General features: G+C 46.3%; 5 protein-coding genes, 1 long non-coding RNA gene and 1 other non-coding gene across 11 annotated transcripts; 5 read left to right on the forward strand and 2 right to left on the reverse strand.

Moving 5' to 3' along the window:
* Nucleotides 1–37: 37 nt before the first annotated feature.
* Nucleotides 38–4,547, reverse strand: LOC119396690 (uncharacterized). Its single transcript, XR_005184472.1, has 4 exons — nt 4,312–4,547; nt 3,335–3,425; nt 1,148–1,289; nt 38–1,034 (listed from the first exon to the last, which is right to left on the reverse strand). It is a non-coding gene; the product is annotated as an uncharacterized LOC119396690 (long non-coding RNA).
* A 1,182-nt stretch (nt 4,548–5,729) lies between these two features.
* On the forward strand, nt 5,730–10,582 carry LOC119396687 (protein DGCR6). The gene is made up of 5 exons (XM_037663989.2): nt 5,730–5,912; nt 6,586–6,746; nt 7,485–7,594; nt 8,295–8,366; nt 10,308–10,582. The coding sequence occupies exons 1-5, from the start codon at nt 5,743–5,745 to the stop codon at nt 10,452–10,454; spliced, it is 660 nt and encodes a 219-aa protein (XP_037519917.1). The 5' UTR covers nt 5,730–5,742; the 3' UTR covers nt 10,455–10,582.
* A 6,807-nt stretch (nt 10,583–17,389) lies between these two features.
* Nucleotides 17,390–47,618, forward strand: LOC119396692 (uncharacterized). Of its 5 annotated transcripts, none has more exons than XM_037663995.2 (6): nt 17,390–17,923; nt 23,861–23,998; nt 25,390–25,453; nt 37,622–37,726; nt 45,146–45,209; nt 46,665–47,618. In XM_037663995.2, exons 1-6 carry the CDS (start codon nt 17,672–17,674, stop codon nt 47,416–47,418), a joined length of 1,377 nt encoding a protein of 458 aa, XP_037519923.1. In that variant the 5' UTR covers nt 17,390–17,671; the 3' UTR covers nt 47,419–47,618. The 5 variants fall into 5 exon arrangements, with proteins under 5 accessions (XP_037519923.1, XP_037519922.1, XP_037519925.1 ...); XM_037663994.2 differs by having other exon boundaries at nt 17,392–17,923; nt 46,662–47,618; XM_037663997.2 differs by lacking the exon at nt 37,622–37,726 and having other exon boundaries at nt 17,392–17,923.
* Nucleotides 35,759–35,831, forward strand: Trnav-aac (transfer RNA valine (anticodon AAC)). The gene has a single exon. It is a non-coding gene; the product is annotated as a tRNA-Val (tRNA).
* A 2,479-nt stretch (nt 47,619–50,097) lies between the features above and the next one.
* On the forward strand, nt 50,098–53,834 carry LOC119396693 (uncharacterized). Its single transcript, XM_037664000.1, has 4 exons — nt 50,098–50,342; nt 50,763–50,913; nt 51,673–51,712; nt 52,347–53,834. Exons 1-4 carry the CDS (start codon nt 50,109–50,111, stop codon nt 53,218–53,220), a joined length of 1,299 nt encoding a protein of 432 aa, XP_037519928.1. The 5' UTR covers nt 50,098–50,108; the 3' UTR covers nt 53,221–53,834.
* Nucleotides 53,835–54,729: 895 nt separating this feature from the next.
* On the forward strand, nt 54,730–66,116 carry LOC119396694 (uncharacterized). The gene is made up of 3 exons (XM_037664001.2): nt 54,730–55,316; nt 62,922–63,100; nt 64,507–66,116. Exons 1-3 carry the CDS (start codon nt 55,017–55,019, stop codon nt 65,318–65,320), a joined length of 1,293 nt encoding a protein of 430 aa, XP_037519929.1. The 5' UTR covers nt 54,730–55,016; the 3' UTR covers nt 65,321–66,116.
* A 13,006-nt stretch (nt 66,117–79,122) lies between these two features.
* Nucleotides 79,123–88,799, reverse strand: LOC119396695 (lipopolysaccharide-induced tumor necrosis factor-alpha factor homolog). Its single transcript, XM_037664002.2, has 3 exons — nt 88,533–88,799; nt 81,767–81,923; nt 79,123–79,569 (listed from the first exon to the last, which is right to left on the reverse strand). The coding sequence occupies exons 1-3, from the start codon at nt 88,546–88,548 to the stop codon at nt 79,467–79,469; spliced, it is 276 nt and encodes a 91-aa protein (XP_037519930.1). The 5' UTR covers nt 88,549–88,799; the 3' UTR covers nt 79,123–79,466.
* Between the last annotated feature and the right edge of the window lie 21,669 nt (nt 88,800–110,468).

The following is a 110,468-nucleotide window of genomic DNA, read 5'->3' on the forward strand; positions in this document are numbered from 1 at the left end:
TTTCACTTCAGAGGTTCTTCGGCAACATCCGTCATTTGGAGGACATGAAGATCACCCCACCATAGTGAACTTCTCCTACATCTTTCGGCTCTTGACCATCTATGCCCCAATGAAAGCAGCAATCAAAGGCAATGTAGAAGCCCAGGAGGATATCTTGCCAGTTCTTTCAGGTGTGCTCGAGGCTGGTGTCAAAGACAATGAGTGCCACAAAGAAAAGCTCCACGCACACTTAGAGAAAAAGCTTGAAGAGCTCTGCTTTGATCTGCAAGACACGAGCACAATGGCTGCGCTTCCCAGCACAAGCAAGGACCACCCATACAGCAAGGCAACTGCAGAAGACTGTGTAGTATATTATCTTGCTGGCTACATTGTGCACAAAATCTCAAAGAAAAAAGGCTGTTTAAACTGCTTAGCTGACATTCAAACTGACGCTCCACATATGCCGGCAGCATGGGTAACATTTGCTAGGTCATTTAAAGAAATGAGCCTGAAGCACCCCACAGAGAAGATGTTCCTGTCACTGAGAAGCATAGAAAGCACTGTCTCAAGCGCACTTAACCGCTTTCAACTGTGCAGTGACATTTTTTGGGAACTTCTCGATGCTCTAGAGTTAACAAAGTTTCCAAAACTCGGGTGTGCAGAACACAAGGACAACTTTACAGCAACCGTGCTTAGGACATACACAATGCTACGAATGCATTTTTTTGCTAGAGACATGTCAAAGAAGCTGAGCAAGTCAGTAGAGACTGCGCATGCACGCAAAAGAGCAAAGCTCATGTAATTTTGAATAAGCAAACCTGTATCGAAATACAAGAATTTTGTTCCCCCAGTCCAACTGTGCCCAACATAGCCAGGAATGGAACCCCTGCACGTGTGCTTAGCAGCGAAATGCCGCGCTTACTCAGCCACCAAGTGATTGACAAGCAAAACCTGTGCTGTAGCTGTGCAACAGCTGGCTTTGATAGTGATACTTTCCTCTTCCATATTGTAGTGTTTGTAATCTTCATTAAAGGGCCCTTCAGCAGCTTTGTGAACTGCAAACAAACAAGTGAGGCACCTACATCACTTGGCAGCAATTGCATCGGCAAAGTGAAATGTGTTTGCAAGGCCTGAAAATTATAAAAATCGGAAACAAAAAGCTGCACACCTTTCCATTTCTGGGAGCCATGCTGTGTGAGCGTGAAGGATGACAAGTATGCATTCCTACGTCCTAGGCGTTCCTGGGAAAGCCACTGACCCTGGGATGTGGCTTTAGTTTTTCATCTGAAGTGAAGCACTCAATGCCAGCACTGAAAGTGTACCAAGAAGCAAATTAGAAAGAGAACAAACAAAAAAAAGAAGGCAATTCTAGCCACGTCACCATGACGTGCTCTCTTTCCTCAAAACTTGAGAGGATGCAAGGCTAACCAAACCAAAGAAGGACGCTCTGGCACACTACACAAGGCAGTTATGTGCGAGCACTTCAAGTTGAAGGTTCAGATGAGAGTTTCACAGATGTAATACTTGTACTAATCGACGAAGCTGATGAAAGCACTTAAGAAAAGGAGCAATGTTGTGTCACGACATCCTTTGAAATGATACAAGAACACAGTTTCATTCATGCATTAGTCACGACATCACCTGGAACATGAAAAATGCTTCACACCTTGGGGAGGCTGCTGCCCTATATACATAAGGTGGCTACTGCAAAAGTGTGTTGACTGGTAGAACTGTGTGCACTTCCATGGCAACACAGCAAAAGTGTAGGCTAAGATTTGCAACTTACACGATGTCCTTCATAAGTAGTTGCAAGCTAGGCACTCTTCTGTAGCAGTATAATACGTTGATTTTTTATTCGCTGTTTTTTGTTTCCTGAGAAAGAATTTTTTGTTGCCTTGCATTCACTGCTCCACGTTTTCCTAGATAATGTAACGCGTTCACCAGTGCATGTTTTGTCCGGAGAACTTCTGTTTGTTTCTTGTACTTATAATAATGCAATTTCATATGCAATATTGTGTTGCTTGCTTCTGCTTTATTATCTGTATTGAATTAGTGCTGCAAACCATGCTTGTGTTGTGTTGCATAATAAAGTCTTTGCAAATGCTCTTGTACATCTCCCCTTATGGAATGCATATAGGGGCCTGGAATAAACTTGTTCCACATGGCAACAGAAGTGTGACTGGCTCACTTATGATAAGGAGACCAGTTCAGCGCTGGCCCATCATAGCACTGACCCTTGCAATGTCATGTTTTTCATTGGCTTGCTTTATTTAGCATGGTGTGCAAGGAATACATTATACACATCAGCGTGTCACATTTGCAACTGCTGGGATGAAGTCGAATGCTGGGGTGCTTCCAGCTTTAAACTCTATCCTCTAATATTGAATGGTCGCTCTAAATAAATTCTTTGACAGCTGCATTTGCTTTCTGTGCAAAATTAGGTCTCTTTTATCAAAATATCTCAAATTATTGTCTGCAAACACGTACCTTAGGTACTGCAAGCCTTTAGGTATACTGTCTATAAACGCCTACAACAAACTTTGTTGCAAGTAACACTTTCACTTCAACAGTCTCAACCACATTCAGTTACCTTTTGAACAAGATATAAGCCAAAGGCCCCTGTTAGGTATCTTACATTTGATTGCCGCACTTAGGTATCTTACATTTGATTCTCATGCAGTGAAGGCAATGCTCGCCTTAAATAGAATCATTTCAGTGAAGCAATTGTTACCACTGTCATTAACCTTCATACTGCTGAGATCACAGGCACGTTAACAGAACATTTAAAAAAGGGTAACTGATATGGAAGGAGACAGATCAGCGGATGATTCAGGCCCAAGCAAGCTAGCATGCCTTAATGTGTCAACTTTAATGGTATCACTCAGTACTGATGTCTGTTGCAGCAGAATTTACTTTGCGACGGTGAATCCTTTGAACTTCTGCGTTGCCCTCTTCCATCCTTCTGTTTACATTCTAACAAAGGCTACCCTGGAAAGGTAAGAAGTGCCGCTACCACGTATCACTTTGCATATTTACTGATACCCAAGAAAAAAGCAGCAGTGGGTGCGAGTTGGCAATAAACAAGGCCTCCAATGGTGATAACAATGGGTAAAAAATCAGCTTTATTTCTGGTATTTTGTGCTAAAATCTGAATAATAGAAAACCTTAGGCCAGTGAGGAAGGCAATGAATGCATGCATGAATCAAACAAAGGTGCAGGCCAGTGGCTACTTTGTCTAAAGCAGAACATTCAAGTAATGTCAGATAATGTCATCTATATTATATAGATATACTGCTGCATACATTCTGCAACTAACACAAGAAACATCACAGAATTCGCATGTGATAAAACCCACCTCAGTTGAAAGATGCTGCTGTTGAAGCTGAGCATTCGTGCTAAAACACTTCAGATCATCTCTGCAATGCTTTAAGAAAACATGCCGACGCCTGCGACAAAAGTAATAAAAATGAGTCCAATGAGCACAACTAACGAACATTATTTTAAACCTCAGCACTTGAGAAAATATATGGCAGAGTGACGCATAGCACTTCGACAACAATAAAGTTTGGTGCTTACACGTCTGACATTACGGAGCATAACAGCAAGAAGAAATAGCGATGGGGTCATTCTGTAGAACTCTTAACACTCAAGATTTTGGAAAGATTACGAAACATGTACGACGCTCACTGCAACTAAAGTAAGAGCACCACTGATTTTTTTTAACAGTCTACAATATCTTAGTGTATGACCTAATTAATTCGGGTAGCGAATACACCGCTCGTCATTTTTTCAGCAGCTGTAAGCTAGCTGTCACATCGCACGCCCGATAGCCTCCCTCCTTCACCATAAGCGATGTTTATATGTAAGTCCTCATTTCAATTTTGCCGAGCATCGCACAATTGGCCATGCGTTTTACCACCGCTTAGGCTACAACGAAGTGCCAACAGAAGCCGTGCAAATGGTACATGTAGGAACACGCATGCAACAGACACCTAATCAGTTGTTAGTTTCGATAGAGCACGGTAGCAGCCTTGCAAAAAACTGATGGAAGCGCACCGCAGCCCTGTCATCTTTCTAAGAAACTGAGCTTGTTAATTTCTTACAGCGCAACGTCCGCGCGTCACAATGTAGAACAATGATGCACATGGCGATTCTAGTAAAAACAAAGCAAAAAAAAAAGATATTTTTTAGACCTCTGTCCATAGTGTCCGCCCAACTTTTCGCGCCAAGGACGGTGTCTTTAATGCAAAACCACACTCAAAAATAGCAAAAAGGCTCTTCTTTTTTTGGCAACAAGACCAAGTTAAGCGAAGCAATGTAAGTTACACTTACCGAAACAATTTCGATTCCCCTGGATCAACGCTGCATCCCGGTTGCATCCGCCTTACCGCTCGCTATTCTGCCAAAATGTAAGCATCGTGTGCTCTTCAAATGAATTCTGTAACCTCCGGACTTTGCTGCACCGTCCATTACGCTATGCAGCGGCGACGGCTGCGGTGTAACAGAAAAAAAAAACGTCCACCACACGAACACGCCGCTGCTCTACAGCTGCTCTGCGCGCTGCCATGTTGTTTGGCAGAGTGCGGCGGCGCTCACGGCTCTGCGCAACACAAAACACAAGATATGGCGTTTATTAGTTAGTATTTTGGTTGATAGATGACGCGACAATCAGCTCACTCCCGCAGTTTCGGCCAATGGCGTGTCCGGATTTTGATACATGGGGCCTATGGGGAGTTTCGCAACTGGTATGATTGAAGAACTCTGAACGCATGGTCAATGGTTGCCAGCGGCTAGCGGCGGATATTCACTAATATATGGCTGCCACTCTTAAGAACATACTATTTTAAATGACCATTTCGCAATATCAGCTTCGATACCCAAGATGATTAATTACTTGTGTTTCAGAAAGCGAAACGCGTCATTTGAAGCTTTTCAACCAAAAGAGAAGCAGCGAGGCGAAAAAAATGCAATGGCTGTGTGAAACAACCGTGCTGAGAAAATTTTCACATAGGATATGCATCTACTTAGCGTGAAAAGGACGCGAGGAATCATATGTAAGCGCTCAGTGCATGCGTTGCATTTGTCATCCCCAAAAGGTCCCTGGAAGAACCTTTTCAGGACAACTTGTTAGCGCGCTCTCGATATTGCTTTTGTCATCCCCAAAAGGTATCTGGAAGAACTTTCTCAGGACAACTTGTTGTCCTCAGAAAGCACTCGCAAAGACGTTTCCGGGTCAAACCAGCTCGTGTCGTACTCAATACGTACCAAGGACATCGAGAAATGTGCGAGGACGATGGTACCATTTGAGGACGACCTCAGGACGTCGAGTGTTGTCTGGGGCGTTCCGTCGACGCGTACTTCGGGGACACGAGTCCGATGTATTGCAACACGGCGCACACGCGTGTCCGGGCTTCGGCGATTAATTCAGTTTCCCCTACGCGTACGTGGACTCAAACGAGTCGTTGCGCGTGGATTCCCTACTTCAAGTCAGATATCTTAATTGTACGGCGCACGCAGCGAAAAACGCGTCCCGACTTCTGCAACACGCGGGGTCCGTTCGTTCCGCTCATTAAAACAGCCGATGTCGCACAGGCACTTTCGAAATGCACCGCGGATGACACAGAAGCCGTACGGGAAAGCTGAAACCGCAGGGGCAAATTTATCCGCCAAATCTGGCGGCAGTCTGGCAACATTGACCCCCGAGTCTGGCAACAGACTTCTGCGACACCAAATAGAACCCTGCCATCCCTTGTTAGGCGCTTAATGAACAACTACTTGACACACAGCGGACCCCTATCCCGTGCAGGAACTTCAGCTTCCAGCGTCGGGTTAAGCAATGTCCTCACTGATGACTTGGCCAAGAAAGAGCGCCTCCAACAGAGGCATTACGCGCTGTTCAGTGAGCTCCAGCAAATGGCCAAAGATGTGCCCCTGTGAGTCTGCCTGTAGCGCCTTTACAAAGATTCATAAGCGCCCCTATTGCTTCGTTTCATCATTCGGATAAGCATCGAGGAGTAGCGTGTTTATAAAGCGTGCGATATTTTTGCACCGTACGCTGCGCAGATTGTATAATGCCAGACAAATTTAGTTACCACATAATGCAAATGCACACGCACCGTGCTTTTGCGCTATAAGAATTGTGTATCGCGGCTTAATACCTCACTCACACACGCTGTCACCCGAAGGTCGCGGGATCGAATCCCGGCCGCGGCGGCCGCATTTTCGATGGAGGCGAAAATGCTTGACGTTCGTGTGCCTAGATTTAGGTGCACGTTAAAAAAGCCCGAGCGGTCGAAATTTCTGGAGCCCTCCACTACGGCGTCCCTCAATCTTATCGTGGTTTTGGGACGTTAAACCCCAACAATTATATTATTACACACGCTGCCGGCTTCTAGTAGAACAGTTATGATTATATATGATGTAACTGTCGTTATCACACTAACGCTGTACTTACTTAGGAGCTTGACCTGTTTTGTAATTGTTTGTGCTTGTAAATAAATTTTGAACTGTAACCTTGCTGCTGTTAGTTTCGGTCGTCTGTTCACATTTAACCGCGTTTATCGCTTGACTCGGTCTGGTACCACGTCTCTTATTAATTGCTTTCAGAAACTGTCAGCAGCGGCTTCCATATGAACTTTTATCAAGCCTCGCCAACTCTCTGCTGGACGGCACTGTCTTCGACATTGTCCGTGGCCTTAAGGACATCCAGATGATGGAAGAACAGAGCCTGATGGAGACGCGCAGGACCGTTGTGAAGTCACAAGCAGGTCAGGCCAGCACTCGTGACTTAACATTCAGCACATTGTTGTGTGTTGACATCTGTGGCTTACACCTTATTCCTTCCAACCTTAGTTTTAGCATCCAGAAAGCACAGTAAATTCCCTAAGAGTACCTCCATCTCCCTGTGTCCTTTGTGGCAATGTTGGCACACTCTGCACAAACTACAACGCTTAGCTGGTTTCTTGTGGATGCCAACTTTCCATCTCATGAATCTAGGAACACTTTGTGAACGCTGAACTTCTGTCAGATAGTATACACATACTCTATATGTTGGGAGTTGGGATGTAATCAAACGGAAAATGACATGTTCACACAGATGTGTTCAGCATTTCCAGTTGTATCTAGGACATATAAAATGCACGACAATTTTCCCACCACAGCAGATATACATCATTGCAGGGCCATAACTAAGGGGGGTTGAGGGGGTTCTGACATCCCCCAAATTTTTTCACGCTTAACTTTTCGGGTGACACTAAAATACTTGAACGCCTTCACAGCGACCACCAGTTGCCAAAGTGAGCCGTTCTACACACAAACACCCTTCGAAAAGAATTCCTGGGTACGGCCCTGTATCATTGTAATATTTCACTTCTAAACATGGCATTACTGGTTTGTTTGGCAGCTGTAGTTGAAACTATTCTGAGAGACGCCGTGTGAGTGACCCCCACCCCCTTCCTCTTGGGAAAAGCAGGAAACCTCTGACTGTGCTTCTGATTACATTTCAGAGACCAAAGCTGAGTTGATCAGGCGCCAAAAAGAACAAAGGGAAGCACTCCTCTCGAGTGGAGCGCAGAGCGTTGATTTCATTGACATGGCACAGGAAAAAGAAACCAAGGTGCGTGAATTCCTACAAATTTTTTTAGGGCATTGTACGGCATTCCCGCAAGATGTTAATGTGCTAGGACAAATCTCAATGTGCTGATCCAAGGAATTATAAGAGCGAATCTAAACGTTTTCTCATTGACACCAGTGTATAATATAAACCGGGTGTTTCATGTAACTAGAACCAAATATCTAAAAAAAAAAGTGGTTAACCACAACTAATTGAGACCAATGACATGTGGTGTGCCGTCATGTGGCGCTCGTAAGGGTATTTTTATATTGCACTTAATTGGTTAATTAACCCAGATCGAATTATGCAAAAATTTTTTGTTTTCACTTTAGGGTCAAGTGTGTTTCGTTATACATGCATGCTGTGTGGTGATTTTTCCAGGCATTTGAAAAAAAGCCCATGAAATATGAAATAAAACCATGTGACTGCGCTCATGCGCTACCATACTGCAGCACTCTTAAATGTGCTTTGAGCGAAACAACTGTGCACACAAACCATCAACCTATCACTTAAAAGGGAGAACGGCGCCTGCTTGCCATGTGCGGCTGTCAAAAATGTCAACGCACTGTGAAGCCGATGCCTAGAGCCGCGGCCGCTCATTTCTAAATGGTTCATGCGTATGGTTTTTGGTTGGTATTATCTGTGAGATGTTCTTAGCAGTCTACTCTCACCTCTGTAATAAAAAAAAATGGCTCATGTTCAGGCACTGGACCAGATGCACAAGGAAGAGCTCATTCGTGTCGATATGAAGATCATCACCCAGCTGGACCAACTAGTGAGTATGAAGTTATCGCCACTCGCTCCCTCATAGTACAGTTTGGACCATCATAAATGCTCGTGGTCTCACCTCATGCAGCGCCTAGCGAATGCAAGGAGGGTAAATATCATAACAATTTGTTGATGTGGTGGAATTCCATTAATTGAGCTTTGTGTAACTGAATTTTTTGTATTAATTAATGCCAACCTCCAGTCTCAGCCTGTGCCCATGCTTTTCTACATGTTCAAACATTAATTATTTTGATTCTGAAATCAGCCATTGCAGGATCATTTGAACTTTACAGGCTAGCATGGCAGGTTAGAAGTTGGACAGGTTAGCATGTGTGGCTCTGACCACATTAATAACCTCAGCGGGAACTTCATGACGGCAGGATCTGTCGCTAAACATTTATCGCCTGCTGTACATAATAAGCCCGTAGCAGCAAGTCTTATCACATTTTCTTGGTGTTCTGCAGAATTGTATGCATTGCAGAATGAATTAGTGAAGTATTTAATCTAGGTTTGGGCCACTGTTTAACCCACTGGCCCTCGCTACAGCACCTTATATAGGCCCAGCATTACTTTGAGATCTTTCAATGATAATTTTTATGAAATCATGGTTGTAATAACTAAAAATGCCATTGTGAGGTTAATTTAATTATCTCCAGTGTTCCTTGGAACACTCAGCTGTGCATATATTATCCTATGCCAGTGTCTTGTATGTTTCTATTATGCTTGTCCCTAGCTTTGAAAGTGGCTTACAGGGGCAACATGACTGGTTTCTGACTCCGATATGAGCAGACTTGCGCAGTTGTGAGCACAGAATACCCCATGACATATTGACTGCTGTATTATACAGATAACTTTTATAACTGGCAGCAGAGATGGATTTGATAAAGGGCCCCTGTAACACTTTTCCAAGTAACCACCGAATGGCTTCATTAAAGGAGTTTATTGCCTCACGAATTGACCGCCGAAAAAATTTTTAGAATTCGTCGAGTACGAGCGGAGCTACAGAGATTTGTAGTGCACTATGATTGCTTTCTCGCTTCTCTAGTCCCGACGAACGCACTGGAAGCTAAGCAGGGAGGGATTTTATGGGGGGAAAGAAGTTACATCACATGTGTGTTGTGACCTTGAGCACTTTTTTTTTCTTAGACTGCGCGGCTTACTTTCAGTGTGATCGCGAGCGAGCGCACAGACACGTGGCGGCCTCCCGTGGCGGCCGCGGTAAGTATGCAGCTCACGATGCTGAACTCAGTCAATGGCTGTGAAATTGGGTACATGGCGCGGTCATTTGGGTATATGGCATCATTTGTAGAAAGAACATGGAACGATTTCTAGCTGACTTTGAGAATTAATTGTAAATTCCAGACCGTGTGCTGCACTATAATGATTGGCTCATGTGTTCTCAGGAGCCTCAACTACCAATCGGCAGCATTTTCGGACCATGCTGAAAAAGTGTTGCAGGGCCCCTTAAAATACAGGTAGTGTTTACCCACCTACTACTCAAATGAAATAAGGATAGCAGTATTGCATTTGGCTGCCAAAGACGCTTGTAAGTTCTCCTCGCCAGAAATCTTTAGCAGTGAATTTTCTACATTTTCTTCATTACGAGTGTCATCCCCAGGTGATGATGCTATGATGCTAGTTCTTTTCTTCACATTGTCAATGCAGCATAAAGCTGATTGAATAGAAAATATGATGTAAGCTGACTTTTATCTTTATTTTCACTCGATATTGGTATAAATTTTGCCACATTTTGCGCTCTTCAGTATCAAAGTGCCATGATATTGGTGATATTTGTTGTCGATGTATGCATGCTGTGTTTAGCTCATGCTTTACTTCATAATGGCGATTGAAGGTAATGGTCCTAGACAAACATATCACAACTGGTCATTTTAGGTAACTCACCTTTTTTCTGAAACCTCAGCAGTGTGATAGCATTGTACTTCCACAGGTCAGCGAACAGCAAGTCGTTTTGGAAAAGGCTGGTGTTCCAGGCTTCTTTGTCACTAACAGCCCCATGGAGATATCTATCCAGATGCAACTGCTGAAGTTTATTGCAAGGCTGGCTGATTCTACTCTTTTCACGTCACCTCTTTAGAAATCATCACGGTGGTTGTTCCACATCATATCATTTTGGTTTTCCATAAAGGTTACTTTTTTTTTTTCTGTGTTCACATACTGAGTCACCAAAGAGTGCCTTTGTATATATGATGTAATAAATGTCATATGTGATTGTGGAGACGATGAATATCCAAGATCGTGCTCGGGAAGCTTCCTTGACAAAAGTGAATTAACACAGACCCGCCAAAGAAGGCAAGAGCTGTCCTTTCGTATTATGGTGGCATGACCAATGATAGCAGTGGCTACATTAAAGCGTGCAAGTGTGTATTATGGAATGCTTTGTGTTTGACCTATAATTGCTGGCTCACGGCACAACAGATTCAGCTGGCAATAACAGATGGCTGACAACAACTCTTGGTTTGTCTTGGCATAGGAAATCAGAGTCCCTGGCTAAAGCAGTGATTTCAGCCTCAACACTCCTTAAGTGAAGATAAACAGCACAAAGAAACATGGATACGAAAAGCAGACACACAGGACACATTTTCGTAGCCGTGTTTTTCTTTTGTTTTTTTTTTGTTTTTTGCACTGTTTACCTTCACTATGAATAACCAACTAACCCAGTCAGCTACTTCTTAGCCTGTTTGCACTGCGGCTGGCATCTCAATAAGCCAATTCCTATTCGCTGCTGCTGCGAGCTACCTGTGTAGCAAAAAGTATGTTAAGTGCACAATTTATAAACTGAAAAATTTTTATCCGGAGGGGGGGGGGGGGTTGAACCCCCTAACACCCCCTTTGGCTATGCCTATGTTGGCCTTTAGATAGTGCATTTGTTTCTCATCGCATATGGTTTGCTTCTTGACCTACTTTTCATAAATTTAATGAGAACTAACACAATAATGCCAAGTTATCTTTTCGGTGGCAAGTTATCTTTTCGTCCACTTTACTTTCTTCACATTTATATTCTAATTACTGGAAATAACACCCCCTATACTTTCCTTGGCATTATTGTCTGTTAGTTCTCATTAATATTGTGTCTAACAAAGAAAAACGAGTCACCTTGTCTCCTTCTTTCGTAGCGAGGGTCTCGTTCTGGCAGACTTGGTGCCTTCAGGTAGTATGCGAGGGATTATTGGTCCGCTGCCGGCTTGTAAAAAATATCACGTGCTACGTGACACCAACAGGCAGAAAAAGGGTGTTCCACACTCGCCGCCATGGCTGCGACTGGTGCTGACTAACAATCCTAGGTTTAAATGCACATATATACCCCATAAAAGTGGACGAGAGGATGACCGCCACCGCAGTCCAGTGGTCGAGCATTGGACGCGTTATTTGAAGGTCGCAGGTTCGGTCCCTGTCGGCGGCAAGTTATCTTTTCGTCCACTTTACGTTCTTCACATTTATATTCTAATTACTAGAAATAACACCCCCTATACTTTTCTTGGCATTATCGTCTGTTAGTTCTCATTAATATTGTTTCTAACAAAGAAAAACGAGCCCTTAAAAGTCACCTTGTTTCCTTTTTCATAAATTTGTGACCTGTTGTTACGATGGTCAAAAATACAGTCAATCTATGTATAACAAATGATTATACATGATGAAGCGAATTTGTTTCTCACTAATGTCACCACGTGACAAATATATGCTTAAAATGGAAATAAGATGTCGCGAAGGTATCTTTGTGCCAGATGCTACTCTGTTACAAATTGCAGTGTTGCGAACTATTACAGATTTTTACTGCCCTGAACCGGAGCTATATTGGAGGGAGTATATTTTCCGTTTCGACACATAAAATGGCCTTTATTAGGAAAGCATAATACAGCAGCTATAGTTAAAATAGCTCAATCACTTCATGAAACCACAATCCTAAATAAAATCCCATTCTTCCGCCATTATGTCAAGCTTCAAATTCTGCAGAATTCAGCCACTAGACTAAGCATTGTGAGAAAGCCAGCTTCGCGGCTACATGATGCACAGAAAAAGGGAACGGAGCACATGATGCCCCAACATGCCATAAACATCGTTCAATAACCCAGATCCCAAGTACATTGTGCGGTATGCGTCGGTTACGACTTTTGAGGTAATCGCTTTTGTAACTCGAGACAGTTCCTTGACTGCTTGAGTTTACAAACAAACCTTCAGCTTACGAATTATGGCGCGCGGAAAATTGTCACTGCTGTTTTTCTCAGTGTTCTTGTGGAGCCTACCTGTCAGCGGTTTTGCAACGTTCACGCGTTTATTGCAGGCCAACTGGGCTCACACAGGAAAATATTGTAATTTAATTTCCATGTACGCTGTGGAACATAAGCATGCTCCGTCGCTTCAGCGACTAGTCCTACCGAGCGAAATAAAGAATCCACTACGTACATGGTCAAAAGGCACTGATTGGAACGAAATGCTAGAGGCCCGCGTACTTAGATATTTCAGTGTGCGTTAAAGAACCGCAGATGGTCAAATTTCCTGAGCTCTCCACTGCGGTGTGCCTCATAACCATATCGGGGTTCTGGCAGATAAAAACCCATGAAATTAGAAGAATAAATGTGTAGCTGTGCTCGGACTTAAAGAAGTTGTTGAAAACCTGTCAACTCTTGCGAATTTTCGTTTAACGTTTTGGAAAAGAAAGAAGTCATTGGGTGTGCACACACGACTGTCACAGCCATACTTGGGTCAAGAGGAAGACTGTCACATGCTGAATGCAAGTTGAATCGAATGTTCTACGCTCATGAAGAAGGCAACAAACGGGTTCACACTGCCAACTGAGTTGTTCGTAGTTGCTCCCTCTATCCACAGCAGCGTGTCTTTTTGCGTGACAGCTCCTTTGCGAAGACAAACGGCCTGCGACATATCCATATTATCAGCTCTCAGCTGCTTAGAGGAGCCAAGCTTCTTTCAACCACGGGTGCCTTTGTGTGAAAGGTTCGATATCCTCATGCGCACCACTGTCATAGGTGTCTATAAGCAAGCTCTGTTGAACATGCATGTCCGGTAGTTTACAAAAGCACACCTGTTGTCGAGTGCGTGGCAAGTGTATACACACGGGACTGTTGATGACGGGGGCGGAAGCGGGATCTCGGCGTCGCGCACGCATGTTGACCAAGCAGTTCAAGCTGATCCTGGACTTTATGGAGCAGCACCTGAATCTGGCCATGTCTCATATGGACTCGAGCTACACCATCAAGGACCGAAAGCACGAGTGGTTCGAGCTTGCCCATCACTTCAAGGAACAGGCACGTAGCCAGGATTTTTTTTCGAGGTGGGGGAAAGGGGCAAGGCCCAATTGTTCGAAAGAAAGTCTTTCCATGGCAAAAAGAAAAAAAAAGTTGCCTGGAAATATAGAAGGCTGGACGAATTTCGGAGGGGGCCCGGCCCCCCCTGGCCCCCCCCTTGCCTACGTGCCTGCCCCGGAATGCAGAAGGACGCAGACAAGTGGAGGAAGGTATGCACTATGTAATCCTTGAAGGACGTGCAACGTTACGAGCAAGAAAGAAGAATTAAGGGATAGAAAGAGTGCCAACTTACTACTGTGGCGTGTCTTTGTGGCGAGTTGAGCTGGCACTCTTTTTTTCCCATCTACTCATTCATAATGTTGCGCCACGTCTTTCAGGTAATATATACATCAACCAGCCCAACATATGTCATTAGTATGTGACCCGTTGGCATAGTAACAGTGGGGGGGGGGTCAAATTCCCAATGAAATGTCTCACTTTTGCATGTGTGTATATACATGTAGGTACACACGCAAATGCATGCACAAACATACATGAAGGGTGCTTGGAGCCTCTCTCCCCCCCCTCCCTTGAAAAAGATTTCTGGCTACGCCCCTGATGTAATCGCTCTTAAATTATGGAACTGGGCTAATTTCGCGATGTTAGAACCACCAAATTTATATTTGACGGCTTTGTTCTCTTTATGTTAAAAAGTATGAATTTGAAAGGGTGGCCTTACACGTTTCATCGAAACCGCTGTGGCTGTCATGCAGTGAGGTAGAGTGGTAGATAAATATGAGGAGTAATAAAGGAGTAGTTGTAATTATGCGCAATGTGGGAATTATTTATCGACAGGACATACATATATATATATATATATATATATATATATATATATATATATATATATATATATATATATATATATATATATATTTCCTTTGGAGACGACCTGCAATCCTCGCTCAGCCTATAGACGGTTTCGCTGTTTGTAAACAAACCGGCATGCGCCGAACGGTCTGCCCAAGAAGACTTCCGGTGCGCCACTTCCGGTAATACTTTTTCAACCGTCCCAGCGGTGTTTGCCTGGTGTGTTTGAGTTTGTTGCTCTATTATTTCTGGCACATTCCTTCAGATGTGTTCGGAGCGATGTCTAGGGGGTATATGAAGGGTCTCGACAACGTCGCACGGGGGAGTCACAAGCAGAAACTGCAGTGGAGAGAAGAGTTGCCTGATACGCTGAATAGGGGAAGTTGTGCAATTCAGCTTTTCTACTGGAGCTAGAAACCTGTCTCCTGTCACAGCCACGGAGACATTTATGTAGTTTGGTCTAGGCACACAAGGTCACGGTAAAGTTATCATTGCGCTTGTGTCACACCGGGCACTTTTGATAGAGATCGGCGCTGATCGAAATCGATCGTGATCCAGAGTGTTCGGTATGACTGAGAAAATATAAAACGCACTCATTATGTGATGACGTCAGGTGAGGCTGAGTCACGCGAACTACTATGTTTTACTCACGAGCACGGCATTCATGTATTAAGCTTTCAAGTTAATCCGCCTACATCTACAGCCCACGGTCCAACCGAAAGATAAATTAGCTAGAGTGCAACGATGTCCATTGGCGGCAACACGAAAGTCGATTAGTCATTTGCTCGCACCGATGGGAACCCTCTCGAGGGCGTCGCTCTCATAAAAAGCATATGCAACGGCGTCACTGCAATTGGCAACAAAACGTGGGCACCGCGACGTACACAGTGTGGCGATTCATGTCGAGCACGGCTGCTTTGGTGTCCCGAGTGTTGCTTCGAACGGTACACATCACTGATGAGGCTCGAGCTAGAAGAAACACCTTTACGATGGATTTTCGGTGTTAGCCAGCTTTCACATTTTGCTATCCACTTCGGGCGTGAGTGCAGCTATCTGTCATGGGTGGCAGACGACGGCGTCCGACGTGTTCCTTGTAATTGGGGACCTTCGACTAACGTCTGAGCATTGTCTGAGTACGCATTGAACTTTACTTGCCTTTGATGAAATGGGCAGAACAAATCTACGCGCTCTTTGTGGGAATTCAGTTTTTGTCGCCTGATCGCTGCAATCCAGGCGCTCCTTCTGCCTTCATCGGTCGGAAAACAGAACGTTTTGACTTGCGATAGCAAATTAGTTGCGGATCGCAGACTGCATCCTGACACTACACATCAGTGCCCGAGTTGCGAGCGCTTCATCGGAATAATTTTATCCGCAGAAAACATCGAAACACAAGCAGCCACGGCCTGCAACGCAGGCTAAAACTACGCTAAAGCAAGATAAACAGGAAGTTTCCTAGGGAGCGTTTCCGGTGAGCGCACAACGTTGCCAGAGAACGGTAAGCGCTGGCGAAACCGTCTATATCGTTAAAAAGAAAGGATCATGCTAGAACTTAGCTCGCACTTGAACCGCATGTAATGTGACAGGCAGATCTTATACAGATGAACCTTGTTATAATGGCCACTTATATAGCGAATTATCAGTTATAGCGAACTAATTCCAAAGCTTGGTTGGTCACGCTTCATTTCAGCGACATATAATCTTTTATAACGAAACTGTAAACGCGAGAGCCGCCGCGATATCGGCCAACGTTTAAAGAACTTCTTGCAGCCCGGCACAAAACATGTCGGCACTGTTGGCGCATAACATGTGTGGTCCCTTTTCCTGCGTATTACAAAATCCGGACTCTTGTGGCGGACCTGGTGGAGCCGCGCAACAGAGTAGTTCTAGAAACGTTGATATCGGCTGTAACAAAAAATGTTTGGTTCGTGCGAGGCTCAAAACTTGGAAGGCAGCATAAAAGGCAACAGAAGAATCGCGTACAGCCCCATTATATTTCAATCGTTTGCGGGGGGGGGGGGGGGGGCTGCTAACCAAAAAGTTTCACTTGTACCCTCCCCCCCATTTGCCCCTCCCCAAGAGCGCCGAAAACATGACCCAGAGTAAGCGGTATTCCCCTCCCCCCCTCTCTCGAAGGAACTCGCTTGACGTGGGTACCCCCCTACGCCTGTTTAAAAAATCCTGCCGTGCCTGATTCGCGCAGCCGCAACAGTGAAAACCGCTGTCTTTTCGCGTCATGTTGAACGGTCTGTTCTCGATCCTGCGTCGAGTGTGTATTGTCTATTTATCGCTGCTGCCTCCGGGAATGGAACTTTTCGACGGAGGGTGAAAGGAACAGTGGCGACGGCGGGCACTCGGGGCAACAACCGTTCGTTGAGTGTAGCGCTCGCTTCGCCCACTGGTTGCGCTGCCAGCGTCGGGTATTCGACGTCGGCTAACGAACGCGAGAGGCACCGCCAAGCGAACGAAGGGTGGGGCCAAGCATGGGCCAAGCAGCTACGTCGGCGGGCGCGGAGGACGGGAGGAGGAGGAGAGGTTGAGGAGAGGAAAGGCAGGACTTCGTGCCAACTGATACTCCTATCCGCTCCTATCAAGTCCCCCTCTCTCGTTTGCTGGCGTGACGTGGATGCGTTTCTTCTCACAGCTATCGAACCGGTCTCTAGAACCTTCGACTTGCGCGCGAGCGCAGCAGAGCCGGAACGTGCTTTTACCACTTTTACGGCCCGCTGTCGACATCAACTGGAGTTCTCGTCGCGCTGCTGTGCTCGTCGGCAGCGGAGACCATAGCAATCGTACGTGTGTTCGCCATCGCTGGAAACGAGTGTCGTGAAGTTTACTGTGCGTTGTCGCGCCAATCTTTTCTATTGCGGCCAAGTTCCGAGGGAAACTGAAGCGATGTTCCCAATTAAGGCCGAGACCGCTGGCTGCAACGTCCTCGTGAAACTTCGATAGTAGCAGCGGCATCTGACAGCAATGCGGTCGGTGTGCTGCTGAATGATAGAACTTGCCGGCGAACTATAGTGAGGAACCTGCACTGATATAATGCGAGTACGTGGTTGGCAAAGTTTCATTTGAGTCAATCGAATTGCCGTCCTTCTAGTCCAATATTCATACAAGGTTGGAAGGAGAATCTCCGTGAGGACCCATTGCTACATCAACAGTGCTATTCTCACGTGTGGGATACATGGCGCCTCCAGTTGAATCCGCCCCCAGCAGCGAAGAAGCGAGAGTCGACGACACCAAGCCTCGAGTGTATCGCACAACTGCGCTTCAGTTCGAGATGATGCTGGAGTACATAGAGCGGCATCCGTACATGGTGCGCACGGTGCACTACCCGCAGTCGGTGGCGCTTCGCGAGCACCACTGGAAGCTGCTGACCGAGCGCCTAAACGCAGATGATCTGAAGCCGCATAAGACCAAAGCCCGCTGGAAGAAGGTGAGAATGTACTTTACCTTTTTTGTGAAAACATGCTTCTTTAATATATTTGCGCGACTCACTGCCGCAATGTATTGCTTGACTGTTCGCGATGGAAACAAATAACTTTTGAAACTATCGATAGTGCTACTATCGACAAACTATCGATAGTGCACTCGGTAGTACAGTACCATGCCACGCGTGTTCATTGGTTTGTTTTGACGTATTCGGGTTTCACCCACAAAGATTGTTAGCAACGTTTGACGCAGACCGCGCCGTAATCTTTGAGAAGCTTCACAATTGCTTGAGATCATTCTGTTAAGATAACACGCCGGACGCGAACAGTCAAGTTTATCCGAGAGCTTATGCGAGCACCAGCGATAACGCTGGAAGGTTTGATGACTGATGATCAGATTACTCAACGGCTGACGACGGCTCCCGCCGCTATCAGTGCGCAGCATGTATCGCTTGTATGTTGAGTTTTGATTTTCTGGGCACAAGTTCGCCCAAATAAAGATATCCGCATTTCCCAGTCTTGCTGCAGCATTCTTCACCGTCACAACCACGTGACAATACTATCGATAGTGGTGTGAATAATGATGCGGTTGCTGGCCGGCCACATTGCCAAAATATTTGCGATAGCCTGCTACCAGCTTCGCTTAATTTATGAGCATTTTTTGGCAGAGAAATGAATTATTTCCGCAGTGAAAATGGCGGAAAATATCCATCAATAAATTCGTATCCGAAAGCAACCACCTTACAATTAACTTCTTGATATTTTTTTTTATTTTGAAATCATAAAATGCAATATCAATTTGAAGCCGCGCAGTCCCACCACATGTAACGTCTTCCCATCCGCTACAGCTGAACAGTTTGACTTTGTGATCATAGCAAAGCACTCCGGTGAAGAACTGTTGATTTGATACTATCGATAGTACCATCGAACCAGTACCAGTACTATCGATAGCGCGCTATCGATAATATTTTTCACCATCGATAGTTCGATAGTGACTCAGTATCGATAGTACCATCGATAGTTCTGCATCACTAGCACTCAAGCTTTGGCGTCATTCGTGGCGTCATTGAAAGCGCATTTTTCAAATCGAGGCCCCGCGCGTGGTAAAGAATGAAACGATGCGCGTGCTTCGGCATGTTACGTTAAAGAGAAAAACGATTTTTCTCATATTAATGAATTACTCTTTCGCAGTTCCAAGATCACCACGCTTACCGGGAGAAGACGCTTGGCAAGCGAGAAAACGCGCAAAAAGAAAAGGCTGGTGGCGACGCCACATTTAAGTTCCCGCATCAAATGCCATGACGTCATATATTTTGGACGGCGTCTAATAAGTCCTACGTAGTTCCTAATCACTAGAAATGAAGTGCATTGTCCTCTGAGGGGTCTATAGACATAACATATCAAGTTTGAGGAAAATTGTTGAGCCAATAACGCGAAAATATGAAAAATACACGTTGAAATTCGTGACGTCACGCGCGCAGCTTCCGGCGCGAAATTTACTGATACTTTGGCATTGATTTTCTCCTGTAATAATTGACCTATGATGGTGAAATTAACGATGTTAGAGTTCTCAGGAGTACAATTTATAAATCTAAACCAATTCATTGTTTGACTTTATAGTCTCCCCTTAAAGGAGCACTGACACAAAAATTTTGCACCTTGTTTTTTTTTTTGTTGTTGCAATAGATAGCTTGTGATCCACTAATCACTGCTGCAAACCTCGTTTACGCGAGTGCGCGACGGTTATTTTTTTAGAGCGCGCAGTCGCAGTTTCGGTTTCAAAGAGCATCGAGCTAGGCAGCGCTACTTCCTGAGGCCGGGTAAACACAGCCGGCCACGTGACCACGCAAAATTGTGACGTAAGCGGCGCGTGAGAACGGGTGCGGCGGGCGCCGCACTGACAGTTCGTCTGCTACGCCAGTTCGTCAGACGCGGGACGCTTCGAGCTGCTTGCTTTTAGGGGCGAAGCTCCTTATAGCGGCACCCGTTCGTCCCTCGTAGCGTAGTATGTAACCAGTCTTACGCTTTGACCTGCAAGGTGGTGCCGGTGGGAGATTTTTCCTGTGCGTTGTTGAACAATAAAAAATTCGCAGCGTTAGCTAAAAGCTGACTTCTTCTGTCTCTCATTCCCATTAGCAGCCATTCTTTACCTCCAAGATAGTGCCTGGTGAGATTTCTCCTGTGCGTGATTAAACAATAAAAATTTTGTTCAAAACGCCGTTGATTGATGAAATAAACCAACAAAAGACGCCAGATGTTTTGTAAAAGCAAAACGAAAGAACGCCAGATGTTTCTAAAGCAAAACGAAAAGACGCCAGCTGCTTAACGAAAGACGCCAGATGTTTTCTAAGCAATGGTTTTCTAAACAATGAAAATTCACAGCGTACATGTAAAATTAAAGTGCGCTGCAAGTCGCCATAACTCATCGAACCTTTAGTATAAACGCGCCCGATCTCACGTCGGTGATGATGTACTGGGCAGAATTCACGGAAGATTCACGGTTTACCGATGAACCTCCGCAGCTTCGCCCACTCATCATCATTCACTCCGTGGATATGCTGTGATTTTTTTTGATCCGCGTTTTTCACGCTAGAAGTGCGGACGTCGTCCGTGTCGTTGCCAGGCATGGTTCGAGCAGTCAATGGAGCGTTTTAGTCTGTCCGGCATTAAAAAAAGCGTCGCGTAAAACCAAATAAAGTGTCCCCAAGCTGGCACCAGGTCAAGTGACACCAGCTATGGAGGATTAGAAACAACTAACAAACGCATAATCTATGTCCTCCGAGTATTCAGAAGCGCCCATCTCGACTCGCTAAGCCTACAGCACCGATTATTTGACTATGGCTCTCGAAAACGGCGCCGAATCGGGACGAGTACATTGCTGTCGAAGCTTAAGGACATGAATCTAATGCAAATGGAAGCATCAGTTCGGAGCTTATGCTACAGAGCGCACGGCGGCCACTTGATAGATTCAAAGTGGACGACAACCGCTTTTGGCAGTGCGGCCATGTTTTTCGGAGGCGCGAATGCCTCGCCGGCGAAGCTTGCCGTGCACTTTGGACAGCCCTCGCGCGTGCGGCGACGGCCGACGTTCTGCGGCACCACGCCGTTGCGGCAGGCTTGCCGCTAGCATGAGCGGGCCATAACATCTGCCAAATGGCACGACGAGTGAACGGCGGAAGGGAGCACAACCAGCACACGCAAAGCCGCAGGCACGGAGGAAGAAATGGCAGGTAGCACAAGCGCAAGGGCACAACCAGCAACCAGCCAGCACAAACTCGTGATGTAGGTTTGTTTACATATCCACCGCGTTGATGTTGGCGTCGCGAGGTGCTCGCATCTCGCTCAGTCGCGCGGCATGCACTTTAAAATTGATTTTAAATATGTTCTAGGCTATATTGGCCCTTGATATTTCGTAGACGTTGTGTACGGCTCCACATACATCTATTTCACTCATTATCTCGCCTTCAAAATTTTGTGTCAGTGCTCCTTTAAGCGCGACAACCCCCCCCCCCCCCCCATCTCAGCAAAAAGAAAAAAGCATTGCTGGCCGAAGCAGCCAGAACTACGTTGAGAGCAGCCCGACAACGGAGCGAGAGGGGTGATCCGTGACGTCACGTGCGGAACAATAGTCCTCGCCGAGTGCCACTCGTGGTATTGTGCGCGCCCCGCACATGTTCTCTGACGTCGACAATACTCGCTTTACGCGTGGAACGTCACACGGGGCCTCGGTCTACGTCATAAGAGTGACGATGTCGCGAGGTGCAGCCAACTCAGATGAGCTCTCACGCTTACTTTAAAACCAAATTAAAATACCTTAAAGCTAACGTCCGGCACTAATAATCGGCCAGATGTGCCCCCGTATACAGGACAATCAAACAACACAAACATACTGAGGTTTCAGATTTGGTGTCAGGGGTGCTGACACCAAATTTGGAAACTCGACACGCTTGTGTTGTTTGATGGTCCTGCATGCGTGGGCACTTCTGACCGATTATGACCAACCAACGTTGCCTTTAAGATACTTAATTTGGTATTAAAGTGAGCGTGAGTGCTCACCTGAGTTTTCAGCACCTCGCGACATCGCCACTAGCATGGCGTAGACAGAGGCCCCTTGTGACGTTCCGAAAAAAAAAAAGCGAGTATTGTCGATGTCGCAGAAGATTCACGGGGCGCACACAAAACCACGACTGGCACCCAACGAGGGCTCTTGTTCCTCGCCCCTCTTGCTCTGTTGTCAGGAAGTTTTGGCTGCTTACGCCAGGCATGCTTTTCTTTTTCCTGAGGGGGACACGCTCAAAGCACCAACATCGTTTCATTCCTCACCGCGCGCGGGTCCCCCGATTTGAAAACTGCGCGTTCAGCGTCACCGAAGCTTGAGCGCACGTGGTCTCAGGTGCTCCCCGCTGTGGGGCGCTAGTTTCTTACAATTTTAGGCGGGCGTTTCGAAGTGACGCTAAAATTGGTCACAATTAAGGACGCTAGCATTAATTATACGATACGTTAGAACATTTACGATTCAATTTCGGCATTACGAGACACAAGGCTAAAAATTATAGTAAAAATTCACAAAGAAAAATTTCGCTGTCAGGGACTCTATAATATATATATATATATATATATATATATATATATATATATATATATATATATATATATATATATATATATATATATTTTTTCACTTTAACACAAAAGTGTTTTATGCCGGGGTCCACCACGGCTCCACTGACGTATTTCCGTCACGGAAATGACGTTGTAAAATATAAAGACTAACAGTGGGCAAAGAAAAAAACCAGAAGAAAAAGTTTTGTCACAGGGAATCGAACTTACGAGCCCTCGCTCCGCAGCGCGAAACGATTCAGCCACGGACGGTACGTTCTTCACAATGCTAACGGCGAGCTATTTATATACGCCATTTGCCGGTGGCGGTACTCGGAGATCGGCGTTACAGCGTGTTTTCATTATCACTAGCGAGATGGCGCGAAGGGCTCGAAGGAAGAGCGTAGAAAAGCGCGCTTGAAAGGTCGTCGCCGTTGCGACGAGCGCCCGCGTATACAGGGCGTGGTCGCTCGTGCGTGCGCTTATCTCGTGATCGCGGTGGTTTGTACGTCTCGCGTTGAGACCACGAAGGTCACTTGGCTCACTGCAGCGGCTGCTTTTGCGAAAGGAGCGCGGTGCTCACGCAGAAATAAGTTACAAATGTGACAGTTCGCCCTCATCCTGTGTAGGTTCGTTCCGTGCGTCCTTTCTACTTGAGCAGCGCGTTGCAAGTTTCGAGCTGCTTGCCGTTCTTCGCGTGACATTACAATTTGTTGCTGTAGCATTCGTTCCTTCGCCCTTGGGGCGAAAGAATGCGCAACAAACGCTCAACTACGTCTGTGAAAACACGTTTCACTTTGGTGTTGTACCGATTCCTATGACAGAGGGATATCAGCCATGTTTTTTTACAATGACTCTTCTTTGTTCTTTGTATCTTGAGTTATAGCCTACGACCGATTCCTATGACAGAGGGATCAGCCATGTTTTTTTACAATGACTCTTCTTTGTTCTTTGTATCTTGAGTTATAGCCTACGAATTGTGCGAGTGAATTTGTATGTTACGTAGCATGTAATGCGTTATGTCTGAATTTTATGTAAATATTATGTACATTATCCTCCCTATATAATGACCTCATGAATGGGAGTGCGCTTAACTGTGCTGGTTGGTACGCGTGAGCAAACAGCACTAAACACGGGACGGAGAAGAACGACAGAGACAAGCGCTCATGTGTCTGTCATTCTTCTCCGTCCCGTGTTTAGCGCTGTTTGCTCACGTCTTACCCATGAACGGGGTTGGCAGCCTCAAATAAATAAAATAAAAAAAAGCAAACTGCGGCACACTCTCGAAATATGTGTACAAGCGGCACACTGTTTCAATCTGCGTGCATTTATCCTTTGTGTAGACATATTTCGACTGGAAGAGCACCGTGCGAGCCAAACTGCGCTCGCCGGCGGGACAGAATGCGCTGACGCCGCTCGACAAACGCCTCATCGCCGTCCTTCGCTTCCTCGACTCCCACCAAGCACCTTTGGCGCGCAAGGTGAGCTCTTGCACTATTTGTATACTGCCTGAAGGAAAGAAGATGGCTTTTAAGGGCTCGTTTTTCTTTGTTAGACACAATATTCATTAGAACTAACAGACAATAATGCCAAGGAAAGTATAGTAGATGTTATTTGTAATAATTGGGATAAAGTGTGAAAAAAGTAAAATGGACGAAAAGATAACTTGCCGCCGGCATTGTATACGGCCTGAGAACTTGTATGAGAATCGAATGTGCCTATCGCTTCGGTGCACGCTTGTTCAAATATCTATTGTTCAATAATAATTTGTGAGGTTATGCGTGCTAAAACCGCAATATTATTATGAGGGACGCCGTACAGTGGAGGGCTCCGAAAATTTCGGCCATTCGGTGTAAGTTTAATCGACCTGGTGTTATCTAACGTGCACTGACATGGCACAGTACGGTCGGAATCGCACTTTTCTGGAGCGGCAAAAAAAAAAAAATGCGGAGACCGACGCCGTCACGATACCAGATGTATTCGTATACTGCATGATGATCAGAAGTTCGTGGCTAATGCGAGGTAGCAGCTGCGGACGGTGCCAGCATTCACAGCCACGCGCTCTACCGCTCTAGACAAGTGTGAATCCGAGCATTTAGCCGCGGCCGGTATCGAACACGCGACTTTAGGGTCAGCAGTTGAGCAGAAATATCTATCGCTTCGGCAAACGTTGTGAATACTGAACACGGTACACAATATTGTCGTCGCGGTGACAACCTCATAATGCAGTGACAATCGTATACACTTGCAACTCGAGGAACGCCTTATATGCGCCAGCCAATCAAGTTCGCTCATTTCCGTGACGTCGCGGTCAGCAATGGCAGGTGCAGTTCGGTTCTTGCGGGTGGAGATCGCGCTAATTTCTGAACTCCGTCTTATACCGCGATTTGGGGAAAAAAAAGCCACAGTCGCTTGCGCAAGTGACGTAACCGTGTGCTATCCACGCGTGTGCGCTGCGTCGGCACCATAAAATACACACGCAGCCGTATGGCATCGCCATGTGCGATGCCATTATGCCACGCTTATATCATGCGTACGCAGTGTGATATAGAATTCAATTGTTGCACATTATATAGGTGTGTGCCATATCCCATGAACTGTATTATGACAACGATCCTGTACCCATATACCATCTTAATTCTGTGCTGCACCCTTGCCCGCCAAATCGTAAAGGAACAGTAGGCAGTTATCGCACGCTATTCAGAAACTGTCTATATTTTTAAAATGGCGCGATGACTTTGCTAGTCGTCTAGATTACGCGGTAGTATTCGCAGGGTCTTACATGCGGTATGCGAGACTGGAAGTGAACACAGGGGTTTCGCGGTGCTCGTTCTGCAAAATGCGTATGAATTGTCGCTTCAACCACGCGCAGGACGCCATGCCGCAGGCAGAAGTGGTCTACAAAGTGGGCGGTTCCTCTAATGCTGTACACATTGGTGAGTGAATTGCGCGGCGGCAGCCATATGATACCTGCGCAATATTTCCTGCGTTCCGTTCTCCTGTTATGAGCATGAGCATTGTAAATCAATATGAGGCCGGAGACTCGGGCAAGAAACCGCATGTGCAAAGCTGTAGAATGCGCGCTAAGTCATCGATACGCTACCCCTGGGAAATAAGTTCAAATAATCGAAATGTAATTCACTTACAGTGTTTGTATAACGTCTCCACACAATTGAATACGTTAATGATAAGAATACGTATGCAAATAATAAGAACTGAAGGTGGAAGATCGAGCAGGGCTGATCGCATTTAAAGCGTCGCCGCTAGGGTCGCGTGCGTACTAACGCAGACTCTCAGTAGACGTAATTCTCTTAAACGGAATCACTGCTTAATTGGAACATATACCTGTGATTGGTATCGTAGTTGAATTCAGCACCTCTGTTCATCTCTCAATAAATGGCACTCCTGTTAAGCAGAAGATATTTTCCCGGCCCCTTCAAGTTTCGTTTAATGATAGTCCACTGTAGAGCAGTAACATTGCCAGACTTTTCTGGCGAGGGGCCACGTCCTTGCTGGCAGATATTCTGCGGTAGACCAAAATTTAAAGAGGGGCATATGTGCCCGGTGTACGTGCTACTCCATGCTGCAGTGACGATAAATTCCCGAAGCCTAAGCGATACTATGAATTCCTGAAGCCTAAGATCGCTTGTCGGAACGTTTGCTCCATCGACACCCCGCGTTCAAGAATTTTTCACCTCTACAAGCTTCCGCCGTTTCCTGGACTTATTTCCGTGCTGCTGGGAAGTATGTATATATGTATCCGACTGAATAAGCACAGCTCTCCACCGCGACTTCAGTAATTAAGCTTTACATGCAAAACTGGCCCATATGACAGCTTGAAATGCTACAGAGCTTTGGAATGGGGTTCTTATATAGGTTTTGCGTGGCTACGGTATACGTACGCTATTTTAGGCACGTATTTTCTAAATGTAACGTGCGTGCCCTAGCGGGTCGACATATGTCATACAGGGCTGGGCAGAGTGGACATTTCCTCCTCCTTCTGCAAAAGGGTACTCGAATAACAGTGCCTAACGGCGACCTCGTTCAGCATCACGAAGAAGCCACCGAGTTCAAACACGAATAGCGTTCAGTGTCTCGCGCAGCAGGTGTTTAGTGCATATGTCCGGCAAATGCGCGACCTCGGTGAGTATTTATAATGATCGACAACACTGTGTGACAAGGGCGCTCCATAGGCTTATTAAATATATATATATATATATATATGTCGAGAAAAGATGATTCTAGGTCCGGGTAAATATACGCAGTGAAACAGACGCGCGTATACGAAGCGATTTATTGACGTTTCGGCCGCGGGTCCGGCCTTCATCAGAATACAATGCATGGCATGAGTCCAGTTTATATACGTGTGCATATCAGAAAGAAGAAGATATGAAACTTACATGAAAGGCGATATATTGGCTTACAAAGACGCATGTCACTCGCTTTGAAGTGCACCTGATACATGTGTAAAACGATTACATTTTGCGGGCACGCCCTTTATAAGTACGAAACGTGAAACGCATAGCATGGCATGGAGCACGACCGGTAATAGCAAGGTGCAAAATGAAACAAATATTTAATGATAACCAGATAAATAGCTATACACAAGACGCTGTTGAATAGGTGCTGCGTAACAAACTGATACAAACGATATACTGAGCAACTCGCTGTAACTAGACAAAGTGATACAGATTACACAGATAGTGAACTCAGTCTTCCTATGTTTTCATTCAGACCAGAGGCGACGGTATCAAACTTATAAATGAGGAATGATTCACGGGCTTCTCTATCATAGTTTGTGCGGAAATTAGATTCGAGTAATGTGACTTGTAGATTTTCAAAAGAGTGGTTGGGGAGGTGCACGTGTCTTGAAATAGGCAGGTGGGGCAAGGTGTTAGCATGAGATTTATGATTGTTAAAACGCTGTCTAAAAGGCCCTTCTGTTTGCCCAATGTACTGTTTTTTGCATAGCACGCATTCGATCATGTATATTACGTTTTTAGTGTCACAATCGAAATTGCCTTTGATATTTAAAGAAAAGTTCGAACCTGTACTAGTGACTTGTCGCGATGTGCACATGTATGGGCATACTTTACATCGCGGTTTTCGGCAAGGATGGCATCCGATCGTGTCAGGACAGCCTTTTTTCGATGACGATGCTGCTAGTATGTCTCGGATGTTTTTAGCCTTGCGATACACTGCTTTAGGCGGTTCTGCAAAAATGGTTCTGAGGCGTTCGCTTTGCATTAAAATACTATGGTGCTTTCGTAGCACATCAGAAACACGCGGAACTTACGCCGAATGAGTGAGGACAAGGTTTGTCTGGGATGAGGGAGTCGATTTCTTTGTCATGCACAACAGCGTTTTACGATCATGCATATCGGCGAGTTTTATTGCGTCGTCAATTAATAGTGATGGGTAATTTTGTTTGACCAGAGCGTCTTTTAGTGTTCTGCAATTTTTGTCAAACTCTGATTGTTCGGAACAGATTCTTTTGAACCGCAAGGCCTGACTATAAGGAATGCTAGTCTTGCAATGTTTCACGTGGCTACTATCAAAGTGCAAATACTGATACCGGTCTGTGGGCTTCCTGTAGAGGGCAGTGGATAGCTTATCATTTACTGCTGAAATGCTGACATCCAGGAAATTAATAGTAGATGCAGAATACGTGTGCGAAAATGATATTGATGGGTGAGCATCGTTAAAGTCAGATATGAAGGAAAGCAACTCCTGTTCACCGTGTGGCCAAATAAGAAAAATATCATCAATGTAACGTTTATAATAAAAAGGTTTTAGCTCGCGGGATTGCAAAAATTTACTTTCAAGCTGGCCCATAAATATATTGGCGTAGTTGGGTCCAATCCGCGTACCCATTGACGTGCCGCTAACCTGGACGTAGTGCTGTTCTTCAAATTGGAAGTTATTTAGCTCTAAAATAAGCCTTAGCAGTGTCGCCAGTGTGTTGCTATCGATAAGTTTATCGGTTGATACTGCTTCGTAGGACTTGGCGACGGCCGCGATTCCGTGTACATGAGGGATGTTAGTGTATAAGGACGCCACATCAAGTGTGACCAAAAGAGAACCTTGAGGAATTGTGAGATCGGTGATACCTGACACAAAGTCGGTAGTGTCCCTTACGTAAGACGGAAGTGATGGTGGGATACTACTAATCAGGGAATCAACGTAGCTGGACAAGTTTTCAGTGACAGTACCTATACCAAAAATAATGGGACGGCCGGGGTTGTTTATTTTATGTATCTTAGGCAAAAGGTAAAAACGACCTGGGATCGGACTTAGGGGAACGAGAGACTGAATTACGTTGTCAGGCACCTTTTTGTTTTTGACAAGATCTAGCAAAGTGCTTTGGACAAGAGATTTGTATTGTTCTGTGGGATCATGATCCAGGTGTTTGTAAAACGTCGCATCGGCAAGCTGTCTTTGGGCCTCTGCTGTATAATCGGACTTGTTCATTACGACAACGGCACCACCTTTTTCTGCAGGCTTTATGACGATGTCGTTGCGGGAGGACAGATCATCTAGTGCTTTCATTTCCCTGGCGGACAGGTTGCGGCGGAAGGGTTTTTTGTTTTGATACACTTGCAGTACATCTCGTTGTACTGCTTTGATGTACATGTCTAAGGATCTGTCGCGTTGTGAAGGAGGGACCCAACGTTTGCCGGAAGGTAATGCGCTTTTCGAATCGTTTGTGTTGGGCCGGTCATGAAAGAACTCGCGCAAGCGTAAGTTGCGGGCAAAATTATCTAAATCTTTAAGTAGTTGAAATTCACTGTGTCCGCCTGTGGCTGGACAGAAATTAAGACCACGGCGCAGAACGCTACACTCATCAGCTGTTATTACAATGTCCGAAATATTTACTATATTGTTCTGCTCTCGAACGGAACATTTCTCGATAGAAGGTGACAAAGCGTCGGGGTAAGCATCCACAGGTTTCGTTTGTAAAAGGACGGGATCGCATGTGATGTTCTGGCTTGCAGAAGGGCACCACACACCATCACGGGGCAGTTTCTTGGCTTTTAAGGCGTTAATTTCAGTACGCTTTTTAGATGCGAATGCCTCTAGCGCGGCGGATTGACTAGACGACAGGTTTAAACTCGCGGAAATTTGATTTTCTTGGTTCATGAATTTTTTGCTGGAAAAACGATAGTGATCAAGGGCAACTTGGGTGAGTTGTAGTGAAGCATCTCTTAATATGTTGTCCCACCTATCTATAATGCGCTGAGACATGTTAGACAGAGCAGGTTTTACCATGATACGGAGGCCCTTTGGTGCAACAGACGCGGTTAAGTAGGTGTTCAACGTATCTACATGTAGATCATTGCGAATTCGTTTTTCTACAACTTTCCTTAGCCTTAAAAATTCCTTTGAACAGAGATACGAAATGTTGTTACCGGGAGACACAGTCTTTAGTCAATTTGCCGGCCCACGCTCCACAACTTGCGAGCGGCTGCGAAGCTCGTAGCGGCGACCGCTGGTTGAGGGGCCTGTAGTGTCCTGTGCTGAATTCGAATGTCCAGCTGACGAAGCTCTCGTAGCGGAGTTTTTCGGGCCATTTTTTGAAGCAAACTTGCCGCGGTAGTCCTGCGTCACTCGATTGCGCTGCGCTGGTGGCGTCTGAGGGGAACGACGATTTCTTGTTTGGTCAGTCATAGGTGCCGGGTCAGACGACTCGCACGCAACGGGCGGTCTTCCTGTGCAATGCTGAGGTGGATTGATGGGCACACTGTCTAACCAGGAGTGGGACGTTGCACTGGACGGCTTGTAACAGAGGTGCCGAATGTGGCTAGCCATGAGCGAGACGCCTTCAAAGTTTGGATGTAAGCCGTCGGCGGCCAGCACGCGGTGCGGAGGCAACCATTCGAACCCGTGGTCCAGGAAGGATACGAGTCGAGAGCGGTTGCACAGATCCTTTAACATAGTGTTAAAATAACACGCTTCTCGGTTAAAGCAACGAACGAACGTAGCACTGGGGTACCATCGTCGGCGGTTCATTGTCCTTGGTAGTATAAGAGTGGCGTAGATCCTGGTGACTTCAGGACGTTCCTTAGCAATGCGGTTAACAACTTCACAGTAGCTGTCGAAAGCTTTTCGTGCTGAGACTCGAACTATGTAATTGGTACCTACGTTTAGGACGATTCTTGTGGTGTTCCGAGGCACGAAGTCCAATAGAGCTGGCACGTCGGAGATTAGTGCACCACACTGAGACACAAATGCTGAAGTATCGCTGAGCGTTGGATCGAAGTACTGATAGATATATTTCGTCTGGGAGTCACCAACGACAGTCAAGGATGGTACACTCTTTGGGTACCTCCAGTAGACGTGCTTCGACGCGGTCTGCTCCGGAGCCATTGTTTCAGTATGTCGAGAAAAGATGATTCTAGGTCCGGGTAAATATACGCAGTGAAACAGAAAATCTCTGGACAGAGATTTTAACACTATGTTAAAGGATCTGTGCAACCGCTCTCGAGTATCCTTCCTGGACCACGGGTTCGAATGGTTGCCTCCGCACCGCGTGCTGGCCGCCGACGGCTTACATCCAAACTTTGAAGGCGTCTCGCTCATGGCTAGCCACATTCGGCACCTCTGTTACAAGCCGTCCAGTGCAACGTCCCACTCCTGGTTAGACAGTGTGCCCATCAATCCACCTCAGCATTGCACAGGAAGACCGCCCGTTGCGTGCGAGTCGTCTGACCCGGCACCTATGACTGACCAAACAAGAAATCGTCGTTCCCCTCAGACGCCACCAGCGCAGCGCAATCGAGTGACGCAGGACTACCGCGGCAAGTTTGCTTCAAAAAATGGCCCGAAAAACTCCGCTACGAGAGCTTCGTCAGCTGGACATTCGAATTCAGCACAGGACACTACAGGCCCCTCAACCAGTGGTCGCCGCTACGAGCTTCGCAGCCGCCCGCAAGTTGTGGAGCGTGGGCCGGCAAATTGACTAAAGACTGTGTCTCCCGGTAACAACATTTCGTATCTCTGTTCAAAGGAATTTTTAAGGCTAAGGAAAGTTGTAGAAAAACGAATTCGCAATGATCTACATGTAGATACGTTGAACACCTACTTAACCGCGTCTGTTGCACCAAAGGGCCTCCGTATCATGGTAAAACCTGCTCTGTCTAACATGTCTCAGCGCATTATAGATAGGTGGGACAACATATTAAGAGATGCTTCACTACAACTCACCCAAGTTGCCCTTGATCACTATCGTTTTTCCAGCAAAAAATTCATGAACCAAGAAAATCAAATTTCCGCGAGTTTAAACCTGTCGTCTAGTCAATCCGCCGCGCTAGAGGCATTCGCATCTAAAAAGCGTACTGAAATTAACGCCTTAAAAGCCAAGAAACTGTCCCGTGATGGTGTGTGGTGCCCTTCTGCAAGCCAGAACATCACATGCGATCCCGTCCTTTTACAAACGAAACCTGTGGATGCTTACCCCGACGCTTTGTCACCTTCTATCGAGAAATGTTCCGTTCGAGAGCAGAACAATATAGTAAATATTTCGGACATTGTAATAACAGCTGATGAGTGTAGCGTTCTGCGCCGTGGTCTTAATTTCTGTCCAGCCACAGGCGGACACAGTGAATTTCAACTACTTAAAGATTTAGATAATTTTGCCCGCAACTTACGCTTGCGCGAGTTCTTTCATGACCGGCCCAATACAAACGATTCGAAAAGCGCATTACCTTCCGGCAAACGTTGGGTCCCTCTTTCACAACGCGACAGATCCTTAGACATGTACATCAAAGCAGTACAACGAGATGTACTGCAAGTGTATCAAAACAAAAAACCCTTCCGCCGCAACCTGTCCGCCAGGGAAATGAAAGCACTAGATGATCTGTCCTCCCGCAACGACATCGTCATAAAGCCTGCAGAAAAAGGTGGTGCCGTTGTCGTAATGAACAAGTCCGATTATACAGCAGAGGCCCAAAGACAGCTTGCCGATGCGACGTTTTACAAACACCTGGATCATGATCCCACAGAACAATACAAATCTCTTGTCCAAAGCACTTTGCTAGATCTTGTCAAAAAAAAAAAAGGTGCCTGACAACGTAATTCAGTCTCTCGTTCCCCTAAGTCCGATCCCAGGTCGTTTTTACCTTTTGCCTAAGATACATAAAATAAACAACCCCGGCCGTCCCATTATTTCTGGTATAGGTACTGTCACTGAAAACTTGTCCAGCTACGTTGATTCCCTGATTAGTAGTATCCCACCATCACTTCCGTCTTACGTAAGGGACACTACCGACTTTGTGTCAGGTATCACCGATCTCACAATTCCTCAAGGTTCTCTTTTGGTCACACTTGATGTGGCGTCCTTATACACTAACATCCCTCATGCACACGGAATCGCGGCCGTCGCCAAGTCCTACGAAGCAGTATCAACCGATAAACTTATCGATAGCAACACATTGGCGACACTGCTAAGGCTTATTTTAGAGCTAAATAACTTCCAATTTGAAGAACAGCACTACGTCCAGGTTAGCGGCACGTCAATGGGTACGCGGATTGGACCCAACTACGTCAATATATTTATGGGCCAGCTTGAAAGTAAATTTTTGCAATCCCGCGAGCTAAAACCTTTTTATTATAAACGTTACATTGATGATATTTTTCTTATTTGGCCACACGGTGAACAAGAGTTGCTTTCCTTCATATCTGACTTTAACGATGCTCACCCATCAATATCATTTTCGCACACGTATTCTGCATCTACTATTAATTTCCTGGATGTCAGCATTTCAGCAGTAAATGATAAGCTATCCACTGCCCTCTACAGGAAGCCCACAGACCGGTATCAGTATTTGCACCTTGATAGTAGCCACGTGAAACATTGCAAGACTAGCATTCCTTATAGTCAGGCCTTGCGGTTCAAAAGAATCTGTTCCGAACAATCAGAGTTTGACAAAAATTGCAGAACACTAAAAGACGCTCTGGTCAAACAAAATTACCCATCACTATTAATTGACGACGCAATAAAACGCGCCGATATGCATGATCGTAAAACGCTGTTGTGCACGACAAAGAAATCGACTCCCTCATCCCAGACAAACCTTGTCCTCACTCATTCGGCGTAAGTTCCGCGTGTTTCTGATGTGCTACGAAAGCACCACAGTATTTTAATGCAAAGCGAACGCCTCAGAACCATTTTTGCAGAACCGCCTAAAGCAGTGTATCGCAAGGCTAAAAACATCCGAGACACACTAGCAGCATCGTCATCGAAAAAAGGCTGTCCTGACACGATCGGATGCCATCCTTGCCGAAAACCGCGATGTAAAGTATGCCCATACATGGGCACATCGCGACAAGTCACTAGTACAGGTTCGAACTTTTCTTTAAATATCAAAGGCAATTTCGATTGTGACACTAAAAACGTAATATACATGATCGAATGCGTGCTATGCAAAAAACAGTACATTGGGCAAACAGAAGGGCCTTTTAGACAGCGTTTTAACAATCATAAATCTCATGCTAACACCTTGCCCCACCTGCCTATTTCAAGACACGTGCACCTCCCCAACCACTCTTTTGAAAATCTACAAGTCACATTACTCGAATCTAATTTCCGCACAAACTATGATAGAGAAGCCCGTGAATCATTCCTCATTTATAAGTTTGATACCGTCGCCTCTGGTCTGAATGAAAACATAGGAAGACTGAGTTCACTATCTGTGTAATCTGTATCACTTTGTCTAGTTACAGCGAGTTGCTCAGTATATCGTTTGTATCAGTTTGTTACGCAGCACCTATTCAACAGCGTCTTGTGTATAGCTATTTCTCTGGTTATCATTAAATATTTGTTTCATTTTGCACCTTGCTATTACCGGTCGTGCTCCATGCCATGCTATGCGTTTCACGTTTCGTACTTATAAAGGGCGTGCCCGCAAAATGTAATCGTTTTACACATGTATCAGGTGCACTTCAAAGCGAGTGACATGCGTCTTTGTAAGCCAATATATCGCCTTTCATGTAAGTTTCATATCTTCTTCTTTCTGATATGCACACGTATATAAACTGGACTCATGCCATGCATTGTATTCTGATGAAGGCCGGACCCGCGGCCGAAACGTCAATAAATCGCTTCGTACGCGCGTCTGTTTCACTGCATATATATATCTATATATATATATATTCAAAAGAAAGTTCTGAAGGTCCGGTGCACATGTAATTGAAGAAATGAAGGAGCACACTTGCGAAAATGAGTAAAAATATGCAATTTTCGTAAGTGTGCTCTTTCATTTCTTCGACTATATATATATATATATATATATATATATATATATATATATATATATATATATATATATATATAAATTCGAACAACTACGTTTAAAAAAGCCCGCCACATCGATAGGATATGTTGCTCGAATCCTGACGCCAAATCCCCTCGTATATATGCTGCAGCGTTTCTGCGCCGATCTGCATGTCAATCAGGCCGCAAAACAAACAGATCACGCGCTACAAAGGGAAAGTCTCCGTGACAACCATACAAAAATTTGAGATTGCTCCCAGTCATCGCCGTCTTCACCCTCGCTGTCACGTGTGAGTCGGTGTGACTAACTATTCATGTTCACCCAAGTTGAAAGATTGAACAGCATTGGTTGTGTTCGGGGACTGAGGGTACGAACAGCGGAACTTGAGGTGGAAACGATCAAGCGCAGTGAGGTATATATATATATATATATATATATATATATATATATATATATATATATATATATATATATATATATATATATATATATATATATATATATACATATATATATATATATATATATAATTATATAACCACGTCCACATGGGACACACGAAGCGGTGTGTGCTCCCGTGTGGTTTTGCGGTTACCGTTTCCGTTTTCCTAATCATGAATCAGCGGCATAAAACCTACACTCTTCTAACCTGTCTAAAAGTATACGAGGGTAATCATGTTTATAAAGCTCCCAGCAAATAACCGCTAATCTTTACGTAACCGGTATTTCCTTTCAAAGTGCATCGGCTGTTGCAGATGTGAAAGCAACAAGTCGGCATTCGTGCATACCCGAATGGGTGGTGACATTCAACCGAGGGGGCGGAGACAGCGAGGCACCCTAGATAAATAACAGGGGGAACCGACGCTGCGGTAAAGAAAAAAGAAAGTGTGCTACAGCATGGGCTAGATCACGACCTCAGAGTAAGAAGACGACGTACGCTATCTACTTGCAAGCCGTTGTTGCCATGCGGTGCTTGTGGTGTAGTGGTTATCACATCCGCCTAACACGCGGAAGGTCCCAGGTTCGATCCCTGGCAGGCACAGCCTTTTTTTTTTTCCACGTTTTCTTTCTTTTTTTTTTTGAATATTTCTTGGAAAGCTTCGTAAGGTAGACCAAATGTGCAAGGTTACAATATTTTTCATTTAAAAGAAAATGCATCGCCTGACTTCAGTGGCTTCAGTGACTCTGTGCTCAGGTCAACAGACTCGAACGGCTACGTAGCGATACAAGTTCTCGTGCTGTAACTGCCAGCCACGGTGGTGCCACCGTGCTCGCAGTCATTAGTGTAAAGAAACAAGTCGATAAGAAAATTATGTTAAACTATATTCAGGGTGGTCATTTATTACGCAAATTATGATGCTCGGAACTGCTATATAAATTTCGGTCACCCGATGTTGCTTTTCGCCTCAAGTACGTGTATGAGTCGTGCTGTTCTAGCTTTAGTCTGAACTCTGAATGTGCCTCGGTAATTTTTGCGGTAAATCTGAGCCAGAATTTATAAACTTTTCTTTATGTGTTTTATGCCATTGGCCAGCCGGCTTCGCTAATTCTTGCTAATGATAGCATAATGAGAGTGATAATGTGCCGAATAACTTCGCATATAATAAAATTATAGCGCGTTAATGGTTCTGTTCACCGCCGATCACGCATCGGTAAAAGAGCGAGTACAAGGCGAGGCCACCGAGATTGGCGCGCGGCGGTGCGCCAAGTACCCTAGCCAAGTCTCGGAGGTCATGGCTGTGCGCAATTTCGCACGGCGCCCCGGCCGCGCTAGAGATGCGGCGCTGCAATCGTGATGCGCAATTTCGCACGGCGCCCGCCGCTGTAGATGCGGCGCTGCAATCGTGACGTGAAAAGATGGATCACGTGATCCCACCTTGTTCGGGCGTAGGGAAGTGTATGGTTGCAACGCGTTCTTTAACCACAATTTACTGGCGTTTCCCTCGTGGAACAGCGTTGTTTTGCTCTCACTTCATGTGAGGGGACACCTATAGAGACTCCACAAGGTAGGAAAGTGCACTCGAAGTCATCGGCGGCATGGTACTCTACTGCTCCGTGCCACAATGCAATACGTACGCGACGGAGACTGGCGTGAGCTTTCACTTTTTCCCCAAAGCTAAGAAACTGCGCGACGCGTGGCTTACAAAGCTTAGAATGGATAAGGAACCAAGCTCTCACGCACGTGTGTGCTGCAAGCACTTCCGCGAGGAAGACTTCGTGTACGCAGTCGGAGCGCAAATGTTCGGTGAGTAGCAGCTAGACAGCCGTTCATGTACAGCATTCAGTGAGTGATACGTCATGCTTGGACAGCGTGGCTGCCGGTGCTCCTTACAGCGCTGTAAGTGATCGATGAGGGGCCGAATGCAGCCACAATGCATCGCAAAGACTTTCGCTTTCATGCGATACAGAAATGCATAAGCTCGGTTTCTCCAGCATAGGTCACTCATTCCAAGGGCGTGAGTATGAGTGAGTGAAGATGGGTGTGAGTAGACGTGAGTATGAACGTGAGTATGAACGTGAGTATGAACGCGAGCGAGTGACGTACACCCCCCCCCCCCCTCATACGTCGTCTTTGCATTGTGTTGTGATCGTATGCAAGGGACTCAGTGGGGTGGGACGGGGCAACACCCTCTAGGAAAAGCGGGGTGGGGGGGGGGGTCGTCAAGCTACCCTCCCCCCATCTCTAACGGAGAACGTGAGTGAGTGCCTGTGCCTGTGATTGGTTCCAGCGCCTACCGGTGGCGCGAGAAGTGCCGGCAGCCGCGCGCTCCGAGCAGCGTTCGTTTGCCGCATGGTTTGCCGCAAATCGCCAGCATGTTTCTTTCGCGGCAGGGTGGAAAAGGCGCCGCCTTGCGCCCGATGCCGTGCCATCGAGGAAATTACCGGTGCTCCCTTTGAATCGTCCGCGTGCTGAGCGTCGCCGAAGCCCGCATAGTGGTTAGTAATATATTGTTACTTTTTTTTTTCTCTCTTTCTAATCAACTACGGGGTCCCGCTTATCAAGCAGTGTACTTTTGCTCATACGTAGGGGGTGCACACCGCTTCGATAAATTAATATTTCGCACTATTTCTCTTTTTTTTTTTTTACTCTGACACGATTATTGTTGCGCTGCCAGCGATTAGTAAGCGCTGAAGTCTCTCTTTTCTTTTTTTTTATGTATCAACCAAGCTGCGCCTTGCTGCATGCTAGTGCGTTCACAGGGTGTCTACCGACCGGGAAAACCGGGAAAACCGGGAATTCTCAGGGATTTTGGGTAGTCTGGAAATTCTCAGGGAAAACTCAGGGAAATTGTGCTCCCATCAGGGAAAATCCACAGTAACTTTATTGAAAGGCAACGAAAGTCGCGGTAGCACTGGCTCGATATTTTGTGAACGCATTTTTCAAATCAAACGGCCGTTGCGGCTGCGGGGAAGTGGGGCACCTCGATGCTGTCATCGCCTTCGGAGCGGTGGAGTGGGAGAGAATCAGGCTAATGCGCGGCATGCGGGAACCATGAACCACGACACATCGTATCGCGCAATGTTGTCAGGGTGTTCTGTGACTACGCGGTGTAGTTCTGTATTCTTTCTCGCGCGTGCTGTGCGTTAGCGCCCGATAAGGTGTTTTTGTTATCGCCGCATGTCAAGTAACAAGCATGATTAGTTGTAGAAGCGGTAGCAGTAGATGTAACGAGCTTGAGTTATCTTGCAGCGATCGCGATCGTTCAGGAAGCGGATGTCTTCGACAAGGCTGGTATCTGGCAAGCCATCCCGATCGGCGAGAAAAAAGACGACGCTTGTTGGCTGTCATCGGAGAGCTCACTCGCTCGGATCCCGAGCTTCAAATATGCTATTTAGGACTCCGTGAAGAATAGAATAAATTTCCAGGCAAGAGCTAGCGTAACTCACTGCAAGTGAAAGCTTTTTTTTCTTTTTTTTCCCGATGAGGGCACATGCTGAAACAAGTTTTAGGCAGTCAACCGATATTTTGGGGGGCTGCAGCTCGCAATTACCAGCCACACCACGTGGATGTTTGCTACAAAGCCGAATTACAAAACTTTTCAGAGCCAAGGCATAGCGGCGACCGAAATTCGCGACACCAGCACGGGTCCCACTGGCTCGATTCGGCGCGCGATGTCGGAAAACAGTAACGTTTCCACCATAATCGGATGTGCCGTAATTCAGGCTGTTACCGTGCTTTCATGAGATCTTAGCCCGCAGCTATATTGCTTTTTTTTTTTGCGAAAGCAAATGTACAGACACTCCGACGCGAATTTTATGCCTTCGCCATGATCTTCCTTATCAAGTCCAAATCGCGATTACATCACCCGCGCGTCGTATGCTCCATGCGCGAGTGAAAGCGCGCGAGCGCTGCCGACGAACGGGGACCGTCTCGTTCGCGCGATGGGCACATGGAGATAGGAGCCAGCGGGTTGGGGGGGGGGGGGTTGCGTAAGTCCGACAGGAAGCGCGTACTTTGTACCAGCGGGCGTGGTCGCGTGTGCCGCAGTATCTTTAGTGGGGATCAGCAGACGTCTCATACCTTTGCAGGTGTTGTGCTCTAATTGCAAAACTTCCGTTGAAGCCATAGCAGTGGCGGATTCAAGGGGGGGGGGTGCGTAGCGGCGATCGCCCCCCCCCCCCCCCCCCCCCCCTTAAGCCAGTCCCCGCCTCCTCCCTTCAGTGCCTGTCGTCCACCTCCTTTGTCAGGCTGCCTGTTGAGTTTGCCCCCTTTTTCAGGTTGCTTTGCCTGCCACTGCCCAAAAGGGGTAAAGAGAATCTTGTCCCTGCTCTCTACCTCTCTCATCGCTCTACCTTTTCCTGCTTCCCTATGCACATTTCCCCCTCTGGGCTGTTGTAAATATGCGTGACCCACCAAAATGCACTGCTGAGCGGGGGCTTCAGCCTTTGTACCCCCCCCCCCCCCCATTAGGTACCTGAAGCCGCCCCTGAGCCATAGATAGGGCACTTCTCTCAGTGCAGCGGCTGCGTTTTCCGAAGGAGCGAGCTGCCAGCCTATATTCATATAAAATTCCTCTTTGTTGCTATCGGATTAATTGTTTTGCTCTCGCGGTGAAACTGTGACTCTTTTTTTCTAACGTGGGATGGTTTTCGATGTTTTGCGTTCGTGGAGAGCAAATGGTTCGACTGGGCAACATGGTAGCAAAGGCGTTGCATTGCTCTGGGCAACGCGCGAGGATTTGATAACAACCCGCAGCAGCAGAACAAGCGCAATTCCGCAGTGCATTAAACCCGCATTTTTTTCGTATATACATGTGCCACTCGGCAAGGCATTTAACTGTGATTGCTGCACTTCACGCTCAACAAAACTGATTTTTTTTTCACGCAAAAAATAAAAAAAGTTTTTTCATGTTGCCATATTAGTTGAGCATTCTTGTGGCATTTTCAGTTTAAGATTAATCCTTCAGTAACTATGCCTTGCATGAAAGGTCGAATTTCAGTTTAACGAAGTTTCGATATAACGAAGTGAGTTGCCGCTTTTACCAACTTCGCTATATTGAGGTTTAACTGTTCTATGTACTATTCAAATGGGATTAAGTCGTTTTTATTTTCTAACGTGCGTATTAGAGAGTGACATCACCGAGCGATATGGTCTCTACCCATCTTGACATAAAACGAAGTTCTGCTTCACTCAGGGAATTTTAGCAAAAACGCTCAGGGAAAACCTGGAAAACTCAGGGAATTTAGAAAGGTCAACTCGGTAGTCACCCTGGTTCAAATGCGCGAAATAATGGCCGGGTGGCACGCGGTACAATCTCTATCGCAATCAAGACATATCGGGACCACATTTCTCGATCGCGATCCCTTTATTCACGTTTCGGAACGGAGCCAATCGTCAAAAATTTTCATCCCGATCTGGCTCGATCTCGAAAATGCACCCTGTGCCAACCGTAGAAAACTTGCGCAATATGAAGCAAGAGACAAGTATTGAAACCGTGCCGCAGACTAACGTGTGCTTACGTAAAGTGTTACACACTTAAAACTGGATTTAACGAAACCCGATTTAATGAAGACACCCCGATTCTCCCTCACGCCCGTATGGAAACAAATTTCGTGATCTGTCCCGATTTAACGAACCTTTTTTTTTTTTTTTCGAAAAATGAGATGGAAAATTGATTATTTTTGGTCTGTTTTGTAGAGAACGCCCCAAAAGTTATTGATTGCGAGCCAACGGCAACATCGCGGAGCACCTTCGTCCAATACTGCGCGGCACAAAAAACGAATAATTTTGGGTTGCATTTACCAGATGGCGCCAGCGGCAAAAACGTTTCGTGCCGCATGCCTCAGATGGTGCGCGCCGCCGCTTATTGTTCCCGCCGCCCCTCTTCTGCGGGTATTCCCAATATTCATTCGTGCTTTTGCCCTTATTTCATGAACTTCTCTTTGAGCGCACGTTGTCTTTGTCAAGCTCAACTTGTTAAGTCTACATTCAGTCTAGCCTTGCTACCTCGTGGACGCGGACGTGGCGTGTGCGGGCAAGCGCACCACTCGGAAGCATGTCGGACATGGAGCCCCACAAGAGAAGAAAAAAGGCTTACCCTGAACTATAAAACGGACATAATTCGTGCTGTAACGAGTGGCCAAAAAAATGTGACGTGGCTGCAGCACATGGCATTCCGACCTGTACTCTTTCTACAATATTGAAAGGGAAAGGTGACATCCTCCGCGCCACTTCGTCTGGCAATTCCTCTCGCAAAAAAAAAAAAGAAAAAAAAAGCGCTGAAGACAAGACCGCATGGCAAGGTGGAAGAGCCCCTCTTCGCATGGTTTATGGATTTGCGGACAAAAAAACATCCCCGGGAGCGGACATCTGTTCCAACAAAATGCTCGCTCGTTCGCGTGCTTGCTGGGTGACGATGAGTTCTAGGCAAGTCGCGGCTGGCTGTCGCGCTTCAGAGAACCGAGAGGCATGGTCAGAAAAGTGCTCAACGGTGGTGACAATCTTGGTTGCTTCATACACCCTATAGAGGTGTCGGTCGTTTCCGAAGGCCGAAATTTCATTTTTGGCGGATTTACGCTACGCAAATATGATGCCACGGTAGCTTTCCGGATACCGGCCGCTACACCATATAATCTAATGTACCGAATTAAGTGACCGCGAAATGTCTAATTCGATTTAACAAAGTTAATTCGCGGCTCCCCTCAATTTCGGTAAAATGAGTTTTAACTATATATACAAAAAAAAGTAAAATGCTATCTATAAAGCCACAGAGTCACAAAGAAAACCCTAGTATCACTCATCTCGGAATATCTGATAACCTGCGACTCTTTTCGTTCGATTAGTGTTGACGCCGACGGTCCCATTTCGCGTTTCATGAGGCATCTAAGGCTTTCGCCGTAATAGTTAAATATATTCATATTTCGCATCCCCCTTCCGTAAAACAGCAACACAATCACTATGTAGACCTTTACTCACTCACCCTTGCGTGTACATTCGCAGATAGCTTCTGCTAACAATTCAAAGCAATGTTATTGCTAATGCCACACCGTTGCGGAAGGGAGGATTTTGCTATGGGCGTAGTTGATATACATTTGAGGAGTGTGCGTAACACCACGCTCCTCCGGCACCTCACGGAACACACACAGTACACAGTTTGCGAATACAAGCCGTTCCTATCACTTCCTCAACTTCTTCCTCCTCTCTGCAAGAAGGGGTGCGCATTCGCGAAGACCCAAGGCCAGCCGATGAGTCGGGATGGGGCTGCGAAACCGTGGGGCCCCTCAAGGCGACGGGACCCCTTCAAGGCTGACTTGGGTGCCGGGGAGTCTTCGATCCAAGGCTGTTAGATTCGTCCAAGGACCATCGGATCCCTTCTCCGATCACAAGGTCGCGGAGGCGAACGCCGACCGGTGCGTGGCGGACGGGTGGCACCCTTTGGGGAGCCGCGGAACGTCGACTCGGGTGGTTTCAGGTCAGGTGTAGGGTTAAGCTCGTGTCTAACGGGTTGAGCCCTTTCGGAAACGAAAGGATTCAAAGTGTTTCAGCCCGTAAACTCGGGCATTGCTGAAAGGGTTACTCTGAGCTCGCTACCCCACGTGCACGGAAAAGGGTAGAACCTTGACCCAGCTTCGCAGTCCTATGAAAGGGTTCAAGCTCTCGGCCTAAACCTTTCGAAAGGGATTGAAAGATACCGAAGGGGTCTGAGCTGCGTAAGGGGTTAATCCGGTTGAGGTACGCAAGCTGTCAACCCTTTTCGCTTCGTGCTCGACCCAGTTTCCGCGTGGGTGGATCTAAGATTTGGCACGCAGCTCACGATGCATACACGAATACTCTGTCCCCGTAGCTGAGAGCGTTGCCGAATGCGTGAGCGATGTATACCCCGTCTACTAACCGTTCATAAGCTGCCGGTTTTTCAGGACCAAACGGGTTAATGAGGGGTTCGAAACGGGAGCACCGTGTTGCCCCATTTCCGGAGCGCCAAAGTTTGTTGACGGCGTGTTGCTGTCTCGGATCGGGGAGAACGTCCCAAGGCCGAAGCCACGGAAGGAGCTCCACCTTCGAGGTCGTTCGATGGGCGCCCAAGGACGGTTGCTTCGGCCCGCCTTTGTAGTCTTCGAAATGCGGCGACGCGTGCTACCCGGAGCGGCGTAACCACGCTATCCTTCGGCGTTGCCGTGCTGCCTTCTGAATTGTTTCTTTGTACTCCCTCCAGTTCATTCACGATCGAATACAAATCTTGAAGATTAAAAATAGTGACGTGCTGACCACAAAGATACCGGTACTGCTAGAAGACCCTATCAACCTTTATGTGCGTATGAAACCAGCTGACATTAGGTCGCCCGAAAACAAGGGCACTCTTGCGTGCGTGATTGTACATTTCTGTGTAGTCACACTGAATATCTTTTATTACCTAAGAGATCATTTCATTGTATAATTCTTTGTTTCTGCTAGCGCTAGCGTTCTCAACTCGGCCGGTGCACATAGCGGTTGTAAGAATGTATACTTCCACTCTGTACACGATTGAGCTCAGTGAGGGGCAGACGCGGCCTTCGGATCGTTGGGCTTCGAAGTGGGTGCACCCCTCCCGTGAGATCCAAGCAACCCGCTGTCGATTCTTTCCTGTGCCTCTTTTTTTTTCTTTATTTCCGACCCCTACTCCCCTCCGCCGCGGTGGTGCCTTGAAAACCCGTCCACGGTTCGGTACGTCTTTGAGGCGTGCGGACGATTCCACTGAGCAATTCTCCAGGGAGGGGAACCACGAAATCAGCACAACACGACCGTCCAACGTACACACTTGAAGCGTTAAATCTTAATGCTGTCGTCGTTTATGCGGCAATTTCGTGCCTAACCAAATTAAGAAAAAAGTAGTTAATTTATGGCTCTCGAAGTTATAAAACGACTTTAGGAGAACCCGTTCTGCTCAATGTAGGAAAAGAAGATTACTTTAGATCTCGTTTTTCCTTGTTAGACATATTAATGAGAACTAACAGACAATAATTACTGTCTTTTAGTTCTCAATAATGTTCTGCTCAAATGTTTCACAAGCCTCAAACATGATGTTGATGTGGTGTCCTGCATATTTTTTCTGTGGAATGTGTAGTTAATTCAGCGGCATCTATTTGATTTACTGAAGTCTGATTCGTGACTGAATAATTGGTAAGACATGACAGTGTTGAATTATACTTATTCGTGCTCCTTCATACGAATGAATGTGTGCAAAGAAACTTACACGAAAGCCAAGGAGACGTCCACACACACAAACTAGCTTCAGAAGTGTTCATGTGTTTGCATAGGCGTGCGCAGGGTTCCCCATTAGGGGGGGCAAAGGTTCGTCGCAGCGCCCCCCCCACTCTACTAAGTCAATGTATGGGGCAGATTTGCCCCCCCCCCCCCCTCTTGGGTGACTAGAAGGGTCAATGTACGGGGCAGATTTCGCGCCCCCCCCCCCTCTTAGGTGATTAAGGGGGGCGGCCGCCCCCCCCTGCCCCCCTTGTGCGCACGCCTATGTGTATTTGAGCAATTCCCTGGCAAAGGTGTTGTATTCCAAGTAATTTGACGTCAGCATGCATAGTACCCCATCTGCCGCCATATTTTTGGGCTGCTGTGAATGTCTCTATACATAGTAATATTACATACGGAACCCCCATGATGGGCGAGGCCAGCATTTTTTTCGGGGGGGGGGGGGGGGGGGTTGACCATACTTCATGTATGATTGTGCGTGCGCTTGTATGTGTGCGTGTATATATACACATGCAAAACTGAAAATTTTCGGGGGAGAGGTTCGAACCCCCCCCCCCCCCCTTTCGGCTACGCCAATGGCTCCCATACATCGAATGTGACGGCACCACCGCTGTATCTCCGTGGCGTGACGCCCTGTTGCTTTACGGTGAACCAGTGTGTTATCCTGCTTGCAGTTGGTGTACCAAGCCCAGCGGGAGCCAGTAGCAGCGCCGGGCCCGTTTCAGATCCTGTGCAGAGGTGAACACCTTTTAGAAATACCTGACATAGAGTCAATATTAATGAGAACTAACAGACAATAACGCCAAGGAAAGTACAGGGGGTGTTAACTGTAGTATTTAGAATATGAATTGAAGAAAGTAAAGTGGACGAAAGATGACTTGCCGCGGCAGGGACCGAACCTGCGACCTTCGAATAACGCGTCGATGGAGCTACGGCGGCGGTCATCCTCCCGTCCACTTTCTGGGGTATATATGTTGATAAACATAGGAGTGTTAGTCAGCGCCAATCGCAGCCATGGCGGCACATTGTGCGTGGCAGCTGGTGAAGGCGTGTCGCGATATATACACATGCAACAGACAATGCCAAAAAGTTGTTAACGGTAAAGTGGACGAGATTTCAGGGACCCCCGACCCCGCCCTTTCGAGCTACGTCCCCTCAGCGCCATACATGGCGGCGAGTGTACGTAGCACGTGCACACCGCTGTATCTTCTGTGGCGTGACGCCCTGTTGCTTTACGCGTGAACCAAGTGTGTTTTATCCTGCTTGCAGTTGGTGTACCAAGCAGCCAGCGGGAGCCAGTAGCAGCGCCGGGCCCGTTTCAGATCCTGTGCAGAGGTGAACACCTTTTAGAAATACCTGACATAGAGTCAGTGATTTGCTATTCCATTTTCGGATTCCCCTTGCCGTCATTAATTAGCTCTCCACCATGCACTGGTAAGAATGTCTTCAGACCACGCCCACTTCGCCAGTGGCCTAAGAACGACATACGTAAAGAAAATCACCTTTACGCGCTGATTCCGCAGAGCTAAGATGAATTAAATGTTTGGAAGTGCCAGGGGCAGCATCGTTTCGAATAAAACCAAAGGTTTCCACCCTTCTGAATTCTCGGGCTGTGGCTCTCCGTCGTTCAGGACGTGAGCGCATGGAGCCAGACGGCGCTCCCGACTTGCATGATTGCACTTCAGCAACAGTGCCGAGCACAAAGCAATTTTAGCTATTTAGCGTGCTTCTGTGTGCAACCGCTCGTGGACATGCAGTAAGGACTTGTCGATCCGTGCTATATACTGATACCCATAGGCGTGCGCAGGGTTCCTCATTAGGGGGGGGGGGGGCGAAGGTTCATCGCAGCGCCCCCCACCCTAAAAAGTCCATGTATGGGGCAGATTTTGCGCCCCTCCCCCCTCTTAGGTGACTTGAAGGGTCAATGTACGGGGCAGATTTTGCGCCCCCCCCCTCTTAGATGATTAGGGGGGGCGGCCGACCCCCCCCTGCCCCCCCTCTGCGCACGTCTATGCTGATACCACATCAAAAGACAGCTGCTCCTATTACGCTATAAGGTGTAAAAATGTTCATTTTTACAAATGTTGTCAAGTTTAGGGTGAGCCGGCCCTTATTTCGAGCACTTATTTCATATTTCGAGCACTTATTTCACAAGCTGTTCGCTTTCTTTGCGCGCCGTTTTCTTTGCAGCAGGTACGTCGAAAGCCAAGACAGACACAACGTCCCAACATCGGAGTCGTCGATATCTGCCAGCACGACAATGGTACAGGTGCCCGCTGGCACGGCCTCCTGCGAAGCCCCAACGCTTGTACTGAGCGACGTCCGCTCACTGTCTAAGGAGATGCACACCGGGGTCAAGGTCAAGCTAGAGCCGGTCGACGTTGACGACGTCGTCGTCGAGGAATTTGACGACGCGAGTAGCGAGGTCGACGCCAACGGCTCGCAACCCATCACAGGCGCTGAAGCAAGCTCACCGCCGTTCTTCTGTGCGCGGCAGGAGGACCAAGCGCCGAGCCGGCCATTGGACGACGCTGGCACTGACTCGACGCCCTCCGGAAATACGGGCAGCGAGAGTTTCCCTGCGGACGGCGCCGGGTCGCAGGACGACCTCAAGACGAAGTTGGACTTTCAGATCTTCTCGGCCACCAAGCGCAAGCTGGAGGCCGAGGAACGGCGGGCTGACGCCGAGGCCGAGTTCTACCGGCAGGAGATCAAGAGGTCCATGGCCCTGGCCAGTCTGCACGCGGAAGAGCAGCGCAAGATTGCCGCCGTCGCCGACGTCCACGTGGAGGAGCGTCGCCAGGCGGCTGCCAAGGTGGAAATGCTCCTGGAGCACAAAAAGTTCTACGTCGAGCAGCAGAAGACGGAGGTCCTCAAGAGACGCCTGCTGCAGCTCGAGATCAAGAAGATCAAGCTCGACCTCAGCAAGGACACTGACGCTGAGTGACTGTGTGATATAAGAAGGGCTGAACGACGCTGTTCCTCTCGTGCGTGTCTGGAGACAGATGGCAGACAGTGCGCGTGTCGGGGAACACGGAAGCGGGGGTGCGCCTTTCAACGATTTCCGCGCTGGGCCATACGGCTTGGATTGTGTACATACATTTGTCTTGCGCATTTTTGACAACAATACATAGTAAGCGCAGTGGCTGCTTTCACTCTGCGTCATTTATTTCTTCGTCTCCATTGTCAACCGCGATGACGTACGAGTGTTCGCATGATCTTCGGAGAAAGGTAATTCTTGCTTCCTGCCTATTGTCATGGTTTAGCGTATCTTAGGAAAATTACTGTGCCGCAAAAGCTTCTTCGTTGATGCTGGCGGTGGCCTCTGCGAGTGTCATAGGCAGAGGCAAAAATTGTTGGTCGGTAAGTTTAAACAACCCTCCCTTCCCCATCCCGGGCCCTTACAAAAACTTCAATTTGTATGTGTGTATATGCACACACGCGCCCGTTATGTATATACTAGAGATCAGGGGTGCAGCCAACATTTTTTTTCGGGGAGGGGGGGCGGGAGGAATTCTGACCTTCCATGTGTGCAGTCGTTATCCAACTCCGCCATTTGCTCCACTTCGCTACAATCCTATCCCTCTGCGCTTTGCTGCCCGCATTCAAGAGCTACTTGCGGCAATTGACTGCGCCAATGTTTACTATTCCTTGAAATACGTGGCGTAAGGTTGCAACAAGGTTACAACCTTGCGCCACGTGTTTCAAGTAATGATGCACCAACTAGCCCAACAAGCTTCGTTTACTATTCTGCCTGCATACACGGCAGTGGAGCGTCTATGGCCTGAAATATTTATGGTGTGACACGAAACATACTAATGCTTTTGTGTGCTAGAGATGTCTAAACACTCCACCCCTACTACTTCGAAATACAATCCTTGATACAACCCTTGCGTGTATGTAACACATCATTAAATTTTACGGGAATATCCCCTACATTCACAATTGAAGCCACTAATGTTCCTCAATGAACTGCCGTAACCCACCCTGAAGTGTCTGCCATGAATAGGGCGGCCCAAGGTTCAAGTAACAAATAATAATGCCAGATGATACAAATGGTAAAGCAGAATTCATGAAGGGCGAACCAATCCGTGGTAGCCTTGGTTAATCTGCTGAATTTTACTTTTCACTGCGCGAGCCCGCCCCACATTCAGCATTTTTCTGTAAAAATCGAAAGCACGACACCCGAGTTTAATTTCTGTCCCTGTGAACCAGACCGTTGGATCAACGTTTAGTCGTTGTCGAAGGGTGCGATGTAACTGTCTTTTAGATGCGAAGCATCTCTTGCTCGGGGGTATGTCCCGCGGCCTGCTTGTCCGCACTCACACTACGCATGCGCGGCATGCTTGTCCACACTCGCACTACGCATGCGCAACTCTCCTTCCCTTTCTCCAGCAGCTGCGCGTTACTCTCTCCACTTATCTCTCACCAGCTGCTTGCGCTTATCCTGCGTTCTCGCTTCTGCTCTCGCGGCGCATGCGCTACTCTCCTCCTCTAGTCTCCTCTCCTTCAAGCCGGTAGAGCGCTGCGCGCGCGTTGTCCAGCGCTTGCTTCGGTTGACTCCTCTGAAATGCGGGCTCGACATGCCGAAATTCTCTCCTGCGCAACGCAGCGCCGCGATGGGCGCCAGCGCATGCGCGTCCCCTCCCTCTCTCTCCTCTCCTACGCTGCTTCCCTCTCGCGCGCCTGTCGACCGCGTTCCCCGCTCGTCCTTTGAAAATTAACGGCCAGGCTAGAGGGAAGACACGACGCGCGTAGTGTTCCCCTTCGCGTTCCACGACGCGACGTCGGTAGCATGCCCAACGAACGCCAACGGAACGCGATCGTGCAAGTGCTCCGGCTTCGCATCGCCTCATGGTCCCCTTTAGCGGGAGATGGTGCAATTCTTTTGTCGTGGAACTCTCAGGAGCTGGCTGCGCATTCCGAAGTTGTATCGCAATAAAATATTTTCATTCCAAGCGTAAAAACGGTACTACGCCAGCACATCCGTTCATCGCTAGACACTCTAGAACAGTGGTTCTCAAATGGGGTCCGCGAAACCCATTCGCGAAAAAGCAAAAACAAAACAAAAAGCGCAATTTTTGGAGGCACACTATGTCCTGTGACAGCGGCTCCTTCCGACTGTTGGTATGCTTCTCCGTATAACACCTTTGCACTGCGGCAGAGCTGACTTATGTTGCCCCTTCTCCATTATATGACTGTAAAGATTTCTTTCTTTTTTTTGCAGTTTTCTATTACGTATGCGCGCCAGCATACCTTTTCTAGGCTTGCATATTTGAAGAGCAAGCATAGCTAGAAACAGAATGAATGTGGCTGCAGACAGCACAACTTATTGACAAGCTGTTGAGATCGAATTGGCGTGACACTTAATTTTGGCCATTCTTTGACAGGGCGAAATAAAAGGCACCTATTTCACGCTGCATGTTGTCTTAACTTACGACCCCTCCACCCCCTCTTTTTTTTCTCTCACTGCAAGGAGTCCCCAAAACATTCATGCATGCATCCATGGCTGAGAACCACTGATCTACATGAACGCTGTCCATACTCTTCCGAAATAACCATCGCTTGCAGCTGCCGCGACGCCTGGCAGTTCTGTTTTCGAAACAAAACGAAAACTAACAGATCATGAGAAACAAGATGGCGTCCGCCGTGGCAGACCGCGGCGGCCGCTTTCTTTGGACCGATCAGGCTACGCTAAAAGTTTTAAATCTCATCAGAGAACTCGACGTCGTTCACGTGCTAAAGTCAAAGCGACAGCGCAATCAACAAACGTTTATGACAATTGAGGAACTCTTGTCGCCGCTTGGCTACGACTGGTCGTGGCAACAGATCCGATGCCACTGGAAAAACTTGAAGTCGCGCTATAATCATGTAAGTCGCATCCACCTCTATTTTCGTGCGCGACAAGCTTTTATTAATGCCTGGGCGTGCTCAAAGTAACCGTGAGACCGTGCTTCACGAGATGACAACTTAAGCGCATCATTTTCGCGTTCGTCAAAGAAGCGACTTGAGTCGAGTTGTCGCGTTGGAGTTCGCCTGTTCGGTTCATGTAAACGCAGTCGGGTCGAACCGAGAGAGTTGGGGTGGGTCGGATCAACTGACTTGCCGCGGGTGAGCTGGTTCGCGTAGCGCACATGCGTTAGGTATATGTAAACGGAATTTTATAGCGCGCTTTATTTTTGTTTCGCACACTATTGACGTTGTCGTATAGTAAACAGTTATTTGCAAAGAAAAAAAAAGAAAGAAAGAAAAAGCAAAAGCGCCCTTTCACAAGACTGTTTTCCTTGCCAGGAACGACGGAACTTGCGGCCAGGCCAAAAATCTTCGTGGAAATACTACAATGTCATGGATTCTCTGCTCAAGCAGCAAACGAGAGCCGAAGACTTGGCTAGCGGTCGCGGTGATGACTCGGAGAATTCGTCCGGAGCTGAAAATTCGGCGGGTAAGCATTTGCGTGAGACGACGATCAGCTTCCATTTTAATGCGATAGACCCTGCTCTTCGCGTCAGGAGGGCGCACGCCACCCGAGAGTTGTTTGCAAAAAGCCGCTGCTAAAATAGCTCAAGATGTTTTATCTACTTATCGCGTTTCATTAAAAAAAAGCAGTAATTAGACACTCACTGCCCTTCGTGATCGTTGTCGAGGCATGTTGTCGTTGCCAAGCCAACCCAGGATTTGATTTTAATTGGATTTGTGACAAGGGCATACCCTGGAACCAATGTGACCAGCATCACATTGTCACGCTCATGCAACGACACGTATACTGAATGTAAAATCAGCGTAGATGGTAATGAAAAATCTTGTCAGTAATTTATTTATTTATTTGTTCATAGTGTGGATCATTCTGTGGGTAGGCCAAACTGATATGCCAGTGGCAATATGTGTTGGTGCAATTTTTAATACAGGCTGACCCCTTTTGCTCTCTAATGGGTGACCCAATGCTGGTGCCTGCGCCCACTCGGTGCCCTCACAAGGGTTGTGATGCCGTTTCTAACATGATCGAGACAGCGTAACGAGCACTGTCATAGGGCCAATCCTGATGCCATCACATTTCAGTCACTCAAGTGTGGCACAATGGTTTCCGAACATTTGGCATTTACCATGGGATTGTGACACTTGCGCATAGGAGTACTGTACTGGTGCAGTGTTACTACTGACTTGATGTTTTAATATTTATGTTGTTACTGTTTTTTTTTTACAGATGCTGGAAGTTATGCACCTAGCAGTCAAGTTATCCAGGGGCAAGTAGTGCTTAGATTCCCTTTTGACACAAATAACCAATACTCACTCCAGACAAAATACCAAAATTTCAAATTAACATTCTAAGCAATTCAACGCATCTTTAATGTTTTTTGCTTAGCTGAAAAAGATGTAATTGATTCTGTAAATTGTGTCTGACATGACATTGCTATTTTGCACATGAGTATGTGCACATCTATAAGAGAAATGTGCTTTGAGTGTTCATGATTATGCTGGAATAGCTTGTTTACCTATGTTAGTTCACTACCTCGGATATGCAAACAAATACATAGGGCAACAAAAGTGTTTGACTCTCCGTAGGTGCTGAAGAAAAGGCACAAACTTCTCGTGGTAAAACTTTACTCCAGTGTGCAATCATTTACCTATAGTGGCTGAGCAAATGAATCCTAACTTTTCGCACAAACATTTTGGCGAGAAGACTTCTCAGATATTGTTTTTGTAGTTTTTAAGTAACTCCGAGTTGCTGGTGACTTCTGGTGACACACTGAGTGTATGTAATACTCGATAAGTAACAAATTCAATGTCTCCATCTTTTAGTTGTACTTTTAGCTTGTTTGAATGTATGGTTGTAATTATATTGACCATTTTATGCCCTTCAATGCATCATTTCTGCAGGCCAAGTCAGCATGGCAGTGATGAGTACATTGTGCCAACGGTGCAGGAGCCCGATACTGGCAGCGCAGGTACAGCCATCATGCAGCACCTTGGAGCTTCAGCGTCTGTGGAACCAAAAACTGTGGGAGCAGACACAGTGCTGGTCAAGAAGGAAGTGGAAACAGACGAAGAAGCACAGTGTGAAGAGCTGCACGGGGCGGCAGTAAATGGTTCTTGTGAGTGTGTAGATCTGCAACCTACGGCTTCCACAGTCCATGTGATACCCTCTGTTGATCGGTCATTTGGTCCTGCACCTGACCGTACTACTGAGCTGCAGCAGATAGAGCAAATACTTTCGGAGCCAGACATTGCCCCCGCCATGAATTCACAAGACAGTGCTTGCGCTGAATCTCAGAGCAGTAGCATTGGGCGAAGCACAGATGTCCGTACTAGGACTTCGAGGAGGTACTTCTTCACGACAGGTACACCAGGTCTGGCAGAAAAGAAAACGAGGTTGGAGCTTGACATTTTGGCAGCAACGAAGAGGAAGCTCTTGGCTGAGCAGATGAAAGCGGAAGCAGAGCAGCGTAAAGCTGTTGCCGAAACACTGCTTCTCACAGAGGCACTCAAAAAGTGTGATGAGGAAAAGAAGAAAGCCATGGCTGAGACAATGTTTCTGGTGCAGGAGAGAATACGATCGGAAGAAGAGACTCGTCGAGCGGCGGCTATGGCCGCCTTTCACATTGAGGAGAAACGTAAAGCAGCAGCCGAGGCTGAAATGCTCAACGAACACAAGAAGTACTTTATGGAGCAAAGGAAAACTGAGGTAATAAAGCGCCGTATGCTCCTTCTTGAGTTGCAGAAAATGCGACGTGACCTGAAGTTAGTGCCTTGAGACAGTTGACCTGGCAGGTGAACTCGCAATTTTTTGGGCGGGATATGGCTGAACAAGGCCAGTTTTTCACTTGCAGCTTGTGTTATCGGCTGTTGCTTCCTGGTGATTAATTGTGGAACAAAGACAAACTTGTGGTGAAGTGCATTTGTATGAATCAGTACCATAGGAGAATAGGAGAAACAATGTTCGTGTCAAATGATGGAAGATGTGACCACTCCCTTGCTGTTAGTCTGCATAGGTGAATGTGGTTGCACATACGCTTGTTTGGCAGTATAACAGTGGACTAGTTGCCGTTGCCTGTGTTTGCCAAGTGTTTTTAACATTTTAGGATGCCCATATGTTGCATCTGTTGCCCAAGCATGTTATTCTCTTTCATTTTTGTCATGTCAACTGTAAATGTTCGTTCATTGATTAATCTTCAAAGTATGCATTTCTATACTCAAGACTTCCTGCATTGATTTTTGTTTATGTGCACAGTGTTATTCTGCAAATTTTCTTTTGTGCACCCGGTCTTCCTCTGCAGTAGCGAAGCAAATGTACCTATACATTGTTGATATTTCATTGTTTGCCATCAAATAAAATGACCTGGCCATTTTATATTTTTACAAGTACAATTTTGAATTTTCGCCGTTTACTTCAGTATTTTCTGCATAAATGTACAGTCACTGCGCATAAAAACAGAATATGTTTAACGCACTTAAAGCTGTGCTTAAAGGCTTCTACATGCACCTATGCCTTATGGATAAGCAGGGTATTAATTGCCGCAGACACGTAACTTTTCTACTTTGCTGGGTTGGGGTGTGTCGGAAGTTGTAGCTGTGTATTGAGGGATGGACGCAAGATATATATGCCATGGTAGTAATTGAAATTTGACTCAAGGTTCATTCCAGCATTATCAACAAATTAAGCCGCAATATTTCTGCCTATCGAGTGCCCCCCATCTGATGCACACTGCATAGAGAGACGTCCTATAAAGATACTAGCAGAGACATAAATATTGCACTTCATATTTTATAAGCATGTAGCAATCCTTAACAAAGCGTGGGCTTTGTTTATGCATGGTAATTCTTTTTTAGTATATTCGTTTGATGCATAATCTTTTTGTGGGGCTTCAAGCCAAATTGTTGTCAGTGTAATTTGGGAACATGTGCGTGCCCAAATTAATTACTTTAGGTAATAAGATTTTGTCAGCGCAATATGACTTGTCTTGCAGATAGTTATGCTAATTTCACTGACGACACAGCTCGCTGACACAACGATATCTTTCCCTCCAGTGCAAATTAGACAAAGCAAGAGGCCAGCGTATGTCGCCGCCGTGAATTGTGGCTATCTAATTGTGATAATGGACTATTGGGCGTCTGAATAAAATTGCTACAGCTTGCGCTGCATGAAAGCAACTGTGGCGCCACCTGCCCAAAGCAACGCGAAGTATGTTGTGAACGGTGGGCGCTATCGCCACCAGGTGGCCATACGGTCAACGTCGTCTACGCACGTACACGCTACGACGTATTTCGACGGGCGAGTCTGCGACGTATGTCTCTTGCTTCCTTGTTGATTATTTTGCCTGATGCGTCATCGTCACACACGACGAACGTCGGCAGGGTATTCGTCGACGTTTAGTTGGAATGTTCGTTCGGCCATGTCGGCCTTCGTCGTGACGATGACTCGTGGCGATTACGTCGTTTCAGCTACCTATTAGCAATAGATTTAGCTCTAACGCTCCCGTTGATCCTCATTCAACGGTAACCACGTGTTATCAGACGCACAGCCACTTGACCGAGTGATTCACGGGGAGCATGTCGGAAGCAAGATGGTCCGGAGTGGCGGCGGCTGCCGACGCGGCCGTCGAGTTGGTGATGTCGCGGCGCGGCAAGCCCAAGGCTAAGTACGCTGGCCGCACGTTTACGCTGGACACGCGCAGTGACCAGCGCTACCGTTGGCGTTGTGACGTGCGACAGTGCAGGTCGCGGCTGACAACCGATTTGTACGATAACCGTCACATGGTGTACCGATTTCGGGATCATGATGAAGAACTGCACCGGCGTGTGGCCAGCGAGAGAAAGAGACGTGACGCCACGTACAGGCAGCAGGGTCGGGTAAGTATCGAGCCACACATTCGTGGTCTCTAAGATGGCTGGCGTGACGTCGGGCCAGCGTTATCGGTCTTGTTGCATAGTTGCTCTTGAAGGACGATTTTGGCGACGGGTTGCTTGACTGTCATAGGATCTTTATATAAATTCTCTATTGTTAAAAAAAAAAACGCGTATAATAGCTTACTGCCACGTAAAAAGTTCAATAATCCCTCGACCGATCGGCATAGGCGTGCACGGGGTTCTCTTCTCGATCTGGTTGGGGCGAAGTCGTCTCCGCCTTGACTGTCGGCGAGTGAAACTCGGCGAAATAACCTGACACACACAGGCACGATACCAACACACACGTTGGAGCAGTGGGAGGCGCGACTGTCCAGCTCAGACCTGGCCGATCAGCAAGCGCTGATCGATCAGGTTGAACGGGCGGCCAAGGCCAGTGGGGCCCTCGACTAGGGCTCCCCCCAAAAGAACTTTTATTGCGATAGCAATTATATGGACAGTCTCGGCTGGATTTTGCCGTCGCCGTCGCCGTCATGCACCGTATATGTATAAGTATGTATATATAAAGTCCCCACAGAAAAATGCTTCCGAAGCGCGGAATCGAACCAGGGACCTCTTGTTCCGCAGCGAGCGGCGCTATCCACTACGCCACGAAACGCCGATCCTCCACGTAGCTAACGGCGAGCGTTATATACACACCATTTAGCGCTGGACGGACTCAGAGACAGCAGGCGATAATAAGCGTTTCTTCAATACCAGCGAGGTGGCGCTAGGAGCCCCACGGGCGCATTTAAAAGTCGTCGGCGAGCTCGCTCGCTTCTTATATTTGCGCATGGGAGAAGCTTGCCCTTCCGCCGTCTGCTCGCGCGGTTTTCTCGTGGCGAGGGGTAGAGGAATGTTTCACCCTTTCACCGTGATGTACGCGCTCATGTTACGGCGCGTACGAATGTCACTCGAGCTCAGGGACGCCGCTAAACGAACAAACAGAAGATGAGCGCGAACTATCAAGTGTCACAGGTCGACACTTGAAGCACGCTAGTTTCCTTCGCTGCTTCGGCCGCCTTCGCTGCTTCGGCCGCCTGTTGCAAGGCGGCCGCCTTCGGCCGCCTTGCAACAGAAGCGCTGTTCAAACTGAGAGTATCCATTGGCGAGCCTCACTTCGTATAGCATTAGTTCCTTGCTATCGCATTCATTGCTTCGCCCTTGCGGCGAAACTGTGACTTTTTTATTGTAAATAAAGTTTATCTCTCGGCGAAATATATATATATATATATATATATATATATATATATATATATATATATATATATATATATATATATGTATATATATATATATATATATATATATATATGCGCAAATCGGTATATGTGCAAGAAGTGTAGTACTTATTGCAGTCATTGCTACCTACATGGTCAGACGACAATGCCGAGCGGCATTCGAGGCTCCTGAGAACATGTGAGCCAAACATTATACATAGCTTGCGAGTAAGTCACACAAAGGAACACTGGGATACGATCTCGGCATGCGCCGCCATCACTGAGTACATGACAGCAGGCGACACCGAGTCAAGCTGTGCGGCTCTCGCATTTCCCGTCAACGCCGTACATTGCAATGGCGATTTGTCCGATATTTGACTGCCGCGCGAGAAGTAAGTGTAAATCAGATAAAAAAGAAAGACCAGACGCGGGAATGTACCGTTTGCCAAAGGTGATCACAAACCGTGCGACCGCACGAAAGAGCTGTCCGAGAAGCGGAGCACATGGCTTATGCGCGCATAAACAGGAAGGACCATTGAACAACGTTCGTGTGTGCGGGCGTCACTTCATAACAGGCAAGTTATGTTTCCAAATTTCGTGCGAAGCTGTTTCCCCTCTTACGTGCGACACCATGGACTGAGACACTGCAGACACGGAGGATCCGAGTTCCCCAGTCAACACTGCTTCGCTGGCAGCTGCATAATGTCCTGAACGATTCTCCTTCGGCATAAACGCAAGGTAAACGATAAAAACATGCGCACTACGGCAAACGATCCGCCGTACGAACGTTAACACGGCGCGGTCACTGAGGCGTATGTGCTCCGTTGGCTCGGTGATGACGGACGGAAAACAGGAACTGACGTCACTTGCAAGTTATGTATAGCTCAGCGCGCGGCCTAGAATTTACAATTAATGCTCAAAGTCGGCTAAAAAATCCCCACCATATCCACGAAGTGAATGATGTTAGAGGAGCTTGCTCGGAGATAAAAGGGTAAATCGTGAATGCTCCGTACAGTTCCTCTACTGTCATATAAAGACGTGCCACGTTGTTATAGTAGCGATTGTGGTCAGGTTGTTGTCGAACCACAAGCGGTCGCTGACCTTGCAGCTGTGGCCGAACGTGTGGTCGAGGAAATCGCGCTTGAAGCGCGCGTCGGCGCCACCAACTTAAGGTAGCGACCGCTTTCGGCGCTTGGCCCTGCATCCCGCGCCCGTACCTCTTCGAGGTTCTCTTGCCGCGCATACTCTCCGTCACATCCAGGGTATGTTGCGTGTTCGAAGAAAAAGAAAGTGCTCACGGCCATGACGCGCGCTGACAACCCCCCTGCCTAGCTTTTAGCGCACTCGCTGGTACGAAAGGAGAGAGAGAAAGCGCTTAAAGGGGACACTAAAGAGCAAAACGATTTTTCTCATATTAGTGAAGTACTCTTTCACGATACCAAAAACACCACGCTTGCTGCGAGAAGACGCTCAAAAACAAAATGTGGGTGGCGACGCCACATTGAAGTTTCCGCACCATTCGCCGTGACGTCACACGTTTTGACGGCGCTTACTAGGGACTACGTAATTCCTAATCGGTAAGAATGAAGTATATTGTATTCTGAGGGGGCCATAAACTTAACATATTAAGTTTGAAGTAATTTTGTCGAGCCAATAGCGCCAAAACACGATAAATACACTTTGACATCCGTGACGTCACGAGGGGAGATTTTGGGCGAAATTTAAAAATAAATCATTGAACTTGATTTTCTCCTTTATTAATAAACCTATCATGGCGAGATTAACGACGTTAGAGTTCTCAGAGCACAATTTATCGATCTAAACCGATTCATTGTTTCTCTTTAGTGTCCCTTAAAGGAGTACTGACACGAATTTTAAGCATTTTCGGGTTGTTGCTCTAAATGAAAACAGTGGTGTCGAGAACCCTAAAAAGAGTGTCGTAGTGCTTGGGAATTCATTGAATATATTTTTTATACCGCTACATTAAGGGAAACTAAAGGCAAATAACAATTTATGTCAGAGTGAAAACTCAATGTATGACAACGTCTAAAACGGCAATATTATCAACAGCAGTGCCCTACTTAGGGAGAAATTAAGCTAAATGTATCACACGATGAACGCCACGAGCGGGATATTTTGGAAATAATCATGATGACGTGAGAGAGTCCGACTACAATTAACCACTCGTAATCAAGCTAGCTGCAATAAAAAAAGAACCTTCCGTGCATCAAGACTCGTAATAAAATGCTGTTTGGTTCGTTTCTATTTGATTCATGGAAAAAATAACCTCTTTGGCGTTGCCTTGGGGAACGGCGCGCGTGGTTCAGAGGTTCCGTTTTGGCCGAACTGCGCTTCGCCCGGCGCCCTGCTTCGCTCACGCGGTCGCGCCTCAGTGGTAGTTTCGGTATCGCGTACTGCCGCGTGCGTTTTGCGCGCTCGTGAAAGTCGCTCTGACAGAAAGTTCGACAAAATGCCTCATGCATGTGATGTTGCCGGATGCCCGAATGGTGCACGCCGCCAGTGCACGCCGCCGCGCAGTAAATGCGGGCAACGTTGGGCACGGCAACAGTGACGTGAGAAAGGCCACTTTCAGGCGGGTGATTTGAAGTGCGCTAACGCGATGCGCACCACTAAAACGGGATTTTATTTCAAAATAAGCACTTCCTTGGCACAAAAGTAGCACTACGAGGTTTCTGGACCGCTATTTCAACAATCAACGTCGACTTAATATTTGCCTTTAGTGTCCCTTTAAAACAGCAATTTCGGTTTGGGTGTCGAGGCTTCGCAGTGGTGTGTCAACATAAGTCTGACGCATGGAGGAAGGAAAACTTCCTCCATGCGTACCAACCTCCTGCAGACTCATGGAGGAAGTATGCCTTCCTCCATGAGTCTGACGTCACGGGAAGGCTACCACTGGAGACGCGGGCGCTGCAATCGCTGTGACGTGCAGGGTTGGATCACGTGGCCTCACCTCGCTCTGGCGAAGGGAAGCGGACGGTTGAATGCGTTGTTTTTAACCGCGATTTCACTTTTTACCAGCGTTGTTTTGCTCTCGCTTATGTGTGGACCCCTAGAGGCTACGCAATCTGGAAATGTGCAGTAAAAATTATCAGCCACCGCGGCATGGTACTTTTCTGCTCCCTGTCACAGTGCGCTACGTACGCGAAGGGGCCAGGCGTGAGCTTTCACTTTTACCGCCACCCTGCTTTTCACGAGCATGATGCCCCTGTGACCCGTCTTTCTTTTTTGTTATTTCAAGCCTGTGGTGTTAAAATGCATGACACCGACCACGAATATTCACGGCAGCACTGTTCACAGTGAAAAATGAATGCGAAAACAGTCTGGTTATGCATGGTTTAGAATATGACGTAGCAACGTGCGGACATGCGTGGAAATGATAAGCAGAGGGGCGCGATACAACGGTGCACAAAAGGAAAAGAATGCACACGGGGCGACGCGCTACTAGCAACTGAAAGATATTTTTGTGTCCATTGTTTTCCTTTTGTGTACTGCTGTATCGCGACCCTCTGCTTATCATGAACCAACACCAACTCGCCCAACTTTTTACCTTAATGCGTGGAAAGTTGCCGCCATGACGATTAAGCGCGTGTGCCGTTGTCTAGATTGTCAGAGATTCAAGATAAAGCCGAGAAATCCAGTTATTTTCTTTTTCTGTTATCTTTACCTTATCCCAGTCTATTTCGTGGCCAGTTGCATCTGCGTGTTCGGCCAGCACGTCCGATGAAACCTTTCTGACGTCATACATGTGCTGCTTGAGTCTTTGCTGGAAGTTACCTGTCTCGCCGGCGTAACTTCCACCACTGTTTGACCCCCCCCCCCCCCCCCAACTCCCCTCCTGCACTCTTGTTTATTTTAATTGTCCTCGTGTCTTTTCCCGACCACACGGGTTTCCGTCAGACTCTCGACTTCACCCCATGGGGTTCCTTGCTTATAATAGATTATTTCTGTAAAATGAGCCCATAGCCAGTGTCATGTCACTTGTTCTTCTCTGTGTTGTTTTACGCTACAGGCGAAAACGTGGCCAGCTTCAAACACTGATTCACCTTCAAGCAGCAGCCGCGAAGTGTCATACTGCTTATCAGTGAAGCTTTATAAATGCTGGACGTTGGTATTTTTCACAGCAACACAATATTTCCATTTAGACCACGGTAAGTTACACCTTGCAGCATGGTCATTCAAGTGCGCAAGTAATACGGCCGGCTGGCACACGGTACATTTGCTATCGCAATCGAGCCTGATCGGGACCATATTTTTCGATCGCGATTGGCCTCTTTGTGCAAGCTGGATAACGGAGTCAATCGTCGAAAATTTTCATCCCGATGTGGCTTGGTGGCGGTCGAAAATGCACCGTGTGACAACCTTAGAAAATACGCTCAACGAGAAGCAACAGATAATAAAATCGTGCCGCAGACAAACTCTGTGAAACGTTATCTAGCTAGAACCATGGTGTATTTTACACAGTGGCTACAACACTGAATGAGGCGCGTGCGTACATATCGCTGATATGTACGCACGCGCTCTCGTGCGTTTGTCTCCAGTCATATGAGAAAGGTTGCGGCTGCATGAATCTAGCGTACTGGATTGCTTCACACAAAGCGGAGAAACCGCTTTCGTCGTGCTTCATAGGGCTATGTGTCCTAAACAGGAATGTAAATTTGCCCATGCTTGTCGTGTCAACCGCGGCCTGTTTTTATATGCAAGCCTACAATGAATGAAGTTGCACGGTTGCCCGCATTTCTCGCAGCAAAAAATATGTTTCTTTGCCGCAAGCAAAATGATTCGTTACCTTTTACAAAAGCAGCGTGCATGCGCGGCCCCCGTGGTTTCCATATCGTTGGCCATAGCAGACGACGCCGACAGTCAGGACGCTGTCTATAAGGCATTATGAGGATGTAACTTTCTTTTTCTGAGCAGTTATTTAGCATTTCGTACTGTGAGCGATGAAGCCGCAGCAGTATTTTACTGATTTCTTTGAAGTGAAGTACAACAATAATAATAAAAAAGCAGACGCGAAAGCGGCTGCGGGCTGAGCGGGAGAGGGCGGGCGGGGCAATTGTCCAACCTTGCACGTCACAGGGATGCCTCCGCAAGATGGCGCCACGGTATGTCCTCGCGCCAAATACTAGCAAGAGCTGTCAGTTTGCTTTCAGTCGCACGTGGTTCACGTAAACAACGACGAGTGAATTGTCGTCCAGCAGATAGACTGACAGCGATTTCTGTCATTTAGGCTGCATACATGATGCAGATTTCGCCAACCCAGTGAACTGGTACTATAGAACTGGGTTACAGTGTAATCTAACTGGGTTGACTTGTCGTGATAATGTCCATTGTGGTGGGGCCGGCTTGCAGATGCTGGCCGATGTAAACTTTAAAATCAAAGTGAAATATTTTATACGTGTTGTCTGACTCCGGTGTGTGGAGAGCGCTGATATATATATATATATATATATATAGTGCACACCACGGAAACAAAAAATGTCCCTTTTGGGATGCCTCAAAATCGTGTCATCCTTCAACGCGTGCGACATATCACCGCTACTGCGCTCGTACTTGACGGATCCCAAGAAAATTTGCCGCTGTCGATTTGTGCGGCAATAAGGTATTTTAATAAAGCCGTTCGATGATTACTTGAAAAAGTGTTGCAGGGCCCCTTTAAATGTCGCGAGGTGCTAGCGCTACAAAATGATTTTCCACGTCTGCTTGCTCGCGTCTAAACCGCGTTTCGGTGCTACTGGTGCCGCAAGCGCAGCGGATGCACACGCGTGAAATGTAACAGACGGCTCCGCCTGTTTCCCGTTTGACCTTTTCGCTCTCTATTTCTGCGCTCCGCTACATGCGCACACGTGCAAGGCTTAGTAGGCCGTGTCTCGGCAAGTTGCATCACACTTGATGCTGTATGAAGGAGCGCTGAAGAAAGAGGGGCACAAACAAGATTCACACAGGACAGGTTGGTTGGTTGGTTGGAAAACTGTATTGAGGTCCTGCAAGGCGCGCGTCAGCGCGCAGCGGGCGACTCCCCTGTCGGGACCGTCAGGCCAAGCCTGCCGGCCGCTCCGCGGGCCTGCTGGACGGCCCAGAGCTGGTCAACCAAGAGGGAGCTGCGGGGTTAGTGTCGGGGTTAGTGTGCGTTGCCTTGCACTCCCAGAGCAGCGTGGCTACGTCCCTGCGTGCGGGGCAAGCGTCATTGGGGAATACCTCAGAAAAAAGGCGCTCAAAGACATGTGTTTGTGCAAGTTGGTTCACGCTTGATGCGCCTGTCTTGTCCTGTGTCTCTATACTTGCAGACAACTTTTCTTGGCAATGCGTCCTGAATCTCTCTCGCACCATGCAGCCTGCGAAGAAGATCGGCGACTACCGGTACGTGTTGGAGAACCGCATCGGAGGCCTGCTGTTCTGGCGCTGCGAATACGTGAGCTGTCCCGGACGATGCCGCACGCACGACGGCCACCTGGTTGCCGGGCCGTCGCAGCACTCGCATCAACCGAATGCCGCAGTGGACGATCCAGCCAAGTGCGTGCTCCTGCAACTCAGCTGTACAATGAGGCAGGGAGGCTGAGGAAAGGGGCTACGGGAACAACATATGATAATGATAGGATAAAAAAATATATCGGGGCGGGGCCTAACTTTACCGAGGCGAACTGTTACGACGTGCGAAGCATTTAGAGAGGTGGAGGCTCAGTAGCACACATACTTTATTCCGTTAACTGTTACAACAGCAGATATCCAACAGAAGCCAATGTTATCCCGTGCTGATTTCACACAAACTAGGCACATTTTCGAACGTTAGTTAATGCTGTAGTGTATAGTTCGCCTTGGCATTATAAGTTTAAATGAAATTTGAGGAGCCGTTCCACTCTGAAGGTGGAGGACCGCTGACCAGCGAAGCTGTTCAGAACACAAATTTGAAAAATTACGAGGGGGGGGGGGTCACCCCCCCCCCCTCCTGGCCACGCCAGTGCTGTCCAGGAGTCACTTTTGGATTTAGCTTATGTTGCCTTAAAGTTTCTCATTTGAGCAGCGTGCGTCTGTTCTGCCGCATTCTCCGTTTCGCGACATGCGTCTTGTCTGGCTTGCCGCATAGGGGCATTTGTACACACACAGATGGAATGTTTTCCATTTGAGGCAATGGCCTAGCCATAACAGCTTCCCTGTAATAGTTATGTGTGCCACCATAATTCACTAGTGCTTTCTTCTAGTTCTCAGTCAAATAACTTCATTGAAATGTCTTGCGGTCATGTGGGACGGGCAGAAGATCACGCCTAGGTGCTGGTCAGCTGTTCTTCAGTCCTGACGGCTTCCTCGGCGCGCTGAACTCGGAAAATTTTGACACTGATTGAGAAGCTGCTTCTGAAGTCCCTAGTTTACTTTCATCGCCACATGAATTGCCCAAAAAAATGATAACGGATGACCGTCGCCGCACCCAAATTGGTATAGTTGAAATAGCTGGTGGTTCCCCGCTTGACCTGTTTAGTCTCGTATCATCTATGTGTGCTCTTTCTTGTCCTAGTTGTATCCCTGCAATGACGCATCTATTGGAGCTGGTCACAGGCGTTTGGCAGCCACAGATGAGAAGTTGCGTACCGGTTTCATTTCACTTTGGCTTATTACGACCGCGATGTTTTCACAAGGTCTTCTCCCATTAGTACAGCTCACTAAAAAATGACCAGGTATTTCTTTCATGATTTGTTGACGTCATTGCCTGTGTGCTTCGTATGGAAATGTTTGTACGGCTCTGTGGTTGATAGCTTTCCTTAAGACATTGTCGCAGCCGTCAGCTATGGCTTCCTGTATTTCGGTGCAAGTCTACGCTATTGTAAATGATCCCTAAAGCCCTAAACACCTTTCACTACCTCGAGCAAACTTTAAGCTTGTACTTGTATGTTTACGTAAGGCCTTCCCCGTATGCTTGTCGGCAGGGTGCATGGTGCCGAAGAGCCTTCCTCTTACTCGGAGCTACAGCTGGACGCCTGCCAAAAGGTTCCACCTGGTGCTAGCGAGGCAATCACTACAGACACAGATTCCAAACATGGAGACGTGCCCGAGCAGCAACGCGAGCATGAAAGCTGCAGTCCGATTCCGAGTGGGAGGGTCGACAGTCCCGTGGTCATCAAGTCAGAACCGTGCTCGCCAAAGACTCCCGAAGCAGTGGCCACATCTTACGTAAGCGCCTACGCCGAAACGACGCTGCAGACGCGCGGACCTGACGTAATCGCCGATGTCCCGACTGCTGAAGACGACGGCCTGCTGTTTCAAGCAAGCACTCCTTACGGCTGCCCCGATCAGCGGAGCTCATTGCAGGCGGAGTACGATCAGACAGTCGCTACTGTTGCTGCCACAGCCCCCGAAGACTCCCATTACGTTGACTCTTCGGACTACGATGGCAACGACGAGGAAGTGGAATGGCCCCCGAGACCGGGAGGCGCGCCGCCGATCTCAGAGGAAATGGAAGAGCGCTCGCACTTGGGTTATGGGGCTGGCTACGGACTCTCAGCGGGAGTTGGTGGACACCGTTCGGGTTTGGCGGAGGTGCTCCAGATGACCGCTGACAGTGTGGACAGTCGGGAGAGGGACCTGAGGGTGGACATTCTTTTGCAGATGCGTAGCCTTCTCGAGGCCGAAACGGAGCTGGTGAACCAGAAGCGGCGCAACGAAATTCTGCGCGGGAAGTTGTTGCGCCGCGAACTGTTGGGCGTCGTTCCGGAGAGCGAACCAGCGCCTCCCTACATTTGAGGCGGGCCGTGGTGTGCGTGTTCTTTAATGTGTTCGAGACTGTGCGCTGCACACCTAAGAACTCGGGTGGATGCACCAGATGATATCGTGCGGTTGGGAACGGCCGCAGATGCTCAGTCTCAGTGGCTACTGGGCCCGGTATGTGCGCTTATCTGCATGCGCACATATTCTGTCGTCATTGATTGTTTTAGTGCCGGAGCCTCGAGGCGGCTTGCTTACGCAAGCCCTTGCGTTACTCTGTATTCTCCTTGGGTGCGGCAGGGAGTACAAGGAAACGCAAGAGCGTGCGTACGTAGCCGCTTTCACCCGGCAGTAAAGCTCTCTGTTAGGCAGTTTTAGAATAGCGTACGCAAAGCTTTGCGCTAGCGTTTGTCGTGACTGCGCATGCGTCATACGCTATCCTATTCGGTATGCACGTCAAGTTACGAAAACAGCGTATCGTGCTCAACGAACGCTAACCCTGCGTACGCTTTTCTAAATATGTCTATTGATCCTTATATGTGAGAAAGAAATATACAGTCATCGAATGCGAGGCGATGTGCCTCAGAATATTTATAGGTACCATGTGTGTGCGTACGTATGCATAATTACGCACTCTAAAGTGAATATAATAAATGAGAAACATTATGGTATTTCATTAAACACCCCTCCTTCACCATCAGCTAAGTACGTCAGTCGGGTTTATATCGAAACTTTATAACCACGATCTCTTTCGACGACAGCCCTTTCGTTTTACTCATCTGAACATCTATACTGTTGCAAAATATTCGAGTTTAGACTTCAGCATCTGAACACTGTATTTGTGTACTGAATGTCTAATGTATATATATAATCATGGTGACGCTACTGGTACAAGAGCGTTTTAGAAGAGTAAAGCGGTACGTAGTTGTCTTTAAATGCGAAACTCTTCAAGCTTTCGATTTAAGCATATTTGACTATTGCCGTTCACCTAAACAGATTCCGTGAATTATGTATTTTCTTTCGTCTCCTCCAAGATGCACAAACTACCCGCGTAATCAGCGTTTCCATAGCAGTCGTAACGTACTTGTTAAAAAAATTAAATTGCCGATAATTACTCTTTGAGGGAAGTGTAGACATAAAAGGGATATGCGCTAAGGAAATAGAAAACGAAAAGGTCTATCGACCGTTGCATAAAATTTAGAAGTTTTAGATGGCTGCAGGAGAAGAGTTGGATAGGATCGATTGGAAATAATCGAATAGCGCGAGTAATGAGAAATCCTTCACCACCAGAGAATCCTGGCGCGTGCCTCCACAGGCCTAGCACAGAGACTTGACCGAGCTTGCGCTGTTCACACATAGTAAAGCTTGCAGGTAGCGTACAGAGCCTGAACATGGGAGCGCGTAGCGCACGGTGCTCCCATCGACGCCAACGTACACCAACGCGAGACTCGGCACATGCGCAGTGCGTTAAAGGCAGGACTATTTTGCCACTGCGCACCGCTTCATTTAATAATTAAGAATTGTTGGGGTTTCATGTGCCAAAACAAGGATATGATTATGAGGTACGCCGTAGTGGAGGACTCCGGAAATTTCGACCAGCTGGGGTTCTTTAACGTGCACCTAAAACAACGTATATACAACCAGTCATCTAAGTGACCCTTTGTCGAAGGCGCCCACAACTGACGCCATGCGCACGATAATGAAATAACCACGCTGCTAACGATATGCGCATGTGCAGAGCTCTTATGTTACTAAGGGTAGGCGTCGCTGACACCGCCGTGCGGGAAGCACTCCCACATTCACGCTCAGTGACGCTGTGCATCGATCGTCTTAATAGACGAATAATGGCGGGCGTGCCTTAACAGGGCGTTCTCTTTGGCCTATAGTAATAAATCAGTGGTGATCCACAACGTGCGTTCACATACGTGACCTTGAATTGACAAGAATGACGATTTCATCGGACTGTCAATTTTTTTTTTGCTGACAAACGTAGCGAGCATTCCATAACGAAGACGATGCGATCAGCACAGACGTGTGGAAGGCATCGCGCGTGTCACTTTTTTTTTTCCCCCGAAACCTAGTGTGTCAGCCAACGCGAGACCGTAGTAAAGACTTTGTAATAGCGAGGGGCCGTGATTGCAGCGAACGCGACAGCATCATAAGCGTAGCGAGAGAAGGGTTAGGGAGTTCACTCCCCCCCCCCCCCCCCCGGCCACTTCCGAAATTTTTACATTTTGTATGTGTATATATCAGGGGGTCTCTAACTCGCATCAGATAGCGGGCCGCAGTCACAAAATCTCCTGCAAGAGCCGGGACAGCGAAGAATGTCGGAGCGGGGAGCGGGCGGGGGTGGGTTGAACAAAATGTCAGCTAATGTTGCCATTTGAAAGAAGGCCTTTCCCATGTACAGTACGGTCCACTGTTAAAGGGAACACTCGAATGAGCACCTTTCATATTGCTGGCCCCCTAACGGCAAGTGGATGGGGAAACTTCGTTCGTGCATGGCACTGTTCTGTGACACGGCCGGGCTAGACCGCACGCGCGCGCTCGCTGGAGCGCGCGCGTGCGTGCCCAGCCCGGCCGTGTCTGTGAAAAGGAGTCGCAACTGTCAACCACCAGTCTTATGCAAATCTCAGCCACTGTGCTTTTGCAAGAGAGCGAAATCTGAACATGCCCTGCACGCAAGTGGTCCCTTTAACAGTGGACCCGTCTGTACTAGAGCACTGCACGGGCCGGATTTTACGGCCCGTGCAGTGCTTCAAATAATTGGAACTCTGTCGTTAAATATATATATATATATATATATATATATATATATATATATATATATATATATATATATATATATATATATATATATATACACGTGTCACTTCAGCTTGGCACAGTATACCTTAGACCATGGAATGCATAACATTCGCGTGTGCTCGAAGGCCCGACTTACGCCTTTTAATGAGCGGGTCCGAGTCCGGCCCGGCCCGCAGCCTCAAGGCCGGGCCCGGCCCAGGCCCGCGGCTTCAAGCCCGGGCCAGGCCCGGGCCCGCACTTTCAAGCCCGAGCCCAGCCCGAGCCCGCCGGAAAACGCTTCGGACGGCCCGGCCCGGCCCGGCCCGCGGGCCCGTGCAGTGCTCTAGTCTGTACATCATCATCATCATCATCATCATCATCATCATCATCATCATCATCATCATCATCATCATCATCAGCCTGTCTACGCCCACTGCAGGGCAAAGGCCTCTCCCATGTTCCGCCAATCAACCCGGTCCTGTGCTTTCTGTTGCCACGTTATACCTGCAAACTTCTTAATCTCATCTACCCACCTAATTTTCTGTCTTCCCCTCACGCGTTTGCCCTCTCTTGGAATCCAGTCAGTTACCCTTAATGACCACCGGTTATCCTGCCGACGTGCTACGTGGCCGGCCCATATCCATTTCTTCTTCTTAATTTCAACTATGATATCCTTAACCCCCGTTTGTTCCCTGACCCACTCTGCTCTCTTCCTGTCTCTTAAGGTTACACCTATCATTTTCCTTTCCATCGCTCTCTGCGTCGTCCTCAATTTAAGTTGAACCCTCTTTGTAAGTCTCCAGGTTTCTGCTCCGTAGGTAAGTACCGGTAAGATGCAGCTGTTATATACCTTCCTCTTGAGAGATAGTGGTAGACTACTATTCATGATTTGATAATGCTTGCCGAATGAGCCCCATCCCATCCTTATTCTTCTAGTTATTTCACTCTCATGGTTCGGCTCCGCGGTTACTAGCTGTCCTAAGTAGACGTACTCCTTTACAACTTCCAGCGTCTCGCCACCTATCGCGAAGCGCTGTTCTCTGCCAAGATTGTTCCACATTACTTTAGTTTTATGCATATTAATTTTCAGACCTACTCTTCTACTTTCCGTATCCAGTTCAGTAATCATGAGCTGTAATTCGTCTCCCGCGTTACTCATCAATGCAATGTCATCAGCGAAGCGCAGGTTACTGAGATACTCTCCATTAACTCTTATCCCTAATTCTTCCCAATCTAGGGCCCTGAAAACCTCCTGTAAACACGCGGTGAATAGCATTGGAGAGATCGTGTCTCCCTGCCGTACGCCCTTCTTTATTGGGATTCTGTCGCTTTCTTTATGAAGGACTATAGTGGCTGTGGATGCGCTGTAGATTTCTTCCATTATGTTTATATAGGCTTCGTCGATGCCCTGATTCCGCAGTGCTTGCATGACTGCTGATGTCTCCACCGAATCAAATGCCTTCTCGTAATCTATGAAGGCTATGTATAGGGGTTGGTTGTATTCCGCGCATTTCTCTATCACCTGATCGATAGTATGAATATGGTCTATTGTTGAGAAGCCTGTACGAAATCCTGCCTGGTCCCTTGGTTGATTAAACTCTAATGTCGTATTAATTCTGTTAGCAATTACTTTTGTGAATAGCTTGTAGACAACGGACAGTAAGCTGATGGGCCTGTAATTTTTCAGGTCCTTGACGTCCCCTTTCTTATGGATCAAGATGATGTTGGCATTCTTCCAAGATTCTGGTATCCTCCCTGTCGAGAGACACTTCGTATACAGGGTGGCCAGTTTCTCTAACATAATCTCTCCACCGTCTTTCAACAAGTCTGATGTTACCTGATCCTCACCAGCGGCTTTGCCTCTTTGCATTCCCTTTAGGGCTTTCTTTACTTCTCCTGTTAATACTGGTGGGATGTCAGATTCCTCTGGGATATTACTGCTTCTTACGTTATCATCCTGACTGTCTCGGCTGCTGTACAGATCTCTGTAGAACTCTTCCGCTATCTCAACTATTCTATCCATATTGGTTGTGACCTTGCCATCCTTGTCCCTTAACGCATACATCTGATTTTTGCCTATGCACAGTTTGTCTTCGTAGCTTTGAGGCTTCTTCCGTTCTTTAGAGCATGCTCAATTCTCTCCATATTATACTTTCTTATGTCGGCTACTTTACGCCTATTGATCAACTTCGAAAGCTCCGCCAGCTCTATTTTGTCTGTTGCATTTGAGGCTTTCATAGCTTGACGTTTCTTAATGAGGTTTTTCGTCTCTTGGGATAGCTTACCAGTGTCCTGTCTAACGACTGTACCCCCGACTTCCACTGCACACTCCTTAATGATACTAGTCAGATTATCATTCATTGCGTCAATGCTAAGGTCGGTTTCCTCGGTTAAAGCCGCGTACCTATTCTGAAGTGAAACTCTGAATTCCTGTACTTTCCCTCGCAGAGCTAGTTCATTAATCGGCTTCTTGCGTATCAGTTTCTGCCGTTCCTTCCTCACGTCTAGTTGAATTCTAGATCTTACCATTCTATGGTCACTGCATCGGATCTTGTTAACTACTTCTACATCCTGTATAATGCCCGGGTGGTCGCACATTATGAAGTCTATTTCATTCTTAGTTTCGCCATTAGGACTCCTCCACGTCCACTTACGAGTAGTCCGTTTTCTGTAGAAGGTGTTCAAGATCCGTAAATTATTGCGTTCTGCGAACTCTACTAGTAACTCCCCTCTGGCATTTCTAGAGCCGATGCCATATTCCCCAACTGCATGATCTCCAGCTTGCTTCTTGCCTACTTTTGCATTAAAGTCGCCCATCAGTACAGTATACTGTGTCTTTACCTTACTCATTGCTGATTCTACGTCTTCGTAGAAGCGTTCAACCAGTTGATCATCATGGCTGGATGTAGGCGCATAGGCCTGTATCACCTTCATCCTGTACCTCTTATTAAACTTAATCACGATACATAACACCCTCTCATTAATGCTATAGTATTCCTCTATATTGCCAGCTATATTTTTATGAATAAGGAACCCCACTCCTAGTTCTCTTCTGTCAGCTAAGCCACGATAGCATAGGACGTGTCCGTTCTTCAGCACTGTATAAGCCTCCTGTGGCCTCCTAACCTCACTGAGCCCTATTACATCCCATTTAACACCCTCTAATTCCTCGAATAGTACAGCTAGACTCGCCTCACTAGATAAAGTTCTAGCGTTATATGTAGCCAAGTTCAGATTCCAATGACGGCCTGTCCGGACCCAGAGATTCTTAGCACCCTCTGCTGCGTCGCAGGTCTGACCGCCGCCTTGGTCAGTTGCTTCGCAGCCGCTGGGGACTGAGGGCCGAGGGTTAATTGGTGTATTCATGTGGGAGGTAGTGGCCAAGTGCTACACCAGGGTGGCCAATCCTGCTCTGGTGAGGGAGTGCATTGCTGGCTGTGGTCGCCAGTGAGGCTGCACCCCAGGCCTTTTTACACAATTCCATCATCACGCGGATTTTTTTTTTTTTTAATCCGGTTGGGAATTGTCCGGCACCGGGATTCGAACCACGGACCTCTTGCATGCGAAGCTGATGTTCTACCCACTACGCCATCGCTGCAGTCTGTACATCATATACGGGTCATTTCTGAAGGGGATTTTACATCAGGTTTCGAGAAGTATGTCTGAGACCAGTCACGTCTGTGTAATTCATGAACATATATTTCTTAAAAATATTATATATATGGGACGAAGGCAGTCATATGTGCGGGACGGGCCGCTATAACACCCACACATACGAACACAGTATAGCATACGTAAGGATCGAGGTCACCTCCCCTCCTCCCCCTCCTAGAAAAGCATTAGAGCTACGCCCCTGGACAGCACGGATGATTGTCAGCGCTGGAGAACATTCATAATAACGCGCTACGTGGAAATCTCGATGGATGCCGGGAGAGGTTGAAATTGCTCACGCGGGATGGCGCGGCGAAACATATCATCTGTTGACGCCCGCTCGTTACAACAGGTGATGCTAATAAATCCAATCCAATACTTAGAAAGTCCAACTATATCCACCTAGAGATAAACAAGGACGAAGTTATTAACTATAAAATAAATATAAGGAAGAAAAAAATGATTGTGTGATTCAAAATGGCAGAGTGCGGCTGATAGCACGAAACAGGGGCGAAAGAAAAAAAAGAAAAAATGCTCTTTAGGACAACGAATTTCTTTGAAAGGGTCGATGATTAACAATATCGACAAAAAAAATGCTATAGCTTGGTGGCACTATGCAACACCTCTCTTCGAAGGGGAACACTCGCGACATCCCTCCATCTATTCGGGTATAGCAAGACGATGAGGAGGAAAAGCGTAGCGATAAAAGGACGCGTCGCCATGGCGACGGTGACCGCGAAATGTCGCTCGCTTCGTCCTCGAGCTGTGCTCGCGAGCCCTTGACCAGTTGCGGTGCTGCCCTTGACCAGTCTTTGTGGGCGCTGGCCTTGCGCGGCGGCGCGGTCAAGGGCGCCGACGCCAAAGTGGGTCGCCGGCGCTTGGGTAACCGTGCCGGGGACGCGACCCTCGCTGCTCGGGGTTTGGGGACTCTCCTTCCGAGGAAAAGCGGGCCGAGGACGCAATGCGGAAGTCCTCTCTCACTCTCCCTCTGCTCTTCCACTCTCTCTCTCTCACGGAGTTTCCAACTCGAGAGGGCCACGTGTAGCACATGGGAACAGATGTTGGGCGCCTTAGTCGAGAAGCACAGCAGTATTAAAGATCACTTCCCCGCCATTCCCCCTACCGTGTTATGTTTTTAATTATTCTTTTTTGTAAAACGCGCTGATAAATTTGCCTTATGCATTTGTTTTCTACTCTCTCTCTCTCCTCTCTCTCTCTCTCTCTCTCTATATATATATATATATATATATATATATATATATATATATATATATATATATATATTACGTCTTCAAGGGAACGTCTGATGGCTTCTGGATATTTCCTATATTGAATGAACTTGCGGGTAGCACACATGAAAAAGTGAGAGGAATAAAAAAACAGACTTCAAGGGTACTTCTTGTAATAATAATAATAATAATAATAATAATAATAATAATAATAATAATAATAATAATAATAATAATAATAATAATAATAATAATATAATAATAATAATAATTGCTGGGGTTTTACGCGCCAGCACCACGATATGATTATGAGCCACGCCGTAGCGGAAGACTGCAGGATTGATTTTAACCACCTGGGGTTCTTTAACGTGCACCAAAACAAGGCACACGGGTGTCCTTTGCATTTAGGACCCATCGAAACGCGGCCGCCGTCACCGGCAATCGAACCCGCGCCCTCGATCCAGGTGCTTTTCGTCGTCTGGGACGACATAATGGCCAAGATTCAAATAATTGTAACTCTGTCGTTAAATAAATATATATCGTTAATTAATGGTAGATATTAAAATGATAGTAAAATAATCGGCTTAAGTGCCCCCCTCCCCCCCGCCCCATTTCTAGGCATACCTCCGATGACATCGGATCGAATTCTTTACGCTTTAATCCGACTTCGTTTCCCGTCCAGGAGGATGAAAATCATTCGATGCCCTCGTTGAAAAAGTGATTTCATCGCTTCTGATCATTCCGAAATATTTAGATTGAGCAGAGTCGTAACTGTTCTTGTGTCATTGTTGACGATGCGTCCAGACGCCTTGCTGTGTTGGAGTACCTATACCTCGTCGACTTTGGCATTAGCGTTGCACATTCGTAACTGTCCGAGGCTGCGTCCTCACATAGCTCCTCTCAACGAGAACAGACAGCCTTGCTCAAGGCTTGCACTGAGGTCGCGATACTCGCTCAGTGTCACACGAACCGCAATGCAGGTTATCGCTCGTCCACATATATGTCAGCCTGGCTTCTTCAAGGGTAGCTGAGAGAGGCCAAACGGGCGTACATTTCCAAGCGGTTGTACAGCTTTGAGTGGCAACCGCATGCGAAGGACTGGGAAACAGGAAAAAAACAAACATAATGCCACAAACGTTGGCACGCTGTAGCAAGAGAGAGAGACAGAGAGTACAGGCTGGTACCGTGCTGCGTAGATAAGTCATAGCGTGTCTATGACGGGGTGTGTATGACCGCTATCTTCACGTAATGCACACACACACACACACACACACACACACACACACACACACACACACACGCACACGCACACGCACACGCACACGCACACGCACACGCACACGCACACGCGCACGCGCACGCGCACACACACACACACACACACACACACACACACACACACACACACACACACACACACACACACCACACACACACAGTTGCCCAGCTACTATCATGCCGTGGCAGCAAAACAGCAAGCTTTATTTTTCGAGATATCGGTGGAAATATCTTATGCGATAGTAAACAGAGGGCAATTCCTGCGTGGGGGGAAAATAAGCGCTAATGTTGAATGACTTTTGATTCGCCGCGACATCTCCTTTCCGAAATATGAAGTCTGCTTGTAAGCACCGCATTCAATTGAAAAGTTGAAGTCGATGAGCACCAGACAGTGCACCTTGTTGACCATAAGCTTCCTCCCCAAGACAGGGCGAGCTTCAAAAGCGAAGTATTTCCCTTCGCCGTCCGTCGTATTATACACGTAGCAGCTGTTATTGAGGTTCGCCGTCATGTTTACGATCTCGCTCTTCAAGCGCCACACTTCGGACACGGACATCTTTCCCGCCATCCCAGAGACAGCCTGCGCTGGCAAGGGAGATGCCTCAGTAAGCGAAGACCACGCCTGCAGCGCCACACTCGCGCTGATGCAAGCGTTGCCAGCATTTTTCTTTAGGGCTATAGACCAACCTCGTCAAGGAACTTCTCAACCAGGCACGCAGTTTGTCCGCAGTATGCCGACAGAGTGTTACGCGGCGGACGTTTCAGGTGAGTGTTCAGGAAGAACACGTCTACTTTGCCGCCAATGCGCTGAGGTCTTCGTCTTCGGGACGGTCGGAAGGGTCTGTCATGAGGGTCACGTAAAACGGATCGCCGTCGAAGAGATTCAGGTTGGCAAGGGTCGCTATATTGCTTACGAAATGACCGAGTGTCTTCTATCGAGCTTGGCCGGGTGTCCTCTCGCACAGATCGTTGCCAAATTTGACCCAGTGGATGTTGGTACCGTTGAGTTTGTAGCGCGCGGTTTGATTGAACACCGGGAAGGCCGTTCTCTGCCGCAACACGGCGTCCGTTCCTGGACGGTGGAGGTAGACGCTGTCCTCGAGGTACCCGCCCAGAGTCATCAGCAACTTGCTTTTTGCGGTGGAGGTCTGGCGCACGCTGATCTCGCGCAGTTTTGTGAGTCTGTAGTTGCTGTCGATTGATTGATTAATTGAAAACTTTATTGGAGTATACACAATGTGCTCTCGCTTGTTGGCTTCAGCAGCATGGTATCAAAAAAATTAAAGGAACGAGAGAGAGAGAGAAAAAAATAAAAAGCTGATTTTCCCAACCTGGTGAGCCTGTGCTTGTTATTGCTGGGCAGGGGATGGCCGTCGTGCGCATGACAATGCACCATATATTCAGCGTGGCTCTGATGAGTGGATCTTCGAGTATCTGGTGGGTAGTTTTCTCCACGTCTTGCTGTAGGTGGGGCAGCGTACGTTTTCTTGAAAAAAAAAAAAAAACCGACTGCTCGCGCTGCACAACCGTTCACCGACTACCCCGTATATATAGGCACTGGATCTTGACCTGCAATGTAGTGCCGGTGGGATATTTCTCTTGTGCGGGCCTCTGTGTCTAAACTTTCTTCTCTCATTGCCCACTAGCAGTGATCTTGCTGTGGGAAACACCAGCGCACATTGTTTCGCCCCTCCACAGGTTTCACGTTAGTGGAGCTGAAACACCATTCTCTACATGCTTCGCCCCTCCCCAAATTTTTTATGAAAGCAGCTCGGCATGATTCGTGAATTGGGCATTCCCGGACGATATGCTCCATCCTTGCTGGCGCTTGGCAGTAGTCGCAGTTGGGGTCAGAAATCGGGCTGTCTGCAGCTTACCATGTTGTCCGCCAGGCTCACGGACCAGTATATCAGGCTGGGGCAGATTGCGAACGAGACGTGCATGGGCAGAAAGTCGTCGCCGAGTGCGTTGCTGTAGCGGGAGTTGTAGAGGCAAAAGATGGGTGACGACAACGGCGGGCGCTTTGGTGACGGCAGCCAAGTCGGTAGCGCGCGCTTTGTTAACGTCCAGGAAGAGTCGATATTGGCCGTTGGCAGGTGGTCCTTCCAGCGGCGCCGAAGGCCCTGCTACTCATGAGCAGCAGCGTCAGCGGCACACAGATCATGGCGACGAGCGGGCAGCAGAGGGCCCAGACCTTTTACTGGACGTACCATGCACGGACAGTGCTTGTTCAGTGGAGGCCAGCAACTTTTTCTTCTTCTCGTCTTCCTAATCTTTTGGTGAGATATTGATGAAGGAGATCCACAAACTTTTTTTATGACTTTTGGGAAAACTAAATAAAGCGTGGATTTTGGCGTATGCGGACGCTGGCTTCGACAGTGATCGGTATTGTCTTGCTGAACCGCCATTGATTATTTCGAGCAGCATTCAGACGCAGAAATTCCGAAGAGGGCAATGAAGATTTCGGTGTGCAACGCCCGCTGTTCAATTCCGTCTCGTTTTTGAATTTTATTTAGGCCTTTGGCTTCATGCTTACCTGCATCATTGTTTAGCTTCATGTGTTCGCTGCTTTTTGTCGCTGACCCAATCGGCGCCATTGTTTCATGGAATAAGAATGCGCGATACACCAAGAAAGAGGCGAAAGGAGAGAGCGCCTGTCTCTTAAATGGTGTATTGCGTCTTCTTATTCCACGAAGCATGCATCAACTAGCCTAAAACCAAGCTTTACTGCGCCTTCGTTATCCGTCATGTTGCATCGCAGTCTCGTATCTTTGATGTCTCTTTGTGTTGTACTCCATAATTATCTCGTCATCCTAATATTATGCGCGGTATTATGTCTCCATCTTCTAAGGGCTAAAGAAACAGGAACTACGTAATGGCCTTCCTCCGCCTCGTAATCAATGTTTCTGGACTTGTAACAAGTTTTATAATTAGCGCGATCTTTCTCTGCATTTCTTACAGATTAACGAAAACTTAATCAGACGACGTTAAGTGAAGTAAAACGGAGATCCACTCGAGCTTGCCTGGCCCAGCGAGTGCCTCGCTTTATTTTCGACCATGCTTCTTTTCAGGAGAAAGCCGTAGATGGCGAATCAAGCGCGAGAGGTGACCGTCGGCGTCGGCGTGAACAAGAGTGATGCAATAAAAATCGACATGCGATGACGTCGCCGAAATTTGCGACGTCATCAGGACATCACCATGGCGTCACATAATGAGACGTCACATGATGACGTCACCACATGACGCTTGCACGGAGGCAGTGCAAAACCACCTTGAGTGCAGAGAAGTTTATGAAAGGGGGGGGGGGGTCAATACAGTCGACTGAAGAAGTAAGAAGATGGCTTTCGCGTCGAGTCGTCTCAGGCTAATGTATGAGGGGCCGGGTGACTTTTCTTAACTCATTCCGTGAGTCGCCTCTAACTTTTTGTTCTACATGTCAGTATTTGTAAATGGCGTCGCCGTCTTTTTTTTTTTTTTGTTTCCTTTTTTTAATCTCACTCATTTTCGCTGAAATTAAGAAAGAAAGCGGAGCCAGTTGATGCCGTTGATTTTGCTGCGACATTGTTTCTAGCGCTGGAAATACTTAGGAAAAGAAAGAACAATATAACAGGAAGGAAAGAGAACGTAAATGAAGCTATCACTATCACTTGCACTACTTGCACAAACGTCGCCGCGTTTGCTCACTCCTGTTTGGGCCCTGTTTTTTAGCGCAGTTACGTTCAAGTTCCGAAATGTGCGTTACCAATCCAGCACAATTCAACACACTTTTTGTCGCGAGTTTGCTCTGAACGCTTTCAGCGGAATATGGGCTGCTAATGTGTAGCAAGGAGATGGCCTACATTGAACATGCTCAAAAAAACAAAAAAACACGCAAGACATATTTTCACACTGAATGTAGGTTGAGAACGGCGAAGGAAATGAGCAGGCAAATGACCACGATGTTTACTGAAAGATGCGATCAGAGTGTTCATTGTCAAATGAATTGCCGCGATACGTAACAACAGTCCTCACGATTATCTCCAAAGTGATCATCACACAGTGTAACGTATATGATTTAGTGAACAATATTCCCACATTGAAGTTTTGTGAAAGTACACGTTCACTTTCTTGAGCAAAATTATTACGATCCAACCCAAGGTGAAGAGATCAGGACAAGAAAGAGAGTCAGGACAGGAAAGACGCTCTTTCGTTTCCTTAATTCGTCACCTTGGGTTGCGTCGTAACCATTTCGTTCAAGAAGGAACCAACTAGCCCAACAAAGTGCTCCGATAATTTACACGCCTTCTTTCTTTTCGAATGCAAGCGTACGTACTCAAAATATAGTACCACAGAAATGCGCAATGAAGAGTGAGTACAAGTGCAGTGCGATGAGCACATAATTGAGGTGGACGGCAATTTTCCCCCGCGTCTTCTATAAGAGTCACTCTGGGATGCTATATGGCGCAAAAGAAACAAACGAGCACATGCGTAACAACGTCTATTTCCGGCTGGTAGGTCTGTTGTGTAGGGATCCTAAGCAGTGCCAGAAGAAAGCAAGCACAGACATTCAAAAGTATGCGTGTTGTCCTTATACCCATAGTTGCGCATAGGGTTTTCCACTAAGTGGGGGGGGGGGGGGGGGTGGCGGCAAACTCTCACCGCAGACCCCCCTCAACGACTCCGAAAGAAAAAAAAAAACAAGCTTTGCAATTTGCAATCCATGCATAAAAGAAAATGAAGAAATGGCATGCTGTCCGCTCTGCCCCCCCCCCTCCCCTCCCTCCCTCGACCTTGCGCACTCCTATGCTTACACCCTTCTAATGTGCTTGTGGCAATATTTAGGATAGCAATGTGGGAAGCCTACTATCCCGAATTACTACTTTCCTCGATATCAAAAACAAACAAAAAAAAAAGGCAGAGGTGAAGGTGGAAACTTGGAAGAGATGAGAATTCGTGAACGGCCCGTGTTCAAGAATTCTCATACGTTCCTCGATGTATTTGTGTGTGTGTGACTGAGACGAATACGGCAGTGCGAACATGCCCTTGCACGTGCGCGCAAAACGCAAGAGTCCACTATGGGCGGGCCGCTCGCACGTGGACATGATGAATCAACTCGCGCGAGGCTAGCGCACAGACACGCCGTCGTCGCCGCCGCTTCCGCCGCACGTGACGGTTGTCGTCGTCGTCACGAACGTGCAACAGAAGCCTCGCGAGTCTCGGCGCCGTTTCCTGCCTACGCAGTCGGCGGCGGCCCGCTGCGTTCACACCATCCGGCGTTCTCCCAGCGTAATGTTACAGTTGGGGCAGCTGTGGGTCGTGTCCTTCCAGGCGTCCACCACGAACGGCACCCAGAAGCAGGGTAAACTGCGCACACGCGAGCACACAGATTCTGAGAGAAGAAAGGGAACAACAAGAACGACAACAACAGCTACTACTACTACTACTACTACTACTACTACTACTACTACTACTACTACTACTACTACTACCGCCACCACCACCACCACCACCACCACCACCACCACCACACCACTACTATTAACACTACTACTAGTACAACAGCGACTACTACTACTACTAATACTGCTGCTACAACAACAACAACAACTGCAAACAACAACTATACACACAAAGAAAACATCGGAAGGCTGTGTGTGCGCTCACTCGTGATGGGTGGCTGTACAGAATACTCTCACGTTCCTTTCACGCCATTTGGATCGACCAAACAGGCACCGAACAAGTGGTCACCCACCCACCCACGCACACGCTTGGCGTCAGCGAAGCGCAGACGTTCTGTAGTGAGCAATATGAGCTTGAACACCGATTTCTCGTTTATTCAACGATTGCTTGTAGTGTACCGATATTAGTGTGACGTCCCGCGCGGTTCGCAGATCACGGTCTCTCCCGCTGTTCTGCATGGCGAGTCAAGTGTCCGCTGTCGAATCAATATACACCTGAGTGTCTTTTCGGCATGACTGAGAAGGGCAGAGCAGGAGCAGATAGCCAGATCGCTAAAAGAACAAAAGGGTGGAGGGATTCCTCCTATTGGCCAGGTTGAAACGCGTAGATGCAATTTCTCCCCTGGCCGTGAACTACAGGGAAGGGAGCCTTCGGGGGTTCAACACCGCCCCCCCCCCCCCATTCCGATACTTTACAGTTTTGCATGCATATGCATGCACACATACAAACGCTGGCACGAACGTACATAGAGTATGGTTGAATCCCCCCCCCCCCCTCTCCGAAAAAAAAATTTTGGTTACGCTACTGCAGTGAACACCTTACAAAGTAAATGACAAACAAAAAAGCCGTGCACATCACATTTTCTTTCTTCTTTTGCTCTTCACTGTCCTTTTCGCTGACGACTCTCCGCGATCTCGCATTCGCCAACCGCTCGCGCCATGTCAGTGCGGCGGCGAATGCTGCGTGTCCCACTTGACTGCAACTAGCGGTTTTTTTTTTCCGGAAGTTGGCTGAACTAGGGGACTAGGTTGAACCCCAAACAGTTCCGAACAGTCAATGTTGCCCGGTAACATGAATAACGGTCTGAAACTGCACTTGAAGGCGAAACTTGAGGCTAAACAGTGTTCATATAAGCGCTAATATTGAAAATAGGCATTTATAGGCATTTGTAAGCATTTAGGCACAAACGCCAAAACACTATAAAGGCCCCTCTTAACCTCCAATTCATGCTCATATATCAAAGTGGCGCGATAGGAACGCAAGGAACAAAATAGGCATTTGTCTAAAATCCGGCCTCTATGATTACACAGCGAAGTGCTCGAACGTACATTGCCTCTGCGTCTGATGCTGTTCCTCGCCACTTTTGCGCGCGTCCGGATACCAAGGTCATAATGGTGGAGGTGCTTAGGGTTGCCGGTATCGGGGCAAATCTATGGGATTATAATTATGGACTGAATGCTTTGCAGGTCACATTATTTTGTGCCGATTTTTAGAGATTTAGAAAGAGGGCCTGTACTCATTCACATTTTCTTTCATTTACGCTCATAAAAAAGTGAAGTACATCCCAAAGAATGTGTGAGCACTGAACAAAGGTAGAAGAGAAATGGACCGAGAGGCTCGTTCCTTTGTTAAACACAACTTAACGAAGCTAACAGACAATGAAGCCAAGGAAAGCTTAGGAGACATTATTTGTAGTTTTTAACTGTAGTGTATGTAATTATGCCGTAAATGAAAATCAACGAAAGTTGACGAGAAAACAGCTTGACGACGGTGGGGACCGAGCCCACAACCTTCGAATTACGCGTCGATGACCTATACCAATTTCAGCTACGACAGTGAGCAATGAACGGGTTTTTTGGTTAAGCGACTGATCACAATGCGTCCTACAAATGCGTGTATCATATAATTATAACTAACCATACGGCGAATAGCGTCAGGTATCTAGGAAAATAAAAGTCATGCAATGCAGAGCTGTAATGAGCAGAATAAATTCAACCTCACAATGAGAAGCAGCAAACCGCGAAAATGCAATTATAATGTGCCGTGCGAAAGCCCAAGCCCGTACGGCGAAACAGAAGTTTCTAGAAAAGGTGTTACTGACCAGAAGAAGCAGCACACTCCGACCATGATGTAGGTGCACAGGCCAACGGTCTTCTTTGTGTGCGTCATGATCTCATGGCCACAGTGCGGACAGCGCATCTGCATCGGCGTGGCTGTCAGCGACTGTTGAGGCACCACCACCACGGTCGGGGTTGGGGCTGCAGCAGAACGCAGTGAACATCGTACTCACTGTCATTGTAGCACAGCCTTGCAAGAGTTGAAAGCGTAGTGGATAAGAGTTTGCTGTACACTCCTTAAAAATAGCAGTAACAAGTCAGTAACTGCAACATTTACTACCTCCATGTCTTTACGTGTCCCTAACCTTTTACTGCTATAGAAATATATGAGAGCTAGTAAGCGTTTTCATTATTACACAGTGTGTCAGGGTTAGTAAAGGTTACTACTTGGGTACGTGACGGGTTAGTAAACGCTACTATGCCTCTACCGACCGTAGTATGTTATGCCGTAATTGTGGCAGTCTTATGGAAGGTATAGGCAAACTAATTTTCTTGATTACGTTGGAATAACAGTTTTGTGCTTCGTCATGGCACACGCATATGCAAGTAGTAAGGTAAAAGAATCTGCGTCGAAGACACCAGTTGTATGTCTAAGTTCTTAGATGCTCACCGGTACAACGAGTGGTACCTCGAAGAAGAGCTATATATAGCCTTCAAGTTGATCTTAAGGGTATTTTTCGCGTAGAAGTCTAGATTTTCTTGTGCGTACCTATGTGTGTGCGTTCTCGTCTATGGTTCATTCGTGCCTATAGGCATGCATTTTGATCTGATGATGCCATTGTGGTGTGTATTTGCCAGCGTAATCACATGAAGTAAGAAGTGATGATTAGGTAACACGACTTTATATGATGCCGTAGTAAGCAAATAAACCGCTTAGTTAAAGTCACAGTGTAAGTTTACCATAGCGTTTAGCAAATAGCAGGTTTAGTTAAATTTAAATTTAAGAAGCCCTGGTGGGATAATTTTCTGATGAAAGTTACTAGAGAAGGGAGAAATGGATATTCAAGAGCAATAGGAGTGACAAGAATAGCCTAAATTTTATTTATTTATTTATTTATTTATTTATTATTTATTTATTTATTTATTTATTTATTTATAACACCCTCACGGCTAAATGGCATTAAAGAAGGGAGTGGTTACAATACACGAATAATACACAACAAAAGAGCGCAACGAATTCAGGTGACACAATGTTCATACAGATTATACAAACAATTATAGTTAGTTCAACAAGATAAACAAGTGCAGTGAGTACAGGTAACAGATTATTCTCCTGGTCATACAATGCTAGCTAATGTTTCGCGGAAAAGCTTGCTGCCAGTGATGATTGCGACACTTGGGGGAAAGTGGTTTCAGTCCTGAGACGTAAGGGGAATAAACGACTGAAAGAAAGACTTCGTGTGACATGATGCAATTCTTACTTTATTACGACGATCAGCACGGTTTGATATGTACAGAGGTCGAAGTATGAGGTTATCATTAAGTGTTGGATGGTGGAAAATTTTATGAAATAGCGAAAGACGGGCGAATTTGCGCCGGTGAGCCAGTGGAATAAGTGATAGGTTATCTTTAATTGAGGTTATACTCGCAGTACGGTTATAGTTAGAAAGTATGAATCGAGCAGAGTTATTTTGTACTAGCTAAAGTGAGATAAGGTTAGTATGACTATGATCCCACATTGCAGATGCATACTCAAGTTATAGCGCATGAGAGACTTGTAAGGTAGTATTTTTAAGGTAGAGGGTGCAGTGGAAAAGCTACGTCGTAAGCAACCGATCATACGATTAGCGTTGTTAATGCCGTACTCTGCATGAGCTGTCCAGCTTGAGTTGTTCGGGATGTGCACTGCCAAGATATTTATAGGACATGACAGAATCCAAAGGAATGTTGTTTTGATGGTAGGTGTTAGGATTCAAGTTAGTTCTGAATACATGCAATGTTTTACATTTAGTAATATTTAGTTCCATTAACCAGTTATTGCACCAGTTAGCTATATTATTTAGAGCAGCTTGAAGTGTTTTAGTATCATCAGCATTAGTAATTTCCCGGTAGACAACACGGTCATCTGCGAACAGATGTATTGTTAGAAGTTATTGAAGTAGTTAGATCATTAATATATATAAGGAAATAATAGAGGTCCCAACGCTGATCCTTGAGGCACGCCTGATTTCACTTCAGTCAGTGGAGAATTACAGTCATTAGCAGTTACGAATTGGTAGCGATTAGTGAGAAAATGTCCTATCCACTTCACAAGGTTAGTTTCGAGATTAAGCAAGCTTAAAGAGTAGTAGTTTATGGCGTATCTTGTCAAATGCTTTTCTGAAAAAAAAATATATATATATATATATATATATATATATATATATATATATTATATATATATATTATATATATATATATATATATATATATATATATATATATATATATATATATATTGTAGATGCTGAAGTGAAGTGGACGAACGAACGAAAAACGACGCTTTATTGCCAACGTTGCGGCCGGGACCGGCCTTCGTCAGGGCACACATGTATATGACTGTAATGCGTACGTCTTAAATAAGGATATGGCAGGGGGCGCCCCCATTGTGCATATTCACTGCTAACAAATTTTTACACAGAGGCATTCACTGTTAACAGACAGATATTCAGACATGCGCAGTATTTTGTATGGTGATAGCATAAATAGCGAAGTAGCAGTACATATTGAAAATGTGACAAAGCAAACCCAAACTTAAAATAGCGATAGTATGTAGGGTGGTTGAAATAATCACCACACTTGTGACACAATGAAAAAATAAAAAAATATTAAAAATAAAATCTATACATTGTTGATAAGTCACATTTGTTTGCAAACGAAATGTACACGAGCAAAATACCAGCGTCGACGTCACATTATGATAGCAAGTTTACATGCGCATTCTGGTCACCTGAATGATTGGGCTGATGTCACCGAAGATTCGATCACGGCAGCAAACAACCGTGCACGCGCACTACGATGATTAATTTATCTCTTTTACTGGCAAAAATGTTAACCTGCCCGGATTCTCGTTGATCCCAGATGCTATGGCATTAAACTTATGAATCAAAAAAGATTCGCGAACCTCCCTTTCGTAGTGCGATTTAAACCCGGATTCGAGTATTGTGGCAGTTAGGTTGTCAAAAGAGTGGCCTGGCGTAGCGACGTGCTTGGACAGGGGAAGGCTAGGCAGGCCGAAGACATGCGACTTATGATTATTAAAGCGCAATCGGAAAGGGGTCTAGTAGTTGTCTTTAGCAGTTTTTAGGGCTCTTAGATAAGTATGTGCAGCAGATTTGTAGGTTGCCCAGCGCGAAGGTGAAGGTGAGGAGTTAGCTAAATGAAGGAGGAGGAGGAGGAGGAGGAGGAGGAATAAACTTTATTATCAACCAGCAATTTAAGTGCCTTGGCCTAGGCCTCCGACGCGGGGACGTCGAGGTCTTGCCTCTTCGCCGCCTCGCGGGCTTGCTGGATGGCCCATAGCTGATCGTCGAAAGAAACTTTTTTTTTTTGCGATTGGATAAACGTTTTAGATGACTGGAGTACCATGGCGCTTGGGGATTTGAAATGAATGTGCGATTAGGGATGTATTTCTCGGTTAATTTATGGACTGTTCATGCGAACAGGTCCCAGTTAGATTTAACTGAACGAGACTCGAAATTTTCTAACGGAGTCGTCGTAGAAGTGAGTTATTTCATTATTTATTGCTTCAAAGTTAGCTGTCCGATAGTATCGTATGGCTTTCCGCTGTTTAGCCTCTTTTGTAGGATTAATATTGATTGCAAAGTTTAGCGAGAGGTGGTCGCTATTTCCTGGTATAAGTATGTAATGTGGGAGGTGTGGTCAGGGTGCGTTGTAAGTACTAAGTCGAGAGCGCTAGCTGCATTACTTGAAATTCTGGTGGCTTGACTTACTAATTGAGTGAAGCGAAAAACGGAACATATATTAAGAAAGTCTTCAATGTGCTGTGAAGGGGGGGGGGGAGACGTATCGGTATAGTATTCCACGTTATGTTTGGAAAGTTAAAATCTCCTAGCAAGAACATTGGTAAATAAGAAAAACGAGATCTAACTATGTTGATGCTGTCATCCAATTCGTTAACAAACGTGGATGGTGAGGAAGCTGATCTGCAGCATCTACCTAGAACCAGTTACCCAAGGTTAGTAAGACTCATTTTATCCCTAGGGGACTGTTAACTCGGATTGCTGATGACGGTATGTCCTTCGATACCGCAAGTAGTACGCCTCCTACTCTATGTTCGGAGTGGTCGCAGCGATAAACCATAAGGTTGTGCGCATCATGGAATATTTCGGAGTCGAGTGTGTGCGAGGGCAGCCACGTTTCAGTTAAAGCGATTATTTTCTCATCGCATGTATCTATCTTGGATGACAGGCCACAACGTTTATTAAGAACACTTCTGGCGTTGGTAAACGGTACTGATACTTGATGCGATTGAGGATGCGATGATATGCCACTACACCTCCCTTTTCTCTAGATTGAGGCATTTCTCACAGTGTGGTCTCCATGGTCAAGGTCAGAGTTGCAGCTGAAACATTTGTTATTCATGAACAATTTTTATAGCGTAATTCAGACTGCGGGCGCCCCAGGATAACTGTTGGCAAATTCGATTAGTTTTTTTTTTTTTGCGTGAAGTACGAATACTGGGGCAAATATCTTCGGTCACTGAAATGTTCCTTTGTTTCAGCTGGTTGCGAAGTGAAAACATTTTTTTCCCTGGTCTTGTAGTTACGAAATTTGGCTATAATAGGATGGCATTTGGCAGTTCAAACGTACCAAGACGATGTACGAAATCAGTCAACTCGGTGCAGAACAATTCAAACACTTCATTTATCGCCGCTGACAACATAGCCTCAGGTTTGCTCCAGGGTTCTTTAGCGTCAGCAATACCATTACAGATTAGGTTGTCACGCCTAGATCTATCCTCAAGTTCGTCTAGGCGTGTTTGGTAGGAATCACTGTGGTGCGTTAAAGCAGATATCGAGTTGTGAATTTCTGATAAATCTCTGCCAACATGATCAAGGCTCTTTGATTTTTCTTCAAGTTCGTCTAGTATTTTTTTGTATTCCCGTGATTTTTGCTTCTATGCTCTTTTGGCCGCTTTTAATTGCTTTCACATCAGCAGCCAGTTGAAAATTTAACTTAAGCTTGTAAGGCAGTGAAATTAGAGCAACAGCAACTGGATCATTGAATACAGCCGCAGTGACGACAATCATAACTGTAACAACTACAAAAGCAGCAATTTTTCGCCAGAATATAGCTAAAAAATTTGTCCCAAATACCCGGGTGGCAAACCGTTTCACATTTGCTCCAACTTTAAGCCTGAGAAAAAAAAACAACTTGAATATGTCGCACGTCATCGCTCTTATACATGAATCGCTGTGAATTATATAGGCCGTAAAGATGCTGCGCGGTTGATTAAATAGTCGGCGTGAGCTGTATTCGAGCGGTGAGGAAGAGAAAGTAAACAACATAATACTGCTCCGAGCTGTGAAGCAATTATCTTTCCTGTATGCATGCTTTCATCGTGATGCCGCATTAACTAAGACGTATTATCTCGCAACTGTGAGTCATTCTTCCTGTTCCTTTTACAGGGCCCGAGCGCAATTAGCGCTCCTAACTGCATGCCGGCACTTGATTCCAACCATAGGGAATTGTTGTGTTAGATCAGAGTCAAAAGCCCAAGCCGCACATTATGTTAAACAGTCGTTTGCTCGTAACGCTTACCACAAACACGTAAAAACATCCTGATATACTGAGAAACATGCTTGACTAATTAATAAATGACGAATAATGCTTTCCATTGGAGGTGGGAGGACCCCATCAGGCGTTAATTCCGGTTGTCTCTCCTTTGCCAAGTGTAACTTTGTAGACCTGAATAAAAATCAATTAAATTCACAATAAGCGACAGTTATTGAAGTGCCCCCCCCCCCTCCCCAAGTTTTCAACCAATTTTCATCACAACGACCTATTTTGTGTGCCATCTCTCGATAAACGGCTCCCTCGGCTTCCCTCCCCATCCCCGGACGTCGTAATTGTTGTACCCCCCATCCCAGCCCATTGTTTGGAAAGAAGGGAACGCTACACCTCTGCTTCATGTCTTGCAAGTGGCTTTCAGGCCCGTAGTCTATCATTTGTTCAGAATTCTACATTTCTAAGCACAGCGGCATGCGCATTCACGAGCAAGTTTTCCGACGCAGCTGTTTCACGTGCGAAAGCCAGAGAAACGCCGTATGTATACTTCGAGACGCACAGTGCACGCGGCAGCACCGCTTTAAAGAGGAACAAAGAAATGATTTATAGCACGTGCGACTACCGATCATTGTTACGTGATCGTCGTACCGCGGCTGGCTGATCGGAGCATGTTTTCCAAGACCTCTGCGGCGCTTCGTTTACAAAGTTATACTGTAAATGATACACAATCTGTATCCTCAAAAGTTGAGAGAGTCTAAATATCTGCGGCGAGCCCACCAGTTAAAAAAATTGAGCAAAAGAGAGAGGCCACGTTGGACGTTTCGGTGATAATTATATTCGACAATCCGTGCGACTACGCCTGCATGCATGCATTTCGTGAAGTCGAGAGAATGCGTCATTTAGCAGACTTTTTCAACGGCGGAAGCACCCGGCGAGCCACAACTTAATTTACGCGTCGTTCTCACGTTGCCTTTATAAGCTGCTGTGACCGCCGCCTTCGATATTGTAAACAAGACTCACCCGGAGAGTACGCCATGACTTTTAGGGTGTATAGTTGAATCGTAGAGAGACGACCGCGGTTTGATTCCGACGCGAATTTGATTATTCTCCGAGAGGAAGTTCTTGTTGAGGCATTCGGGCGTTGCTGATAAACCAGAGGAAGCAGAACTGGTATGGAGGCGGTAGATTGCGCGCACAGAACGCAAGGCGCATGCAACAAGTGGACGATCGGGAGGACGCCAACGGCAAAGCCGTCTGCGATCCTACGCGCGCGAGATGCCGCTCTTCCTTCTTTTTTTTGTCTTTGTTTTCTTAGCGAGCTCCTATGCGATGGCGTATCATACAGAATAGTGCAGCGCTATTGAAACTGGAGCCAATAGGAAGGGGTTAAGTCCCTAGATTATTCCCTGTTCTTGGACTTTAGGAAGGGCGAATCAGCCAGCGCAGCGCTTTCGTCCGCGCAGACATTTGCTCTTTGAATGATTTTGTTTCTTTTTATTTATTTATTTTTTTGTTGATACAGTCGTTATTTATGGTATTTTTCAAGACGGTAGAGCAAACTGGTGTCAATGAAAAAGCAGGGTGCGAGGATATGTCGCGTCACCTGTGTTAGATTGTGAAACTAACCGAAGCATTACGCGCAAATCGACGTCCGATCACTAAGACACTCCTCTGTCGCTCACACGGGGGCGCTCCTGCTTCCATTTTATTCGAAGTGGATGCTACTAGCAAAAACAGCTCCTCTACCGGCTAACCTCCCACAAACCTCATCAGTTCGAGCCTATGTTTCGAGCCCACCTAAGACAAATTCGCGAGTCTCGTCAGATTTTTTGAACACGAATAAACTACGCCCTAACTTCCGAAATTAGACCGGAACTGTCGGTCAAGACCGGAACTTGAAGTTCAATTTCGGAACTGTCGCCTGCTCTCTAAGTACAGTGAGCAGACGACTTTGCAACTGCGTGCACCGCGGCGTGACACGAAGCTTCGATGAGGCGTCTGATCAATGTGTGCTTTGGACAGCGACCAAACATGGCTACGCCTAGCACTAAGTTTCTCTGCGCAAATGTTGCCGCCAGAGCGCGGCTGGCTTTCAGAGCGCTGCACGCGATTCGGAGAGGTCGAACAAAACCGCACTTTGGCCACGCCGCGGGTGTCTCACTTGTAAAACAGCTGCGCCCGCAGAAGGCGAGCATCTGTGTGCTCGGAAGCGTACGACGAAAGGCGGGCATCTACGTACACAACGTTCGTCGTGTACGTAGACGGTATTCGGGGAACGCTGATGCGTCATTCGCAGCCAGCGTGAACATTGCCTGACAAAGCAGAGAGAGAGAGAAAGGAAAGGTAGTGAGGTTGACTAGACTTCGTCCAGTTAACTAACCTACACGTTGCCAGGAGAATGGGGTAAGGGGTAAAAGAAAAGAAGGCATGAGTCTAGATCAGTGGTGTAGCCAGGGGAGGGGGGGGTGCACATCGGGCCCGTGCTCCCCCCCCCCCAAATTTTTTCCTATGGGATACAGAACACAAAACGACACTCGACCCCACTTATCTGCCCAGACCCAATGTCGCATCAAGGAGGTGCCCCCCCCCCCCCCCCTCCGAAAAAAAATCTATGCCTACGCCACTGGTCTAGATGATTCAGATGCGTGGTGCAGCGTAGCTACAGACAAGCACTTCAGTGGCTTTCCTGTGTTGCTGAAGAGCCATATGGCTTTCTGGGCTGATGAAGGGAGAGAGAGAGAGAGAATAAACGTCCTTATTTGAGAAGAGAGCTCAGCAGAGGCGTCCTTGGTCCTGGACGCCGCGCCCTGGGCCCTCGCAACCAGCTTTAGCTGATCGTCGAAGTTGGAGCTGTCCAAGTGTCTTGAAGAAGAACGGCTATTTGGGCTAGTTTGTTAATATGCATATAGAAAGGGTTTGCAGCGCAAGCACGGTAGTGCTGAAGGAAAGGTTTCAAAGCGAGGAACGGAAAGCAAAGAGGGACGACAGCGCTTTGCTTTCCGTTCCTCGCTTTGAAACCTTTCCTTCAGCACTACCGTGCTTGCGCTGCAAACCCTTTCAATGTCCAAGTGTCGTTGGTGTGGTAAAGGATAATAAGCTGGGAGGTCAGGCTCCCAGTATCTTTTCTTCCGTAAAAGGCCGATCATCAAATCTAGTGAATCGCAATAAAAAAAAAAAGTCTGTTGAAAGAAATTGGACACTGGAGGGACTGTCATTAATTGTTTGCCACTGCAGGAAGTGCTGCATTAGAAGTGGCCGATTCTTGTTCACATTTGAATGAAAGGCTCAAGAAGTGATTGATTTTCTTTGTATCTGAAGCTTTAACACACGGGTGTATGAGAAATTGCAATGCGCACAAATGCATCACAGCTTGTGGGAATAAAGCGATGATTCAGTAAAAAGACATCGTTTCCGCGTACTTCCATATATCTGTGAATAGATAGGTATATCTGTGAATATATAGATATATCTGTGAATAGACTGAAATTGCAAGAAATACGCAGCTTTTGAAGGACAACCAGGAAGTCAATGCAAAGTGCGCTTCCCTGGAGCGAAAGAATGGCGAACTCGAGAACCAGATTGTTCATCTTGAGCAATATTCTCGAAATACCAATCTCGAAATTCAGGGAGTCGTTAAGACTGAAAATGAGAGCATTATAGCCATTTTGTCAACTGTCGGAAATGCTATTGATGAACCGATCAGCGAGTGTGACATCGAGGCTTGTCATCGCGTCCCCACACGTAATCCGGATAAAACTAACATCATTGTGCAATTCAAGTCCCGGTCTAAGCGCGACAGGACACTAAGGAAAGCAAGGAAAGCCCGGCTCACTAACAATAGCCTAGGACTTAATCATTCAAGTGCTATCTATATAAACGAACATCTTTGCCCTACACTAAAAAAGCTTCTCAGTGTGGCTATCAGGCGTAAGAAAGATTGCCAGTGGAGATCCGTCTGGACCCACAATGGAAAGATTTTTGCCAGGCAGTCAGATACTTCTAACGCAATAGCCATCACTTGTGAAGACGACCTCACTAAGATACAATCGGTGTAGTCCGAACTTTTTATTTTTTTTGTTGTGTGTACAGTTCCATCTTTCAAAATGCACTATCACGATTTTGCATTGCCCCATGAAATTCTTCCGTACTCTGCTGCGCACAGTTCTGTTTTGCATATCAACGCACGCTCTGCCCTTTCTAAGTATGATAAGATTTCTTATTTCCTAGACCAATTTTCTTTTCGCTATGGTATTTTTATGCTTACGGAAACATGGTACTATGACGGCTGTGCGATGCTCCATCTTAATGGATACAAAAACTTCTTCATCAATCGCAGTAATCGTAGGGGTGGTGGTGTCGCTATTTACGCGGAAGCTTCTAGAGAATATGATGTAATATCAGATTACACTTGCAGCACCAATGATTACGAGATACTTACACTAAAGCAAAACTCCGACGTTGTGGCTGTTGTGTATCGCCCCCCAAATGGGAATTTTGGACAGGTTATGAACTTTTTTGAGAAATTTTTGCATTTCGTATCAACTAATAATCTCAAACTAGTTTGTGGTGGAGATTTTAACATTAATATTCTTGAAAGCAACTCCTACGTCCAAGATTTCAACAACACTATATGTTCAGTAGGGTTTAAGAATATAATCACTACGCCGACACGCATTACCGAAAACACTTCATCAACACTAGACTTGTTCATTACTAACGCGGAAACTACAGTATTGAGTGCAGGAACTATATCATCAGCTATAAGTGACCACTGCCCAATTTTCATGTTTTTCTTAACACCCAAAACTCATAAATATAGTCGAAAGGACGTAATCACGATGCAGTATGTATCGGACGAGAGAGAGAGAAGAGAGAGAAATGTTTTAATGAAAAGCTGGAGATGTTTGCCTGGCTATTCGCCTGACATGCTACTCCAGGTGCTCCAGGGTGATGATTATGATATATACACTGATAACCACGGCCACAAGCCTGACCGAAACTTTGTAAACAGTGTAGTCTATCGGACGATGCTTTACGTTTATTTAAACGCGATATTAGTGCTCAGGATTGGTCTTTTATATGCAAAATTAAGAATGTGCACGTCGCATACTCGACGTTTATTGAAACATTTTGCCAAATTTATGCCGTACACTTTCCATTCAAATCTTTTAAACCATCAAAAAGGATAAGAAAACCTTGGGTCACGCCAGCTCACAAGAAAGCTATTAATAAAAAAAATCAATTATTTCACACCTTCTTGCGTACAAGAATGTCCTCAGATCTGAAAGATTTTAAAACTTTCAGAAATAAACTTAATGCCGAGCTTAAATCAGCAAAGATAGCATATTATCAGCAACTCTTCTCTGATATTAAAAAGCAACAACCAGAAGTCGTGTGGAAAACGTTAAATGAGGTTCTGGGCCGTGAAAACAAATCGGAGGCGCCCCTAAAGCTAAGGCTTGATAACCGTGAAATTGCCGGACAGGCGCTTGCGGATCATTTCAACCAAGTTTTTTTAGAACATGCCTTGCCAAATACTAACCTAGAGGTTATCCGGCCGACAATAAATTGCCCAGCTGATAGCTTCGCTTTGCACGATATAAGTGAAGCTGATGTTTCTCGAACATTTATAGGTCTAAGGAACAGCAAGGCTTTAGATATAGATAACTTGCAGATAAAGCCTATAAAATACGTTATAGAACACCTCACACCTGTCCTCGCTTACATATTTAATCTCGCTATCCAGTTAGGTGAATTTCCTGATGCAATGAAAAAATCTAAGGTTTCTGTAATTTACAAAGGTGGTAATAAGAATGACGCGAAAAATTATAGACCGATATCTGTGATACCAGTTTTTTCGAAAGGCTTAGAAAAAATATTGTTTTCTCGACTGCCTAACTTCTTTGACAAAATACATTTGCTTTCTGACGCACAGTTCGGTTTTAGGAAAGGGCGTTCCACTGAAACAGCTTTATTAACTCTGAAAGAGTGTGTGCTACATAACATTGAAAATAAGCTTGTAACTCTCGGTCTCTTCGTTGATTATAGTAAGGCTTTCGATTCACTGAACCATAACATCCTTCTACTAAAACTATCAGATTACGGGGTTCGCGGTAAGCAGCTCGAATTATTCCGTTCATATCTCACAAGCAGGAGTCAGTGTGTGTGTATTGGCAATTATCGCTCATCACCCCTTTTTATAAAACACGGCGTGCCGCAAGTTAGTATTTTGGGTCCTCTTTTCTTTAACGTATATATTAACGATATAGTCAGTATTGATGCAAGCTCAAAATTTATTGTATATGCGGATGACAGCACTATCCTGCTCTCTGGCCCTGATGAAAAAGCTCTAGCGTCAAAGTGTAATCACGTCCTTGAAAAACTAGTATTCTGGTCACATTCTAACTGCCTTAAAATTAATCTAACTAAAACCAAAGCACTCTTTTTCCGTGCCAAAAATAAATCAGTTAAGTTAGAGCAAGTTATTTACTGCGACGGACACATGATTGAAGTTGTTAATGAATATAAAATTCTTGGCGTTACATTTAACTCGAATCTCTCATGGGACACTCACGTTGACTATTTGTGCAAAAAAAGCTTTCAGTGAGCACAGGAGCTATGTCGCGTTGTCGCACTATTCTTCCACTGCAAGTGAAAATACAAATTTATCATGCACTCTTCGCATCGCATATTAATTACTGCAGTTTGGTATGGCTGACCACTACCCAACGAAACATTGCGAGAATTTACATATTACAAAAGAAAGCTATTCGCAACATCGCCAATATTGATTACTTGTCTTCCACAGAACATTATTTCGAGTCGTACAACATCATGAAAATAAATCAGATGTATGCATTTCGTATTATGCATTCATTTTATGTGTCTTCGCCCGCTATCAAGCATTTTATCACCTCAATTGCATCGCTTCAGCAGTACAGTAATCCTCGCACACGCTCCACTGACTTATGGTTAATACCACGTTTCCGTACCTTTTATAAACTGCAGTCCTTAAAACACAACCTGCCATCAATTCTTAATCGATACAAAGATATAGGGAAACCCACGTTAACTTCACTACGTCAAATAATTTTAAAATCATCAATATGAGTACTTCATCATTAAGCAACAAGCAAAAACAATTTCTAATGAAATATATACATTATGTTCGGCATAAATTTAGTAGCTAACTCGCTCAGTCTTCATTTGTGCTTCATGTTGGTGTGTTTCATGCCGTGAATATTTTTTCATATATATTGTACATGTGCATCTATGTTTGTACAGATGTGCATGTGTGCATATATGTGCATGCATGCATGTTTCATGCAGTGAATATTTTTTCCCTATGTATCGTACATGTGTATCTAAATTTGTACAGATGCGTATATGTGCATATGTATGCATGCGCATGTGTTTATATAGATGCAAACTGTGGGTATTTTTCCCTTTTTCAATATGTTTTTTTTTCTTCTTTTGTATAATTAAGCTACATTTCAGTATCACCTTTAGTCCTATATTTATTACTGTAACGTTGCTGTTTTCTATTTAAAAACAATGCTGCTCAACGTTTTGTTCGCTATTCACACATTTCGCTGTTAACTATGCTGATGCCATATTACTTCAACGATGTTAGCTACTGACATGTTTTCTGTTCAAGATTTAGTATGTGCACCAAGGACGGGCGCCACGTGTGCCTCGATGTCAAGCCCTGCCTTGTGTTTTTTGGTTTCCGGGCCTCTGTCAAGCTACAGACCGCAGCTTTTAGCCCTGGAACCCATTCCAAATGTATTTGGAAAAAATAAAGAATTTGAATTTGAGAATTTGAGTGACGTCATCGCGACTTTCATATTGAGGCGCAATAGCTCGTCGAGAAGCTGCACAGATAAGCCACCTCAGATCATGAGTTATGCACAGAGAAAGATATGCCTTGCCGCCGCCGCTGGCAAATCCGGCGACAAACCGCCTTCGCGGGCAGCGTCTACCCCCAGTAACGCCGCGTCGCGCCCAAACTTGAGCTTGGGTTCCCTATAAGCGCGTTTGTATGTGTGCGTGTATGCAGGGTGTCCCAACTATCACGCAGCACGATTTTAAAGAAAGAGGAACGCCGATACGCGGAACAAACGTAGTACATACTATTCCCAGTACCCTGGAGTAGCCACCACTATTTCTTTCATTAATGAGGTCTAATTAATTAGGTAATTATATTTGTAACTCGACAAGTACTTACGTAATCGTCAAGGAGAGAAAGAGAAGAGGAAAGCAGGGAGGTTAACGAGAGCGTAGTATCCGGTAATCTACCCGACACTGGGGTTGGGGAATAGGGGGTTGAAAGAGAGAGAGTGAGAGAAGGAAGAAAAAAACAATCACAACCACACACACGCACGAGAGCGTTCCACTCACAGGCATCCTGACAACGTAATCGTCAAAATGTCAATGAGGCATATGTATACAGGTACGTTCAAATGGCATTTAACTGCACTATTTTCAACAACGCACTAATGGCGTGCTCATTTCTTCCGGCTGATGAAGAAAGCCCGCGAAATCTAACATAGCACGCGACTACGCTCCCACCCGCAAAAGAAAGCAGCACCCTAAAGAGAGCTTACTGCAAGCAACCGCTTTGACTGTTGTCCGCTGCCAGAGACAGCGTTCAGGGGCGTAGCCAGTGGGGGGGGGGGGGGTTCAACCCCCCCCCCTCCCGAAATTTTTCAGTTTTGCTTGTATATATACACACGCACACACACAAACGCACGCACGGACATACATAAAGTATGGTTGAACCCCCCCCCTCCGAAAAAAATTTCTGGCTACGCCCCTGACAACGTTCAGCACTTTGTCAAGCGACGAGTGCCAGCGACGTGCGTCGCAATTTCGCAGGGATTCCTTTCGCTCGATTGTACGCCACTATCATTATCCATATCTCACGGCCGACAATTCTCACTGATAACGAAGCAGCAGTGCTGTTGTGATTACGACCCGACCCTGTAAGACCAAAGCGATGCGTTTAGCGGGGAGTGGCAGAGGGCGATTAATTTTTTTCTTTCTGCATTTTTTCTTTGATGCTGACCGCCTCGCAGTGAGCTTGTTTGAGGGCGCTGCTTCCTGGTGCACGCTGCAATGTAATCACCTGTCATTTTTTTGGATTTCGCGGCATTTCTTTATGAACCGGAAAAAATGGGCACGCGATTAGTACGTTACTGAGAATAGCGCAGTTAGATGTCATTTGAACGCGCCTACATATGACTCATCGACATTTTGACGATTACATGAGTACTTGTCGAGTTACAAATATAATTATGAATAATTAACCATACCTCATTAACCAAAAAGTTAGTAGCGGCTACGCTAGTGTACTGGGAACAATATGTATTAGATTTGCTTCGCGTAACGCCGTTCCTCTTTTTAAAAATCTTGCTGCGTGATAGTTGCGACACCCTGTATATACACATGCAAAATTGAAAATTTTCGAAAGGAGTTTGAACCCCCCTCCCCCCTCACCCCGGCTACGACAATGACTTGAAGGCAGGCTTGAAACGAAGGATAAAGAATATCGAAGACAGCTTACTGAGAGGCGCTCAGTCATTTTCCCGTAAGGCCTCTGCTCTTTGCTGGAAAGTTAAAGGGACAGACAACCAACTTTTATGGTACCTGTTTTCTTTAGCGCAACGGAAAGCTTAGGTGTCAGAGTGTCTAATCACGGAATGGTAACGTGGAAAACGCCGTCAAACATTTGTAGTCAAATTTTTCAATCTGCGGCGATTATGGAGTCGTATACACAGAACATATGCTGTACACACAGAACATATGCTGCAAACAGTGGGAGTAGAGCTGCGAGCGCGCATTGTGTTTGTGCGCGGTGGTTTGCACTCTGAGTTGCACGCCGCTTCTCAACGTGCAACTTTTTTTACCTCGTAGGCAGCACAGAATTGAGCGGGCAGGGATAATTATATACATATACTCTAATTTTGAGCGGTGATTATGGTGCGCATGAAAGCATCTTACTAATATATATGCGTACACTACGGTCAACGACTTCATAATCCAGCTTCAAGGCTCTTCCACTAGGCTGCGCAACATACCAGTTTATTGAGATGAGACTTTTAAACGCGATTGAAAAATATAAATCCTACTCAGTTCGCGAAAAAGTTGCTTGAATTTGTCAGTAAATTTCACAGTTTTTTTTTTCATTTCCGCAAAGACCTAATCGCACGTTCTGGCTAGTTGTCGGTCCCTTTAGATCGCGTGGATGGCTTTACTAATTGAGGGTCACATTTTTAACCATCATAGCCATCATCAAAATGGCGGTGCGTAAAAATGGATTTCCTCTGGCTCTTTATTTCTCGCTCTCGATCGTCGATAACGAAGCAGTTGGTAAAAAGTTTACCGTGAGGCCAACTCACATTTCCCAGTTACTCCTTAAAGTACACGCGAAGAGTTGTGATTTACTGATATCGAGTTTGGCTGGATTAATGCGAAGGAAATAGGTCGCATTCAACGCACGAGGTGGTATCACGGCAGCTTTCGCTTTGATTTCCCAAAGCTTTATTCTTGATATCGAATTACCGAACCGATACGAACGAATTTTATTTCAAGACGGTCGCTGAAAGATTTCTTGCTTTTCGCGTGCATTATTATTTTCCGTGATCAAGCTTCTTCAGGAAATTAATAACGGTGCTCCGAATCAGCTGTCCGAATAAAGAAAAAAAAAGGGGAGGGGGGGGGGCGGGGTTAAGAACATAGGTTTCTTATTAGCGAGGAAAAGTATTGGTTTAACACTTTGAATGCGCACTATATGACACACGTTTCGGTAAGATATTGCAACGAAACTGGTGAGTTGTTTCAGGTTCAATTTATTGTACAAGTTCAAAGTGCAAAATTTCGTTACAGATGTTATGCAGATGAAGGTCCTAAAGTCAAACGCCTGCAATGGGGACACTCGTATTCGTGCAGTTATTCATACAGTGTGATTTGTTTCGTTTCTTAGACGAGTAAACGAGGCATGGTATGAAAGAAAACCTTTAAACAGTGTGGGCAGCTACGCGAACGTCTGACACGTTCTTCGCGATGCTCTAAAATATGCGTGGCGGGATTTGCGCATGCGCTTGAGTTGCGAATTCCATGCTCTTTCCTGACAACGTGCGTCAGCAATGAAACGTAAGTTAGAAGTTTCGTACATTGGTTGCAATCTGGGAATCAAGACAAGTGGTCGTGATATCTGTGCAAATTTTCGAGAAAAATTTCAGCATTATCCAGATAGTCTATTCGGAGCGCACCACACATGGAGCACAATGGTAAGTCGCTTGCCTTGCTTTGCATATTCAGCAGTTTTTTTTTCCGTCTCATTTGCATTTGAGATATTTTATTTGAGTTTCTCAGAATGGGCATCGCATTAGCGTAGAAAGTTTGTAGGCAAAGAGCGTTCCAATGCTTGGCTATACCCCTCAAAGTTCACCACGTCATGATTTTAAGGAATTGATTGTTGTATTTAATAAAGTACGTTCAAAAGCCTCACTTCTGTAAGAAGCACATTACAGCGAAGCGCTCGTTTTTCGTTCTGGTAACAGGGAGTGCCATTTTCCTATTCAAAACGTGCGCCAGAATATTCTAGCGCTATTGCACCAGCTGCTCGGGTCCAGTGCACGATTATGGTGCTAGACTGCTGACCCGAAATTCGCGGAATCGAATCCCAGCCCCGGCGGACGCATTTCGATAGAGGCGAAACGCTAGAGGCGCTCCTCTACGGCGTTCCTCATAATCATATAGCGTGGTCTTGGGGCGCAAGATCCCAACTGTCATAATCATCATCGGTATCGGCACGTTTTTCGCGAATTTGTGTCCATGAATGAATTATATCCGGGAGCTGAAAAGCATAAGAAAATACTGCCATGCTTTTATCGCACCATTAATAATATGATGAAAAAATCCGTGAAGAGGGTGTGTGGGCTCGAGCCGACGTTTCGACAAGTGGACTTGTCTTCCTCAAGGACTTCAAGGCTGGAACAAGTTCCAGCCTTGAAGTTTTGGCTTTGAAGAGGACAAGTCCACTTGTCGAAACGTCTGCTCGAGCACACACACCCTCTTCACGGATTTTTTAAATCTCATGCTCCCATCTTCCCCTTCCTGCCGTTTTTTTGCGCTAATGATATAATACGACAGTGTGGGAGTAGCACGTTACGCGGTTTTGACGTTTGCTCCGGCTTAATCGAGCGCCTTTTTATGCTGCTACCCCTGAAGACTGGTGCAGCAGCGCAGTAAAACACTTAAGCCATGGGCGGTGCGAGTTTCAAAACGCCGTAACATGCTGCTCCTGCGTGTTCACAATCCGAGTCGTGACGCTACGATACAGTCATAGAGTTTCCTACAATACTTACTAGAAGAAACTGGCGCTAGTGTCTATGGGAGCTGCAACGCATGGCGCTTCAGCCAGCATGGGAATGATGGGTAGTACACGAATTTGTCTAAACTTCGTTCTTTCGGCTCCGTTCGGCTCCGCGTCGCCTGCATCCGCTTTGTCGCAAAACGAAGTTCAGCAAAAGTCAACAGTTCCACTTCACCACTTTAACCTTTCTGGGCTCACCAATTCAAATCTGGTCGCGAAGTTCACAACAATCCATTATATTATCCGAAAGAAAACCAAAACACAGCAATAAACGAAGCCACAAGTGCGTTCGAAGCCCGCAAGCAAGAAGACTAGGCAAATCCGTGTACTACCCATCATTCCCATGGTGGCTGTACGATCGCAGCGCCAGAGTCCCCTCTAGTTAACTTTAGGAAACTCTATGGATACAGTATACCCGATATACCCTCCGAAAAGGAAACCAAAACTTGTAGTAAAGTTATCAAGTTATTAATGGCTCGCTGAAGCTTGGCAGCATTTTCCCTATGGTTTTTAGTTCCGGGACCTTCACTTAAAGCAAAAAGAAAAGTTAGATACTGTCAGTACTTTTTAGTACACAGGATTCTTCTTTCATTGCGCCCTAGTCTAAGTACCTTGGCGCTGAACAACGTTGCGGATGTACTGAACAGCAATGATGCTCAGCTCACAATCATTTATACTTAGCTCAGAATCAGTTGCTCCTGAAACCCCATGTTGGTATTTCGTACGAGTACTTCTTGGTACTTTTAGTTCATGAGACTCTGCGCCGCCGAGAGACTATCGTGTGCCGCATTTAAATAGGCTAGAAGGAATCACTATAGTGCTTCTACTTATAACGGCAGCATTACGAAGGGCGAGTTTTTCGAAACATTAAAAGGTGAAAACAACAAACCAGTTCTGTCATTGTGGAGCATGACATTCGCGGCTTCGAGGCTTTCATGCGAACAGTTTACCACAAAAGCGGTGTTTCTTCATAAATATTTTTGTTACACTATTGTTTATGAACGAGAGGGAAGAAAAATGAGTTGGCTAAATATTTTGTCGCTCAAAGCCGTATGAAATCCAACAGAGAATAAAGCCATGGATCGTGTGTATACGTGAATTTTTTTTTGTTTTTTTCACCAATCTGGGTATTTTTATCTACTGCATTTGTACTTTCAGCCAGAATTGGTGTACAAACCATATGAACACCATACTAGCGGTCAGACTAAGTGTTTAAAGTAAATTGCTGAGTGAAGTTGTATATTTATGTCAGCAGAATGAAACAGTCATTATTTCGTACACTCTATGTATTGGCGGCTGAATTTAAATGTTATTCCGGCAATGCGTTGCCCTTGAAGGCGCCGTGCAACCCGTCCACGTCAAAACCATGGGATGACAGCAGGCAACTACAGCGCAAGCCATATGCAATAAACGCGAAAAAAACAAAAACAAACAGAAGCTGTACCTGCTGACACCGCAAGGGCGAGATGATAGGCGCTCCTGCTGTGAGGACTGTCCTGCTTTATCACAGTAATGTTAAGTGTGTGGTGCAACGTTTACAAGTGGTACAATATTCAACACGGCAGTATTGTCACGTAGCTGCAAAGTTGTGCGAGTAAATCAGACAGTGAAGCATGCAGAGAGACTAGAGGTTACACAACGGACTTTGTTGAGCGTGTGTGTGCGTGCTGTTCAAACAAGGGTACTCTTTCGGCTTCGATGGCGGAGACAAACACGGCTGTCAGTCGATCGCTTCGGCCCACAAGGAAGTCAGGTCAAGAGTAGTGCCCCAAGATGTCTCTCAGCGACAAGAAGGTGGCACACACGGTATGGCGTCTCTTTCGATACCACGCGAAACTCGCTGTCCTAGCTCTGATCTCGCAAATTTTTATGCTGAAGCTGAAAATGCGAGTGCCTCAAGAAGCGAATCGGGCTCTATATGCGTGAAAAACTCCGCTAGTGGTGTTTGTTTGCCTGATACCGTTTCTTTGTATTCAAAACGAAGACAGTGAACGTTTGCCTGCGCAACGTACTAAACCTTGAAAGTGCGAGTTTATATTTGACGGGATTATTAAACGATTCTCTGCTAAAGCAAACAAGGCGCTGCACGTGTGCTTTCGGAGTCGTTACCTATTAGAAAACACGGCACGTAGAGCATCCATGATACTTCCGTATATTTGACTCGGAGCAAAATGTAGACGAGATGAATTGTAGTACGGGCACCCTTTTCCAAAACTATCTCCTATCTTCCACTGAAGGAAGTAGAAAAATTCTTAGTGTAACGCCTGGGTGCTGTCGAATCTTCATGCTGGTGCATTGCTGTTTTACCCCATCTTCATGTGAAAAAATATTCAGGGCGGACAGCGTACGCACAACTTACCTATCAACTTACCAGGTGCGCTTGCTCACAACTTACCAGGAAGTTGGCCATATTGCTGCCAGCTTACGCACGAACGGGCATGTTTTACCGAAAACACAGTACGTTGTCCAACGGTGTTCGGCCATCTGCTCATTCAGTCTACCCACTTGTGTTTGTTATTTTTAAATATTGGTTTATATACAGTTAAAGTTTGAGGCAACACTAGTTCTATCCCTCCAAATCGAGATTTCCCTACTCACATGAGTCACATCTCTTGCGTCTGGCACCGTTCTTTTTCTTTGCACATCGCCGCCAGGATCTGTTTTGGTAACTCATATAATGGCACAACATGTGTATCTTCTCTTTGAGTGGTCAAACGAAGTATTATTGCGATAGCAATTATATGGACAGTCTCGGCTGATTTTTGCCGTCGCCGTCGCCGCCGTCATGCTGCGTATATGTATAAGTATGTATATATACATCAATATCCCAAAGAAAAATAAATCAGTAAAATGCTTCCGAAGCGCGGAATCGAACCAGCGACCTCTGAAATCGCAGCGCGGTGCGCTAAGCACTACTCCACAAAGCGTACATCCCTCTGGCAGCTAATGGCGAGCGTTATATACACACCCTTTACCGTTTGCAGTCCTCCGAGACGGAGGCGCTTATAAGCGTTTCTTCATTACCAGCGAGATGGCGCTAGGAGCGCGCGGGCGCACTTAAAGGCGTCGGCCAGCTCTCTCGCTTCTTCTTATATTTGCGCAGCGAGAACCTTGCCCTTCCGCTGTCTGCTCGCGCGGGCGCTCGAACAAACTGCCGCAATGTTTATGATCCTCAGCAGATCTAGTTACGTGGTAGCTCTCACCGCGCGTCGCGTGCGTGTAGCTAAAAGCGTTTCAGATGTCGTGCACGTAACGTACGTACGTGTACTTTTCACGTTTGCGTATGAGAAGTCCCTACGTACGTGAAATTAAAACTGTCTAGTAGCTGCCGGGTAGTGATGGACGCACGGTAGTCGCAGCGCGTCCATCACGGGCCGCTTTTCTTGCTATCGCATTCATTGCTTCGCCCTTGCGGCGAAACTGTGACTTTTTTCGTTTCATTTCATTCTACTGACCTCGAAGGCCCCGCCCTAACTGGGGCCTTACTTGAGCGTTGTGTTACAAACAAGAGCACAGAGCAGACAACAGAGTTTACAAAGTAGATTGCGTTTACAGGAAGACAGAGAACAGTGCTCGTATAAAGATTATATTCGACGTTGCGGATGACAAAGCAGAACAATGAAAAGGACATGAGCGATCACAAGACCAAACAAAACAGTATGGGGGAGATAGTGTAAAAACTGGCTTATACACAGTTTTGAAAATTGATAAGCGTTCTTTGAACAGCGCTGGATCTTTTTGTCTGCGCGATGCTATCCGGCCAAAAGAAAAAATAAACATAAATCTAGCGTGGCGCCAGTTGCTCTGCTCGACGTTCAGCGCTGAAGAGTGCTTGTATACGAGAATCACGAGACTCTTCGCGTCATCGCGAGGTCTCAGCTCGAGCAACTCTGGTCATGTAATCGATCTTGACTGTGGAGCTCATTAGGATGACGCACACAAACACGCCGCGAAGACCGTAAAACACACACACACACACACACACACACACACACACACACACACACACACACACACACACACACACACACACACACACACACACACACACACACACACACACACACACACACACACACACATGTAGGAGAAGGCAGCAGGAGATCCTCCTTGCGACAGACGCTCGAATGAACTATGTGCAGCTGAGAAGAGTATAGCTTCATTCATTGTGATCACATCGGGCGAAGCAGTGCTGTACTGCACCCTGCACATATACTGTATACGGGTGCTCTTACAGCAAGCAGTAGCATGGGAGAAGAGATCGTGAGTAAAATTTTTGTACGACATTTGATTGGGCTTGTTGGTAAACGCAATGAATAATTTCCAGGCTTTTACATATCATATCCACAAGGTCACGAGAACGTTTTCGAAGAGTGAGGGGGGGGGGGGGGGCACTTGCTGAAGGCTTTGAATATTTGAGGAAAGCCCTCATTTTTCAGTAATTATTTCCGGTAAAAATCGCAGTATGTAAATATGAATATGTGACTTTTAAAATACTATTTTAATTAATAGTTTGAGATCAATCTTTCTAATAATATGACACTTTCATACCGACGATGTCCACTATATATATATATATATATATATATATATATATATAACGAAATCCCGAGGGAACGAAATTCTCACCGCAACGAAATATTTTCGCAGCACCTGCGAACGCCCATAGGAGTCGATGCATTTCGTAACTCGCGACTACGAAAGATATTCATACCGCAGTCCCTCATTAACGAAATTTTTGAAACACGAGTGCGCAAATAATCTACTCTCGCAACATTAACTACATTCTAAAACTGCTGAAATGCATTCATGCTACACTTAAATTGTGCAAAACTATATACAGTGCATTTGGGAAGTAGCCGCCATCATTGTTTACAAAAAAACATAAAGCTGGCGACAATGATGATGATGATGGCTTGCCGAAACACGTGCCCGTTGTCGCGGACTACGTAGCCAAATCCACATTCCTCATGGAGTTTCGTTCGTTGGCTTGGCTCTAGGCTTGGCTTTGTCGGCTTTGCGCGCACATGGTCGCGTGCGTGGAGCTATTTGTGGAGCGTTTGCTTGGTCGCTTGGTGCAACGTGAACTGTGTGTTGCGACTGCTTCGTCCGATTTCGCTGCCTGCGAAGATGCCGCCTCCAACGAAAAAGCGGAAGTTCATCACTCTGGAAGATAAGGCTGCGATCATCAGTGAGGTGGAAAAGGACAGGGAAAAAATGGACATCGCCGAAGAATTCGGCGTTGCGTGCAGTTCGCTGTCCACGATTCTGCGCTGATCCGCGCTGATCCAGCGGAGCCGGAAGAAGGTTCGCCTGTAGGCGCACTTGATGACGGTACTGGTGACAGCGCAGTGCCGCCGTCACTGACCAGTGCATGGGGCGGACTTTGTGCCGTGGCAAACGAGATTCCCGATCGAGAGGCATGAAATTGCTGCATGGCAAGGCCCGGCAAAGCAAACTTACTGACTTTTGGAAATAAAATGTTTTTTTTTGTAAATTTCATGTCTTTTCTGCCGCTTTCTCGCGCCAACGAAATTCCCGCAAGAGCGAAATTTTGTGCTTTCCCTGCCGATTTCGTTATTGCGGGTTTCAACTGTATATATATTACGGTTTTGGGAAGACTACAAGAAAAGTTATAGTTAAGGTTTGCGATGAAAAAGAATAATCGGAGATGGACTCTCAGGTGTGGCGAACGTCCATAAATGCCGCTAATTAGTAGTTAATTGACAAAAAAATTAATAATTAGCATTATCACCCCTATCCATGTCGGCGAACTGTAGCCGGTGAAATGGCAAGGTGCATCCTCTCGGAATGAACTCTAAGATTTACGCGGATGTAGAGATATGCTTCATCAAACTCTCAGTCAGGGTGTACTCTTAATTGTTCCACTTACTGCTGCAACAAAACGTCGTTTGGCACATTGAAACATAAAAGTGGCTATGGAAATGTAAATAAAGATTTCTGGGCTTTTACTTGCCGAAAACAACGATGTGATTACGAGGCTTGCCGTAGAGAGGTACGCCTGTTTGATTTTGATAACTCGGCGTTCCTTAGCGTTCACCTATATTTAAGAACGCGGACGTTCATTTTGCTTCGATCGAAATTCGGCCGTCTTGGCCCTGAACCGAACCCACGTCCTCGATCTCAGCGGTGCCACACCTTACTTGCTAAGCTACAAAGGCGGGTAACTACAGAAAGCCCGAGTATTCCATAGTGTAAAATTTGGGAAGGAATGTCACGAAACCGCTGTCACCCTGGAAATTCATTCAGAATTGCATACGCCTTTTGAACTCGCCGGATGCAATTCGTGAATTGCAATATGTACCGTGAACTAGGTATTAGCCGTTAATTAGGGATTATTAGCTAGTTAACTCTTATAAGTACCGCCGCACATGAGAGAGAGAGAATAAACATCTTTATTTTGTTTTCATTAAGCATCGTCTTTGGGGTGGTCTCCCCATTCCAAGAAACCGTAGGCTTTCGCCGCGTCGACAGCCCTCGCTACCAGCTGGCGCTGCAGCAGTTTACATTTGAAGAAAATATCGTTGTGCTCGCAGACTATCGTTCGGAATAGATATAAATACATACAGCTCCTCAACGCAGCAGATACGTATCGAAATAACACGATCGTCAAGCAGCAATTGTGAAATGCCACGAAATGTGTCACACATAGGTGCACGTATTCGCTGAGCAAAGTAGCTATTTGGGCGAGTTGGTCGAACTTCATGATAAAACAGCGCGCACACACAAATACAAAAGAAAAAGGAAGAACTGACTGCGCTCGTGTCGTCAGTTTTTCCTTCTTCTTTTGTATTTGTGTGTGCGTGCGCTGTTTTATGATGACGTATTCGCTGACCTTTCGTGAAATTAATCACCGCAAAATCAGACTATAAGGCGTCCGTTTAAAACAGCATTTCAACCTCGAAATGTTTTATTCATCCGATTCCGCATAACTGGCATACTTATAACGTCTTACGGTGCAGAAATATATCCTTTGATTGACCATTCATTCGAAGATTCTGTGACAACGCGTACCTATTGATGTTATGATTTAAATGTACTACCTGTGCATTCGAGGTGCCTTAATTGTAACGATGTATTTCTAACACTCTGCGCTGCAAAAAGCGAGCTGGCAGTCAGCGCTCGGTCTTTCTGTGTATCTCTTCTCATTTGGCGCCTCTGAAGCTATTCTAATTAATGAAATATCCCTGATCTAATCTTGTCGGTAAAGGTTGGCTAAAACGTACTGTAATATACGAGTAAGTTAAGTTAAAGATATACCTTCCTGGCGGATGACTTGAAACTCGTATTACCAAGAGACATTTGAATATTGGGCTCGCTGTCTTCTGCAACTCCTGTGCCGGAAGCCTTTTTCTTTTTCTCATTTCTTTATGGTACCTGATTTGTAGAGTAAAATAAATCAGGGAGGCAATAGCTTCAGCATTCCAGCGTTCCGATTAACAACCTATGGGTAAGGAGCTGCTTGCCCTGTTATCTGCGTACTTACTAAGTTCGTGTAACTTAACTTTGTAATTACTGATCTTTAGGTAATTAAGGCAAGCCCCTCATTGACCCCATCCAGCTGAGCGAACACATTAAAAAAAAAACTAAACGATCCTGTAAGGGCTATACACGAACCAATGTTTCGCATTAGAAGGCCCTCTAAAAGAAAGACTGAATAAAAAAAGATAAAATAACTAAAACAGCGTTTATGATATCGACGACAACGCTCCTACGGTTTACCACGTTTCCATTGTCACAACTGCCAGTTTCTTTTGTTTGTTTGCGTTCTTGTCCTTGCCTCTTAGTGTCACAAGCCCGTATACTGGTGAGAGTGACTACAGTCTAGAACAGTTGTTCTCAGCCATGTATGTTTCGGGGACCCCTGGTGGACTGGTCGAAGGGATGAGAGAGCCCTTGCGGTGAGGGAGAAAGCGGAGTCAGAAATTAACACAACTTGCAGTGTGAAATAGGTGCCTTTTATTTCTCCCTCGCAAAGAATGGTGAAACTAAAGTGCCACGCTAATTCGATCTCGACAGCTTGTCAGTAAGTTATGAGATGGCAGCCACATTCAACCTGCACCTAGCTATGTTTTCTCTTCAAATATGCAAGCCTAGAAAAAGTATGCTTGCGTGCATATGTCGTTTAAAACTGCAACACAAGCTTTACGACCATCTCATGAAGAAGGGAAACCATAAGTCAGCTCCGCCGCAATGCAATTCTGTTATGCAGTGAAGCACACCAAGAATCAGTAGGGGTCGCTGTTACGGGACATAGTGTTCCTCCAAAAAACGGGTTTTCTTTCTTTTTTTGGGTTTTTTTTAGGGTGGCTTTCGCATACCCCCCAAAATGGCTTCGCAGACCCTCATTTGAGAACGACTGGTATAGAAGAAGAAGACAATTTTTTTCTCGAGTGGTTAGTTTATTTGTTGGAAACAGCCAAATGAATCCGACAGACAATTAAGCCAAGGGAAGAATAGGGGGCGTTAATTGTTAACTTTATCTGTAGTGTAGCAATCATGGCGTACATGTTAAATGAATTAATGCAGACGAAATATCACCCTTTCCGTCCCACCGACGGAAAGGGTTATTTTTCGTCCACTTTAATTCAAACTAAAAATTTACGTCATAATTATTACTGCACTACAGTTAAGCACAACAGATAATGTGCCATATGCTCTCCTTGGCCTAATTGTGTGACGGATTCATGTGGTAGTGTCTACAGTGGTAATGACACACGCTGCTAAGGGAGCCAGTTCTGCCTTCACGAAGGCAAGTCCACTTGTCAAAACGTTGGCTTCAGCGACATTCACTTTTCAACGATGGCTCATTCACAGTACAAATTGTTTTTTTCTTTAGTCTCTCTAGCACGGTTTCTATAAGGGGTGGGAAGTATGCCTTTGTGCCACGCATTGTAGATATTCAAGTGGTCAGCCTCCCTCCAAGATAATGCCGCAGTGGGATTAAAAAGAAACAAAAAAAAAATACTAACAGGGTTCCTTATGTACACACCTAAGACGACTGGAAAGCGAAAACCATCTTCTTTTTCTGCTCGGTCGATGTGTTGATCCTGCGCCGCGACCCTCCGAAAGCTTTCTGCACGTAATGCGCTTTTGCATTGCCTCCAGGATCGGAGACACCTCGGCTGGTTTTGCACTGCCTCCGTGATGGGCCCACCGGTGACCAAGCTACGATGTCATGTGATGACGGCATCATGTGACGTTACGTCACGTGACGCGATGTCGCGCCGAAATTTGTGACGTCACAATGACATCCCAATTTCTGGATATCTCTGACGTCATGATGACGTCATATGGAGACGTCATCGTGTGATTATTTCTTGCATCACTCATGTTGTCCCCGACGACGCGGGACGCCGACGGTCAAGTCGGTCAACTTTAGCTTTTGATGAGGCATCTAAGGCTTTCGCCTTAAAAGGAGTACATCAGGCACTACCACGCCATGCTTCGCTTGCCCCCATTTGCCTGATTGCGGAAGGGCTCCTGAGTTTTTTTCTTGTGATCTTTTTTGTTCCATTTCGCTCATGCCTCCTTTTCCTTCAACGTCACGTTCGCGTGAGGTGTATGAGGCTTTCGCCTTAATAATGTTCTCGAGTTCAAGAGTTCCGAGTATCAATGAAGTCCTTTTTTTTGAACAACGACAAAACATTTTGAATGACGCTCTTAGACAAACGTTTGTACGCCAAATGATGATCGCTTCTTCTTCTTTTTTTTAGATTTAATTTCTCGAAAGGCTGTTTTGAAGGCGCACGACGACACAAACGGGTGACGAAGCGATCAGTAAAACTTGCTGGCAGGCTAGTTGGTGATGCATAGTTCATAGGTATACCAGCGCAAACGTAACAAGACACAAGGAATACACAGGGCAGAGTGCTGTTTTTCTGCTTATTTATGAAAAACCATCAATATCAGGCAAGATATCACCCAAAAAGGGAACAAAACTTAGAAGCCCTTTCTACAAGCACGTGCGCCACTGCGTCATCCTCTCCAGTACATAACATTCATTCTCAACGTAATGACAAAAAATTCATGTTCTTTTTTTTGTTAATAGGATCGAAGGAGCGCTTACGCACTAAGAACCAGCCTTGTCAATACACTGCCGGGATTGCGGTTGTAACCCTATCTTTGAGAGGACTCCTGTTGTGAGCAGATGCCGGGACAAGACAGCGCGTGTAATAATTGAAGCTCGCGAAATTGCTTGTACGTACTCGGGGTCTTCGGTTCGCCGCCGTCGCTTCGCAGCCATTTGTTGGGCTAACCGCTGCCTTCTTCCTTTTAAATGGATGTTGTGTTTAGTGGGATTTACCCAATTTCTGTGGCACATACCCGTTTATGATGATGATAGTTTTTTTGGTACGAGGTGAACAAGGAACAATTTGCTAAAGGGCTTCGCTGTTAAAAAGCGTGGAGGATGACTTTCGCCTTTGAGTCGTCTTAGTCGAATCAGAGGTCGAATGCATGAGGGACCCTGTGAGTTTTGTTGGAAAAGTGCTGCAAGTGCACTGCACAAAGCACCTGTGCTGTAAGCTCAAGCTATAGTCTCACCCGCTGGCCCA

The sequence above is a fragment of the Rhipicephalus sanguineus genome, chromosome 6 (genome assembly GCF_013339695.2).
Source record: "Rhipicephalus sanguineus isolate Rsan-2018 chromosome 6, BIME_Rsan_1.4, whole genome shotgun sequence".
NCBI classification, from domain to species: domain Eukaryota; kingdom Metazoa; phylum Arthropoda; class Arachnida; order Ixodida; family Ixodidae; genus Rhipicephalus; species Rhipicephalus sanguineus.

Excerpts from the sequence above, each read along its gene's own strand:
- LOC119396687 (XM_037663989.2), top strand. The coding sequence starts at position 5,743 with ATGAACAACTACTTGACACACAGCGGACCCCTATCCCGTGCAGGAACT. Across the intron at positions 6,747-7,484 it reads CGTTGTGAAGTCACAAGCAG|AGACCAAAGCTGAGTTGATC; the intron begins GTCAGGCCAGCA and ends ATTACATTTCAG. Across the intron at positions 8,367-10,307 it reads TCACCCAGCTGGACCAACTA|GTCAGCGAACAGCAAGTCGT; the intron begins GTGAGTATGAAG and ends GTACTTCCACAG.
- LOC119396694 (XM_037664001.2), top strand. The coding sequence starts at position 55,017 with ATGTCGGAAGCAAGATGGTCCGGAGTGGCGGCGGCTGCCGACGCGGCC. Across the intron at positions 55,317-62,921 it reads CGTACAGGCAGCAGGGTCGG|CCTGCGAAGAAGATCGGCGA; the intron begins GTAAGTATCGAG and ends CGCACCATGCAG. Across the intron at positions 63,101-64,506 it reads GCAGTGGACGATCCAGCCAA|GGTGCATGGTGCCGAAGAGC; the intron begins GTGCGTGCTCCT and ends GCTTGTCGGCAG.
- LOC119396692 (XM_037663994.2), top strand. The coding sequence starts at position 17,672 with ATGGCGCCTCCAGTTGAATCCGCCCCCAGCAGCGAAGAAGCGAGAGTC. Across the intron at positions 17,924-23,860 it reads CCAAAGCCCGCTGGAAGAAG|ACATATTTCGACTGGAAGAG; the intron begins GTGAGAATGTAC and ends TCCTTTGTGTAG. Across the intron at positions 37,727-45,145 it reads TCGCCGAAGCCCGCATAGTG|TTGGTGTACCAAGCCCAGCG; the intron begins GTTAGTAATATA and ends TCCTGCTTGCAG.
- LOC119396695 (XM_037664002.2), bottom strand. Across the intron at positions 79,570-81,766 it reads GGAGTGTGCTGCTTCTTCTG|TTTACCCTGCTTCTGGGTGC; the intron begins GTCAGTAACACC and ends GCGTGTGCGCAG.
- LOC119396693 (XM_037664000.1), top strand. The coding sequence starts at position 50,109 with ATGGCGTCCGCCGTGGCAGACCGCGGCGGCCGCTTTCTTTGGACCGAT. Across the intron at positions 50,343-50,762 it reads TGAAGTCGCGCTATAATCAT|GAACGACGGAACTTGCGGCC; the intron begins GTAAGTCGCATC and ends TTTCCTTGCCAG. Across the intron at positions 51,713-52,346 it reads AGCAGTCAAGTTATCCAGGG|GCCAAGTCAGCATGGCAGTG; the intron begins GCAAGTAGTGCT and ends TCATTTCTGCAG.